Here is a 144,179-nt window from a genome sequence, read left to right as displayed (position 1 = left end):
CCGAAAAATCATTGAGATGGTATTGAAGCCTGACTTCTAAGCCACCTCTTTGACTCATTTTTTCCTGGGCACCTCCCATGTCTACATGAGGTCTACATGTTAATAAATATATTTGTTTTTCTCTTATTAATCTGTCTTTTACTACAGAGGTCTCAACTAAGAACTCAGAAGTGTAGAGGGAAAATTGTTTTTCCTCCCCTACTGTTATAAGCATCCACTTTGCCTTTGCAAAAGGAGCTGCCACTAGTTGCTCATGTTTTGATAAAATAAGATGCAAAAAAGAAATTCTTTAGTACTTTATTTAATACTATATAGTATTTTGAAATGGCTATGAGTTTCAAGTCTAACAAAACCATACTTGGGCCCCATCTCTTCCATTTCCTAGCTATGCTACCTGGACATTTGACTTCTCTGTGCCTCAATTTCCTCATCTGAATATAGGGATAATAATAGTGCCTACCTCACAGGGTTGTTGTGAGGATTAAATAAGATGATTAATATGGATTATTTAGTGTCTTGCCCAGCACTCAGTAAATGTAATTACTACTAATCATCATCATCATCATCATCTAATCAAATTGTCATTGGATTAACTTTTTTCATTGGAAGTCTAATAAGCTGGGCTTGGCTAAGCTGGAAGCATAATGTCACCCCTTAGGAAGGTACAGCCTCTCTCTTTTGCCAAAATAAAATTAGCCTCTTAAAAAGAAAATGTTTCTGATGAAGGATAGGAATGATTTGTCAGTTGAAAAGTAATATCTTTTTTCAATCAAATAGAAGATATTTTTTAAATGTGCACATGGCAGGGCAGCAAAGCCACTAGATTTCTCCAAAAATTTGGTAGTCCGTTCAATTGAGACATAGTTCCTAGAAACTTACACATGTGGTCCACCAGAACCTTCAACTAAACAAATCAGGTAAATGAAAATATCATTTGTGTTACACTAAAACATCTGCCAGATTGGTACACTAACTGGATTAAGTTTATAATTAGAGGACTACCTGGAATACACTTTCTCTTCTCTCAATATGAAGGAATCTAAAAAAAAAAGTTGTTCCCCCAAACACATTCAAAATCCATTCTTGTAGGTCATTTGTACATCTCGACCAGTCAATAAGAAAACTGTGTTAAACCGAGCTATTCTGAAGAACCTCAGGAGGACATTAAGCTGGAGCAGATCTCATTTCTGAATCACAATCTACATCCCTAAGAGAGACTCAGCTCTGATCTCAAGAGTTTCATGAAAGAAAACATTGCTACAAAGCCAATGAACTCCAAACTTGAGCAAGATTTTGGCAATGTGACCAGAAAATTCAGTACAATTCTGGTTAACATACCCAGCATTTTTACCAATGGTCTTCTTGGTGGGAACAGCTGATTTTCAGCTCAGTCAGGTCTTTTGGAAACTGAACCACAGGAATAGCACAGCTGCTGAGTAAATCAGATACATCCTGTGGTTTGCACTTCAAAGGTGGCCACAGATTCTTAAGGTATGATTCATAGTCATCAAAATCTATGAATCTCCTCTGAAATTGTTCTTTCACTACCACTAAATAGCTGTGTAATTCTTCAAATCTGTGACCCCATTGAAGTCAAGGAAATTTGGCAGGAGACTATGAATGCAATAGGAAATGAGTATAGTTGTCACCTACTTAGGCCACTTGGCCTGTTAAAACCTGCATTTACTTGAACAAGAATAAGAAGGAAGCCAGGGCCCATGTTTTCTTAAACCCTTAGGGGGTCCATGGAATACCTAATTAAACAAATATTCAAAGCCTAGTGTCTTATGTCATTCAGGAATCTATGTTAAAATTTGAAGGTTCTACCAAACTACTAAACTCTATTCTATATACATATGTCAGTTTTGAGAGTGTAGGAGCTAAGCTATATCAGAAAAATGCTAGGCAGAAGAAACCTATTAACTTCAGCAGCAGAAATATCCTATTAATTCTTTGTTCCAAAACAGGGAGTTACAAAATGCTCAGAGAGTCCATATCAGTAATTGTACTCCAGGTATAAAGTGATAACTGTATCCATTAGTTTCTACTATATAACAAAGCACCCCAGAACTTAGCAGCTTGAAACAATGGCCATTTATTTAACTCACATTTCTGTAGGTCAGTACCTGGGGCTGTGATCAGTGATCCACTCGGTGGCTCTTCTGGTCTCAGTTGGGATCGTTAATGCATTTATGGTTGGCTACTAGGCCAGTTGAGCTAGACTAGTCTAGAATGGTCTCAATGTAAATGACTTATCTCTATTCCTGGGCTTGTTCATAAATTATCTGGCCAGGGTTCTGAGAGTGTGGAAATACGCAAGGCCTCTTGGAGCCTAAGCTCAGAACTACAACTCTTACCTCCACTGCATTTCGTTGCCAAAGCAAGTTACTAGCCCACCCTAGACTCAAGTAGTGGGGAAATAAACCCCACTTATTGATGAGAAGAGTTTCAAAGTCAAATCACAAGCATGAAAAACTGGCCATTTTTGTAACCTACCCACAACCTCTCACATGTGTGTTCCTTAATGCCACAGCCACTAAACCCAACAGGAGAGGGATAAGTGACAGCATGGGCTGAGGACAGCATCCCTGCGTGGCGTCAGTCAGAGCTCAGCAGCAAGGATGCCTGACGCTCCTCCATGGCAACCCCTCCCACCTTTTGGTACTCCTGAGACAGGGGACGGTCACTTTAACATGAGTAGCAGACAACAAGGCAGCTGCCCCAGGTAATTATGTACAAAGTACAGCTCAAATTTGTGTTTCTGGGCAAAAAAAGAATGGAAGTGGAGGTTTGAAGGAAAGCACAGGTGGAATGCCCAGCACTGCGAAAGCCAGAGGAAAAACCCAGAAATCCTGAGAAATGAGGATTAGAGTCCCTCCAGGGAACCGGGATTTTCTTTCATGCTTGGTATCACCTAAAACTACTGTGACAGTTAATCTTATATGTCAAATTAACTGGACCACAAGGTACCCAGATATGTGGTCAAACATTATTCTGGGTGTTTCTATGAGGGTAGTTTTGGATAAGATTAACATTTAAATCGATAGGCTGAGTATAGTAGATTGCCTTCCCTAATGTGGGCTGCATCTAATAAGTTGAAGGCCTAAATAGAGCAAAAGGCTGACCTTTCCCCAAATTCCTCCTCTGAGTTAGCACATGTATTTTTCTCCTGCCTTGGAATTCAAACTAAAACATCGGCTCTTCCTGGCTCTCAAGCCTGCTGGCCTTTGGAACTGGACTATGTCTTTCCTGGGTATCCAGCTTGCTAACTGCAGATCTTGGGACTCCATAATCTTATGAACCAATTCCTTATAATATATCATATATTATATGATATGACTATATGAAATATATATGTAGGGTTTTTTTCTATTTCTATGAAGACCCTGACTAATGCACTACTTAGTGGGAAACTGTGTCAGGCACAAGGACAAAGTACTCGATGCATGGTAGAGGAAAATGGTCCATCCCCAGGCATGCCATCCCTTGATTTTTGTTTCAGCATCACCAAATAATTCTAGTCATCAAGGGAAGAATAGAAACCTTAAACTGATAAAACCCTAGTGTCATCAGTGTCATAGTCTCATTACCATTGATTGTTGCTGCAGTTGTCACTTTTTATTTGGTTTGGCTGCTTTTGCTTTGTTTTGTTTTTGCCTGAGATGATGAAGCAGCTCACATTCTAGCATGAATCATGTGCCCACTCCATCTATCAGCAGACATGCCCCATGTGGGCAATATCTCTGGGAATCTTCCAGAAATCCAATCCACAAGAGCTAGTGTGCAGAGAAGCTCTATCCTTGGAACCTGACAGCAGATATGCTAGTAGAAATTCGTGTTGACCAGTCTCTTTCCTAGTTTGCTCAAGCTTCCCTCACAGTGACCAGAAGGTATGCACAGATGCCAGAGAAACACATTAGTGGAGAAATACATTTCAGTGGTGGACTTCGGCTTTTTATGGGGATGGCTTTGTGATTTTTCAGCTTCGCTCGGCTGAACTACAGACCGCAGAATTCCCTTTCTGGTCTGTTCTGGTTAGCGTGGACTACAAAGGCTACCCTCTCTCCTGGGAGTTAGAGAAGGGAGGGAAGCAGAAGCCGAGTGGTAGCACATGCATACCTTCTCCCAGTGAGTCAGTCAGGCACTAGTATGACTTACTAGGTCCTGCTGTGAAAGAATTTTGCAGATGAAATTAAGGTCCCTAATCAGCTGACTGTAAGTTAAACAATAGGGAGATCATCCTAGCAGGCCTGACTTAAACATTTGGAAGCCCTTTAAAAGAGGGACACGCCTTTCCCTTCCCCCGTCCCCACCCTCTGAGTTCAGAGACTCCAAGTTTCAGTTCATGCTTCTGGGATTCTGAATGCTCATGATCTTCCCTTCTTGACTGCCTACCCCACAGACTCCAGGCTTCCTTGGTCCGTCCCCGTAATTGCATAAACCAATCCCTTGTGATAACCTCTGATTGAACCCTGACACACAGTTATCATCAGAAAACAAGAAGAATATATTCAAGTTTACCATTTGGATCTTCCACAAAGAGATGAGGGGCTACAAAGCAGCCTATGGGGAAAGCACAGACTCAGGTACCAAATGGCCTGGACCTTCTCCCTGCAACTCCCTTCACCAGCCAAGCAAGGGGGGCAGCTAATTCTCCTAAGCTCTTGAGCACTGTTTCTGTATCTGTAAAACAGTGTTAATACTAAGTCAAGCCTACCTGTTTCACAGGGCTGTTTTGAAACATCAAAGGAGAAAATGTATATGGAAACACTTTGTAGTCTGCCAAACAAATGAGATGTTTAGTTTTAAAACCACCTAGCCTAACATTTTTAATTAAAGGAGGCAGAGAGTGAAAGACTAAAGATTTACTACATGCCTACTGCGTACAGGAAATGTGACTACTGTCCCGTGCTATCCTCTTGACCTTCCTGTGAGGCAGGCAGTATGTGCCCCACATCAGAGATGAGGAAATGGAGGTACAGAGAGGTTGACCAACTTGCCTAGACCACAAGATAGATCTGGAGTCCAGTGCGAAACTGGTTTTATGACACCAAAGTGCAGGCTCTGTCTGTAACACCAGGACCTCCTCTTTTACAAAACAAAAGATGATCGTTTCCTGTGATACTGTGAAATACATTCTACCTGAAGGAAGACTTTTCGAGACATACTTTCAGTATATCCACTATTCTTTGGGACCTCCTAACTTTAACTGAGGAGCAAACAGAATCCATTTTCATTAACGTAGACTTTGTCGCATCTGATAGGCTCTGTGTCACAACACTGGAGACATCAATAAAAGAGAAAACCTCTTCTGCTTCTTTGCCAACCAGCAAATTTTCTTTCCTTAATTTACAATAAAACGATGACTGCAGAATAATGAAAATGAAATTTCACTATTTACTTATTTTGATGGCTCCAGTCTTTACTAAATACTCGGAAAGGACATTTCACTATGTTTGCGCCCACAGGGAAATGACTGTGGTTGGAGGTTAAAGTTATTCAACAAACAAAAAGACAATTTTGTAAATGTACCTTTTCCTCAAAAATGTAAAGCAGCCAGGGTAATTTGCAGGTTAGGCATTTTCTGAGAGTTAATGATCAATTATGTGAAAAGTCCTTGAGACTGTTAGTTAGTAAAATGGTGAGGGAGGGCCCTCCACGGGGCACTAGCGATTTGGAGACATTTGATATGCACTAATGGAACCCAAAATAAGCCAAATATATATTCATAGTAGATCAAGCTTATTTCAGATCAGTGCATTACATATAAAGTTAATTCCACTCAAATTAACTTTCAAAATATAGGAAGGAGAAAAAACCCACAGCATTTATTAAGTACTCACCAAATATTATGCTTGGCATTTTGAATCATTTTGCTCTTAATTCTCACAAGATTTTGCATTAGTATTTATTAACCTCACTTTAATGATGAGAAACTGACAGTCTGAGGGGTGACAGCCACAGCTGGTGAAAGCAGAGCTAGGGTTCATCTCCAGTTCAAGCCAAGGGACTCGCAATTTCTATTTTTTGCAATTCTGTAGCCTCTAGTTTAAATGAGCACAGTTTATTTTTATAATTTTAAAAAGAGTTCCATTTCTGTAAATAAATTAAAGCCGTCAACCTTACCACCTTGACTCAAAACCAAAATAGAACCCAATGTACAAAAATTCAATCAATGCTGTTTAAGTCTTTGTGAAGCTAATTAATTACGGAGTTTAAATTCTCATTACTTCTTAGATAGGGACTGGAGAGTGTTAGTTCTTTCTTATTTCATGGGCTTCTCCTAGTGCAATCCCCGAGGGCGGAGATCATGTCTTACCTGTTTATTCTATACTGGATATTACACTTGGAGCTTAGCACACAGAGGGTGACAGCAGATTAGTGAAAGCTCAACAATTATTTGTGACGGAATGCAATCTCATATAAGCCCAGTGCTTTAAAACTTACCACCACTTTCACTAATCCCATTGTTTGTGATTACCATAACAACCCTGCATGTGAGTTAGGGCTGATGATTATTAGCCCCACTTTATGGATAAGGAAACTGAAACTCAAAATAAGTTGAGTAATCTGCTCCATCACAGAGCTACTAATGTCACCTGTTGGATTTGACCACAACCAGATTTCTTGAGTACAATGACCAAAGTTTTTGTACCACTAAAAATACTCCATCATTAAGAAATATCAATTTTTGTTAATGTTTGAACAAACTATGTCTCTTATTTAAATAAAACACTGAAATGAACAGACCCAGATGATTCCAATCTACCAGTTAGAGCTTGAGGTCACAAGTTTATTTGAAGTGCTTATATGTGGTCTTATCACACTGACCATCTTATAAGCCAGACCAGCAGTTACCAACCATGACATTGGCTCACCATGGTACTGAGGGGTCTAAGAGCAATACCTGAGGACAGACAGCTCCCAAGGGAGCTGCCATTACCTACAGGAAGGTGAGTCCTGAGCAGTGTCAGTGGCAAAACAACAGTGGGGAACCAATGACCTAGAATGAATATCAAAAGGCCAAAGCAAACAAACAAATAAAGGCCAGAACCATAAAGATCGGGTCTATTTGGTTAGCTATGTATTGACACAGCCTTTTTTGAGATTTTTATATTTAGATTATAAATTGGATAATTTTTAAGAAAAACTGTTATGTGCTTGTATAACATTAGGTTTGGAGAACTACATCCACAGCAAAAGTAATGCAAGCCAAAAAATAAATGTGTGACTCTGTGTGTGTGTGTGTGTGTGTGTGTGTGTGTGTGTGTATGTATGTGTGTTATGATATGAAGTTAATTGAAATTAAAATGTCTTAAGGGATTTATTTGAAGTTGAGCTCTCCCAATGTGTGAAAAGCAACACATTTTATTCTCAATTATCCACTGTCTTATTTACTCTCCACAAATACTTGAAGGGCATGACTAAGCCAAGTTATGCATTAGTCAACACTCTTTAGCAGTATCTCTTGAACTTTTTAAACTCAGTCTAATCCCTGGTCATAGCCTCTGGGAAATTCAACACTATGTAGAAAGGGCCTTTTTCTTTATGGTCATATATAGAAGAACCTATCACCCAAAAGTCATGGGATATGTTGCTGACTCAACCTAAAGAAGGATTTCAGGTTGGGTCAGCAACATAGCCCAGGAGTGGAGGCCGCCAAAGCTTCCCCTTACGGCCAAGTCACAGCAAGTTTACAGAGGAGACTAGGTGGATACCTGTGATGCCTGCTGGAACTCACTCCAAAACCAACATCTATAAAAAGAAACGTCTCTTCAATCTCCCCTTCCAATCAGCAAACCCGTGTGTTTTCCTAGCAGGAAATAGAGAAGAAACCACTTTTCCTCCTCCCTCTGGCTTCTCTTGGGAAAAAATCCAACTTCCAAATATTCAGGGAGATTCTGTATCTTTCATTTTAGTAAGAGTCAGGTATGTTCATTTGGCAACGTAAACACCTCTTTAAGTGCTCCTAGAGGTGGGAAATGGGGGTATAATTGTCCCTGGGTTCCAGGAATTGGTGTTGTTACCTCTGAATCAGGTTGCAAACAGATAGTCTGTTCTTAACCTGAGCACCATTTTGAGACCACCGGGTAATGTTACACCCAAATGGAGGTATTTTGCATATATCTACATCCTCAGCTCCCCTACACCAGCCTGAGGGTTAAAATATCATCAAAAGACAGCAGTGGTTGTGCTTCCTTGATTGTCACCTCTTCTGACATTACCTTCAACCCCCCTCAAAGTCCTGCCCACCCATTAGTAGGAACACCCCAGGGATGACCTCCTGTGTGCCATGGAAAAGCTTCTCCGCCCACCTCAGTGTGACCATCTTTTACCAGCTCTCCCTGAGGCCTCTGTTAACACGTCACTCGCCTGCTCTGGCCTCACTACAAAAATCTGCCCTCTCTGACGAAGCATATGTTCTCTGCATTATTCTCAAAGCTGTTGGTTAGTCCCCAGCTACCCATTGTTTCTCCCAGCCCCCAGCCCCACCTCCCCAGGCAGTGGCACTGGTCAGATGAGGGGTCCATGGGTATATGAGATCATGTAGGCTGGCAAGTCCAAAATCTGCAGGGCAAGCCCATCAGCTTATAGACCCAGGGAAGAGTTTATGTTGCAGGTCAAGTCCAAAGGTAGTTTGCTGCCAGGATACCCTCTTTTGGGAAAAGGTCAGTCTTTCTTTTCTTAAGATCTTCAGCTGATTGGATGAGGCCCACCCACATTATGGAAGGTAATGCGCTTTACTCAAAAGCTACTGATTTAAATATTAACCTCATCTAAAAAATACCTTCACAGAAACATCTAGGATAAAATCTGACCAGCTATCTGGGTACCATGGCCCAACCAGTAGACACATAAAATCATAATGCCCTTTTTCTCTTTTGTTTCATATCCTGGTGGCTCTCCTTGGTGTTCCACCTTCCTTTTGTTCTCAAACTCTCAGGATACATGTAGCAACGTCTAGAGACATTTTTGACTGTCACAACTGAGGGGGAGGTGAGGGGCAGACTAATGGCATCTAGTGGGTGGAGGCCAGGGATGCTGCAAAACATCTTACAATGCATGGGACAGCCTCCAACAACAGAGAATTTTCCGGTCCCGAATGACAATAATAGCACTGCTGTTGAGAAACTCTGCTCTAAATGACCAGGTCATTTCCTGTCTTGCTAACCCTGTTCATTATGCTTCAGTCACTTTGGCCTCCTTTCAGGTTACAGAACAGGCCAATTCCTTCCCTCCTTGGGGCCTTTGCAACTGTTCTTCCCACTGTTGGAAACACCCTGCTCCTTGCATGGCTGCTTCCTTGCCATCTTTCGGGTTTAACCAAAACACCCTGCCCCCACAAGCCCCTAATGCCTCTCCATTCTATTAATCTGATGATGTCCTCATCACCAGCTGGCATTGTTTGTTTGGTTTACCTGGTTCAGCGATGGTCTTACCACCTTGAATCCAGCCGGGATGGGTACCTATCGCTATATCCCAGGGACAAGTGACCAGACTGGCACAAAACAAGTGCTCAGCAAATACTTGTTGGATCGAGGAAGGAAGGAATGTCTTAGACATTTTTAGTGAGTGCAATTCTTTCCCCATGTTTTTGGTTTCACATCCACCACCAGCTCAGATGTGTTATAAGATCCATCTCCATGGCAATTGCTTCCAATTGCTTCCAGACTGACCCTGCCCCCAGGACATACAGTCACTTTCTATCGAATCTAGAGTGTGAGCCCAGATCTTTTCTCAAGGTCATCCCTCTCCCTGGACACAACTTAGTCCCTCATGACAAGATGTCTGAGTGCTGCACTATTAGTTTTCCTAATAAGCAAGGTCATCAACTTAGATTCAGAGTAGGATCCCTGTAGGTGGAATCTAAAAAAAATGATACAGATGAACCTATTTACAAAACAGAAATAGACTCACAGACATAGAAAACAAATTTATGGTTACCGAAGGGGAAGGCGGGGAGAGATAAATTAGAAATGTGGGATTAATAGATACACACTACTATATATAAAATAGATAGTTAACAAGGACCTACTGTTTAGCACAGGGAACTATATTCCATATCTTGTAATAACCTATAATGGAAAAGAATCTGAAAAAGAATATATATATATTTGTATAACTGAATCACTTTGCTATACACCTGAAGCATTGTAAATCAACTATACGTCAACAGAAATAAATAAAGAAATAAATAACAAAGTAAGACATCTAATATAGAAAAAATACCTGATCAAGGTGCTTAAGAAGGACTTGCCCCTAGAAGGGATTAGCATGAGAAAAATTAGCAGGCATAATTAACAATTCCCTTTAAAACACAACCAACTGTACTATTTGTAACCACAGATCCCTCCTCATAGAAATAAAGATCATCTAGCCAGGACCAGCTAGGTCTGCACCTCAAACCTACTTAGCCTGGTACATCTTTTCCCCTTTCTCCCTCTGTCACAGTCTGACGTGTTCTTATGGAGGCAACTAAGGCCTTATGGACGCCTCCAAAATGACTCAGCATGTGGTTATTACTGTTTATCTTTGTCCTTTGCCATTTTTCCTGTAAATCCTATAAATGCCATTTCTCACTGCCTTGCCCCCTTCCGGGAATTCTACATGCTCCTGGAAACGTTTGCTTTTCTTCTGCATTTTCTCACTAGATTCCTCTGTTCTCAGTTCCACCCATGTGGCCTATGCACGTGGCTGCCAGCCACTGAACTGACCTAACTCTGCCATTTCTAAATCTGCACTCAATGCCCTTCCTGATTAAACATCTATCAGGTGGGCAGGGTAATTATTTCCCTCATCATACCCACTGTTTAGGAAGGAAGTTCCAGATCTATAAGACAGGACAACCAGGGAGACCATCAACAAGGGAAATAGCTCTGGTCCTGGGACTTCCTTGCTTGCTTCTTTCAAAACACCCCTGCCCAAGTGTGAGATAGATTGGCAAGTAGTCTGCCTCCTCAGGTGCAGAACCAGTGGAAGAGCTGCCTGTGTTTTCCTTCTTCACCGCATGGAGGTGACCCATTCCCTCTGGCTCCACCACATCCCAGCTCTCGCTTAGAACACCAGCACAGTTGAAGGTAGTGCCAAGGATGAGTGCCAGCAACCCACGATCCCCACGACGCTTGTAAAGATGAGTGAGTAGAAGGACCCTCTGCAGTGTCACTCAATCCACATAGGAAAGAATAGGAACTGTCCAGCTTACTCTCTTATCATCTTATTACCAAATTATCTCAGAGTTGAGAAAAAGCAGTACAAATCATCTAACCCAACTCTCACATTGTCCCGAGGAAGCAACCAAGGCCTGGAATAGGTGACTGGCATGCCCAGGGCTGCACACTTCAGTTATGGTAAAGCCAAGCCTAGAATCCGATGCTGGTGTATCATCCTGTAACAACTGCCATGGCATCTTTTTTTTTTCTGTTCCATATCTCTTCACTTTATAAACTATTTGGTTCCATTCCATGTGTTTCTGGTGGGGATCAAGCGTCTCCGCCTTGCCCCCCACCCTGTCCCCTGGAAATTCTCATTAGTCCAGTGTGTGTGTCAAATAACTCGAGTAGAGATAATGAGAATTCTTTTCAAGAATTGATGGGAACATGTGGATCATGAGAGGGTATTAGGGGAGGCTAAGTGTTATAGCAAACAATACCAAATTAGCAGTGGCTTAAACCACTACGGCAGTGTTTTTCTTACCTAACAACACTCCAACATGGGCGCTTGGCAGGTGACCTTCCATGCAGTGACTTGGGAACCCAGGTTTCCTCCATCCCAGGGCCATGGTGTCCTCACTGAATCCCCTGCAGCCTACTGGCAGCTGGGGAAAGAGAGTAAGAGAGAGAGTGAAAGTTCACGAGGGACAATGGCGTGTACCACTCTGCCCACCTTCCATGATCCAGAGCCCATCACATGGTCACACCTAACTGCAAGTGAGGCTGGGATAAACAGTCCGGTTGTGTGCCCAGGAGCAAAAGGAAGAGTGGGACAGGTGAACTAGTGCAAGTTACCAGAGGTCATCTTTCCTACCACGTGGCAAAGAAGCCCGTTGGCAAATGAATCCAAAACACAGCAAAGAAGGGCAAAAGTTGAGAAAAAGAGAGATTTAAGAAAAATTATTTGAGCCCCTGGATAGAGCCCTGTCTGAAATTGGACCAACTCCTATCCCTACCACTCAAAGAAAGTATTCCCATGTTTACTAATATTCGGAAGAAGAATAATTCCACAGGATGGCAGATAACAAGAATTTTTAAAGCTTCAACAGGTGTCTGGATCGGCCAGCACTTGTGCACCATTCCGAATCTTCTTGGGTCCACCTTTTCCTCCATCCACTGCTCGTAGAGTCCAAGTCTGTGAGGCTTTAACCAGGCTGACATACATGCCAGCTGGCAATGCTTCACTTTGGTCAACAGCCTGGAGCCTCTCACTTCCCACCGCAGAGCGTCTCTGACCCCGCAGCACTATTCTCCCATGGGGACTGCCCAGCAATCCCGTAAGTGCAACCCAGAGGAGCAGGGAGTCAATCCATGTGGGTGTCGTCCTTGACCAAGGCATTTCAGAATCCAGTGGATCAATGTTCCCTTTTTCATCTTCTAGGTGGACAATTCTGAGACACATTTGACAGGGCTCCAGTCACAGGCTGAAATGATGCCTCTCGAGATTCCATCCTCTCATTCTCAACTTCTCACCCTACTTTCCCATGATTTGGTTTCATTTGCCAGCAGAAAAGGCCCACAGGGTCGAGCACCAGGTGGACTTCATGGTGGCGACTCAGACTCAGTAACTGACACTTGTGTTGGCTTCGTCTCCTTCCTTCCATCCTCACTCCCCTTTGCTGTCTGGGTTCACACTCCCTAATAGACTCCCTGCACACAGCCTAGGCAGCCTCTGACCTTGAGGAAACCTGGGCTAAGACAGTTCCTTTACTGTAGGAGGGAAAAGTAACACAGTAATGCAGTGATCCTCCTAGTAGCAGCAGGTTGCAGAACTTCCCAAAGGTATTTAACTCGGCCATTCTTTTTTTGTTGTTCTTTCCAGAAGCCTGTGGAATTAAAACAAACTGCCTTTCTATCAATTTTGCTTCTTGATTATAGGCTATCTAATTTTCTAATTGTTTTAAATCCCCAACCAGACCACAGGCTCTGAGGGAGCAGATATTGATCCATTGGTAAGCCCAGCCTGTCACCTCAGCACCTGGCAAAGTTAGACACACAGTAAATACTCAAAAAACACTTGCAGTTACCTTAATAAAATGCTTACAGATTGAAAAAGAACTCAAAATTTGAACCAATGTTTTCAATAATACTTAAATAATCAGAGAATATTTTCAACTTTTATTCAGTTGGAAGAAAGTGAAATACTATGTTTTAACTCTAACCCTCTGTAACAGCCACTAATTTCTTTCCCCTCCTCCCTTTGCTCTACTTTCCCCGCCTCTCCATTTCCTCTTCTTTCCTTTTTGTCCCCATTGTTTTTCTTCCTGACCTTGCATTTCTTCCATCATTCTTTATCTCTTCATCTTTGTTCTCTTGGTTTAAAATTCAGAGGAAAACACTCCAGAGACAGTGAGTCAGTAAATCCAAACTGTGTTGACTCCCATGGTAGAGAAAGTAGTAAGCTACTAAGAATTCCAAAATAGATGTATTTCTTATGGGAAAATCATCACCATGCCTTCTGCTCCCATAGATTACGATGCTAATTTGCCTGCAGCATTCTCCAGTGTTTACAATTATCCTGGGCAAAGGACTTTTTAAAGAGTGTCTTTCCTGCCTCCCAGCCTCCTCCTCCCATGAACTCTGCTGTTTATGGATGGTATTTGCACAACTCAAAGACTGAAACCTGGGCTTCCCTGGTGGCGCAGTGGTTGAGAGTCCGCCTGCTAATGCAGGCGACACGGGTTCGTGCCCCGGTCTGGGAAGATCCCACATGCCGCGGAGCGGCTGGGCCCGTAAGTCATGGCCGCTGAGCCTGCACGTCCGGAGCCTGTGCTCCGCAACGGGAGAGGCCAAACTGTGAGAGGCCTGCGTACCACAAAAAAAAAAAAAAAAAAGACTGAAACCTCAGTGAGGAAGTAATAAAGTGTTTAGAAGCAACAACTGATGCTGTGCGCATCTTAGATTTGGGGATGTAGTTCAGGGCAGAGTCCTTGGAAGTTCTTCTATCTTCTCATTTACTGACGGTTAGCAAATTGTGATGATCAATCAAAATCAAAACGTTTGTGTTGTCTCCTTGAGTCCTGAGCGGCAGGAGTTTTCCATATTCGTTCAACTCCTCTTTGATTGTTCACACAGAAAGGAGCTTTGCTATGTATAACATACGATCTATGTACATCATTATTAGGAGCCGTCGTGTTTTAAGAGATGACTATTTGACTTCATACCCAGGCCTTTATTTACACCATTGCATTTAACTTTAGTTTCACAAAGATCCTGTGAGATAGGAATTGCTATCCCCACTTTACAGAGACGTTAAGTAACTGGCCGGATATCACACAGCCAGTTCAGTGGCAGAGGTGGAATTCATACCCATATTCACTTGACTTTAAAGCCTGCACTCCCTAAATGAACCTCGTGAGAAGAATCAGGGATTTGAAAGCTTAAAGGACAGAATAGCACTGTCTACTGCACACAAGAAATTCTCAGAAATGACTGTTTCTAGGTTTATTAGATTATTATTATTACTGCTGCTGCTGTTGCTACTATTGTTATCATTATCCAAGCACTTCTGACCCTTCAAACCTAATTTCCAGGACTTAGAAATACCTGTGGTAGGGACTTCCCTGGAGGTCCAGTGGTAAAGAATCCATCTTCCAATGCAGGGAACATGGGTTCGATCGCTGGTCAGGGAAATAAGATCTCACATGCCGCGGGGCAACTAAGCCCACATGCCACAACAAACGATCCTACAACTAGACCCGTCACAGCCAAGAATAAGATAAATAAATAAATAAATAATTTTTAAGAGAAATACCCTATGGTATTAAAATTGTAAGTAAAATGTCAAATGGCTTAAACTAATAACAGTACATACGATGACAAACCAATAAACACATTAGAAAAATGCAGAATAAATTCATGAATTTAAATAACAACTATCTCTAAAGAGCTCACAGTTATTCATGGAATTTCACCTCCTTCATCAATTTTTACATGAGCTATCTATAGATAAGAAATATAGATTGACATATATACACTAATATGTATAAAATGGATAACTAATAAGAACCTGCTGTATAAAAAAGTAAATAAAATAAAATTCAAAAAACAGAAAAAAGAAATATATTTACTCCCACTGAACAGAAAGTGTTGAAGATAAATAATTGAGTGATTAAGCCATGGTAAAGGCACGCTGGTAAAAGCTGGGGACAAGTGTTTCTTCTTGTGCAAATCAAAGACCATATTCCAGCTTCATGACCGACATCCCAAGTTAATGTTTACATCAAATTGGCAGGAAGATTGTTAAGGAAGGAAGTCCATCTCAGCAAACTATTAAATGTTGAGTCACTTTACCTAGAAAGACTGTGTAATTTTCCTTCCCTAAAAGTGCAGACAACTTCCAACTTACAAATAACCTGCTTTCCAAAAATGGGTCAGTTGCTTGGTATCTGTCGCTCAGAATGCTCTTTCCCACATTTGCATGGTGCGGTCAGGTCCTGGGGCCAGCCCACAGGGGCCTGTCACAGGCTCCATGCAGCTGAAGTGCACTGCAGTCACAGAGACCTACACAGCACAGGCGACAGTGGAAAAGTGCCGTTGGGATGCCAACCAGCGTGGCAACACTGATGCCAGGCAGAAGCCACCTTTCACCCCTTCCCTGCTAACCAGGAAATAGCAGCCGAGGCCCACGGGGCCTCTGAGATCTGGGATGGCGGTTCTGGTGGAGAAAAGACCAGAGGGATGGTGAAGGGCTCAATCCGGGATTCCAGATGCCAACAGTTAGGGAAGGCTGGGGATGCTTCCTATTCTGTGTGGGTTCATCACCCCAGATGCCCAGGACTTATTTCATCCAAGTGCTTCAAATGGGCTTTCCTCTTCCCCTTGCACATGGAGGAGAGACTCAATTTCCCCATCTTTCTTTAGATTCTCAGATGACTTTCCTAATGTGTTTTACTGCATCTTATGTTTCTCAAAATGTAAGCCGCAGACACTGAGATGGAAGCTCTAGAATAAGGTATGAGGATGGGCACAGTTAGCTTGAGCCCAGCATAGAAGACCCCTCTCTGGTACTGGGTTTCCTGTCATCCATTCCCCCTTCTTTAGGTTACACCCAGGGATCTCCCCTCCCTTGGAGGGACTATGAATAAAAGTATCTTGCTCTGCCCTGGCCAAGGAGTGGAAATGAGATCCAAGCCAGGCCCAATCCCTCCTGAGACTTGGTTCTTCAGCAGAATGATACAGTATGAGAAAAAAAAAAAAAAAAGTGGCTCCCTGTTAAAATGATCAGAAATTATTTCACTTATGTTGATATTTATTCAATCAATATTACTCAGCACCAATCCAGGAACTAGGGATTCAGGAGTGAACAAATCAGACAAAAATCCCTACCCTCGTGAAGCTTACATTCTAGTTGGGGGTGGGAGAATTGTCAACCAGTAAAAAGTAAAATAAATAAAGTATGTAGCAGTGCAATAAGTACTGTAAAAAAATTTTTTTAATCACTGTAAGAGAAATAGTCCAAGGAATGGAGGCACGAAAGAAAATGGATGAGGTTGCAATTGCAAACAGCTCTCAATGAGATGACATTTGAGTGAAAACCCGAAGGCTGTGGAGGGCAAACCAGTAGACTCTCAAAGGAAACAAATGCGAAGTCCTGAGTGGAAGTGAGCAAGGTCAAGGATAAACAAAGAGGCCAGTGCAGCTGGAGCACAGCAAGTGAGCAGAGAGTGGTAGGGAAGAGGTTAGGGCTCTTGTGGGGATAGAATTCACAGAGCCTATTGGCTCTGTAGGCTATTGGAAATACTTTGGCTTCTCTTCTGAGCCTGTCTCAATCAGCTATTGCTTGGAAAGAAGCAAGCGCAGACTCTCTGTGACATGTATAAACATTTCTTTTGCTCACATGCCTACTGGGCAGCTTAGAACCAGCCAAGTCTAAGCTGGGCTCAGCTGGACATCATGAAGTGGCAGCTTGGGCCTGTGTCTGCTCCACATGTCTCTCTTCCTCCTTGAACAATTGGGCTAGCCAGTTATGTCCTCACAGCGAGGGCAGGGTACAGAGGGCAAGTGGAAACACAAGTTGGGCTTTTTAAGGACCGAGACACTGTCACTTCTGCACACCTCTCCCCGCTTCTATCTACTTGCCCAAAGCAAGTCCATGGTCAGGCCCGAGTCAGAGAATGGGGCAGCATACTTCCCCTCTAATGAGAGGATTGCAAAGTCATATGGCAAAGGAAGAGATGGAGAATCGGGACCAGTAACTCAGTCTACCAGGGAGCCACTGAAGGTTCTAAGCAGATGAGCGACCTGATCTTTCATTTAACAACATCACTTTGGTTGGTGCATTAAAAATAGACTGTAGGAGAGCCAGGATGAAATCTGGGAGTCCAATGAGAAACTATGGCACTATTGCATGTGAAACACATTGGGGACATAGCTCAAAGTGATAGCAAAGGCATTAATGAGAAGTGGTTAATCCTGGAAATATTTTGAAACTAGAGTCAAAGTTTCAAACTGATGGACTGACCGGGAAACATGATTTAAAGTTTCTGAGTTAAGCAACTGTAAGTATAGCGTTGTTATTTTTCACACAAAAGGGCTGCAGGAGAAGTGAGCTAGGAGAAAGGGAAGCTGGGGAACCCAGTTGGGGACATGTTAAGTTTGCAATGTCTGGTTAGACATCCAAGTAGAGATGTTAGGTAGGTGGTTGGATATCAGACTGAAGTTCAGGAGAGAAGGCTGGACTGGAAATATAAATTTTAGAGTCATCAGCATGTGGATGGTATATATTTACTTCCTATTGCTCTGTAACAAAGTATCACTAATTGAGCAGCTTAAAACAATATCCGTATATTACCTCAGCAATTCTGTAGGTCAGAAGTCCAGACACAGTGTGGCTGAATTCCCTTTTTGGGCTCTCAAAGGCTGAAATCAAGGTTTTGGCTGGGGCTGCAGTGAGGCTTTGGTCCTCTTCCAAGCTGGCTTGAGGGCAGAATTCAGCTTCCTGCAACCATAAGACTGAGGTCCCACCTTCTGACTGGCTGCTGCCCAGAGTCACTCTCAGCTCCTGGAGACCCCCACAGCTCCCTGCCATGTGGCCAGTCCTTGCCAGATTTCAGCTTCAAGGTCAGCAAGAGAATCTCTTTCTCATAGAATCCCTCACCCCAGGAAGGGCTCAGCATTCTTTTAAGAGCTTGGCTGATTAGATCAGACAAACCTAGGATAATCCTCTCTTTTGATGAATTCAAAGTCAACTGATTAGTAACCTGACCCTGGCAGTAATATCCCATCATATTCATAATCTCACCCATACTCAAGGGGAGGGGATTATACAGGACGTGTATACCAGGGTGTGATGGTAAATTTTATGTGTCAACTTGACAGTGCCAAGGGGTACCCAGATAGCTAGTGAAACATTATCTGTGGTGTATCTGTGAGAGTGTTTCCAAAAGAGATTAGCACCTGAATGGTAGACTGAGTGAAGAAGATCACCCTCATCGGGTGCGAGCAGGCATTATCCAACCTGTAGAGGGCCTGAATAGAACAAAAAGGCTGAGGAAGGGTGAATTTGCTCTCTTTTGCGCTGGAACATGGGCGCTCCTTGTTTTCCAGCCTTCAGGTTTGGACTAGAACTGCACCACCGGATTTCCTGGGCCTCCAACTTGCAAACAGCAGATTGTATGACTTCTCAGTTTCCTAATCACATGAACCAATGTCTCATAATAAATCTCTTTGTGTGTGTGTGTGTGTGTGTATACAAAGGTACTTGTACACTTTGTACAAAGGCATCAAGTACAAAGGTACTTTTGCCATAAGCAATTTTGCCACAAGCATTTTCATCACAAACATTTTCACCACATAACTAACTGGCTGTAAGACGATTATGTCATAAAAGATAAAATAACAACAACAAAAAAGAGGTACATTAAAAACGACGTAATGAAACATGAAAAATAAATAACAAAGTTAAGAAGACTTTACATTTTCACTGCAAAACTAATTGGCCATAAGGCAATTTTACCAAAAAAATAAAACCACGAAGAATTTTAAAAGGGACACGCAAAAGGACATAAACATGAAGCATGAGAAATGAATAACAAAATTAAAAAGATTTTATTGCAAATATAAAATACATGAATACATTTAAATGCATGTAGATTCATGGCAGTAGTACACAAATAACTAATTTTATCTCGTGGGTGTACCTAAACGTTTGTCTTCCAAGTCTTTCATTCATAGTATTTTATACTTTTTGTTGTTGTTGCTTGTTGATTTGTCTCCTCATTTAGCATCACACTTCTCTTTTTTTTTTTTTTTTCGGTATGCGGGCCTCTCACTGTTGTAGCCTCTGCCGTTGCGGAGCACAGGCTCCAGACGCGCAGGCTCAGAGGCCATGGCTCACGGGCCCAGCCACTCCACGGCATGTGGGGTCTTCCCGGACCGGGGCACAAACGCGTGTCCCCTGCATCGGCAGGCGGACTCTCAACAACTGCGCCACCAGGGAAGCCCGCACTTCTCTTTTTTGCTAAAATTTCTTCCTTCATCAAGAGAGGTATCAGTTTCTAAATACTAGGATGCATATCTGTACATGAAGCTTTGTATTGCCTTGTAAAAGCCTATACACTGTTGTTTGTTCTTGGCACGCTGTCCCATGTTCATTAATAGACATTCCAAAGTTCTATGGGAAATGTGGTTCAACTCTGGGCCTTCAAATCACCAAAGGATTTGTAAATTCATAAGTTATCACTTTCTAATGGTATGTAATCTGACTTTATAGTCTCTTATTTCACATTTCCAGTAAGTTTTATCACTGTATTTTCTATCAAGTCCATATACATCGTTGCTATCATCCACTATTTTAAGACTGTCATGTCCACTCATCACTGTATAGACCGTTACGAGGGCTAAGATGTATGTGATATAAAAATGGGAGTATCGTGTCAATAGAGAAAGGAAACCAAACTGTCAACCAGTTATTTTATCTTGCATGGCAATATTGTTTTACAGCCAATTAATTACACAATGTAGATGTCTGTGGCAAAGATGCTTATGGCAAAAATACTGGACACAATATATATTATATATATGTATATATATCTCACATATATATTATTAATATATATATATGTCCTACGATTCTATTTCTCCAGAGAACACTGACTAATACATAGAGGGTGGGAATCTTAAGGGCCATCTTAGAATTCTGACTACTATAGATAGTTATTTTTAAATATTGGAATTCGATGAAATCACAACGTTGAGTGTAGAGAGAAAAAAAAAATTAGTTCCCCTTATTTATACTCTTAGAGCTGCCTGTCTCTCTCCTTTTTCTGTCCCTGTTCTCCAGGCTTCCCTCTAGTTCTGAGAGCTGCCCGAACCCTTGCTGCTTACAGTAACCAGAGAAGATTTCTGTTACTTGCAACTGAAGAATGCCAACTGATTCACCCTTGGATGAGTCTTATTCATACCAAGGCTTGAGAACCACTGACCCAGACTAACAGAGCCGACAGAGTAAGACTGAGATGCAAGTAAATGATAATGGATCTTTTGTACCCAAATTTTGAAATAAAATGTATCTACATTTCACGGGGAATCCCCTCTAAATGATTTCTTGATAATTTGCTTAATGCAAAGAGCTGAGCCTCTGGTATAGAACGTGGAAACACGGCAGAACAGCATTCTGAAGTTGGCTTTACAAGACTAGCTTCTTTTACTTGTGAACCAGTGACAACTAATGTCCCCATTGTTTTTGCTTGGGCATGGTGGATGGAGAAGCCAGAGGAAAATGTAACCAAGACAGAATGTGACAAATGTAGAAAGACTCATATAACCAGTGGCCCCCGTGTCATCCCCTACCTTCTCAAAACCTTGCTTTCCAAAAAGCAGCCATTAGAGTAACAAAAGCACAGGCTTTAGCAGAAGACAAAGCTGGGTTTAAACTCTAACACTTTCATTCACCAGCTGTGCAAGTTTGAACTCATTACCTGACTTTTCTGCATCTCCTTTTCTTCATCCATCAAATGTAGTAACATTGCCTTTCTCCCAGGTTATCGAAAGGATTAAATGAGATTAGGGATATAAAAGCATTTCAATTGTGTGCTAAATAACGGTGACTATTTATTGCCGCTGTTTGCCTGTTATTCTCTCTGAAATAGGAACTGGAAAGATGACCTCCTTTGACTCTCATCATTGCCAAACACACACAGATCAGAAACCTTAAGAGAGAAAAGCTGTAAACAGCATGAAGCTGCAGCACGGCTTGCTCATACTCCTTGACCTATTCATGACTCGTTAATATTATCCGGCCCTCGTCTCTCATCTCAACTCCACTTTGGATTGGATAGAAAGAGGAAAAAAAAGAAAAGAAAAAAGAAAAAGTCCAGGACAACTGAACTATGCTATGTAAACGCATACCAAGGCAGTGAGATAAGAATCGTGAAGTCCAGAGAAAGTAAAAGCAAATTAAAGCATTAAAAATCTTTCATTAAGTGAATGCAAATTCAGAATTATTGCACAACTTATATGCCTTTTCTCCAGTTACCAAGTTCCCCTCTATCAATTCGGAGAAACACTAGCTAGGATGAGCATGCCATGGTGTCTGTTCTCTTCGACAGTTTTGGGGGTTTTTTTGTTTTTTTTTTTGTTTTTGCGGTACACGGGCCTCTCACTGTTGTGGAGCACAGGCTCCGGACGTGCAGGATCAGCGGCCATGGCTCACGGGCCCAGCTGCTCCGCGGCATGTGGAATCTTCCCAGACCGGGGCATGAACCCGTGTCCCCTGCATTGGCAGGTGGACTCTCAACCACTGCACCACCAGGGAAGCCCGAAAATCTCTCCAGCCTTTTTTTTTTTTCTGGTTTTTGTTTGTTTGTTTGTTTTGGTTTTTGGGCCACACCACACGACTTGTGGGATCTTAGTTCCCTGACCAGGGATTGAACCCAGGTCCCCAGCAGTGGAAACGCGGAGTCCTAACCCCTGGACTGCCAGGGAATTCCTCTTGGACAGTTTTTACTACACAAATACACTGGTATGACAACTTAAAAAATGTTATGTGGATAAACCTTGCAGATGTTTTCCCACATTTACCTATACTATAGCTAACCCTTTCATCTGATATATCTGAAAGCTTTCCTTATATTACCTTCTTCATATTAACATTTAAGACTTGTGACAAATCCAATTTTTAATTATTCTCAATAAATCTCACAGTTCTATTAATGAAGCTAATCAGATGAATCCACCATTACATGGCTTATTTTCATGTTCCTTGACTCCAAGGATTATCGTCATCCTCAAAGTAAAGATAAGGATGAGTCAAATGTTCCCTTTCAGAGCTCCTCTTATTCATCTGTGCTTTAAATAAATTGGCTGCCACCCGAGTATAAAAGATGAAGTTTACATATATATGAAACTCATCCTATCATTTTCTTGAGTGTAGACACTCCAGCACCCAAATCTCCCACATCAGGAGATTCAAAGACAGCACAAGCCACAGAGCAGTACTGGAAGTCTAGGACAATATGACTGAAAGTTCTCTTGACCTAATAATCCCTGGTTAACATGTTCTGACCCTCTTCCAAGTTTCACCTTAGCTAAATCATGATATATTTATAAGAGAGAATGAAACAATAGCATGCCTCACTAAAGCAGGAAGGGAGGGATTTGGGCCATCAGAAATGCAAATGAGCACTGGGGAAAATGATTAAAACAAAATTTGACCTATTTATTCCTAACCTTTACTACTCATTTTAATTTGTAAGGCCTTACTGGGAGAAGGAAAAGTAAACAACTGTAGGAAATGATCAACACCATTTTGTAAGTTCTCTATATTCTGTACATGAGATTAACAAATAAACATAATAGATGTTTGGGGGCCAGATCAACTGGTTTGTGAGTCAGTAAGGTTCTTGATTCTATCTGCCATTTTGTCAGCTGCTAACTCCATCAGCCCATCCCACAAATTACTGAGTTCATGCATTCAGAAGTACCCAAGAGCCCCTGTGGAACGGCTAATTGTGCTTAGCAAGCAATACCTAATTTAACTCAAAAATGAGAGAAAAACTTTAGAGGTTAGAAAATTATTGCATATATATCCTCTTTGACTCCCAGTGTTTGTATAGCTATTTATTTCTCTTCCTCTCTCCTGCCTTTTCACGCCTTTTCATTTTTTTTCTTCTTTTTTTTTCTTCCATATTTATGGTTAAGACATCAGTCACCTCATGGGTCTTATTAAAAACCCAAGAGCCTACTCACTCTCAGCTCATATGAAGGATAATTTTTCTATTGTTTCATCACATTTCCTGGGGCTTACTTAAGATGTAATGATCCACTAAGTTCACCACTGTGTAGAATTCATTCAATTGCTTTGCCTTTGGATCAAATGCAGAAACTGACTCCAGTTGTCCACCGAGGGTGTTCCTAATTCAAAACCAACAGGAAGCCCGGTGAAGTCATGGAGAAGAGGGAGTGGATAAGGAAGGGGATTTGATACCAAGAAATATAGCCCTTTTCATGGTAAGAGAACTCTAGCAACCACAAACCGATAAGGAAAGCCTTGGGGCTGCCTTTCCAAAGGGATGCCAACAAGGAAAGCTGATTCTGAATTCAGAGGAAGCAGCTGCCTGCCAGGGAACAGAGAGGCCACGTGGAACAGCAGAGAAGCAGTGCGGGGTGGTTGAAGCATTGAAGGCCCTGTGTCGGGACTCTAGCGTTCAGTCCTGGATTCTCTACACCAGCCGGGCAGTCCTGTACCATTCAGTTCATCTCTCTGAGTCTTGGTTGCCTCATCTGTACAATGTAGATGATACAAATTTACTCCAGGGAGTTGTTCTCAGGCTCAAATGAAGTTAGGTAGTGGCAGCCCTTTGTAAAGTGGAATGTGGTTTGTAAATATTAATGTTAGCTCTTATTATTGTTTGCTGGACTTGTGGCCCAAACTTATGCTCTTTACCTGGAAACACTGGGCAGGTCTTTCCTTCAGTGTAGCGTGATTTAAAGGGTTTCAAGGAAAGTTACAGAAAAGGAGCCTTTATCCCTGAGTAATAGGAAAAAGTAATCATATCTTCAGACTACTTGGAGAGAGTGTACCCTCCAGCACATTGCAAAGCATGAGAAGTTTCTTTTCTGGTGTTCCACACTCTTTCTCTGTGTTCCATCCTATTCAGTCCTCCTCTGGGAAATATTTTCCTTTTACCTCCTTCCCTGCTCTATTTATTCTCCTGGACTCAAAACCTGAGCCCAGAAAAGAACACTAACAAACTCATTGTATTGGTTATGTTAGCTTTTTGAAATCTAAAGGTTTTAACGCAGAACGTATGACTTACTTATCTGGAAGTCTTGATAAGGTTTGGATGATAGGGAGACTGGACAGTGTCATGAAACACTCAGTTTCTCTCTATCTCTCTGTTCTGCTAAACACAATGTCAGCTCCATCCTAAGGTTGTTTGCCCTATGGTTATAGGATGATTACATGAATCAATTAGGGCTCTGTGCTTCTATGTTCTTGTCCACAGAGGGACAAGTGAATGGAGACAGGGAGAGAGGAAGAGAAAGATGCTTTCCCCAGGCATTGAACCAAAGCCTTGTTTCTCTCTGTTTGGAAGGACCTATGTCATTTACCCCTGAGCTGTAAAACACGGAATGCTGTGCTTGAGTTCCTAAACCAATTGCGCATCTAGCTTGGCTTCATTCTTCAACCTGTGTCTCTCCAAGGTGACCTCCGGTGGCTGCCAGCTGCATCCTCTCCATTTAGCCACTCCAGCAGAAAATGGTTAAGTCCAACTGAGACATTTTAGAGGAGGCAGTCAGTGATTGGCTTAAACTGGCCCATGTACCAATCTCCGAACCGATCACTGTAGCTGTGCCAAAGGGATAGTCTGAGGCGTGTGCCTCACTCCCATGGTGAGGAGAGGACAGGCCACTGTGACCACCAGCCCCACCAGGTTCATGCACAATGTGCAGAGTTAGCACTGAAAGGAAAACAGAGGGCTGTTATCAGAAGGACACTGGAGCAGCCTGCAGGACAGCTAGAGGACACAGTCACCACAGCCTTACACACTCTCTGCGTCTTAATCTTTACTTGTTTCTTCCTGAAAGGTAATTTAAATATGTTCAGTCTCCTACCTTGAATATAAAATCATGGTAATTCCCATCCACCCAAATCAGAGTGATATTCAAACATCACCTAATACATTAAGAGTCCAGCAGATTGAATATCACAAAATGTTTAATAATGAACATCATAAAGCAGACCAAGAATACTACTGTGATGAAAGTGTTTACTAACCTCAAGTGAAGTTTATCCTAATTAGATGGTAATCACACTGGTCCAGTACACAGTGTTCATACATAAGAAACAGGCACAGCCAACATTTGATCTGAGCTCCAATAATACTGGCTGCATTCTCCTTTTATTTATTTTTATTTATTTATTTTTAAAATTTATTTATTATTATTATTATTATTATTATTATTTTGGCTGCGTTGGGTCTTCGTTGCTGTGAGTGGGCTTTCTCTAGTTACGGCGAGCGGGGACTATTCTTTGTTGCGGCGTGCCGGTTTCTCATTGTGGTGACTTCTCTTGTTGCGGAGCACGGGCTCTAGGGCACAGGCTCAGTACTTGTGGTGCACCAGCTTAGTTGCTTCGCGGCATGTAGGATCTTCCCGGACCAGGGCTCAAACCCGTGTCCCCTGAATTGGCAGGCAGATTCTTAACCACTGCGCCACCAGGGAAGCCCTGCATTCTCCTTTTAGACACACGTGTCCTCAAAGGAGGAAACTTTTTACCTAATATTTTTGTATGCGTTTTGCTCCTTTATGATTAGCTTTGAAGGATAAAAAATTCACCAAATCATATCATACAAGCTGGGATGTGTTCCAGCATGCCTAAATGTCTTTTAAATAATTCTCCAGTAAAATTCTGCTTTCAGCACTCAAACAAGTGAGCAGAGCTGGTGAGGCAGAATAATATTGGTTTTATTGACAGGGTTTATTGCTATCTGTTATCCAGCTGTGTATCTCACTGATAATTTATCACAGGGCAATTAAAGACGTTGCTCCTTAGACGCATAGCTAGATTTTTTGTTTCAAAGTCATTTTGCTAATTAGAAAATACTACATTTGATATGCACAACTCTTTGTAAAAATTCTCCTCCAAAGACGAACTTCACACTAGCATCTCAGAGGAACTTTCCCAATCAGAAATATGTTTGGACACAAAAATGTACAGAATACTTCATTTGTAGTATCTTCACCTAGTCACATATAGCAGTTACATTACTCTCATTAAAAAAAGAACTGCTTACTGAAATAGAGACACAGACATAAAGAACGGACATATGGATACCGGGGGGGGGGGGTGGGATGAACTGGGAGATTGGGATTGACATATATACACTACTATGTATGAAATAGATAACTAATGAGAACCTATTGTATAGCACAGGGAACTCTACTCAATGCTCTGTGGTGACCTAAATGGGAAGTAAATCAAAAAAAAAAAAAAAAACGGGGGATATATGTATACATATAGCTGATTCATTTTGCTGTACAACAGAAACTAACACAACATTGTAAAGCAACTATACTCCAATAAGAGTTAATTTTAAAAATAAAAATAAAAAAGAACTGCTCAATATGCAACCGTGAATCACGAATAAAAAATAGACTCCACAAAATGGTTGCAAAAATAAGCAAAATGCAAACAATTTTTTTTAAACCCACTTACCTTAAAAGTGAAAAATTAGGCCCCAGAACCATAAAATTCAAAACATTTTGATTAATAAGACTATTTGTTGTACTTACAAAAAAATAAGCACTGGCTCTTTTTTTTGGCAAATGAATATTACAATATAATTCTCCCTGAAAAACATTGGCCCTGAGCCCAAAGGAAAGCACAAACAAATGACAACCTATTTGTTGGGCTCCCATGAGCTGCCTTTTCTGTAATTGCCTCTGCCCCGGGGATGTCTGACCTTGCTTATCTGAGCATGAGCTCGCCGCTGAGTTTAGTCTGGCCTCTCAGTATCTGCACATGCTGGCTGGTAAATTAAGCAGGCTTCTCCAAGCAGGTGGCCTGGCTTGTATATGCACCGCCTTTGTAGCCCGGTGACAAACGCTTGGTGTTATCGTGGGTGTTACACACCAAAATCCACAGAGACATGGGAGAAGTCCAGTGGTTTTCAGTCACAAGGGAAAAGGGGCACATTTACCCCAGGCTCTTTTCTTTCCGTTTATTTCTGTGGCCCTTCTACTTTATACACGACTATCTAGGGGTCGAGGTGGAGGAGTAGTGATTACAGTTCTTTATTTGGAGAAGGAAAGGATTTGACAGTGAAGCAAATATATCTAGTTCTCATTCCATATGTATTTGTGCTTTCATGTGATCTTACAAAAAGAGACAGAGATTAGCAAGCAACCTCACTAAAAGCCGTGCCTCGTGAATGGAAAGAAAGATCTAGATTTGAAGGGTAGCTTAGGAACAGTGTCTCTTTGAGAGTAGAGACAGTGTCCTCCTTCTCATTCTATCTCCAGTGCCTAGAACATGCCTGGCACATAAATATTTGCCTAGGGATGATCAAACAATTTTTCTCAGAACCATTTGATTCATAACAGGAGCTCAATTAGTGTGTATCTCCATCAAGCCTCTTCCTCTTACCTTTGCAATCTTTGGAAGAAGGAAGTTCTGATCTGCATAATCCCTGGTGAACACAGCCTGTGTGCAGTCTTGATGTGACCCAGGAATCATCAGGGTGCAGAATCTGCCTTGTGAGGCTTTGAGAAGGAAGCGCCATTTGGGCTGGGCTGCACACCTCAGCAGTGAATGGTATTTCAGGAGGGGAAACATGCAGACGTGAAAAAAATCACATGGGACGACTCCAGAGGTTCTGTAAAGCCAAAAAAATCATTCTTTTGTGGTCTGCTCCCCCTGGTTAGCTCAGATGTCGGATTGGTTGTGTGAGATGATTTACACGTGCCAGGAAATAACACTATAACCCAATTCCCAGGTTCAGTCTGTTTCTCCCTGCCGGGCACAGGGACTTCACCACCCCCACCCCAACGTGCCCCCCAGGAGCCTGTCTTCAGCCGTACCTGCTGATAATCTTTTGAGGAACCTCAGCTTAGTCAGTCCTCACACTATGCTTCTCCTGAGAAAACTAAACACTAAATATTATGTGTCTGAGATCTGAGATAATTAGAGGGACATAGCATAGAGGTTCAAAAACTGTCACAGATGCCTTGATGTTTCAAAGTGAACAATCAGAGGTCTTGAATTCTTTTTGTTTTTTAAGTGATTGCTTAGGAAAATTGAAGTCCAGACCGTAAGTTGAGGGCCTTACACAGTCTTAAGTCATCAGATACTCAGTAAATAAAAGGCTCTTGGGTTTCCCTGGTGGCGCAGTGGTTGAGAGTCCACCTGCCGATGCAGGGGACACGGGTTCGTGCCCCGGTCCAGAAAGATCCCACATGCCGCGGAGCGGCTGGGCCCGTGAGCCATGGCCCGCTGAGCCTACGCGTCCGGAGCCTGTGCTCCGCAACAGGAGAGGCCACAACAGTGAGAGGCCCGCGTACCGCAAAAAAAAAAAAAAGACTCTTAAAAACCTTTCCCTTAATAACTAGATGGGCACCAGAGAGGGAAAATGGATGTCAGCCAGGCACCACAGCCAGATCCTGGAAACCCCTGTGGCTGGAGAGCTCTAGGGAATCTTAGGGGGTCCTTTGGGGACTGGGAGGCAGTATTTAACAACCAGCATGGAAATATCGGGTTAAATCATGAGAAATTACTGGTATTTAACCATTTGGAAACTGCAAAACTGGCGATTTCATAGAGTGCAGCCTAATGCCTCACTATTTTAATAACTGGCACAGCTGTATCAGTGCATATGCAGGGATTCTGTCTCCCCGCAAACAGGCAAAGTTTGACACTTTGGTTGTGTTTACCCAGCACGAGTAGATATGCTCTGACAGGTATCTAGTTAACTTCATCCATCCGAGCAACTAGATATTTTAAATCCCAAGAAGAAGTTGCTAAGGCTGGGGGTTCCATCAACAGCATATCTTTCCCCACACCCCATTCAGAACCATGAAAACTAGCATTTATTGAGCTTACACCCCATTCCCGATGTCATCCTAAGACCTTAATGTGAATAAACTCCTTTAATTCTCACGTAACCCTAGGGGCTGGGTTCTATTGTCATCCTCATTTGACAAATCCAGAAACTGAGATGGAGCAATCAATCACTTTTCCAAAGTCCCAGGTGGAGAGCAGCCGAGGCGGCCTGAGTCCCCAACCCACCTGCCTCCAGAGTCTATGCATCTCAGTCTCATACTGAAGCTGCCTTGAGATGACAGAGGACCACAGAGACATTTGGAGACCAAAATGGCAGCCTTATGGCTGATCAAAGCTAGACTGGAGCATGTGGTTTATTTAGTACCACTGCGAAGGACTGTGAACACCAACCCCTGAAAGAGATCAATTTGCCCACTCAGTGCCTGGCACAGATCAAAACTGCAGGTCTCCCTTATAGCTCTACAGGACAGAGAGGAAGATAGGAATTGTGCAGACAGGCTGGAAGGAAAAGAAAGAGGCCCAAGAGAGGCTGAGCAGAGCAGGCTGAGTTCCTTTTCCAAAGTCACCAGGCAGAGAAACCCACCTCCTCCTGGGCAGAGCTGTGGCCAGGGGCTCTGAACACGGGGACCCTGGAGAGAATTCCGGGGGACTATGAAATTGGAAAGGGGAAAAACTACTTCTTTATTGTCATCGACCTCTCTCTGACCTACTAACCTCTAGCTGAAATTTAGCATTTCCTTCTATTATGAAAGGAAGCAATAAGCCAGACTCATATGAGCAGCACATGTGACCCTGTCAAATGCTTTCATAGCTCGTTACTACTGTGGAGAGATCCGGAATCTTACTCGTGGTCATCGGTACTTGAGACTCACGGAAGTTCAGACCTGCTACGCGATCTTGTTACTTAGTGCATTAAGAAACTCATATATATTTATACCACAACTTTCCTTTTTTTTTTTTTTTTTGGTATTTTGAAAATGGCCTTTAGTTATAATTAATTTCCTCTATACTCCTAAATACAGTGTTGTATATGTTTAAAAACGTTATTTTTAAAGGGGTCCATAGGCTTTGTCAGACTTCCAAAGAGACCCCTCCCCAAAATACAAGAATCTCTGCTCTGATTGAAGTCCCTCCATGTAGAAATTTGAGGCAATAGAAATGGAGCTGCCACCCTAAGAGATGTTAATAAACCATAAATAAGTAAATAATCTTGTTTCTCTAGGTTTGATGTCTCCTTCTTCCTTTCCATGAATCCGGTCACATCTCTCCACGAGAACCTTCAAAAATCCAGGCTGTGTAACAGAAGTCTCTGAGACTAGACGGATAGGTTGGAGACCTTTTTTCTTTCTAGCCTGTCTTTCTCTAATCACAAATTGCTTAAACTGTGCAAAAGTGTTACATGCATCTTTTTATTTTCAGTTTATGTATTTATGCCCTGCCTTGCTCCAGAAATATTTTTAGGGATTATTAGAATGCATGTCTTTTAGGATCATCAAGGCAATCTTACTAATTATAGTGACTGGCAATTCTGTAGCTCCCAGCAGCCTTGACCTAGACCTTCCGTTCAAGTGCTGCTTTCAGCACAGGTACAAGTGCAAGTTCTTCCCAGAGCAACAGTTACGAAATGGCAGGCACCAACAATGAGGCGATGCTTCACCTCCACTGGACAAAAAATAGATTTAGAAATTCTTGTTCCAGATACCACTTTTATCTGAACTGCATATTTACATAAGTAAAGTTCCTTCCCCCCAAGCTCAGAATTTGTGTCTCACCCCACAGATGGCCTACCTCCTTGTAGAAGTCTTGCTGGGATCAGACTCAGCTTTACCCTGAGTGTCCATGACCAAGCAGAGTTCCCATTTTGTTCCTACCTATCACCATAATTTCTCATGTCCAACTAGCACACTGAAATTAAGAGAGAGAGAAAATAATTGATGATTTAATGCTGACCTTGTCTTAAAGTCTTTACCTGTATTTGATTGGGCTTCTACTAGCCTCTTTTTGGAAATTTCATTTTCCTTTTTTTGATGTAATTAATGGCCCAAATATTTGCTCCTAAGATTCAAGTCTTTGTCCCTTTTTCAATCATATCATGACATCCAATTCCAAATCATCCAAATCATATCATGATATCCAATGACATCTAAATCATTTACATAGCATTTTAAAAGACTTTAGAATTTGATTATCTCTCTCCCAATGCCTTGAGAAAAAAAGAATATGTAAATGGGTTTCCCTCCCTATCTCTGCCAAATATAAGCAGTGAGTACGTGACCAGAAGCAAGCGAGCTGTTGTCCTAGCCTATCGTGGGACACGCCCAGACTGCACCAAGCCTAGCCCAGGCACACTCTGGAAGGATCGCTCTTTGTCTGGTCAGCCTCCTGGGAGGATTTGAATCTCCTAAGAACTTAGTTGATTCCGCCTGGTACAGATATGTCTGTAAAAAGTCTGAACAGACTCTTCAGCTCAAGACTTTATAAAGAGTCCATTGAAAGTGATGAAACCCACACTATGAAATAAGAAGCTAGAGATGACTAACTAATTAATATAAGCATGTGTGCACACACACCAGCAGGACCACAGCGACTGCCACCACACCCAGAAAACAAACAGAAAACGACAGATACTGTTCTGTAAAGTTCTGGTGTTCGCTTCTAAGCCTTTCTCACTAAGGAACTAGTGAAAACTCTTACGCAGGTATGGCTAAGGGGCCTGTCCCTGGCCTATGCTGTCTGCATCCTTTCCTGCTGTCGTAGTCCCACTTCTGTCACCTGAAGACCGATTTCCAGGGGTTCTAGGGGTGTTTCTCTGTAGCAAGGCATTTCATATGGCTGCAAATGATTCTCGGTCTGCAACTGCTTTAAGCGGCAATTTTAAGTGTTCAGTCTTTTTTTTTTTTTTTAATATCAAGGGTTTTTTTTTTTTTGCCTATTTATTTATTTATGTCTGTGTTGGGTCTTCATTTCTGTGTGAGGGCTTTCTCTAGTTGTGGCAAGCGGGGGCCACTCTTCATCGCTGTGCTTGGGCCTCTCACTATCGTGGCCTCTCTTGTTGCGGAGCACAGGCTCCAGACGCGCAGGCTCAGTAATTGTGGCTCCCGGGCCCAGTTGCTCCGCGGCATGTGGGATCCTCCCAGACAAGGGCCCGAACCCATGTCCCCTGCATCGGCAGGCAGACTCTCAACCACTGCGCCACCAGGGAAGCCCAAAGTGTTCAGTCTTTATCAAGCAGAGCCCTTCTGCAATTGCTCTCATTCTCTGTCCTCTTGAAATGCAGCACCTGTCTGACAGGGCATGGTGGCTGGGCTTGTTTGCAGACACACTGTAGCTCTGTCTTCTTCTGCACCTTGAATGATCTCACCCCTGAGGCTCTGTCCAGCCTCCTCCAAGGGACTGCAGCATTTGGGAGGGTTTTTAAAGCAACTGATTTTAACTTATAGATTGGATCCAAACTGAAAGAGATTTCCAGACATACGGAATTCTTGATCATCCCCAGTAGGCCCGTTATACAGGCTCCCAGGAGCCCAGGCTCGAGGCTTTAGAGTTTAACCCCTTTTCTCCCACAAATTCTCCAGCAACACCAAGGGTTCTCATCCGCAGGGTCAGGACACCATGTACTTTAGGTATAAGGTGTACTGGAAATAATTTATTGCTGATATTGGAAAATGATTGCTTAATAAGAGCCAATTCCAAGTTATTCCCTAACAATGACAATTCTACTCACCCTTTCTTTTGTGGGAGAGAGAGCTGTACATGTCAGCACTGGGAATAAAATATAGTCTAAGGCCTATTTTATCTATGCCCCAGGCTCTTAATTCTTGTGATGATAAAAACTTATTGTCGATAACTCCTCACTCCACCCTCCTCCTGTTCTGGTGTTCCAATAGAATCTGAGTACATCCAGGGAGTCTGTAGCACATGGAAATGTCATCTAATCATAGAAGAGAGTAAGAAAGAGGGGGAGGAGAAAGTTTAAAATGCCTGAGCTACTGTTGATCAATTTTACAATCAACCTGCAAAATATAAACCTAGAAATATCCATTCTAAGTATGACCATAAGAAATTGCCAATATTTGACCATTTCTGACCCACAAAAGCAGCAATTTCATATGGTTCAATTTAATATTACTCACATTGCATTAAAACAACCTGGGGAAGAGACCAACAAAAATCATCCAATCCTACCCGATAGGTCTGCATCAGGGGAAGGAGGCTGCCCACAATGTTTTTGTTTTGTTTTGTTTTATTCCATTTTTAACCTAGAGGACTTCAACAATACACAGTGCTATAAATGTTTCCTTGTCTTAACCATGTTTGGGTATATACATCTGAGAATAGCAATGGAATTTCTTCCTCAGCTCTGGACACTTCATCACTGTAAAAAAAAAAAAAAAAAAATGCACCAACAGAATTTAAGAATGGTTGGACTGGGCTTCCCTGGTGGCGCAGTGGTTGAGAATCTGCCTGCCGATGCAGGGGACACGGGTTCGGGCCCTGGGCTGGGAAGATCCCACATGCCGTGAAGCAACTAGGCCCGTGAGCCACAGCTACTGAGCCTGCGCATCTGGAGCCTGTGCTCCGCAAAAAGAGAGGCCACAATAGTGAGAGGCCCGCGCACTGTGATGAACAGTGGCCCCCGCTTGCCACAACTAGAGAAAGCCCTAGCACAGAAACGAAGACCCAACACAGCCAAAAATAAATAAATAAACAAACCAATGAACCGACAATAAATAAATAAATAAATAAATCAACTTGGTGCTTGAGTGTTGTATTTAAAAAAAAAAAAAAGAATGGTTGGACTAAGTCCTCTCAAAATGGAAAGCTATTATTTTAAAGTTACTGAGGAAGCATCTAACAGAAAGGAATAAATGATCCCTTCACTTGAACTTTTCTGACTGAGTTTCTCTATCAGTACAGGGTACTATTATAGCTGCCACTATAATTTTGACCCCAAAATACAAAGAAAAATGAGATAATGTGCATGAAGGGTTTAGAAGAATGATTCTATTCTTTTCCTATTTTTGTCGTGTTTTCATTTCTCAAGTTAATCTGATGGTTGTTGTTACAAGGAGGGTATTCATCAAATACATTATAAATAAGCATTACCACGCTCAAAATCCTTCAATGTGGGAAGTTTTATTTCATTACTATATTTACCTGTATATATGGAATGAGGTCATCCTCCATTGCCAAGATCCTAACAATTGCTATTTCCAAACAAAGGTGTGACCATAAGTAGTTTAAACACTGGCAGCCTCTCTCTTCCTCTTTTTAATACTAAACTTCCATAGACACAGAATTGCTCAGCTCCTCAGGTCTTGCCTTTTAGTTAAAAATTAAAATCTACACATTGTGGAAATACCTTTAACATTTTATCAAGTGAAGACCAATGAGGATCAGAACATGTATTAGGAGATACATTTACCTGTTGCTGTTTCCAAAGGATTTCAGTCCTCTAGGAGGAAGGAAAAAAAATATGGAGAAGAAAAAAGATGCATAATTCCTTGATTACTGAACAGTAACCATGCAGTTTATCTTTTCAACACAATAGTGGCAGTGTTGGTTGTATGAGTTTGCTTGGCTGCTATAACAAAATACTTCAGACTGGGTGGCTTAAACAGCAGACATTTATTTCTGGAGACACAGTTCTGGAGGCTGGAAAGTCCAAGATCAAGGTGCCACCTGATTCAGTTCTTGATGAGGGATCTCTTCCTGGCTTGCAGATAGCTGCCCTCTTATGTCCTCACATGATGGAGAAAGAGAAAGAGAGAGAGAAAAAGAGAGAGAGAGGGCTCTTGGTGTGTCCTCCTCTTCTTATAAGGGCACTAACGCCATCATGAGGCCCCTACCCTCATGACCTCATCTGAATCTAATTACCTCCAAAAGGCCCCACCTCCAAATGCCCCACTTGGAAGGTTAAGGCTTCATTGTATGAACTTGGTGGGTTTGAGGTGGGGAGGACAATTCAGTCCACAGTACTAGTTAACAGCAACCAAAAAATCTTAAAAGCAATCTTAAAAATCTTAAAATTCATCTTAGAAAGCGGCTTTCTAGATATCTGAATTTAACTAATAAAATGCCAAGATGGCCATTCTAAAATGAATGTCTTCAATATTCCAGACAAATCTCACATCTTTAGTAAACTATGGCTACACACCAAGAAGTTTATATTACCTTTTCCTTTTAGTATTTATATTTCCTTACTTTATACTTACCCTTGGTCTTTTTTTTTTTTTTTTTAACAATTTGGCTTAGTGTACTAAAAATAGTCTGTGTGCACTGTTTTTCCTTTTAGCTTCATTGTTACAAACTGATTTCTAATTGTCTTTGAGACTGGGAAAAATCCCGTGTGAATGCAATAAGCATATCTGATTGAAACTCATCAACGGATTAACACAACCTCGGATTTGGGGGGCACAGTTCTTCCTAGCCCTTCAGCCCTGACACTGTACCCCTCCTATATAATACACCCTTTGGGGATTTATTTCTGCCCGTGTAGAATCTGGGTATTAAATGCTCTGAGTTGCTATAGTTAGAGAGACTCTATTTTTAGTTACAAACTGTTTCCCTGAGTTACATACAGCTGCTCATTAACACTGGGAGCCTTTTCCACAAAGCTTGTGTTCTGACCTTCCTTTTCAATGCCCGATAGGCTTATGAGGGAAAATACAAACACTGGTTATATTTAGTTTTCTCCTCAGCCATGTCAAACCCTAAATTGAGAGGAAGTCATAAATACACTACAAGGAAAGGGCTCTTGCTTCCTTTAAGTAGCATTTTAGTGCCCTGCAGTATTGTGGTATAAAGGGTAGAGAGGAGCCTGTATGAAAATAAGAGATTAAGTAAATTAAAATTTAACCTTTTAAAGGTGTTGTCCAGTACGTGGAGCTGTTCACACCATGTGGCCTTGAAGAGTATCTGAGACATAGTAGATGTTCATCCAATATTTATGGAACGTGGAAGGATGACCCTGTGTAGCAGGTATTCTGAAAAAGCTAATTGCTTGAATGAATATATCATTTTGCATAGTTTACCCTTTAAGATCAGAAAGAACATTCTCTGAAAAGGATTCCTTGGAGAGGTAAGCACTGCAAACCCACAAATCAACACATTCCCAGCAATGGGTCCAACCGTCAGTTTGCATGTTGTCTCCAGCTGCTTCCTAGGTGATAATGAGCTTTCACTCACACAGACACAAGGAGAGGCATTGCTGGGTTTGGAGCTCCTGGCTTGTGAAAATTCTGATACCCACTGTCAGCCGGTTGCTCCATGATCAATTCCATCTCACTCCTCACCAGCTCGTAACTCATTTCCTAAGTTCTCTTGGAGGCCTGGTGATGAGGACCAGGAAGCCATCCACCACCGTCTTCGCCACCTCTTTCATCCTTCTCAAAGGCCTCATACACATAATGACCACCACACCCTCCGGTTTTCACCGCTCACTGAAGTCTAGGGTATATTGTAACGTGAAGGCAGGGGCTTGGCACTCAGCAGGCTTTTGTTTAAATCCATACTCATCTACTTTTACCTGGAAGTGGGTGAGGGAGTGCCTTGAGTGAGTCGCTTCATCTCTAAACTTTGATCTCTCCATCTGAGACATAGAGGGAAAAGCCTACTTCATAAAAATTACATGAAAAAATTAATGTAAATAATCTAGTTCAGTTCCTCGTGCTGGAAGGAAACGCTCTGTAAGTGGGGACCATTGCTATTCACAAGTCTGTGAATTTCACTTCCAGCCATCATCCTGAACCTTGACTTCTTCCTTCTCTCTCTTTCAACTTCTGTACATTATGCATTAGTCTCTGTTTCCCTCTCAATTTTTCTTTCTTTCCTGCTCTTTGCCCTTCTCACAAATCAAAACAAGGCTATTAGTGATTCTAAGAGCAGCATTATTGATATAACCACAGACAAGAAAAGGGAAGCCATCAACTTTGAAATAAAATATTTGAAGTGAAATATAGGACTAGGGTTAATAAGTGCAAACAGCCTTAAAAATAAGTCCAAAATACCAAATTACTTCTTCAGAATGTCCCCAGAAGTCTCCACTACTTCTCAGTTTAATCTGCTTTTCTTTGAGCAGTCAACAGTTCAGAACCAAACAAACAAAAAGTTGGTTCTTATTCGATTTTTCAAACTTCATACATATTTTTGGAGAGTAGTATCAAATAATTAACATTGCTGAGTTTTGATCCAGGCTTCCATTAACAACAAATATTCCACGGAAGTACTTTCTAGTATTTTTTATTGCAAATATACCATCATCAGTTCCATGATGGGTAAAATAGACTACTAGAGTTTAACCTTGGAAACAAGTAAATTATAAAAGTGTTTCCATAGACAACGTGTTCCAAATTCCAAATAAGTGAGTTACAGCTATGTATGGAATGACTTGGTAGCAAGTTGAAACCTGTGTCGTTAAGCATTTTCCCACACCTAGCACATCATCCTTTCTCTGTTTTATCGCTTTGTTTTGTTTTGTTTTGTTTTTCTAAGATGTGGCTTGGAAAGGAGTTAGACAGCTCTCCAACACAGATAAAAGTGCAGGAACCCAGCATCCAAAAATGAATGACAGCAGGAGAGAGATCTACTTGCTGAGACATTACCACTTTTCATTTCAGCAAATGTTTGGCCAAGAAATAATCATCAGTCCTCTTCTAGGAACACCTGTAACCTCAGGTTTATTTTTTTTCCTTTTCATTTCTTCTCATTCTGGTTTTTAATGAGGGACTTATCATATTGCAGGAATGTGTTTTGTTTTTAGGATCAGCATCACGGCTTCATGGGAAAACTAAATGGAACCTCCCAAATGTTAAACACACACAGCAGACACTGTCTCCATCAGTTTTAGATAGCACATGAAGCAGGGGCTCACGCACATCCCTACCGTGGTCCCTCTAGAACTGTGCTGTGCAATATAAAATCCGTTAGACATGTGACTGCTTAAAGTAAAATGAACTGACAATAAGTAATATGAAACTTCAGTTCCTTGGTCTTGGTAGTCACATGTAGTTTGTGGCTACCATATTGGACAGTGCAGATATAGATTATTTCCTTCATTGGAGAAAGTTTTTTTGAACAATGCTGCAGCAGAATACAGATTTTTCATGGAAGAACATGGAGATCTACACTACACCCAGATGATGAATTTTTGGAGAGGACTTTTGTTGCTCTGGACCAGTGTCCAAATAAAGACTTCTCTGTTTTACCACACGACCATTTGCTGCTTCCCAGTGGGTAGCACGAGAGAGTCACCACTCTGCTCTTCTGACGTAGTGGCTTGTTGCCTCAGAAATAGCTAAAGTTTCAGATTCAGACCTCTGACCCTCTTACACAAGTCAGCAGGCCATGGGCTGCCAAAGAGTCAGCCTTTGTTCTAAACCACTTTGTTAGCAAGCAAACTGAGCAAGGACAACAATCTAGTCATCATGTTCTCCCCAAATGCAACAGAGATTGTGAGTACGTAGCCAAGGTCATAATACAGTTCTGGAAATAAAGCTTCCTTAGTTTCCTGGGTGGCATTGACTACACATATAAAAATGACTCGACATTTTCAAGAACCCCATCACATGCACCACCTGCTCAGGAAGGGAAGGCGGATAACAGAAAACTATTTCAGCCTTAAGATGGAGCAAGCCTTCTGCATCTCAGTTCAGGCACAGAAAATATTCTCCTGACCTACGCAACCCCCCGCCCCGACCCCTTTATTACTTGGACACAAATTTCCACCTTCTAAAATGCACCTATTAAATTTGGTAGTCCAATGTGGGTTGAGTTGGCTTTGACTTAACTCTGCCATGAGCTTATTTAATGAAAAAAACCTGCTAAGAAGATCAAAGTTCCTTCTTTTAATTCCTTTATATCCTTTGAGGAAACCAATGTTTATCTCTGTAAAGTTCAAGTCTGCATAACTAAAAGTCAGCCAAATCTGACATCCAGATATTGAAACCTGCAGAGGCCATCTCTCCGCCTCCTCTCTCAGTCTTGGATTCCCGTTCCCTGCTTAGACTACAGTTTGGAAGTGGCTGAATGAATTCACAAGTACTACTGTTTGCACTTTCACACACAGTTTAAAGGCAGAAGTATCAGGTTTCACAGCTCTGTGAGGAAGTTGGCAACCATTTCAAAGCAATGGTGAAGCATCTATTACTTTTTTAAGCAAGGGCAATAATGACCTACAAAGTGCCAACTTGCTCACGTTTTCCTGCTCTCTCTGCATTTCATTGCAAATACCACAGTCTCTCTCTTCCTGCTTAAACACCAGTGAGTACATTTCCTTTAAAATTACAGATCTGACAGCAGTGACAAACAAAGCTCTAAAACCACATAGCTAAATGACTTATACAGCTATGAGACCTACAGAGGGCTAGAAAAATCTGCTGTAAAATAATTTGTCTCTAATCACTTTGTAGCTGTGGGCACTTTATTCTCCCCCACTCCCTTCATTTTTGAGCTCTGTATATTTCTACAGATATTGTGAGACCCAATAATAATTACGAACAATTAGTCCCTACAGTAACTCAACACATATTTAGCTGTGTGTTTCCAATTAGTCCAATGCTTGGTAATCAAAATGGAACAATGTAAGTGCAAATATTCTGTACTGTATCCAAAGAATACACAATCGAGTCTTGGAGATAAGTCTAACCCTTATTAAGCAACAATGACAAATTACTGTACAGGTTAATTAAATGTGAATTTGGGAAAATAAATTATCTTTTCTGGTCCCTTTCTACTTTAATGGCATAGGAATTCTAGGCCAGTATAACCAGAATGCTCCATTATGCCTTACAGGCTGTAAGTCTTGTGGATGTTAAGACCTGAGGTGACAATTGAACTGCCATTCCTGAAACTTGACCTTGTCACTTTGAACAAGGCTGGTTCTTACCAAGTGATCCCTCACACTTAGGATCTGTTTGTCAGCAGCTAGTGAAACTCTAGCCAGCTGATATCTACACTCACCTCTCTCCTCTCTGATGGTCCCCACTGGGGTAGATGAATGGAGGTGAATGACTTTCAAAGCCATGGTAACCAAATCTGTCTTTTTAATGTTATGTATTAGCACTTGGTCCTGTCACAGTCCTCTGTAAGCTCTTATAAATGATCAATTATATGGATTCCAGACAGTAAATCTGATTATTGGTCTTCCCATTTATATGTAAAATAAAAATGGTTTGGGGATTACTACTCCCACCAGAAAAAATCCAACCTTGCAGAACATGGAAATGACATCTACCCAGAGAAGCCGAGATTATCATGACTATAGCTAGCCCTTCGTCTGAGTATTTCAGAACTCAGGCCTGAGGCCAAAGACTGAGGAGGACAGCTGGGTATGGCCGAGCATAAAGGAATAGAAGTAGAATGGGTTACTTTGCATCCCCAGATCTCTTGTGCACTTGATGTAGCTACTGCCTGACTTCTCTCCTTTATTAAGCACAATGTCAAAGTTAATTACCTCTTTGACCACAACAATAATGTTCATCTAACAATAAAATAAGAGCTAACTTTCTGCTCTTTTCCCTGTGTTGTTCTTGAGTCAAACTGTCATTTCTCACCATCACAGCTAATTGGTTCAATTCCAAAAAATATAGAAGCAGAGAACAAGTTTCCATATGCAAAGGGCCAGAGGAAAGAATTCAGAAATTAGAAAGAAATCCATATTCACAACTGTGAAGAGTGACTTATTAAGGTGTAACACTGCTTTTTTAGGCAGTTGTTTGTCCAAATGGACAATGGCTTTCGAAACAATCAGCTTAGAAGGTGATTTACGCCAAGGACATGATTCTCTTCTACATACTTCTGAACCCTGGCTTTGGGGCTACCTTCAGCTCCAATGTATGAGACACCTCTGAAAATCCAGCCCATTACTTTAAAATCACACTTCAGTTGAGGCCCAAACGATATTACCCGATTTGATCATTCACTTTGTGAACCCAGTGTCTCAGTTTATTCAGGCTGTTTATTATAACAAAATACCAGAGACTGGGTGGTTTATAAAAAACAAACATTTATTTCTTACAGTTCTGGAGGCTGGGAAGTCCAAGGCACCAGCAGACTGCGTATGTAGTAGGAATCTACTTCCTAATTCTTAGTCTGCCATCTTTTCACTGTCTTCACATGGCGGAAGGTGTGACTGGAGCTCTCTGAAGTCTCCTTTATAAGGACACGAATCCCATTATTAACCCCATGAAAGCCCTCATGACCTAATCACCTCCCAAAGGCCCCACCTCCTCATACTGTCACCTTGGGCATTAGGATTTCACATATAAATGCAGGGGGAGGGAGAGGACAAACATTCAGTCTATAGCACCCAGCTTGACCATGAACTACTGTTGGTTTATCTCGAAATATTATATATGTTTTCCAATGATGGAAAGGATGCCCCTGGTGAGAAAGTTCAAAAGCACAAGTCACAGTCTCTGAAGATCATTTCCAAAGGGGAATTCCACAATGGGTGGAGGAAAAGTATTGCTATTGGAATAAGTTTACAGTTTCCCAAGATAACTTATCTAAAGTTATCATGTAAGCATCTAAAGGCTGTTTCATGTTATAGTTACCTCCCAGCGTCATGGCTTTGAAGAGTCTTCCCCATAAGTGATGTGCCCTGCAGAGTACATTTCTCTACCACCATCACCCCTGCCCCATAAGTTTCTTCTTAAAACCCATACCCAAGGTCAAGTCCTATGTTCTCCAGGAAACTTTTCCTGACCAACCAGCTTACCCTCAGTCAACTCAGCCAAGATTGCTTAGACATCCCTTTAGTTATTTTTCTCTTTTTCTGCTTGAGATATCTCATTTTCCTATGTGTTGTTATCTTTTCGTACATGGTTTCATATCTACCTCACCAATTAAATTATAAGCTATCTGAAGGCAAAGATCTCTCTTGAGCTTCACTGTATTTGCCATATCACCCAATACTATGCCTAGTATGTCATAGGCACTCAATAAATATTAATTAGGTAATTGCAAGATGACTCTCTTTCCATCCCACCTTTATCTAATATTTTCTCCTTAAATTTTTTTGACTATGTAAAGCATAAAAGTAAAATGCATAGGCCATTAGATATATCCTTAACTTTGTGCAAATGATAAAACTCCTCATCCTTGCTTTTCGTCAACACGTATGTACTAAGCACCTCCTATATGAAAGCCACAATCCTAAGTGTTAAGACTACAACTGTGTAAGAATAGAGCTCACAGGGCCTCCCTGGTGACGCAGTGGTTGAGAGTCCACCTGCCGATGCAGGGGACACGGGTTCGTGCCCCGGTCCGGGAAGATCCCACATGCCAGGGAGCGGCTGAGTCTGTGAACCATGGCCGCTGAGCCTGCGCATCCGGAGCCTGTGCTTCTCAATGGGAGAGGCCACAACAGTGAGAGGCCCGCATACCGCAAAAAAAAAAAAAAAAAAAAAAAAAAAGAATAGAGCTCACATTTCCAGTGAGGGAAGAGGGAGAAAGTTGATTAATAATAATAGTAACAAATAAAAACTAACATATATTATATCAGATGGCGACAGTTGCTGGAGAAAAAGAAATAAACCATGGAAAAAGAGTAGGGAATACTGGGGGTATGCCGGCAGAGGGTACAATCTAAAATAGGATGATCAGGGAAGACTTCAGCAGGAAGATGATATTTGAGGAAAGACCCGAAGAGTATGGGATACCAAACCTTGTAACATGTAGAGAGCACTTGGGATATTCAAAGAAATAAGGATCCATATAGGTAGCTGTAGAAGTCTTGGCATTTCAGTGGATGATCTTCTGAGCCTGATATTCCCTGTCTGGAACCCCCCAAATAGTTTCATACCCTTCTGTGCTTACTTACACCTAAATATTAATCACAATGTGCCATTAATCTTTCACTAAATGTCTCCCTCAAGAGACTATGAGTGATTTGAAGACAAGGATTATCTCATTTATCAATACAAACCTCATAGCATTTAACACAATTCCTCGCCAACTGTGAGAAATCAATAAATGTTTGTTGAATACTGAATAAATCTTCATTCAGCTAAGCAATTCATCTCATCTAAATTCAAAGCGTAGTCTATCCTAATTTGAGTCAAATGATGTTTTTGTGGATATATTTGTTTTTACTGTAAACACTTGACAAACTTCTTCTGAAATGAAGAATGAAATCTCTTATAAAAAGTCAAATAAAGCTGACCCCATCACCTCTTTTGGCACTTCTGCCTGGACCGTGAAGAACTTGCCAAATATGGATTTAAAAGAGGTTAGCACATTTACTACTGTTCAATAAAGGAGGAACAGCCAGTACAAGAAGAGATGGTGTAGGTTCCCAAAGTAAAATTTTAAACTAGCACACACAGTACTAATTTGGCCCTAGAGTTATTAACATGAGGAAAGAGTGAAGTTCAAGTCTTCCAAACACTCAAGGGCAAATGAGATGACTATACAGTTTCCTTGGCGTAATCATGGCTGTATAGAGATGTACATTCTTGCCTGCTTTTAAGTTGGGGGAGGGAATATGAGGAATGCCAGTTTCTTCTTCACCATGATCTACACCTCATGGAAGAGAAGTTTTCTTTCCCTTTTAACTCATTTTCTGTTCCCCCTCTTATTGATTGTTAGAGCCCTCAAGGCAGAGAAGTCCAGCACTCTGTCATCTAGCCATCTGTCCAAAAGGGCTCTTTACCTGAGAAAGGCTGTCTATTGAGTAGCCCTGAAGGCTGACATCACTCTCCTGTGGATGAGCTCCCTAGCAACAAAGCAACATGAGGAAGTTTACTCCAATTAAATAAAACCTATTATAATTCTAGTTGATACAACAGGCCAAACAAAGTCATTTGGTATCGCTCAATACACAAATGTGAGCATTCCACTGCATCTCTCAAAGTGCTTAGAGAGAATACAGATGACTCAGGGGTCCTGCCATATGCTCCTTGGCCCTGAGCTGGTGTGGCAGTTCCAGTGAAATCTGCTACTGGCTTCTGGCCAGCCAAGAGCCTATTTACTGCTACTGTTCTAGTCGGAATTTTTGGCCAGCTCCAGCTGTTGCTCTTAATGGTAACTCTCTGCCATCCCCAGAGGTAATAGTGTGCCTATAAAAAGCTGCTATAGCCACTTTCAGAGCTCAGGCTCTGTCTCCCTTCTACTTCTAACCCTCTTGACTCATCTGATTTCTCTCCCATTAATCAGACTCTCTTTCTCTGCATGCATCCTTCAGATTGACAAACTACCCGGATGGTTTTATCTGACTTTTTTTTTTTTTTTTTTTTTTTTAGTTTCTTCCCAGTTGCTGCCTCTGGGGCTGTTCTTTCAGTGACTGAGCATTAGCACCCAAGGCCATTGCTAGCCCTTTCAGTACCACACCACAATTATCCCAAGCTACTGCTCATCTAGGAGAGGATGTGGATGGGCTACCATACATGACCACACATCAAAAAGTTAATATAAAACAAATGAAATAAAAGGAATGTATTCAATACCTATGCAACAATATAAATCTGACAGTCTATGATCTTAAGGCACACTTTTACCCTAGAAATAGTGTAAAGGGAATCAACATGGTGCTCCTAGATGCTCTGGGCTCTGCATATGGCAAACACATCAGCAAGAAAAAGATGTGGTGTCTAGATGAGTGGGCAAAAGGTGAATGGAGACTTGATTTTGCCAATTTTTATTATAAAGAATTTTTTTTTTTAAAAAGCTAATTGTGAACTACCTCAGGAAGCTTCCCAAGTCTTCTGTGTGTCTGTGAACAAAAAGTTCTGCCTTTAGGGTGCAGTGAATATTATGGAGTAGCCTAGAGGTCCCCTCTAAACTAGTAGGCAGAGATCCCTGAAGCTTAGATTTCAAAGAAGGCTGGAACTGGGTTTGAAATTATCGTTCTTTATCTTACACATGAAAAACCAAGGCCTTGGGAAGTTAAATAGTGAACCTAATACCCTCTGCTGGAACTTTTCACTGAGTCTGTTCAGAACTCTGTCCCTAATGCTATGAGTTTATACATGGTTTAAGTCTCATCTCTCTCTAAACTCTACCTAATGATGTTGAATATCCCTTCCATAAGAGAAGAAACACAGTGAGTTAAGAAATAAGTACATTACATATAGTTTTCCCCAATTTACTCAAAGAAATGAACTCTGAGGTCTCCCTCTGACCCAACATTCCCAGATGATGCTGTACGTACATTGGCGTCGGTCTCCCCCAAGCAACTGTAAGCCCCATAAAGGCAGAGATGGTCCTGATAAGTAATGGTTTTCCTAGGATTTAGAACATGATTCATTATTAGCACTCAATATGCAGTTATTGAATAGATAATACATCCTCCTAGTGTTACCTGTAACATGGTCCACACTTAGACATATTGACTTAACTGTGCCCTGTCACCTCTAATTAGTAAGCTACCTGGGTTAAATTATTTCAAGCAAGCCATGGTTTGGCTATCCTATTAGCTGGTTATCTATGTTCTTTCCATAGAGATTATTATCACCTATAATCTCTACTAGTCTTTTTGAAGTTGGGCACCATAACCGAAAAACAATTTACATCAAGGCCTGTAAAATTGTGCTGTTTGACTTGATAGTTATACTTTAAGAAATCAAATTTTAGGAAATAACTCCCAAGGTAGGTGATGTATAAATGTACCCCCAAAGTGTTCAAAGCAGTATAATTTATAAAAGAAAAAAGTTGTCCCTGACTAAAGAGTGAAGTAAATTAGAGTACATTGATAATAAATAGAACCATTCAATGACTATCTATTAAGTGCTTACCATGTCCAGGCACTATCCTTGGTGCCTGATTGACATTGATTAGCAAAACAGACAAAGATCTCTGCCATAATGGAGTTTGAATCATTAAAAAATTATGTTCTTAAGAGCTTTTAGCTGCATAGAGACATGCTTAACATGATACTAAGTAAAAAAAAAAAAAAAAAACAAGATACAAAATTATATATTCAATGAGATCTTTATATATTCCCTATATCCACAGGTAACTATTTTAAAAGTCAAAATCTTAGTAGAAGTTGTCTCTGAGTGTTGAAATTGTAACTTACTATTATTTTTCTTTATGCTTTTCTAGATTTTGATATTTTAAAAATTATTTTCAATAAGCAACTTTTATAGTCAGATAAACAATGGATCAGGTAGAACAATGAGTAACACAGCCATCTGAGCCACAGAATCTGGAACTCTTATTCTAAAAACTCCTACTCGGGGGCTCCCCAGGTGGCGCAGTGGTGGAGAGTCCGCCTGCCGATGCAGGGGACATGGGTTCGTGTCCCGGTCCGGGAAGATCCCACATGCCACGGAGCGGCTGGGCCCGTGAGCCATGGCTGCTGAGCCTGCGTGTCCGGAGCCTGTGCTCCGCAATGGGAGAGACCACGACAGTGAGAGGCCCACGTACAGCAAAAAAAATAAAAATAAAAACTAAAAACTCCTACTTTGTGTTCCTTATAAGTAATATCACTTTTTTTTAAAGTATAAGTTTCCCAATCTACAAAGCCCTTTACATCATTCCTTTATCTGGCAGCTGAGAAGAGCAAGCAATAACCAGCCATGTTCAGTGTTAAACGTGTTTGGGGCTGATAAGTTAACTAGTTGATGGGTCAATGTAAGCTGCATTTTGAGATATTTCATATTCTAATACCCATGGAATTATTTATATAATGCTACTTGTATACAAAGTAGATCAAGCATCTATGAGCATGATACACACACACACACACACACACACACACACACACACACACACACACACCCTAAAGGGTTACAAAACTATGATAGGTGCTGAAGATTTTCTAAAACAGTCCTAATGTCATTGAATGTCCTTATTATCGATACAGTTAACATTTAAACTAAACATTGTTTCATATTCACCCTTTTGTGAGACTTTGACCAAATAGATATTTAAACACTAGGGAAAAAAAAAATACTTGGGCTTCCCTGGTGGCACAGTGGTTAGGAATCTGCCTGCCAATGCAGGGAACATGGGTTCGACTCCTGGTCTGGGAGGATCCCACATGCCGCGGAGCAACTAAGCCCGAGAGCCACAACTATGGAGCCTGCGCGGCTGGAGCCTGTGCTCCGGAACGGGAGAGGCCGCGATAATGAGAGGCCCGCGCACCGCGATGAAGAGTGGCCCCCGCTTGCCGCAACTGGAGAAAGCCCTCACACGGAAACGAAGACCCAACACAGCAAAAATAAATAAATAAAAAATACTTTATCAGACCACATGTTGTAATTTTTGTTTTAGAATCTAAGGTTACCTAAACAAAGGAGCAACATATAAATATTCATGGGGTAACATAAATTAGGAGTCTTACATATATTATCCCAAATAGATTGTCAAATGTGTGCACACACAGCCAATTGCTCTACTGTCATTTTCCTGTATATCTGCTCAGCTTAAATACACACACACACACACACAAATGAAGTTGAGAAACTAGGTTAAGCAGGAGAAAGGTGACTTGAAGGCATAAGAAGTTAGGTGAAAGTGAGTAATAGGGACAACGATATATAAGATAAGAAATTGTAGCCTCTCAGCCCTGGTGAGTGGGTAAGGAGGAAGGTACGGGACACAGGGAGAGTGGGTGTTGGATCTTTCTGAAGTATATGGAACTGGTCAGTTAACACCTTTGAAAGAAAAAAAAAAGCCTCAAATACTTGATTAATGCCCAAAATAGAATAAGTTCAAGATTATCTGTCTAACCAAAAGATTCGCTTCCAGGGTAAAGCTCGTGATGTTATGAAAGAATGGCAGGTTCAACTTATGGCAGTCGGCCCAAGTATGATAGTTGTTGTTCAATGAGTAGTAATAATGTACGCTGCCCTCTAAACAAGGTGGCTTGCAGAAAGGGGTCACTATGGGAGGATAGGAAAGTAACACAAAAAACGGTTCCAATTTTGTTCCAAATTGGTAGCTAAAAGAAAAGCAATCCCTTTCACCCTGGAAGTCCAAAGAGTTTCCCAACTAGGACATGTGAACAAGGTAGGCTTAGAGAAAAATTGTGAGGGTCAGAGAGTCTGTAAAGCAGTGCCACCGAGGACTTGATTCCAAGGACACAGGTGGTAGGCGGGGAAGCAGCAGTCCCTGGGGAGTATATATATAGATTCCTGTCCCTAAATAGCTTGACCTTGTACCACGCAAGGAACACAGTGAGAAGAAGAAGGACAGGGGACAGGGACTCAGATTATTTTTTCCTGTTATGTTCATCTTTCCTATTTGTTTTATTGGGCTTATTTCTTAATCTAATGGCAATACAGATTAATATATGTTTATTGTGGAAAATACATAGAGGCAGACTAACACAAAAATAGAAGTAAATACCACCTGTAATCTCATCCCTCAGAGATACACATCTTGAACATTCTGACATATATCCATTCAGCTGTCATTTTGGTTTCAATGTATATAAAGTTGTCTGTTTTTTTAAAATTGGGGATCATTGTGAATATACTGCTTTGTAACCTGCCTCTTAAATTTTAAATAATATCTTGATCATTTGGCAATATCATTAAATATTCTTCTAAAATGTGGTTTCTAATGGCTGCATGCAATGCTGTCATGTGGATACCCTCTCATTTAGCCGACTATGACCACACTTTCAACTGATTCTGACCTACACATAGTGTGTGATGCACATCATCATACATGGGGCTGTAACAAATCTCATTTTTGTTTTTCTTCTAGATATGTTTCTTGAGGTGAAATGGGATGAATGGCTATGCATCTTTTTCAGGCATTTGGTATTTGATGTCGAATTGTCCTCCAGAAAAGTCTGCTGCTCTATATTTCATCAGCAGCGTATGAGTGTGCCCGTTCTCCCTGCATCCTCAGTCACGTTAAATATCACAATATTATAGTGAAGAGAATCTGTTGGGTTTATATTTAAATGTAAGTGCTATATTGTAGTTTCAATTGCAATTTTTAAAATTATTGGTGAGGTTTCCCTTGTACTTATTCACGTCTTGTGTTTTAGCATAAAAGTAAAATGAAAATGCAATTGTCTCTTGCACACATTCTTTTACACAAAAGCAGATGGAGACACTTACCTCCACTCATTCCCAGCGCCTGCAGTACTATTTTCCTCGCTGTCGTTTTTCCTAAGTGTTAGTAAAATGGTTAATAAAAAGAAGAGAGGGGAGAATAGCAAAAGAGGGTGTCAAAAAGTTTGGAAGAGGGAAGTGGCTTATGTTTTGACTTCGGTGTCCCTGAAGGAGAGGATTCAACAAGGAGCCAGTGAATATTTGCCAGAGAATATTGGAAACACTCAGAAGAGCTCAGTCCTCACATTCCCTCTTCTAAGCCCACAGCCTGAGAGCTGCTTCTCCTAGGGAAGAAGGTGGGTGGTTACCTAGAGGTGGACGTAGAACCAGTCCTTGTGTCCGAGCAAGTGCCCAGGCAAAGATGCTTAACTGGCTTCTGTCCAGCTTAGCATTGTCAATCCCAAAGTGTCTCAGTCTGAACAAAAAATATGTGGTCACTGTATTGGACTGAATTGTGTCACCCAAAAGATATCCACTTGCAATCTCAGAATGTGACCTTATTTGGAATGATCTTTGCAGATGTAGCAAAGGTAAGGATCTCAAAGGGAGACCATCCCGAGTGACGGTGGCCTTTAATACAATGAGGAGAGCCCTGTATGAGACAGAAAGGGTAAGACAGAGACACAGGGGAGAAAGTCATGTGACAACTGAGGCAGGAAATGGAGATCACACTGCCACAAGCCAAGGAACATCAAGGACTGCCAAGAGCCACCAGAAGTGAGGAGAGGAATGGATGTCTTCTCCCCCAGCGCCTCCAAAAGGAACCCACCCTGCCAACATCTTGATTTAGGACTTCTGGCCTGCAGAACTGTGAGAAAGTAAATTTCTGTTGTTTTAAGCCACCTGGTTTGTGGTACTTTGCGACAAACAGCCCTAGGCAAGTAATACTGTCACCCTGATTTGGAGAGGCCATCGGGGGGGTCGAGATAGAAATGCAACTTCCTGTCTATAGGAAGGTTAAGTGAAAAGTGCATGTTGAAAGGTCGGGCACTTCCATAAGTCTCCTTTTTTTTTTTTTATTGGAGTATAATTTCTTTACAATGTTTTGTTAGTTTCTGCTGTACAATGAAGTGAATCAGCTATGTGTATACATATATCCCCTCCCTCTTGAACCTCCCTCTGCCCCCCCATCCCACCTTTCTAGGTCACCACAGAGCACCAAGCTGAGCTCCCTGTGCTCTACAGCAGGTTCCCACTACCTCTCTGTTTTACATATGGTAGTGTATATACGTCAATCCCAACCTGCCAGTCATCCCACCTCACTTCCCCCACTCAGCTCCAGAGCTCAGTTTCCAGGTTTATGGACCCAGCTGTTCCCAGCACAGGCAGGAGACAGGAAGAGATTTCTCTGAAGAAGCCAACTGCCCTGGCTAGTGTCCCCACTGGAACCCTCTTCTGTGTGGCCTGCAAGTCAACCAGCTCTGCCCGTACAGAAACAGCTTCCAGTCATATTTCCATGCCCCCCTCTTAACTATAAATGGAAACCAAATCATCATACATGGAAGCAAATTCAGAGAATTAAGAGCCTGGCATGCAGAGATTTGCAAGTTAGTGGAGCACCACATTCTCTCGGAAACTGACCCTCCTTCCCACAGCCCCAAATCCCTCTATCTTGCTCTGGATTCCTACGGTATGACCTAGCTGCCTTAGTCCTGTGGCATTTACGAGGGCTTTTATATCTGTTTTCCTCTTTCAGATGCTGAGTTCTATATTTTATACATCCCTGTCTTCCCCACAGCACTGACTCCAGTCAAGGGTCTCCATAAATATGACTAAAGATGGGAATCACGTTGCCATGCATTCCCCCCCATACACGCAGATTCAGCCTAACCTTGCTGCGTCAACCAGCAAACCCACGTTCTAAGAGTCCCAATGGCTGAACACATCATTCACGAGTGCACCCATGGATTGAGTGCTTCCAGATGCCAGGCACTCTGCTAAGAGTTTGACTCAAGGTTATATCATTCAGTCTTTGCAGAACCCTGGAAGCTAAGAACTGCCCTTGTCCCCCATTTTACAGGCAAAGAAACCACGGCTCCCAAAGTTTTCTCAACTTACCCAGGATCACACAGACTAGATTTGGGCTTAGGCAATTTAACTTCCGATCCTGGGCCCTTCAATCTTTGGGGTTTTTTTTAGATTTTTTTGATGTGGACCATTTTTAACAGCTTTATTGAATTTGTTACAATATTGCTTCTGTTTTACGTTTTGGTTTTTTTGGTCACAAGGCATGTGGGATCTTAGCTCCCCAACCGGGGATCGAACCCGCACCTCCTGCATTGGAAGGCAGGTTCTTAACCACTGGACTGCCAGGGAAGTCCCTGGGCCCTTCAGTCTTAAGCCAGGTTCTTCCTCTGACATTATATGGGTCATTCAATCCGGCCATAAGACTCATTCACCCCTTCTCCATTGATAGCCTCCCTAGCACCAGACATCACAGGCACTCACAAGTTAAATCTAAAGGCTATGCCAAGAAGACAGAGAGGGAATTCACTGGCCAGTGTCATAGATGGGGCTCCCAACTGTGGAGTGGAAAGCAGCCAAGCCCAGAGCCTCACACAGGATCCTTCCAGGCCCCACTGAGGTCCAGAGGGATCTCAGCCAATAGGGCTTCCAGTCGGTGCTCCTGTGCAGTGATGAGACTTGCATTTGGAAGGCTGAAGAGCACAGGAGGAGAAAGGAATAATCCTTCTTCTCTGCACAAACTCAGGCAAACATGGCCTCCTCCAGAGGGTAGTGAAGATTGAATATAAATCTTGGCAATAGCCGTTATGGGTAAAAATCTACTCTGGTTCCCACGCCCCAACTTGGGTAGAGATTAAGCCTTTTGGGAAGTAGATAAACTTCTTTCAGCCTCTAGGATCCCACAGCATATTGAAGCAGTGGTTGTACCCAGCAGCCGTCTAGAATTACTTATGCTTAAAATTATGCTTAAAAAAATGGGAGTTCACATAAACCCATGAGGAAGCTCAGTGACCTTGCAGTCTGTGGTCAGCTGAATAATGGCCCCACCAAAGACACCGAGGATGTAATCCTTGGAACCTGTGTATGTTACCTTATATGGCAAAAGAGACTTCGCAGGTGTGATTAAATTAAGGATCTCGAGATGAGAAGATTACCCTGAATTATCCAGGTGGGCTCTGAATGCGATCGCTCAGTAAAAAATCCAATGGAACACAGCCCTGTTGACGTCTTGAGTTTGGTCCAGTGAAACTCATTCCAGGCTTCTTTCCTCCAGAACCATAACAGAGTAAATGTGTGTTGTGTTAAGCCACCAAATTTGTGGTCATTTGTTAAAGCAGCCACAGGAAACTAGTACACAGACTAACGCCTACGAGTGAATAATCAGTTTATTTTGCATTCATTTAGTCTCTCCATTTTCCTTGTTACTAAAGAAGTAGCAAACATAATCATCAGATGCTTTGTGAACAAAGAATGGCAACAGCTGGCCTAGCAAATGCCGCTGCTAACTGCTAACAGACTGGCTTCTTATTTCTTCTGATTTGGAGGAAGAGTAAGTACGGGGCAGGCTTCAATAGGATACATGTGTCCCAAAGTCCACTAAGATCATCTGCTGTTTCTCAACAAGTACCAAGGTAAAACACTGCAAATTCCCAGCTATCAGCATAATGCCACAGCCCCAGACAACTGCTTCCTTGCAACGCCATCCCACATAGGTGTAGAGAGGCTGAAATCACAGTGTGATCATGGTGCCTGCAGATCAAGGGCAAGGTATAAAGTTCTTCCCTCTTTTCCTCAATATGAAGGAACAAAGTGAGGGGACAAAATGGACTTAGCCACTGTAAGTCAATTCCTATTGTTTGGGCCATGTTGACGTTTTGAATAAGAGCTCTGAGGAAATTGTTCAAGACATTTGATAGACAGTTTTGGCCACATTCCAGGCACTTCCAATCTTCTGGCAGCATTGGGTGGTAGACAGTAGACTGCTCTTAGAATTAGACAAACTCACCTTTGACACTTCACATCTGGGCCTCAGTGTCCTCATTTGTAAAATGCGAGCATTGGATTAGATCGGGGTTTGCACGCCAAAATCTCTTATCTACTGATTTCATTGGTCTGCGTTGTCAAAATAGTTTAAATATCATTGCTCAATGTGTAGCTGAGAGAGAGTCTTTTTTAGAACCTATATGCAATGAAAATTATTTTTCCTTTTACAGATAAAACTATGTAGAATGAGCAGCATTCTTTTAAAATTCTCAGTAGAGATGACTATTTTTTGAAGGGAGTACTTCGAGAGAGCAATCAAAATAATGCCAGCTAGAACTATAACTATCTTATTTGTGATAGTGAAGTCCTATGCTAACTAACCAAGTATTTAACTGAATATCACATTTCAAAGCCCCTAATTCAACCCTAGATATAAACGTGTCTGAACTGCTAGATGCTTTGCCAAACTTTAACGCATGATATAAACTTGTAGAAGCTATCACGACATACACTTTAAGCACCTTCTGAAATAAACCTATGAAGTCTCTAACATCAAGACACTCTGGAGAAAGTGCTGATCATTACTTGTGAAAGAAATTAACATATGCGGTACTATAGGTGCCATAGGTGAGAAAGTACTTATCGGTGAATATTTTCCACAGTCACAAACTTAAGAAAATGCATTTGCAGTTCATCAGGCTGTTAGCTCTGTGTTATTTACTGTGCAAGGGTTTCCTCTTTTTCTTTCACTTTTGTACAGGAAAGTGCTTGTCTTGCTGGTAGGCAGAGCTGGAAGGTTGGAAAGACCCTCCACACAGATGAGCATTTCCTGGAAGACGTGGAGATTAGAGGGATTCTGCAGGTCTGCCCAAAGCGGCACTTCCTGCCTGCTCCATTCACACGACTGCTCTTTCTTCTGTATTACATCACTGCCCTGCCTTGACTGCTCTAAATTAACTGCTAGGAATCAAAGTGTCGATGACCATTGTAGAGAGATGTTCATCTTCTCTCCTAGCACAGCAGCATGGCTATGGGCTTTGAAAAAGGATCCCAGCTCTACCAGCAACCAGTGGTGTGTCTTCAACCTCCATGAGTCTTGGCTGGGACTGAAACCAAGTAGGACCCTATGGGGATCTCCTGGGTACAAATCCTTTTCATGTCCCCTGTTTCTTTCTTTCTTTTTTTAAAATTTATTTATTTATTTATTTATTTATTTATTTTGGCTGCATTGCATCTTCGTTGCTGTGCGAGGGTTTTCTCCAGGTGCAGCGAGTGGGAGCTACTCTTCATTGTGGTTCATGGGCTTCTCATTGCAGTGGCTTTTCTTGTTGCGGAGCACGGGTTCTAGGCACACAGGCTTCCGTAGTTGTGGCTTTCAGGCTCTAGAGTGCAGGATCGGTAGATGTGGTGCATAGGCTTCGTTGCTCCAGGGCATGTGGGACCTTCCTGGACCAGGGCTTGAAACTGTGTCCTTTGCATTGGCAGGCGGATTATTAACCACTGTGCCACCAGGGAAATCCCGTTTCTGGTTTGTAGGAAATAGGCTTCATCCAGTCTCCTAAGACTTTCCCTGAGTTCCAAAGGCCAGATTCAAACAGTTGCTAATCAAGGAAGTAAAGGAATGCAGGAACAAAAGAGGAGCAATCAAGAAACGACAGTGCAGCGATTAAAGCAGGATCCTGGTTCCTCCTCAAGTGATATATCTTTGAGTTCTTCTACAGGAACTAAAGCCCCTACCCAAGTGGAAGATGGTAACTACAAGCTGAGACCTCAGGCTGGCTGAAACCAGAAAGCTGATGATTGAGAGTCCTGGAGCACCACCTGTTACCTCCCCACTGACCAATCAGAAGAAAGTCACACACCCTGCAGCCCTCACCCCAAATTTTGCCTATAAAAGCTTTTCCCCAAAAACCATCAGAGAGTTTGGGTTTTTTGGGCATGAGCCACCCATTCTCCTTGCTTGGCCCTGCAATAAACCTTTCTCTGCTCCAAACTCCAGCATTTCAGTTTGCTTGGACTTACTGTGCATCAGGCACATGAACTGGCATTTGATAACAGGACCACTAAGGGGAAGTGGGGTAGTCCTCATTTTCTCTCCACCCCCTACTTCCTTCCTGACTTACCAACTGCTGTTTCTTGGCCTCACTAAGATCTAGGCAGGGAGGGAGGAGCAACAAACAGGTGAAAAGTTGTGACCTGCTTAGTGCTGTCGTAAAATGGTTTCATGCCCTCTGGGACTACGAGATATTTCAAGCTGACACTTTTTCTCGTGGGTGGGTGTTTTTATGGGTTCTCTGGAGACCCATTCCTGGGATACTCTGGCTATAAATTTGTGAGGAACAGTGCCTTCTTCATCAAGCTGGGCTCAATCCTTGTCAGCTTCTGTTCCCAGAAGGACTTTCCACACCTGGGATCTCCAGGACTGTATTCCAGCCTGGGATTCCACAGTTGGGCTCTGGAGTCAACAGAGGGCAGGGCCAGTAGTTCCCAGATGTAGTCCTTGATCTGCAGGCACAGCCACTTTTGTTTGCTTAGGTTAGTGCCAGATACCTGACCACTATGCCCAGTCAGGCTGCGACTTGGGTCTCTGAGTGAGGTTAGGTTTGGCTCAAAGGGGAAGCTACCCCACTCCCCATCCCCTGGAGGGTTAGGGATTCCAGCAAAGCTCTCGCCATAAAACTCCTCCGACAAATCATCTCCTAATTCCCATGTTCTTGACCCTTTTATATCCTTCATCTAGGTGAGAGTCACTTGGATAAGAGAGATAACTGGTTCTAGAAGATATCTTTTGAAACATGCATATGGATGGATGATAGGTAAATTTGGTATCTGACATTTATTGCATCTTTTTAAAAAATTAAGATTAATTCATAAACCATAAAATTCACTCATTTAAAGACTATAATTCAGTGGATTTTAGCATATTCATGAGGTTGTGCAAACATCACCACTATCTAATTCCAGAACATTACCATCACCCGCCAAGAGAAACCCCATACCCAGTAGCAGTTACACCCTATTCTCCACTTCCCACAGCCCTGGCAACTACTAATCTACTTTCTATCTCCATAAATTTGCCTATTCTGGATATTTCATATGCACGGAATTAATCAATATGTGGCTTCTTTCACTTAGCATAATGTTTTTAAGCTTCATCCATATTGTAGCACACATCATTATTTCATGGCTTCTTATGGCTAAAAAATAGCATTGCTTAGATATACCACATTTTGTCTATCCATTCATCAACTGATGGACATTTAGGTTGTTTTCATTTGTTGGCTATTATGACTGATATGTACAAGTTTTTGTGTGGACCTGTTTTCAGTTCTCTTGGGTTTATACTTAAGAGTGGAATTGCTGGGTGACATGGTAACCCCATATTGACCCTTTTGAGAAACTGCCAGCCTATTTTTCAAATTGCTACACCATTTTGCAATCCTAAATGTATGAGGTCCTGATTTCTCTTCATTCTTGTCAATATTTGCAGTTGTCCATCTTTTTTATTATAGCCACACTAGAGGCTGTGAAATGGTTATCTCATTGTGATTTTGATTTGCATGTCTCCAATGACTAATGATGTTGACCATCTTTTCATATGCTTATTGGCCATTTGTATATCTTCTTTGGTGAATGTCTATTCAAATCCTTTGCCTATTTTTTAATTGGGTAATTTGTCTTTTTATTGTTGACTTGTAAGTGTTCTTTACTCTCAATATCAGACTCTTATCAGATATATGATTTGCAAATATTTTCTCCCATTTGGTGGGCTGTCTTTTCACTTTCTTATTAGTGCTCTTTGAGGCATAAAGGTTTTTAATTTTGACGTGGTCCAATTTGTCTATTTTTTTCTGTTGTTGACTTGTGCTTTAGGTGTCATAGCTAAGAAATCATTGCCTAATCCAAGGAAGATTTACACCTTTGTTTTCTCTTAAGAGTTTTGTTATTTTATCTGTTACATTAATTTGGTCCATTTTGTATTAATTTTTTTATATGGTGTGAGCATTTGTTGTATCTTGACACTAAATTAAAACCTCCAACTCAGCATCCTGTTACATAAGTAAATCAATTATATTTTTGTAAATAGAGGTGGCTAAAAACATCTAAGCCATTAAAGAAAAATATTTTAAGCACTTTAAAATATTTATGTGTTATAAAAATTAAAGTAGTTATTGGTTATAAATCATTGTTATATATTAAAAGAGATCCCCTAAGGTCCTTATTAGGCAAAAGATTATTGATTTTATTTGACTTGCTATTTTTACTTAAAAGCAATGCAAGCAGCTTTTCTTTAAAAGTCATAATGCATACCTTTTAATGCATTTGAGTTATTCTAGCACTCAATAACTAAATTCTTTAAGGAAACAATCATTACAAATCAACATATTACTCTTATGGCTATAACCTATCAATACCTTAGGCGCACGTTAACAAAATGTTATCACTCAAAATTGTTCTTGCCAAAGTGTATGTGCCTGACAAAGAGAAATAACCTTGTAACATTTTGATTTCTTCTTAAATGAAGTCTTGGATAAGATGAAATGTTAACAAATAGAACTGTTGGTAGACTGCCATTGGAACTCACAGCATTCAGAAATTTATGAAAACATAAGTAGAATACATGTCTAATTCAGTGGATGTGAGAGGAGAAATGGGGAAGGAAACTAGAGACAGAGGCATATTTTTTTAAGAAAAACCTTATGACAGAGGCACCCAAAAAACAATAAAGGATGTAATTTTGGCATTAGACTTCCTATGTCTGCAACTCACTTCCACTACTGACCAGTTGTGTGAACTTTAGTGAGTTAACCTTTGTAAAGCTTCAGTTTCTTCCTCTGTAAAATGGGTTTCATGACAGTATCTGTCTTGTAGGATTGCTATGAAGATTGAATTAGTGAATGCAGGTAAGGCACTTAACTCAGTTCCTTGTTTATAGAGAGAACCCAATAAATGTTAGTTTTATTATTTATTATTGTTTTTGTTTTAAAAAATTTTGTACAGGTCCTCAAATTTCTGAAAATTCTTGGCTTCCAGAATTAAATTCCTTTTCCTTGGAGTTGCCATATGATACATAACTTCAGAATAGGACCCCAAGCAAAACATTTCTTTATACAGGTGAGTTTAGTTGTCCTTTAGTCTTTGGCCATGAATTTGAGGGAACTAATTCCCCACTGGGAGAAAACAAGCTTGGAAGGAACATGAAGTAGTTATTACACAATAAATATGAGGAAAGGCCACCTAAGTAAGAACAGGGGAGACAAAATAGCCTAAAATAAATCCTATAAATGATAACTAAGGTTGCCAGAGAATCAATAAGAAAACGCAAGGTGCCTTAGTTCTAGCTTAACTCTCACAGTGGGTAAAACAGACCACTTAACTTCTCTGGGTTTCACTTCTCTCACTTGGCAAATGAGGTTTTGGATTTTATCTGATAATTGTTAAAGTTCACTCCAGATTAAACAGCCCAATGGTTACACTTCCAAAATAGTTGTGACCATTCATTTATTTTCAGTTTAATCCAAGACTATTTCAGAAAGCATCATTAGAGGGATTCACTCTTATAGTGAGAGCACATATAATCATAGTAACACAGATTTTTCATTTCTTTTTCAAGTTATCTATCTAATATTTTGAATAGGTAATAGATTCATTTAACTCAGACAACAAAAAGTGCAAAAAAGGTATACTATAAAAAGCCTTCCTTACCCATTTGGTTCCCATCCTTCCCCTACAACACACACGCATGTGCACACACACCAGTAACAATGATTTCACTTTCTTATTATTCTTCTGGATATTGTTTATAAATTTATATATGTAAGGCAACACAAACATATGTTTTTTTCTCCTCTTCTACATACCAATAATACATAATACTCTCTTTTACAGGCACCAAACATTTCATCGTGTATATGCATCATAATTTACTTAACTAGTCCCACTGATGACTATACAGTTTTCCAGTCCTTTTTATTTTGTTAAGGAACCTTTTTTCAATCAAAAAATAATGAGTATTAAATGTTATCAAATGCCTTTTCCACATATATTGGGACAAATGACCTTCATAGTTTCAGCTACTGATTTGCTAAATTATGTTAAACTTCCTATTTGAAAATCATCCTTTTGTTCCTAAAGTAAACCCTTCATTGGGATGAGTTATTTTTTAATGTGTTGTTGGAGTCTGTCTGGCAATATTTTATTCAGGCTGTTTGTCTTGATAGCTGTGTCATACTATTCATGGCTTTCTTTTCGTGCTCTTTGTTGCGTTGTGAGGATAATACTATCCTGGCTTCATAAAACTCATTTTGAAGCTTTCCCCTTTTCTGCTCTGAAACAGACAGTGGAGTTATCTATTCTTGAACGATTTGGTAGAACCTCTCTGAGAAACCATCTGGGCCTGGGGCTTTCCAATGTTTCACTTTCACAAACTTCTCTATTTTGTTTGTATTATATGTCTAGTTTGTATTTCAGCTTTGTTTTGCTTTTTAAGCCTCAGGAACAGAGAGTTAGATTTATCAGACTCTTCAATTCATGGCACCTTATTATCACTGGTTTCACAGGGTCCCTCTTATTTATTCTTTCAAAGTATCTCTTCCTTTTCATCCCCACATTCCCTCCCCTTCCCTTCCCCCTCACAGGAGACCATTCTAACATGTTTTATGTATTTCTTTTTTTTTTTTACTCTAATACTGTTTATCAAAGTATTAGATTTTATACATTTAAACCTTTTTACCACTTCATATATATTATTATATTATACACTCAGAATTGTCGATCTTTTATCTTAAGACACACATTTTTCTTTTACCTTTTTTTTTTAGTACTCTTATTTTTATCTATTTAATTTTTTTTAACATTAGGTCCTTGTTGGTTATCTATTTTAAATACAGCAGTGTGTACATGTCAATTCCAAACTCCCAATCTATCCCTCTCCCCTAACCCTTCCCCTCCGCAACCATAAATTCATTGTCTAAGTCTGTGAGTCTGTTTCTGTTTTGTAAATAAGTTCTTTTTTTTTAGATTCCACATATAAGCGATATCATATGATATTTGTCTTTCTCTGTCTGACTTACTTCACTTAGTATGACAATCTCATGTATTTCTTTATAAAAAAAAATCTTTGCAAACTGTGCATTGTTTTTCTGTGTGCATGCATTCTTTGATTTACATAAATGTTATTGTGCTACAGTCATCCCACTGGCTCCACAGGGTACTGGTTTCAGGACCCCCATGGATACCAAGATCCGGTGACACTCAAGTCCTTTGCATAAAATGGCACAGTACAGTCAGCCTTGCACATCCATGGATTCAGAACCCATAGATACAGAGGAATGACTTCTATGTTTCATTCCATTTGTTACCTTTTTTCTGAAGCATTGTGTTTAAGACCCATCCATGTCACTGTGCAAACATGGAACCCACTGCTTCTAACTGATGCAATAAACTCCAAGGTGTGCACCCACTTAATTGTACATCTCTACTCTTCCAGTGATGGGCACCCAGGACCCCTGCCACCACAAAAAGCTCAGCAATTAATATCCTTGTACCTAGCCCCTTAGGAACCTATGTGAGAATTCATCTGGTGGACTTCCTAATCATAGGGTAAATGTCTATGTAATCTAACCAAAATGGCTGATCAACCTACACTCTATGTGTATTAGGATTTCTATGCCCTGAACCCCATTGATTAGTTTTCTAACTGTTGTCAGTCCAATAGGTATATACCATATACCGTTGTTATTTTAACTTTGATTTTTCTTTCTCTTCAAATACTGGTTAGCTTTTGAGGTGTCCTTATCAGCATCCTGCCTGTTCATATCCTTTGCTCACTTTCTAATTGGACTTGCTGTATCTTTCTTTTTGATTTTCAAAAGTTTCTTGATTAATCTAAATATTAGTCCTTGGCTTAGCCATTGCAAATACCTTCTCTCATTCTGTCATTGATTTAATCATGACAAACATCATGTTTAGTCAAGCATCATCACGTTAGTCATGATGATGTTTGTTAAACAGAAATCCTTAATTCTGATGTAATTAAATATCTCAGATTTTTAGTTTATGCTCTCACTTTTGTTATATAATTTTAAAAATCTTTCTCTGTTCTAGGTGACAAAAATATTCTTCTGTATTTTTTTCTATTAAATTTTTCTTTGAAATTTAATTATCTAATTAAATCCATTTAATATTCACCTTTATTTGAGATGCTTGGGATGGATCTACATGCATTTTTCTCCAAGATTTTCTAAAAACACCTTAACTGGATGTGTAGTGGTGAGGGTTAACTTTATGTTTCAGTTTGGCTGACCATGATGCTCAGATATGTGGTCAGACATTATTCTGGATATTTTTGTAAGGGTGTTTTGGCACGAGATTAACATTTAAATTGGTGGATTTGAGGAAAGCAGACTACTCTCCATCTTGTGGGTGGGCCTCATCCAATCAGGTGAAGGCTCAAGTAGAACTAAAGATGGATCTCTGCTGAGCGAGAGGGAATTCTGCAGCAAATAGTCTTCAGGCTTAAACTACAGCACAGGAAGCTCTTCTGTGATCTCCAGTTTACCACCTCACCCTGCAGAGTTTGGATATGCCAGCCTCTGTAATCATGTGTTATGACTGTTAAATTAACATTTGTTAACTAGAGCCCCAGGGTGCTGGATGGTGAGCCACAATTCAACAAAAGCCCAAGAGAAATTGAAATAGAGATGTTTATTACTCATAGGTCCTGGAGGAAGTACACAGCAGACCTCACAGGGCCACATAGAGAGGTCAAGGCAGGGTAAAATATTCTGTAATTTTGGTTTTGTATTCCTCTTTGACTCAAGTGTTACCTAAGAAACTTTAAAAAAAATTTTTCCAGGTGAGTAGTCCTTTTACTGTTTGGTTTTTTTTCTTCTAATTTTTTTTTTCTATTACAATCAGGACATGATTTTTGTACAGATGTTACTTTTCAGACTTCACTTAGTTTTCTCTGCGTCCTAATATATAGTTATTTTTTGGTGACCATTCCATGGCCACTTGGGAGAAAATGTATGCTTTGTATTCATGGGACAGTGTATAATATATATCAATTGACTTTCTCTTGTTAATTTTGTTATTTATATCTTCTATTGCCTTTATTACTTTTTATTCACTTGATGTGCCATGGACTAAAAGAATGCAGAAAAGTCTCTTCTTATAATGTATATCTGCCTACATATTATATTGAAATATTTTTCTTTGTGCATGTTGATACTCTGTTCTTAGGCTTATGTAGACTCAAAACTATTAGATCCTCGTTCCTAATTGCACTCTTTGTCATGTTAAACTGTGATATGGTTGTAGTTATAAAGGCAACCAGTAGATCACAATTATTATAGTTGCTTCCTCCCCATTATTCAATTTTATGTTTATACTTTTACTTTAAATATACTATTACTTCTACCATTTGCTTTATCAGCTATAAATTATAAATTTTATATCTTCACCTGAAAGATCAGGAAATCAGTGATGTACATGACCTCCATTTCATTATACTATCACTATCACCTTGACATCATCAGGATTGATAACTTTCACATTCAGTTCCATAACAACATATAGGTATCAATCTAAATGGAATCTATTATGATGCCAGTCCTTTCACTGTGCTTTCGATTCTGATTCCCAGCCCTCCCCCACAGGTCTTAGCCCTCAGAAGAGAGGAGGCCTTTGTCCCTGTCCTGTGAGGTTCCACTGCCAGGAGGACTGAAAGGAATGCAGCCAATTTGGAAATTAGGGACTCTGGGTTTGGAGTCCTAAGCAGGAAACTTGGTCCAAAACACAGAGTCGAAGAGCCTGTGGAGACTTCAGCATCCAGCAGCAGAGAGAAGGCAAAGCGGTGCCAGTCAGGAGGACTTGTGTGAACACAGCTGATGTGCCTTCCTGAGGACTCAAGGAAAATCTGGGCAGAGACTTTGCAGGGGACATAAATCCTACTAGAATAGATGGAGGCACTGGATCACGAAAATTTGGATTTAAGTGATAAAGTGGTCACATGTAACCCCCTGAGGCTAGATAGGCCTGGGAACATTTAGCCTACATCTGACATTGAAATGTGACTCAGTAGGAAAATACATTTTTTTGGTAGATAAATAGCAAGGTCTGCTTAAACAGAAATGGGGGATCATAGATGTTTATATGAAACTCTTACTCTAATAGATACAAATGTGTACTTTTGCCTTGAAAGAAGAATCGAAGGTAGAACTGGATAAAAGAAGGAAATATGCCCTCCTACAGCTACTTACAACCTTTCTCAGAATAGAATTTAAACTCATATTGTCATTCTCACCTTTTTACTCCATGCTGTAATACACACACAGACACACACACACACACACAGTAGCCTTCTGGTATTTTCCTTCAGCACACTCCAGGATTTCACATTCTACCTCCAACTGTCCAAATCCTCCTACCTCCCTCCCTTGAGTCTTCAGCGGCCGAGGTCCCAAAAAGCAAATCCACCTTGTTACAATCCTTTCCTGTTGCCCTCATCCAGAGGCCACGTTTTCCTTCTCTGAATTCCCGTGATAGTTTATCTGTACCTCTCATGGAGCTTATCTCTTTCTGGCTTGTATTATAGTTGTTTACGTGTATGAGACATCATGGTCAAGAGGAAAGAACCATTGCTGGCTTGAGAGTCAGACCTGTCTGAGGATGGATACCAGGTCCTTTGCTCACAAGGTGGGTGGCCTTGGGAAAATACCAACGCTCGGGAGCCTCCTTTTTTTTTTGGCAAAATATAAAAGTAATACTCTCTCTCTCATAGTTGTTTTGAAGATTGGAGATAGTATACATAAAACACAGTGCTTGGTAAAATACTAAAAAGATCAATGATTATTTCATTATTTTCATTATTTATGATGTTACTTTTGTATTTCTTATGTCCTGTACTAGAGTATCTATTTATCCATTCATTCAACAGATATTTATTGAAAACAGACTAACATGTCAGGCACTGGGGGCCACATGGAGAAAAAGATAGAGAGTTTGGGAGTGGGTAAAGGCAGAAAGTAAACAAGCAAACAAATAAACACAGAGATAGTTTCAGACGAAGATTAGTTCTGTGAAAAAACTAAAGAAAATATGCAAGACAGCAATAGAGGCTTTGGGAGACAAAGGCTTCTCTGGGAAGGGAGTGTTTGGGCTAAAACCAGGATAAGAGGGAAGGACCTATGAGAAGTGCTAAAGCCAGAGCATTTCAGGAGGAGGGGACGGATCAGTGTGGAGGCTCTGGGTGAGAATGAGCTGACAGCAGGGTGACCCAAGGAAAGCATGGTGGGGGGTGAATGGGAAGAGATGGCAGGGACTGCTCCCCTAGGGTCATTGCTTGCTCTGATGAAGAGCAAGGATTTTTTATTTTTCTTCATTATATCCATTTTTATTTTTGCACTATTGATACATTTTGTGAATTTTTTTTTCTTTTTTTTGCAGTACACGGGCCTCTCACTGTTGTGGCCTCTCCCGTTGTGGAGCACAGGCTCTGGACGCGCAGGCTCAGCGGCCATGGCTCACGGGCCTAGCCGCTCCGCGGCATGTGGGATCTTCCCGGGCCGGGGCACGAACCCGTGTCCCCTGCATCGGCAGGTGGACTCTCAACCACTGCGCCACCAGGACTCTCAACCACTGTGCCACTTTGTGAATTAAAAAAAATTTTGGGGGGCGTATAGTTGATTTATTACAATGTTGTGTCAGTTTCAGGTGTACAGAAAAGTGAATCTGTTATACATCTATATTTATTCACTCTTTTTAAGCTTCTTTTCCCATATTACAAAGCACATGAAAAGATGCTCAACATCACTAATTATTAGAGCAACGCAAATCAAAACTACAATGAGGTATCACCTCATACCCATCAGAACGGCCATCACCAAAAAATCTACAAACAATAAATGCTGGAGAGGGTGTGGAGAAAAGGAAACCCTCCTATGCTGTTGGTGGGAAAGAGCATGGATTTTATTCTCATTGTGGTTGTGAGCCTCCTTGAAGGCATGGACCACTGGCTTGTACTCAGTGTTATACCTGCCATTGTGTTTGCCCCCTGGAGAGACGTTACCCCACTGTCAGCCCGCAGACTGTTGTGACAGAGATAAAGGGAGGGAAGGCTGATGGGAGGGGAGAAAGAGGAGAAAGAGGAGAGAGATGGAAGGAAGGAAGGAGATCAGAGTACAGACTTCCATACAGAGGACTCTGATGGTTCTCCCCTTTGTCAGGGGCTCAAGGAGAGACCGAGGCCGGCCTTGGTGGGTGGAGAAATCTTCATCCTCCTGTGAACATTTGGTGTCACACTGGTCCCCTTCCTCGGGTCGTCCCAGATGATGGCGGGGGCTGGGGAGGTGGGAGGTCGGTGAGAAGCACAGCTCATCGCTGCCTCTGGCTCCCAATGCTGGCAGTTCTGTCTCTCAGGTGACAGATAACAACTGTCAGATGGTCTCCCTGTGAAGCAATAAGCTTCCCCGAAACAAAGTGGCCGGCCAAGCTCCAGAAAACTGCAGTCTGGACAAAACACACAAGCCAGGAAAAAATTAAAAGTTCATGAGCAACTGAACAAAGGACTTCGGGGAAATGTAAGGGGTTAAACATCAGCACACAATGTTCCCGACGCCCTTGAACCTACAAGGAGAAAAATCATCTCACATCCCTGGTCAAGGGAAAAAGAAACCATGGGAGAAACAAGTCAGTGTTTTGGTAGGAGAACTAAAAATAATGCCCTGAGAGGTTGGCCCAGCCCAGAAGTGATGGGAAAGAGAAATGATAGTCAGTAGGTGAAGGCTAGAAACGAGACAGGGGGAGGGAGCCAGAGCCCGGCCCTTTCATTTTCCAGAGGGTGCTCCTTTCACAGCCTCAGTGACAGGTCCCCCTGGACACCCTCCTCTGTAAGAACACTGTGGTGAGGAGAATCTAGACTGTAAATGAAGCAGAAACAACAGTCTTATCTTAAATATTTTTCTTCATTTATTTTGGTCTTAAATATAAAAAGAAGTGAACTCAACCCCAGGGGCCAAGTGGTGCAGGGGGTATTTGCTACGAGACAAGCATCTCCAAAAGAAGGCTTATGGATCAGAACAAAATAGCAGTGTTTGAATGAACAAGAAGTGTGAGAGTAGGAGACTCAGGGACCATATTTGAATCCAACTTAAAGGTGAGCACACCTGCATGGGATGACCGTTTCTAACCTCAGCTCAGATCTTAAAGAAAGTAATGCAATCGTTGGAATTAAAGGCAGAACTAGCTAATATGTTCATCATTCATAATGTCCAGTTTCCTCATTGGTGCCAGTTTTGTGCTCAGAAAGCTGCATGAGTGCATTTCCGACAAGGGGCGCCATGATTGCAATATTCCATCTATGGTTTCATCATAAACCTCCTTGCACCACAGGCCTTTTTCACCAGAAAGGTAGGCTGCAGACTTCAAGCAAGGGAGACTCCTTGTGTCTAAGGCCTTTTAAACTTCACGGTTATAAAAAGGTAGACCCAACTGTTTTGGCATGAAGGAAGAGATTCTGTCCAAACGTTGTAAAAATGTTTAGAATTAAAATTATTCTACAAGGTTTACAATGGATGGGGTCCCAGTTATGGGGGAAGCACTATTTCCAGTGCTCTGCATATGGTGAGAATGCCTTGAATGCTCTCCAAACCTCTGCAAAGTAAATGTCATCATCCCTACGTTACAGATGGTAAAACTATGGCTCCTAGAAGTTGACAATTTTCCCACGGTCTCCCAGCTAGTCAATGGGATTTCCAGGTTGGCCTAGGACTGTCTGGTTCCAACACTACAGCCCTTTTCTAGAACAAAAACTCATCACTCCACAACCACATAGAAACAATTAAATGGCAGATTTCAACTGCATGGTCATCTTTGGTGAAAATCTTTGATAATCAATTGTTTTCATTGGAGGCTCAACATTTTAATGGAACACACTCAGTGGGCATAGTCTTCTTACCTGAAATACTGTAGTGTAGTTTCCTAGAGAAGATATTTTGAGTTTATAATTTCCAAAGAGAAATGTTCTTTTGAAATTTTTGGCTGAGGGTTTCTTTGTGTCATGAAGATCAACTCCACTGCTAGGGCACAGAAGAGTAAAAATAGATTTCCCATTAGAAACAAAAAGTAGGAGTTGTTTGTCAGCCTGAAGGAAATTCTTTCCTTCTTTTCCTGCTTTCGTTCTTTTTCTGCCAACAACTAAGCAACGTTCATCAGAGGGTGGGTCAGAGCCAACTTCATGTACGGGTAGAGTAGGTGGTTACCTACATGAGATGACTTCAGAGATGTGAGGACAGGGGTGTTAATCCCAGGCAAGTCTTGAGAGCAACAGCCAACCAGGAACCCCATCTCCCAAAAACAAAGGAGAAAAAGTTTAGCTTTGATGAATGTATCCAGAACTAAATTGTTTCAGAAAATCTAGAAATAAGCTTTCTTCATGGCAAACATGAAAGTTTCATGTCATTGTCAAAGTAAAGTTTTATTTTAATTACATAAAAGGACAAGGGACCAGTTCACCATTTTCCTTTTCAAGACTCAGTGCCTATAAAGCACTAAATCTGCTCCAAGTAAACTAAACATCTCCTACTAAACTTCTCTCCATATGGATACCTAAAACCCCACTATTAGCAATTAGTGTTGTCTCCACTCCAGAGAGACCCTGGGTCCCAAGAAAACATTTGGCAAAGGGGGAATACCCAACCTCAACCCACGTGTAGAGCTGAGGGGAGAAAGAAGTAGGGACAAACTTTACTGACCTACTATTTTGCCCTAGGCCAGTCCCTAATTCTATAAAATTTGCTAGGGCATCATAAACATTATGAAATTCTGTGATTCTAAGAAACCATCTCTCTGTTCTGAATCTTTAAAGAATTCACTGGAAGTCACAGTCTCCCCTCCCCGGGAATAAAAAATACACACAGCTATACACGGGAAAAACAGTACATTCAATTTTAGCGTGCTGACAAATTTCTGAACCCCAGGGTAAGATCAGATAATTCTCCTATTTTATAAACAAAGAAGGAGAGAGCCAGAGAGAAGTGCTTTGCTGCTCAAAGTCACTCAGTTAGTGGCAAAGCAAAGATGAGAGCTGAATTATTCCACAGTCACTAAAAGAAACATCCCCATCAGATTCCCATCTGTCAAACATTTCAGTAAACACAAATAGTAAGGTTACTCTACTCAGGAAGAAGTTTGTTTAGCTCAGCCAAACTTATTTTCTTTTTCAACAAATGAAGTAAACCAGATTCAGAACTCTACTTTTTTTTTTTTTTTTTTACATATGGGGCATGGGACCCTGCTAACTGAATAGTTGGTGTGTGGTAGTAATGAAAGGGGGATGTAAAATTAAAGGAACAATTTGAATTTAAACCAGAAACGTGCTGCTGACGTAAAAAAACAAGTTAGCTATTTTAGATGCATCATTAACTTTTCCTCCTTGAATTTTATGATGGGATAGGGAAGGAGGGGGGCTGTGGTGTGTGTGTGTGTGTGTGTGTGTGTGTGTGTGTGTGTGTGTGTGTGTATTTGGCTGCCATCTTCTGTGAAAAGCAAATGGGAAGCTCTATTTAGTTGAGCTTCAAGAGGTTGATGAGAGACAGCTGAGGAGCAATTGCATCCCAACTTAACCAGAAGCCCCCAAAACCAAAAGCGTAGAGAAGGGGCTTCCCTGGTGGTGCAGTGGTTGAGAGTCCGCCTGCCGATGCAGGGGACACGGGTTTGTGCCCCGGTCCGGGAAGATCCCACATGCCGCGGAGCGGCTGGGCCCGTGAGCCATGGCCGCTGAGCCTGCGCGTCCGGAGCCTGTGCTCCTCAACGGGAGAAGCCACAACAGTGAGAGGCCCGTGTACAGAAGAAGAAGAAAAAAAAAGCATAGAGAAGAAAGTTAGACTGGGAGGTGGGAGTAGGAGAGGGGTACACGTTGTGTCCAGCAATGGACCTGCGCCTTGAGAACTTTCCCCATAGCTGCATAAGTTAACATCTAATAATAGCAATGGGAATATGTGGAAGCCAAAAACTTATTTTAAAATAGATTTATCATTCATCTATTAGCACCTGAAGGCCGAATAAAGGGAAGTCAGCAATTTAAAATAAACAAAACAAACAAACAAAAAATACAAAACAAAAAAAAGAGAGAATTTCTACATGGCATTTCTGACAACCCAGTGTCACAAAAGTATATCAGGATTTCAATGAACATGGATTTTTTATTTTTCCAGTTTCCATGTCTTTGAACTGTTCAACTCTGGAAGTAAAGGTTTGAAGTTAGAGGGAACTGAGCTGGAACCTCAACACTACACTTACCCGCTGAGTGACTTAGACAGGTTCCCTTCTACACCTTAGATTATTTTACTCTCTAAAATGGGGTTATATGTAATAGCTACAAACCTTTGGGACGAAGGCACATGAGCTGATCCGTGACCAGCGACAGGCGTGTGGCGAAATGCTTGATGAATGTGAGCCGTGCGTGTTACTCGGGTTTTCACTCTACCTGATCCAGGAGGTGTTCTCAATTCATGGGCAGGAAACTGGGGACCTAAGATTCTTGACTTCACGTGAGAACGAGTTGTACCATCGATAGGTAAAAGATTCCGGCCAGCAGTAACCCTTTGAGATTCTCTGATGCTTTCTGGTCCCCTTGAAAGCTGGGTATGGGAGCCTTTCCACCTGGCCGCTCTGATTCCCTCATTCCAGCTTTCTGGTCCTTAACAGCTGTCCCATTTCAACACTGTCCCTGTCTCCTACCTGCCACCTTGCTGACTTTCCAGGTCGACCTCAGCAACCCTCCAGGACAGGACTTCCCAATCTGCGCACACACTTCTCCCACTGCATGCTGGGCCATGAGAGCACCTCAAACTCGCCAGGAGAGGGGGCGTTAAAGCCCTTTTAGAATCTGTTTTAATCAACCTGGTATAGATACAGTTTTAAAATAAAGTCACATTAAATGCGGGTGGAACAGAAATCCAGTTTTCTTACCCATAAAACAAGTGGTCCAGACACACTGAGATCTGAGATCACTTCCAGAACTAATACGGGAGTGCCAAGAACTGGGTCCTTGTGCCACATCATAGCATATAATAGTTCGCAAATAATATCACGGGTGTGGTGAATGAATAAGTAGTGGGGTTTTATAATTTAAAACTACCAAGGAATTGTGTTCCTATCCAATGATAATTTATAACAATGCTTTTTTTTTTAAATCCAATAATCCTCAAATATGTTATCTTCGTCTCATAGGTTATCAGGTATTATCTTCCTGACCTGAATTCGTGCTCTTGGCACTGGTTTCGTTCTTAGCACTGCAGCTGATGACGAGTTGGAGAAAGAGACTGGAAGAGGATGCCTGTTTACTGTCTGTCCTATTGGTCGAGATCCTGCCTGCTGTTCTGGAGACTGACCACAGTCTACTTTGAACTTCTTTTGGAGTCTCTTAGGGAAACCCAACTTCTTTAAAAATGATAACTTTTAACTAATGATTTCTCCTTTTTTTAATTTTTATTTTTATTTTTGGCTGTTAATCTAGAAAAACTGAGGCAACAAAAGGAAAAAGTATCATCCGAGATTTACTCTGCTTCAGCTCTACGTGCCTAATGGTAAAAGTAGTTTAGTGTTAAAGAAGTCCTTTTAGCACTGCAAGGATCAGCTCCATAGGGGTTAAGAGACAGTAATAAACTCTGCCCAACAGCACTGTAATTGTGGCAGGAGCACTCCAGAAAGCCCCTTGAACAGATCCAGGATAATTTCAGAAGCCCAGGGCAAGGGTCTTTGCCTCATCGTAAGGGTCTTTGCCTTCTCTCTCTTAAAAAACATCTATTAGGGCTTCCCTGGTGGTGCAGTGGTTGAGAGTCCGCCTGCTGATGCAGAGGACGTGGGTTCGTGCCCCGGTCCAAGAGGATCCCACATGCCGCGGAGCGGCTGGGCCCGTGAGCCATGGCCGCTGAGCCTGCGCGTCCGGAGCCTGTGCTCCACAACGGGAGAGGCCACAACAGTGAGAGGCCCGCGTACCGCAAAAAAAAAAAAAAAAAAAACCAAACCAAACAAAACAAAAACATCTATTATAGGGCTGGGCAAACATTTTTATAAAGGATCAGATAGGAAGTGTATTACTTTGGGGGCCATTTGGTTTTTGTCACAATTACTCAGCTCTGCTGTTGTAGTGCCACAGGCAATACATAAATGAATGAGCAGAGCTATGGTCCAATAAAACTTTATTTACAAAAACAGACAGCCAGACTGGATTTGGCTCACAGGCCATAGCTGGCTGACCCCCGACTGATTGATCACGGAGTGTTGAGATGTATGGTAATACCAGCATATGGGGGTTCGCTAAGATTCTCACTCAACCTCTCCCCACCCTTTTTTTCTTTGGCTGCACCGTGCGGCATGTGGGATCTTAGTTCCCCGACCAGGGATCGAAACTGTGCCCCCTGCGTTGGGAGTGCTGGTTCCTAACCACTGGACTGCCAGGGAAGTACCAGACCTCCTTTTTTTAAAACAATATTTTGTTTTCTTTCTCATTATGAAAATGAGACATGATCATTGTAAAAACTTACAGAAAAATAGAAAATATAAAATAAAAATGATGCAAGAGGGAGGAGGTATGGGGATGTATGTATATGTATAGCTGATTCACTTTGTTATACAGCAGAAACTAACACACCATTGTAAAGCAGTTATACTCCACTAAAGACGTTAAAAAACATCATCCATCAAATATACCACTTTTTAATATTTTGAGATATTTTGTTTTGTTTGGGATTTTGTTTGGTAGAATCAAGATAAAGCTGTATTTACAGTAAGTGCAAATTTACCTAATTCTCGCATTTTTATGCTAATTCCTACGTAAGTTTAGACTAATTTTACTAATTTCTACTTTATAGATTATTTTTTCAGGAGCCATGAGAAACTCTAGTGATATCACTTCTCTCACACTTACAGTGAGAGGTTGTGGTACTTGAGATTTGGAGCAACTTACATAGAGGAGGGAGTGGAAAGGATACTGCCTAGTGACTGCCAATAACACATTCCAGTAAGGTCGGGGTGTAGAACAGCCCCGGAGAGGAGTGTGTGTGTGTGTGTGTGTGCGCGCGCGCGTGCGCACGCGGGCGCGTGCGTGTGTTGGGGAAACAACTTGTTACTAATATAGTTTCCTGAGGCCCCTGTTAAAATCTCTATGTTATAATAAACCTGTCAGGAAATTCTGTATAGGTAGTGTACAGTCCAAGCTTTGAGAAGCACTGTGGGTTCATGAGGCTCAGGACATGCCACCCCCAAATACAGCCCTTTGGCACACTGAATATTTTAAGCTGAAGGAGTTTGAGAAAACAGCAGCAGCAGGAAGGTCACTCTGACCTTCTCTCGCCATCCGCCCCTGGGACAGGTCATAAAACCCTCACGTGAGAAGTGCCCTCCCTACACTCAGGAAAGGAGCATCCTTATCTCCAAAGACAAAGAGACGCCAAGAAGAATGCAAACAGACAGGCCTTGTTCATTTTCCCCCAGTTCAGTATGCTAACCTCACGCTCCTTAACCTATCATATTCCTCCACAAGGGTCCACGCTCCATCAAACCCAGCACAAAAATACTCAGCGAGCTGTTTCTTCAGGCCCTTAGGAAGGCTCCATGTCATGTAAAAATGCGTATGTATACATTTATATGTTTTTCTCTTGTTAATTTGTCTTTGTCAGTTTAATTTTCAGACCCAGCCAGGGACCTTAAGAGAGTCAAGGAAAACCTTTCCCTCCCCTGCAGGGTATATGAGAGAGGCGATTCCTATATTGAGGAAGCTTTGACCATTCTATCACTTCAGGTCAGGACTCTCTCTAGCTCAGATGACCCCACTTTTTTCCTATTGTCCATCTGGGTCATTTATCTAATCATCAGTATCCACACCAGGGAAGGTAAGGAGTTCTGATTTAATGAGTTTACAGGAGGCAATACGTAAAAGCTGATGCCTAAAAATACAGGTGCTTGGATTTTTTTGTGGCTTTCACATCTCACCTACTGTCCTGCTACGTTCCTAAAATAAAGTTATCTCTATTGTGCTGCTGAAGAGGGGTGAGCTTCTTGAAGGAACAAATGGGGAATCACAAAAAGACTTTGGACAGGAATGAACTAAGCTAGACACAAAGATAAAGAATGGAAATAAGTGTAATAAGGGTCTGTTACTGGGTAGGGTAAAAATGATAAGTTGGAGAGAGGTTTCCTCTCTGGTTCATGTGAGATCATATTTGCTCAGTAAGTTAGTAATAAAAAGAAGCTGTAGTGATAGTGTTTTTAATGTAGAGAATTTAATTTTTTAAAGAATTTGGAAACCAGAGACTTGCAGTGGCATTGATGAGAATACAAGCTTTGCCATCAAGCAGTCCACGCTTGAGAGGCTGCTCCATCCCATAGTATCCCTTGACCATAGTTATGCCCCTTCTCTCTTCTGCTTGCCTGTCTAGGGAATATAGAAATGATACATGATAGTATCTACCTCTGGGTTGCTGAAAGGATAAAATGAGATAACCGCTGTACATCCTGGTGGCTAATCTAGAATAAATGCAGAATAACTGCTGCTATTGTTTATAATAGAATCAGTGAGGTAATTACAAATTCTCTTTGCCTGTTCATACTTGCAGGCATTTTATTATTGACATTTTACTTGCCATAGTTTGTTTCTGTATATGTGTAAAAATAATAAGACAATTATGCTATAAATTGCACCATTAATTCACTCCAACTAGACTTCCCTCAAATTAACACTAATGAGTGATGTTTACTTGTAATTTCAATAGAAGTTACAGTGATGTTTGCTTTGCAATACCACTGGCAGGGAAAAAAATCAGTTTTTAGTTTTTGTTTTTGTTTTTTTAAAGAATAAATGGAGAAAGCTAATATAAAGTGAAGATGAAATAATGACTTCAAGCATTTATTCTATCATGTTGCATGTTACTTCTTAACAATAAAAATTTCATTTACTATGCGTGCCAGGCAGAAGGAAGACTCCTCTGGCCTGGTGCACCAAATAAGGATAGAAAAGACAGAAAACTCAGTCTTGTCACTCTTGTGGAGCACCATGCTAGTTAAAAGTAAATAAATTAAAAAGATTAATCTCGAATCTGTTTCCAAAATGTTCAATAATTTGAGTCTACCCTAACAACATAGGACACATCAATCATCTATTTAAATTGTTTAAGCAAGAAAGCTCAATTTGGGAGGAATGGGGGGGTTTGCTGTTTGTATATTGGCAACATGGTTTATTATTTTCAAAAATCATTGGTGTTCTATCCATTCCAGTGGTGAAATGATCCAAAAGGCTCCCCTTGTATAGAAATCAGGATTTTCCAAACGTGCCAACCACAAGAATCACCTGTTTAGACATACTTTCCCAGACAGCTCCAGGAAATCAGCATGTCGAGTAAGTGGCCCTAGTCATCAGACGAGTTTGGGCAACACTTCCCTGCAGCGGTTCTCAGCCCTGACCTGTACTGGAGTCTCCTGGAGAAGATAAAAAGCAGCCGCAGCAGCAACTGATGCCTAGCCCCCTTCCCAGACAAAGTAAATCAGCATCTCTGGAGTTGGCCTGGCCACTGATGACAATTTTTCAAATGCTACCCAGATGATGCTAACCATCTCAGACCCCGTCCAGGGGTCCCCTCCAAGGTAACCTGCATCAGAACAAGAGCTTCGTTGAAGGTTGACAAGGCTCTTCTAGTGCCTCTCAACAGAACACATACCTTTCCACCCCAGGGAGGATAGATTTTTGCTCCCCTCTCTCTCTTCCCATCACACCACCACCAACAAAAGCAACTCACAATCTTTTCAGAGGTCTTTTCCTTTATATTCTTGGCCATTGGAAGCTAAGTGAAGAGGGACAGGGTGAGGTAAACCTATCCATTCCAAAATCATTTATTAAAGTATGTTAAATAGTGTCACACTGCTCTTACCCAATCAAATGCCCTGGAAAACTTTAATTGGCAGTTTCTGTTTCATGTCCCGTAATCAAAAACAGGAAGGATCACTAGCATTCACATCCGTGAATTCATTTAGACAGTTTTCTTTAATTAACGATGAAGACACTACAGTTCTAAGTACCAGACAGAATCAGGGGGAAAAAAACCTGAAAATAAGCATAACGCTATAAAGAAAACTTGGAAAAAGTGAATCTAAATAAAAATATATACCTGGCCTGGTATCCATTACATATATACATAATACATGTTATACACATATATACAATAAATGTTTTGGTAGCAATACAGACCATGCATTGGTCCTTTTGAACACAGATGAAGTAGCACCATAAGCAGCACCACCATCTTAAGATGATAAACCAAACTGCACATACATTAAATGAAAAAATATATATGTATTTAATTTGGCCCACTCTGTAGCCAAGACGTGTAAGGAAAGAACTTTGTAAGAAAAATGGTTCCGGGAACTACAATCTTAAGCCAATAACAAAGTTCTAAAAAGAAAAAAAAAAAGCACTAAAGATGTCTATACAAATACAGACAAGTTTTCCTGTTCACTGAATTTGTCCTATCATGTGGCATATTGTTTAACACTGGGGAAATTAACAACAAAAACAAAGGGAGAGATTTAAGTGCCAGGTGAATAGCCAAAGTCTTTAATACCAGATCTCTTGGTGTATACATCACAGATGCCATCATCAATGAACTAGGAAAGGAAGACAACTCTCCAGCTATGCCCTATGCTTTTCTAATTGTATTAGCTAATTCTAAGCTCTTGATTACTGATAAATTTCATTAAGAATAGGGTCAAACACCTCCAACATCATTCCACCACTTCCCAGCACCTAATTTGATGCTCTGGTTACAAGTAGGGAAGGAATCCTGTATGCCATCTGACCCACACCTTCTCTATCCATCCTTAGGAGACTGATTTACAGAGCTATAGAAGGACCCTCATGATCTTCTCTGACTTGGATTTGGAAATGACCAATGGCACCAAGTGTTTAACCCCTTGATGGTCTACTGACCACAGGGCTCTATTTGCCCTCCATGACTAAGCTCACAGAGTGGAGGTCGTTCTCTTACATCTGGCAAGGTCATATTTCCTCACATCCCTACAATGTATGCTTCTTCCTTTCGAATTTCTCAGCAGCCTATATAAATGCAGCATTCATACTGCAACTAACATACATGAGGTCCTAGGAACACTTACTCCCCTGTCAAGTCCTTGCAAAGGAGCAAGTTTCTATCTGGCCTCTATCCATTCTCCTTCCCATGCCTTCCAGAGGGTCCTATCTCTCCCCAGTCAAGGTCTTAATTCCTGCAGTGTTTCTGGTTTCCATGCCTCCTTGTGTGACAGGCTGACCTACAGAGCCCTGACAAAGCAGTTGGAACATTGCACATTAATCTCATTTTTCGTGGCTCTGTTATCAGTGGATGATGAGCTCCCCTCCCCCATTTTGAAACCATCTGCAGTGAGTAAAAATGAAAGTTTTCAACTACACGGCGTATTGCATTCAGGATGCAAGATTGAACAAAACAGGGCCTCATTATTGTCAAATACTGTTTCTTATAGTTTAGTAAAGCTGTTTAATACTTTACATGTCTCAGATTTAAAAGACAGCTAGGAGGCAAGCGTCAGTGAAAGAAAAGTTAAAAATCTCTACTTCTGGCTAGATGATTTTTAGAAAATCCATTTTTGCAGTCAATGTAGATTAGTCAAGAGAGTCCCTGACCTTTGAAAGTTAGCAAGAAACAGCCACAAATGTAACATCAGTACTGAATTGTCATTATTGACTCAGGTGGTTGATCATTAATGGATTCTCTTCACTTTTAGCTGGTTCTAGGACTTTTATTTTCTTTTGCTCAGAATAAAGATATCATCAAAGTCATGGAACATATTTGTTCTTTCCACAAAGGAGAATTTTAAAACTCTGCCTAAGTCTCTAAGAAAGAACACTGTAAAAGGTTGGTCTCATGAAGAAAAGCCACTAACTTACAGGTTAACCAGAGGCCACTAGAAGTCCCATTAATGTAAGCCTTTGGCTGGCCTACAAATACTTTGAAATGGATAAAAGCCAAGTCTCCTGAATAGGAACTGAACACAAGGACTTAGCAGCTAAAGATCAACCCCTCATGTAGACAGAGCAAGAGTTTTTGCCTTAAATACCAGCAACTTCCAGTTTTAAATGGGTGAAGTTTGATACCACCAGAAAACCCAGCTCGGGGACCACTAGAAGCAGCTTAAATAAGAATGCCTACCTTGATACTGTTTGACTCAAGAAAACGTCAGTGAAACAGAAACCAAGAGATGGCTTTTTCCAGTCTGGTTCATTTCTTGTTCTCACCCAGAATATATTGATAACCCCACGTACAGAGGTATCTTGGTAATACATATCTAAAGTTTATGTTCCTTGAGAAATAATAACTACCTTTACAGGAAAATGGGTGGGGCTGACTTTGTTCATTGATTTCTCTTTAATTATTTATGTCTTCAACGGAGGAGAGTGGACAGCTTGTCTCCTTCCTACACAAGCAAGAGTATGAGTCAAAATACTTGAAAAATTAAAGTTTGACTAAGAAAGTCTTTTTTATAAAGAGTAAAAAAAACAACAAAAAACTTTCATATCAAATTTTTAAAATCGGTAGTGTTCTCTCCTAATAGGAAATGATGTCATTCAGTAAGTTCCTTGAAAACAATGGATTCTTATGACTACAGACCTATTTATCTTAGAAACTGATGAGCATGCAAATGATTAGAATCTGCAACAATGAACATTGTACAAGAGTCTGAGGTACATGCCATCCGGCTGAGTTAACAGTAACACAGGCCTCAGCAGGGTGAGGGGTTCCATTGATCTCCACTCCCTTTTGAGTAGAGCAGGGGGTACCTGACCCATTGATGAGCAGCCACTGCAATGGCCGCCAACCCTGGCCCCTTCCTGGCAGCCCCTCTCCCACCCAGGGAGATCAACCCTTCAGTGAAAGAAAATGTTGCTCCTCTCAATAGCAGGGCTGGGACTTCCTGATGGAGAGTTTACATGGACTCCGGGGGAGTCTGATACTAGCCTTAATTCACTGAACCTTTAGGAAGTTTTCTGGTCAAAGATTCAAAACTCTGTAGGCAATTTCTTGAAGTATGTCCATTGCCATTTCTTTTTCACAAGGAAAAATTCCAAGATGTGTGTACTTTCCAAACAAGAAAAGGATTAACATTTTCACTGCTGGCTAGATGTTTACATAGCAGGTCATTATGCTTTGATGTGCTCTCTGTGCCCTGGGTTTTATTAACTAATCACGCATAGGCCAGTAGCCACCAGGGCAAATGGACCAAATTACATTCAGTTAAATAATGTAACACTGGACATTCTCAGAAAACATGAGATAAGAGTCTTAAGGAAAGTGACATGTAGCCCTGGTCATGATAAATAAACACGTTCTGGAATTTTAATTTCTGGTTAGAAATGAAAGAAAAGTATTCACTTGTCTTACATCTTTCTAGAGACAGTGCAGGAAATGAAAGATCCTAATGTGTGCAACAGAAAAAAAAAATGGTGGCAATGGAACAGGAAGCTTACAGAAGTGCGGGAGGGGAGAAGAAAAGATCAACAGTCTCTAGTTTATTATGAATAGAAAGAAATTTCCAGAATTTACAAACACCCACATTGTTCATTCCAAAGAGAGCTTTTGATTCCAAGGGATCACCCATGTCGCCTCCTCTTTACAGTATATACAATGGAAGACACTGATTGCCTTTTCTTGTAATTTTGTTTCCATTCAATTGCCAATTTTAAGCTGGCACTTGAAAATACCCAGTAGAATATATCCTTCTTCAGTTTAATTAACATGGCCTATTGCCTTACAGGAGAAAAAAAAGAATGAAATTAAGATCAATTCTTGTAAGGATCTCAGCTCAACATCAGGGCTATATTACAAGAGATAGTATCAGCAAATAGAACTATACAATTGAGAACCATCTATGGCACTATGATTCTTATTATATTACTTTTCTGAATTACAATCTTAAAACAAGGATCGTACCCTATTCTACTCTTGTTAGCCTTGTTTTAAGCATTTGCTCCACTCTTTACAACAGAACATTGTATACCTCAGTTCCACATCCCAAAAAAAGATGTGCTGTAAGAAAAGTTACATTTTAATTAAAAAAATTACACTTATAAATCAAAAACCTATGTTAAATATTTAATACTCTCTCCACCCAAAGCAAACAGTTCTGTATGAAATAATTTACAATGATGCTCTGTCGTACACGGTTTCAGCAGCAGATGAAATGTGTCTTGTAAATGCAATGAGCGTAAACCCATTCTCTTGTGGCATGGTGGGGGGCACATCAGCTCATGTGGCCAGCTAAGTCCTTAAGGTTGAAGATGAAGTTTATGCAGACTCATTGTTCTGGTGTCACAGTGCTTTTTTCTTGGCACGATATAGAACGTGCAGTTCAGTCAACAAACTCCTGAGGATTGTGTAAAGTAAACAAACTGAAATGGGTGCATCGTACCATCTACTGAGGAGGAAGATGTGAGGTCCTGGTTGTGAATCATGAAATATTTAGAGTCTGGGTACCCATGAGTTAAAGGAGGATTTGCTGAGGTCATTTAGGTCTTCATTCTGAAAAGGAAAACGAAAGAATTCGTCACCACGGGCATCTCAAAACGCACGTTTGATAGCTTTTTAGGGTTCTTCTTTTAAAAGGGGCAGCACCTTTTAAAAGGGGCAGCACCTTTTAAAAGGGGCAGCTGGGCAGCTTCAGGTAAACTGAGGCTACAGGCACAAGCAGTACTGAGTACTTCAGTACAATCAACAAACTGTACTTAACTTCTTTCTTTCAAAATGCAAGAGTCTAAAGCAATCACAAACTCAAAATAGTCAATATTAAGTCAGTAAACCAATCGATGTGATTTGGAGGTTTCAGAAGTTTAGCAATACAAAAATACGAAACACTTTGATGTTCTTATGATCAAAACAAAAATGTCCACTGCAGCTTTTGTGTAAAACAACTACAAAATACGGTAAGCAGGTTACAGTCAGGCTAGGCTTAATCTTCTTTTGGTTAAAAGTCAACTACAGACTTTAGAATTTGAAGTTGCAGGGCTTAACATTACAAAATCTGAAATCGGTTTTTAACCTGACATTGGTTGACAGGAGAATTTTAGATGCAAAAGGAGATCCAAGCAAAAGAGACCTAGTTAATCATTAACTAAAGAAAGGGGTTCCGAGTTAGGTCTAACAGAAATAAGTTATTCTGGCAGAAATACAACATTTCTTCTATGCAATTTAAAAAGTCAAACCTCAAGGGGTGTTACCCATTCCCCTCCAGAGAGGAGACACCTTTTCAACCTCATAAAGCCTCTTTTGCTCTCAAGTCTTAACATTAGATAATCCTTCTGAGGTCCCTATTTTTCATGCATCCAAAAGGTATCTATAAACATCAGTATTTATAGAATGCCCTGAGCAGTAGATGGTACAGAGTAGCTAATCAATATACCTGTTGAATGAGTAAATGGTTGCATTAAGTACTATGGAGGATACAAAGGTGAATTCTGCTATAGGCTCTGCTTTCTAGAAATTCTAGCAAGGAAGGTAAGCTTCATTCACAGATAGAATGCAAAGTAGAAACGGGGTGAATACAATGGTAGATGCACATAAGCAAAAAGCTCTGGAGATATGGAGGTGGGAAGAACACTTCTAGCTAGGATAGTAAAGGAAGCACCTCGTTGACACACTTGGCTTGGTTTGGCAGAAATGGAATAGTTTGGGGATGTGGAAACAGGGATGGGGTTTCAGTGTTGCATCTCCAGAGCCCAGCACAAGGGCTGGTACCTAGCAGGAACTCACTAAATATGAACAGAACGAATGAAAGGGACAAGGCACACTTCCCACTGGGGGCACAGGACAAAACGAGGCCCAGTGGGATGAGAGCCCAGCCCTGGACAGGCCAAGTGAGGAATGTGGTTTTGTCGGAGCACACGATATCTGCAAAGGGGTAGGAGGAGTGACGTCTACAAACGCAGGTTGGGGTGGGTGGTGAGGAACCTTGAAGGACAGGCCAAGATGTCTTTAAATAAGTGAAGGGACCACAAGGACATGCTTTGTGATATGATTCACACGCAAGCAGTAATGATCCAGGTCAGCCACAAGGACAGCGATAGACTAGAAAATCCACACGAGGTAAATGTTGACCAACGTAATTTTTTCTTTCTTTTCTCTGCCTCTCCTCTTTGAAGGAGAGTATGGCTGGGACCAGCCAGCATTCATCATCTACAGAATGGCTTTCAGGGAAGTTGAAATTTACCAGATAAGGACTCAGTTTTACCAGGAGATTTCTGTTCATTTCACAGTCTTAACTCCGCCCCTAAATGACAGAGAAAGTCTATTTTTTTACTTACAAATAAAGCCTTGACAATAGAGACACCAAGGTAAAAAAAAAAACAAACAAAAAGAGCACTCCAGGCTTATCTCTCTAATTGCCAGAGAAACAGGATTTACTGTGAAAGTTACAAGTAAAAGAAAACCTGGCCTTTCAAAAACCCCAGAGATCTTACTTACTTTCAAGTTTCTCCTGAATTCATACTGCAATCTACCAAAATGTTCCTACCAGGATATCTACATACAGCTTAACACAGCTTCATACATCTGGGCCTAAAATTAAGTAGGAAGGCCATACTTTATTACAAAGGCTTGAGACAAACAAACAAACTGCCAATTTATGTAAAATGGGGGAAAAGTTAAGGATGCACAATGTGCTTTTCATTTTACGTCTGGCTCTCATCCAGAACAGCTGAATGAACAGCTTAGCACAGGAACAAACTATATCCAGTTGTGTCATCACATGTGCCAACCTGCATGGATGCAGAAGGGCAGAAATTGGGGGCCTTTCAAGGAGAGAAAAAAAATATGGCTTCGCCAGATGCTGAAATCTATTACTTTGGGCCACTCGGAAACCATCCTTGTAATTTTCCACAAGTAGTATGTTCAAAGAGCAGGAAATAAAAGGATATAACAATTCCTTCATATACCTTCCACTCCAAAATCTCGGCATACTACTTTTCAAAGTCTTTATCATAAATCCTGATCAACATATGTCTCAGCCACTAATGCTACCTACCAGCACCATCAACTTAGGAGTCTAGAAAAAAGTTAAAGTGGGAAAGTGGTAGGCAAGGCTGACATAGAGGAAATGGGAACAGAAGCTATAAACAGACGATAGAGGCCTGGAAAAATTTAAAGAGAGAGTATGAAGTTCACAACTGTTTATCTTTGTGCAAGGGTGTGTGTGTGTGTGTGTCTGTGTCTGTACATAAAGTTTAGCTACTGAGTAAACGACAAAGATTTTTAACAGACATCCTCAGTGAGGACTCTTCCTTCCTGCAGCCACCCTGGGGTCTGCATACTTATTCCAATCATGCAGCCATTGTTCGAAGCATTTTTGGAATGCCTTCTTCAAGTCCCATTTCTTTCTTGCAACTGCCTTCTCAGCCTTGGGCATATTCTTTTGAATGGTCTCTATAGCAGCCAGTTTGGCCGTCTGAGGGCACATTTGATCTTTGGAGACAGCCAAAAAGCTTTGAGAGCCAAATATGGTGAGTAAAAGAGCTGATTAAGCTGGATAATGGTTCCCAGCGAGGTATTATCGAAAGCCAAAGAACTCCAAAAACTAAAGTTCCAAAACCATAGCTGTTTACCATTGTTGTAATGAGTTTTGTCGGAAAGGAACTCTCCTAACATTACACACAGACCTTAGCAGACGCCTCATGGGACTTCAGTTCATCTGTCTATATGCCTGCCTCTACCCACTTGCAATCAAGAAGGGCTGTGCTTGAATAAAGCAGCTTACTTTACGAAGGGCAACCGTGTATATTTGTTTGCATGCAGTATAATCTATATTCATACATCTTTGTAACTTGGGAATATGTAAAAAAAAAAGCAATACTAGCCTCCCACAGTCATTAAATGCAATAAACATCTGTTGAGTGACAAATTAAAAAAAAATACAATGATAAAGGCTGTAACGCACGTGCTGGAAAAGAAGACATGGGTAATGTGTGTTTAATGCACTTTATATATACAACTCCAATCGACTCACAACCAACCATATGAGGCAAATATTGCTACGATGTTTTACAAAAACTCATTTGTAGCACTCATAAACTGGAAACGGAAAAAGCAAAACATATCCTTGGAGAAGAGCTGTGCAAATATCAAATGGTGATGTTCCTGTTATACATTCTCTCTAGTTACATCACTGGGGAATAACTTCTGAACCCAGAAATACGATGCACCTGTCACAAGATTTAGTAGCAGGAAATTACATTTTGACAAAATTTCATCACCACATCAGCATCTACGGTCTGCATGTGTCTTCTCACAGGATAAAACCCACCTAATCCTGTTGCCAGTAATGAAAAATGTAATTTTTAAAGCATTATCAAATAAGTCAACACTTGGGCAATGCTGCTTGAGACCTATGGATTATTGCATTATTGTATCCAGTAGGAATTTACATCTTCTGGACTTGACCCACTTAAACTATGCCGGCTAGAGCTGAAAAACAAATAAAGCTTCCACTTCCTTTCACACTATCTCAGCCTACTGATTAGTCTCCACTGAGTAAGCAGCTGAAAACAGCATAAGGTTATGATATAAGTACAAGAGAAGGATCCACACCCTTTCAGCAATGCATTTTTAGTCAAACCCATTGGCTAAAAGTTTTTATCTTGTATTTAACTTTTGTTGAGTTAAGCACAACATAGTTAAAATACCTGGCTAGAACGTTACTGGCGGTTTCTGCTTTTACTAAGGAGATGGGAGTATAATATTGTAAGTTGCTTGGCTGTTGTCATGTATAAAAATGTAGCCAGAAAGAAACTCTTCCTTATCCAATTATGCTTGAAAAAAAAAAAAGTAACTATAGTCATGACTTTTCTTCAATGGAGATCATTGTTTGAGATCTTATATTGTAGATTCAACTAGAAAAATTCATATAAATAAATTCCTCCACTTGAAGAAATCTGTCAAAACTGCACATTTCTCTTTCCCTTAACATAAACAGCTGTGACTTAAAAAAAAAAATATTGAGCGTAATATAGAAAATTTATGAGACAGTAAATGTAAAGAAGGAATAAACATATAATTCATTATAAACATTATAATTCCTGTCACCCAAGGGAAACAGCTATTCAGCTATGGTTCTGATTTCATTATTTACTTAAAGGATTTGAACTTTTAATATTCCATATTTAATGTCAAAAATATTTTAAGTAGCGAGGAAATAATGTTTTAATCACATTTAGATCTTTCCCATTCTGAAAAATCTGTGATGAGAAATCTGTGATGAGAAGATAAAATGTTAACCAACATTTTAAACCTTCTTGGTATTCTACTCTTTCCCATCCTCCCAATTCATTGTGCATGGGGGGGAAGTATGACAATTTGAAAGCAGAAAAAAACCCCTCAGGCTTCCTGGGTTTAGTTTCCAAAAGCCTAAGTCCTTAAGGTAACGGCACAGGCAAAGTATTCAGAAGAGCCAGGAGGGTGCGGGGGGAGACTACTCTCAGAGGAGAAAAAGGTTACCTTCGGCTGGGATCAGAGGGAGAAAAAAGGTGGAAGGGATGTGAGCGCAGAGAGGTCGGTAGGGAACTCTGCACCTTGCAGGATGCTGAACACAGCACCTGTGACATCTTCCTATACCCTGTCTTCCCAGGTCTGTTGATTTCTTATTCCGCACAATTACATTCAACTGAGTACCACTAACCATGAGCACCGTTCATCTCCTCAGCTACCGCACTGACGCTAATGTAGTTAATTCATGGTACTGCTAATTTAGAGCTGATCAAGTCTTCCAGAATGCTTACCTATAACACCTTATAACACACTGCAAAAGTACTCTGTTTTTAAGCGTACCTGAAACCTGAAAAACAGGCCCAGTAATTTTTTTTTAAATCATCAGTATCAAATACATTTATAGTCCTGGTAGTGTATAGGTGTTCCTTATTTTACCATTCACGATGCAATCACCGACAGATAAATGAAAGCATGGATCCATCTGACGGAATGTGAAACCCCTTATGAAAGGAATTTCCTGACTTAGAGCTTGGGTTCTACCATGTGGGTTTGATGGTAGCATCTAGGGAGGAAGCAGCATTACCAGCCCAGCTCTGTTAGCTACGGTAATCACCCAAAGAAAAGAAAGTTAAATCCAGAGAGCTTGAAGTTTGGGCCAAGGGAAACATTTCTCTGCTCTTCACAAGGTACGGCTGGGAGGTATGGGGCAAGCTGAGACTCTGGGAAAAGACAGCTCTAAGTAGTGAAAAAGGCTTCTGTTTTAAAGCCTTCAGACCATAATCACCAAAAAGAAAAAAGAAAAAAAATCAAGTTAGGATTGAACTAAAGAAGTCAAGTTAGAGGTAAGACCCAAGATGTTTGCTACTTTATGTTGAAAGGAGAAAGCCGTTTTAGCTAAAGGAAGGAAACCAACATCTTAGGTCAGAACTGAGCTGGAAAAGACTTGGTTTCATGGTATTAAATGGCAAAGGGTAACCAACCGGCCAAGCCAGAGCTTTTTAATGGAGCTGCTTAAATAGCAGTTTTGCCTGGTGCGAGTCACATGGGGGAGGGTTGGTGAAAATAACAAGGTTGCTGGCCAGCCCTTCCAGAGCGCAGAGTTGCCAAGGACGGATATTCGGGGAGAGTTGCCAACATGTGAGAGGCCATCTCGCTCCAGTTCCCCTTTTGTCCCAGGGAAAGACCTTCTGGCAGGGCTGGTGACTTCAGGAGACCACCAATGAAGACAGGCACACATATTACGCAAAGGAAAGGAGAGGGAGGGCCCAAGGAGCCGACCGTCACGCCTGTGGGCTCCCGATGTGGTCCAGCACGGGGAAGGCTGTCAGCGCCGTGGATTTCTCCTTCCCCGACAACAAAGGGCAGAGGAAGGAGGGTCTGGAAACTTCTGCAGAGAGTTAGGGATTTACAGAGAAGATAGATTTAAACAACAACAACATATCGTTCTCAACAATGAAAAGTATTCTGTCAACGATCTATTAAGGAAATCTGAATAAACATTCAGAAATCTTTTAAGCCAAAGAATATACACTTCAGTTATTGCCCATTCTTTTTAGTAAAGACAGAGCATGCTGATAAAGCAAAAGGTAATTAAAAGGTAAAGCAAGTGGGGGTCAATACCATAACGGTCTCCCCCCAAAATGTAAATCCAAATGTCTCAGATCTCTCTTCTGCCAAAATTCTAACAAGTCCCCACATACATGATCGTCAAGGTAGAGGAACTCGGAAAAACAATCCCTCTAACATTTCACGTCAGACCACATGTGCTGGGAGACAGGAAGCTTTCATTTTAACAGAGCTCAATCAAAATAAACCTGTTGCTTGAAGACATGAAAATAACAGGACATCATCTTCCCTACCTGAGGAGACAAGTCATAAAAGTCGCTCTTTCTCCTGCCTTTGTGGGAGCTAATTCTGCAGTTTATTCCTGCCTTCCAGGAAGTACCATCCCAGCTCTGAGGTTTATATTGTAATTTCACATTGGCTTTTTTTTTTTTTTTTGGTGATGTTCAGAAATACAGGACATAGGTTTTGTTTGTCTGGCTCTGATAACTAGTAGACTTAAATGAAAATCACGGCTTCGTTTACAACATGGTGTTTGCAATACTGTTTCCGTAATTAGGCAAAAGGAAAAGCAAGCAGACCTAGTCCCCTTGCCCTTACTTTTTCTGTTAAATACTTCATAGAGGTCGCATTCTTTGCTCACTCCCCGGAGTCATCTCATAAATTGAAGGAAGCAAGTGCCTGACTTTACCTTCTAGTAATTGTCCGGCTGCTCAATTGTTTCTCATCTACCATCATCAGCTTTTCTGTAACAGCCCAGGAAACAGAGCACAGAACAAGTGTTCTCACAGACAGCCCTACCATCTGCAGAGGGCAGAGGCAAGGATCATTAACGCCACTGACATCACTTTTGGCAGCCGGAGAAAAGGGAAAACCCGTGTTTAATTTATTTCCTACTTACTGCAAGTTTTAGTCGGAGTCCCCGATAATACAGGTTGTGGTTGACGTTATGGAAGCACCTGGTAATGCAAGAAAAATGTACTGAACTGAACAAGCATCTTTCAAAGGAACCACGAGGTACCTCAGCCATGTGGCCCTGATCTCTCCTTCCTGTAGGTGTTTTGGTCATTAAACTGGCCTAACACAGGACAGGGCCATTCCCAGCTGTTTGTAAGAAGGTCAAGCTCAGAAGGAAACTTTCCCTACTACACACCTCTAATTAACATCTCCTTAAACGCATCAGCATAAATCACAAACAACAAGGTTTTAGTCTTTGTCTTCCTTCTTGCTTTGAGTATACCAAGGGGGAATGTTGGGAAGAATTTCATCTGGGAGTCTTTGAAGTTAAGTGAGCTGTCCCCCACCCCCTTTTTTTTTCTTTTTTCTTAAGCAGTCTAAATCATGAAAGACCGCTCTCTGAAACCCATTGAAACAGATCATAAATATATTATATAAGTATATGGCAGCGTATTTCAAATGTATTCAACCCACAATTCTCATTCATTTTACCTTAAGAATTCTTGTTAAAGACATGCAAGGCATAAAGATCTCTGGGCTATGAGAGCAATAATTAAACAAAAGTCAATGTGAGGGAAGATGGAAAACTGTACCATCCACCTTAGACTACAGAAGGCCAGAGGTTCTAAAATAATTGGGTTACTTTAAAGATGAGCATCGTGTTGCTTACAGTAAAGTAACAGAATAAATGTGTTTCCCTTGGGTTGCCACTACCTGAGTGATACGTGAGTAACCTGTAAGCAATTTTGAATTCTAAAATGTAATTTAGGAAACCCCGTCCAGGCAGGTTATTTTGAGAATGAAGACAGAGCCATTACATGGCTGTTAATGCTTTTTAAAGACTGATCAATTTTAACTCAGGGCTTATTTCCAAGTTAAAATTTTAAAAAAGACTGACAATGTACATTATCCCTACTCTCGTTACCCTTCTCTCTGTAATTGTGGGAAAGTTACCAATCCTCCTAAATCGCAATATTTTCACCCGTAACATGGGGCTAACGGTGCCCATTCCATAGGGTTATCACTGCAGTTCAATGAGATAATATGTGAAAAGTTCTCATCATTGTGTTTCACACATAACAAGCCCTCCATCATTAAACCTTACTGGAACCACTGTCATGAAGAACTAGAAATCCTCGGATCTCATATCCTCTCCGGATACCTGAATACACACCAGCCCAAAACGCCCTCGTGGGAAGATCAAGCAACAGTGAATCCACAGACCAGAGGGCAGCCAAGGACCGAAGGTAGAGCCAAGGTTAGGATGTATCTTGGGAAGAGAGACAAAGTTATTTCAGAAAGGAGGTGGGTACAGGGGCAAGGCCAGAACAAAACGTAAAAGTAGTAAAAGTAGTAGTAGTAAAGCTAAAAATATGACCCCGTGACACGATTTTAGACAAACACCTGCTTACTTACAAAGGGCACAGCTCCAGTTAAGTATCGGGACGGAGAGCGTTAGCAGATCTTTGAGCAGTTCTTCAGTGAATGCCATCCTCAGAAATATCACGGAAAGGCCACTTCTACTGTTGCTTTCCCGGAAGAAATTAGAAGCTTGAAGTACCCCCACCCTTTCTAAAGTCAGCTAATGAAAGACTTATAATGCTACAGGAAAGAATTTACAAAGAATTCTCATGAATAGGCTTAAATGGATGCTCAATGCGGTTCTTATGCACAATTGCCAGGTGCCAAAGCATGTTTCTAATTGTCGGGGAAAGAATTGGGCGGCTTTTGTTTCCGAATTCTTTTCCCCAATCTTTCATCTGAAGGAACCGAACAGGAGAGTGGCACAGCCAGCCAGTGCTGCCTGGGTAACTTGACGAAAAACTGAAATTGCTGCCAGATGCACACATCTAATCGTTGGCAGCTGGAAAAGGAGGGGAAGAAATCGGAAAGATAATCTGAAATAATTGATAATGTATACATCGCTCGCATCTCTAAGGTCTTTGAAGCAGACAATGGTGCAGATTTCTAACTAACTGCAAACACTTCTTTTTTGTCTCAGATAAGGAGGCAAATTCTTCCAGTTGATGAAGAGGGTTTGACATTTCACCCACTGACCCCAAGCTCCTGGTCCTTCGCTTTCACCTTTCAAGTCTCACTTTCACTGTCCCCTGTTCCTCCTTCTTTTCTCCATTATCTGACATCTCGGCCTTGTCCTTTTTGACTTGGAAAATGGCATTTGCTAAAAAGTTCCCTACCAGCATGCTGAATTAAGCGCATCATGTTAGTGCAGTACTGAGCTAGCTGCCTGGATGAACCAGAAGCAGTCTGAGGACAGCTGGGCCAAAATCCTAACGAAGAGGTGGTGACAACTCTTAACTAAGGAACCCTTATGAAGAATACTGATCAGTGACTGAGGGGATCACAGTCCCAAGCAAGGTAAATGGGGTCTGTGAAGGCGATCCCCAGGCCCACTGGAGTGCCAGGCAGGAGTCATCGGGACTTCAGCTGAAGTGTGCTCATGGGGCTAAACCCACTTCTCATAAAAGAGACCCTCTGGCCTCCAAGCATTCCACAAAGTCTCTAGAGCAATAGTTCTCAATTTGAGGGGGTGGGAATAATTTCTTCTGTCGATGGACACTTAGCAGTGCCTGGAAACACTTTTGGTGGTCACATCTGGGGTTGGGGTAAGGTGAGAGAGATGCTATTGGCATTCAGTGGGTAGAGGCTAGGAATACTACCAAACGTCCTACAGTGCACAGGGTGGCCGCCTACAACAAAGAATTACCTGGCCCAAAATGTCAGTAGTGCTGAGGCTGAGAAACCATGTTCCAGAGCTATTGCCTGTAGCTGAGAAAATGGAGGAAGCCATGCACACACTCGTCAGCTGTTTCTGGAGTTCACATCCAGAAAAGTTCACATCACTTCCCTAGTACTCTTCTAGGGAAGAGTAGGAGGGAAGCAGTGTTCCTGCTCTGAGGCTTGCGTTATGGCTGACTGTCACACCATGACCTCAGAGTCCCAGTGGGTGCCTCCCCATTTACCACTGATGGAAAGTTATCTCTACTGCATCCCCCTCCCTCATGACCTTTTTACTAGAAGACAGCTGGTTAATCTGATTAACCAGTCCTGCCCCATGTTTTCATATGTCCCTGCTCCAAAGGAAAACAGGAAACTTCTGGATGCAATGCAAAACACTGACTGAAGCGGGGAGAATATCAGGATTGATGAGGCCAAAGCAACAGAATTTGGAGAAGACTAGCAGGGTGTGATGCTGCTCCCCCTATTCTGACCACAGAAAAGAGATCAACCCCACAAGGAAATACAACTGATCACCTCCAGGTCTGTATCTCTGCCCAGCTTAGCCAGGACCTTCTGTATGGTCTTGGACCAGGCATTTGACCTCATTTTGCCTCCAAAATGTAATAAAGTGAAGAAAATACCTTGTCCTCACGATCATTTGCAAAACTCAATGAGATAACAAGAGAAGGACACTGTGAACCAGAAGACACCTTCCTTATGTTACTTGTTATTATGAGTCCCGCTCATTGCCCTTTAAATGTCTGGGAGTTAAAACAAACAAACAAAAAAAATAAGGATTAGGTCCCCTCGGTTCCAGAGTTAGTTGACTTTTTAAAATAAATCCACTGACTTTGTTCTCTAAGAGGCTACTCCTAAGTCACAGAACTGTTGCCCACATGGTTTTTTTTTTTTTTTCTTTCACTTGATGAAATAAATACCCACCTTGGAAGATGATTTATTACAAAAAAAATAGTCAAAATACAAGACTGAGATAGAAACAGCAACTGGAATTTCTAAATATAAGATGGGTCGGGGTGGGGGATTGTGGTGCAGGGCACTGCACTTGTACCATCATCGATGAGAGGATACAGTGTTCGAAAGCCTAAAATCTAGACAATGAACAGAGAGAACAAGTTGATTTCCAGGTAGTTAGATATGAAGTTCTTCTGAATGAATCCTAAGGTAATGGTGATAAGAAAAGATCCTCTTCCAATATAGGCCACAGAAGCTGCTGTGGTCCTAAGGTACACAAAGAAAACAACAGCTTCTCTTCTTTCCAGACTGTAGCCTGAGCCGCTGACAAAATGCCTTCAAAATAAAACCGAACCACACAATTTCAATATTACTACCCACCAGCAACAGGCTATAATTAACACTTAATTAACAGCTCTATGATGAGTTTTGCTTAGTTTTGCTCAGAAACTGCCTTACATTTTTTCTGCAAAACCGTGTCACCAATGGACAATGGCTTACCTGTTTGCTTGGTTTCTCCATGCTTTTTTCCCTTAACAAGTTAAGGAAGAACGTGACTAGGTCAAGGTCCAGGCCAAGACAGAGTCTTCAGAGATGCTCCTTTCTTCCTGTCTTCCCATTCTCAGCTCTCCTCACTCCCAACCATCACAGTTCCTAACAGGGCCTCGAAACACACCCACTTACTTACCACACACCATTTCTTCTTGGAGCCTCCCTAGAGAACTTCCAGTAGAAATAAAGGTTCTCCCAGAGTCTTTCAACAGAGGTGCAAGACTTGAGAGCAACCAGATCCTTGCTAATTTCCCATTCTAATGCACAGCTGGAGAAAGTCAATAGGAAGGTGACTTGAGAACCACTGGACATGAGTGAATAAGCTGGGACCCTTCCCCATGGTGGCCTTCTGCTCCTGCCTTTGACCATTTAGTGGTTCAGGAGCACTTCTTCCAGGGATAGAGCCAAGAAACAGAAGGAAAACTCAACAAAAGTTCAACTAATATGATAACACTTATACGTGGAATCTAAAATACGATACATATGAACTTATTTACAAAACAGAAACAGACTCACAGACATAGAAAACAAATTTATGGTTACCAAAGGGAAAAGGGGGGATAAATTAGGAGTTTGGGATTAGCAGATACACACTACTATATATAAAATAAACAAGTTCCTACTGTATAGCACAGGGAACTATATTCAATATCCTGTAATAAACCATAATGGAAAAGAATATATATATATATATATATATATGTATGTATTTGAATCACCTTGCTGTACACTAGAAACTAACACAATATTGTAAATCAACTATACTTCAATTAAAGAAAAGAAATCAACTTAGCAAGTTTTTCCCACCTGAGAGTTCTATCAAAGTGGTAAGGAGGTTCGTACAGTGACTAATCAAAATACATATCTGGATTACAATTATCCCAATTTTTGTTTTAGATGCCCCATTCCTATTTCTATAGGCAACTTCCACTCCATGACCAAGTCACTGTATAAAGGGTTCATGGATTAATAGGAACAGAACAATCAAAGCAGTCCCAGGCCTAGTATTATCAGGACTTTCTTGATCGTGTGGTTAGATAAGAGTTAAAATCATCATTAAATGAGTTGCCCAAGCTCATGAAACTGGTTAGTGGCAGCATGGGGGTGAGACTTGGAGTTTCCCCACCCCCAAAGTAGCACTCTTTCTAACCATGAGTCATTAAAATCTCAAGAGCCCAACTCTTTAGAAAAACAAAACGATCCCAATAGAAGAATAAGACAGGGTGGTATTCATTATAAGTGCAAAGCAAGATTCCTGGCAGCCAAATCACTCAACTACAGTGAGGGGATTCTTTAGGTGACGGATGTCAAGACACAGTAGAAAAGGACCTCCCCCAAAGTCTCTGAAGACTAGACATTTATTGTAAATGAAGATTACACATCGATTTAGTTCAAAATATTTTAACATCTAGTTCAAAATATTTAAATATTTTAACATCATCAGTTCAAAATATTCACGGGAATTGAGACAGACAAACACTTGCTAAAAATATTTCCACTCTTGTAGTATTGATACCATGTCTGACTTTGGCCTCCACTGTTAAGGCACACTAGAGAAAAGCACAGAGAAAATAATAACCAAATTACGAAGAGATAAAATAAAGTGGTGCTTGTCGCACTTTAATGTGCTTAGGGTCTCCTGAAGATTTGGTTACAATGCAGATTTTGATTCTCTAGGTTTGGGGTGGGACCCAAGATTCTGCATTTCTAACCAGCTCCCAGGTAACACCAGGGCTGCTGATCTGAGACCACACTTTGAGTAGCAAAGGAGTAAAGAACCTAAAAGAGAAAACATACCATTTAATTGATAGAAAAGAATAATAAGAGGGCTTAGTTGGGGAGTTATAAGGAGGACTACCCTGTAAGCCATCTGTTCTCCATCTCCATAGGGTAAATGAGCTTTGAATTGAAACACGAAGGAAAATTTCCAGGTGGAAAAGGTTCTAGAAGAGTTAACTGGAGAAGAATAAGAAAGCTCCGCCTCCAGGGCCCTGCAACAACACAGAGGATCTGGATGATTGCAGAGAGGACACTGGGGAAGATAACAAGAGTTATTGTAGATGTCCTTAAGAGACTCCACATTGATGGGTTCGTACCCTGTCTAGTGTTCAGGCCATCGGAGACAGAGACTGTTGGATTGGGAAAAGGGGGATGGAAACTGTGACCCAATACATTCCTATCTCTTTCAAAAATGAATGCTGATTACTTTGATGTCTGGCAGTTTTGGTCAAGAGGAACTGAGTAGGGCCATGTGTGTTAGCTCACAGATGACAGAACCAAAATAAACGGGCATTACCCCAACTCAATGAAGTGTATGCATCCTGCCCTCTGCCGTCTTTTACCAAATAAACCACAAGGCATAAATCAGAGGTTAATTCCCAACATTGCATCTTTATTATCTGAGGGGACACACAGGTGGTAAAAGCCACCAAATTGCCTACTCAGATTTTATCTCAAATAAATGAGCAGAATCAACATAACAATTCAACGACTATAACAATCTACGGCACCTTTAACTTTGAAATATCAAAAGTACTGATATCAAAATATGCTTCCCATGAGTATTAATTCATCCTCTAAAATCTTTCTTAAGAACAAGGATGGGGCTTCCCTGGTGGCACAGTGGTTAAGAATCCGCCTGCCAGTGCAGGGGACACGGGTTCGAGCCCTGGTCCGGGAAGATCCCACGTGCCACGGAGCAGCTAAGCTCATGCGCCACAACTACTGAGCCTGTGCTCTAGAGACCATGAGCCACAACTACTGAGCCCGTGTGCCAGAACTACTGAAGCCCATGTGCTCTCGAGCCCGTGCTCCACAACAAGAGAAGCCACCGCAGTGAGAAGCCCATGCACCGCAATGGAGAGTAGCCCCCGCTCGCCACAACTAGAGAAAGCCTGCGCGCAGCAACAAAGACCCAACACAGCCAAAAATAAATAAATAAAATAAATTTATAAAAAAAAAAAAAAAAAAAAAGAACAAGGATGATTCCACATGCAGATATCTCACCCCAGAACCATCAATGTGTGCAGAGGAAGATCTAGAAGCAGCACATTGTGTAGTAACAGGGGAAGCTGCAAAGCCATCATGACTTAAAGGTATCAAAATTTGGAAAAGACTGAAAAATAAGCACAAAAAAGGTAGTCTGTGGGTGCTAATAATTTCCATTCAGGTCAACAGGCGGTAGCAAACTGGTCCCAGTCTCTAAAGGAAGGCAAACAGCCCCAAGTCGAGAGCGTGCCCATCAGTCTGATTTATCAGGAAGTCAGTTTACAAGATTCCATTTCCCCATGTGCCCATCAGTCTGATTTATCAGGAAGTCAGTTTACAAGATTCCATTTCCCCATCAATAAAGTTTCACAGGAGTGCAAAAGCCTTCATTATTAGATGGTAATTTCATTCACTGGGCAGGACCCTGTGCTCTGACCAGGAGGTACAAGTTTTTGGGTCTGGAACAGAAGCCCAGGCAAGACAAGCATACATTTCTAATGGCTTTAGGAAACAGCAGGAAAATGATGAGGTGGCCAGAGATACCCCCAAGAGCTAATTCTGAAATCACTGGCTGGGCAGTGCAATTCACACGCCGTGCCATTCCCATGAGTTGTTACCCTACCCAGGTGGGGCAGAGTGGGGACACATTTCACAAAGATCTCTGGGCTACAACAGGAAGTGAAACTGCCTGCAGGACACTCACTGTTGGACCCATGTGGGCACCGCACAGTGGTAAAAGCTTAGCTCCCCCAGTGCCACTTACTGGGACTCAGGCACTTGATCAACCTCAATGAGCTGCAGTTCCTGGTAAAATGGCACTAAAAGTGCCTAACTCATTGGCCTGTATCAAGGATTAAAAGAGATGGTGACTGTAAAACACATGGCACATACCCTGACAATTGAGCCAACGCAGAACAATTCATTCATTCTACCCAGCAGCTAGAAGCCACCAGAAACCATAATGGGAGGGGCACAGAAGAGGAAAGAAAGGGGAAGGAAGGTACTTGATGACATTGAAGCTCTCTGCTCTCAGTCATGCCGCGGACACGTTTGCAGAGGGGAGTACCTCAAAAAATGTTGTCAAGGACTACCTAGAGGGGTGGGATAGGGAGGGTGGGAGGGAGGGAGACGCAAGAGGGAAGAGATATGGGGACATATATATATGTATAACTGATTCACTTTGTTATAAAGCAGAAACTAACATACCATTCATTGTAAAGCAATTATACTCCAATAAAGATGTTAAAAAAAAATGTTGTCAAGGAAACACCAGCAATTACACTCATTGTATGATACCACTGGTCTCAAATAAGGACTACTGTCTGAGTTACAATTGTTTTAACACTGGGTATGAAGGCGCTTCCTATTTTGCTTTGAACTTACAATTTTAAAAGTTGATCCATTATTAAAATGGATTGTCCTTAGCAAGTATAAAGCACCCCTAACTCTTATAACCTGAATGTTTATACTTCACTAGCTGCAAGGAAAAACTATATCTAAGCGTGGTAGAATCATACCATACTCCACGTATGCCATGAAGTTTAATTTTCTGAGACTGTGAAAAGTTCCATTTCATTAATATCCTTTCCCCAATAGTTCTTGAGGTTTCTTCTCTGCAACTCTCTACTTGATGTATCAGTGTTTGGTATATAATTGGCTCTCAATAACTGTACTGTCTAAAAAAGTATCTACAGGAAAATCATATGTACTCACACACATATTCTAAGGTCCGTAAGACTTAATTAAGGGTAATTTCAGCCACAGAAAAACTGGGCTCTTAAGTTTTTGTGAGGTTTCCCTAACATTTGGCAGTGAGTAAAGCTGGGGGTTGTTAACCCTTTAAAAGTGTTATCCCCTTTTGCTAAAAAAAAAAAAAAAAAAAAAAACTCAACCAATTTTTTAATGCTACAAGTATGACTAAGAAAATACAGAAATTTTACTATTGATTATAACTGTTTTCAAACAATACAAGCAATACAAACTCTTGTATTCTCCTCCCTCCCTAAATATTTCAGTAAACCATTCCTGGGGTGACGGTGTGGTGTATAAACTTACCAAACCCACTAACACATCACAGTCACTTAGCGTCTCCATCAACAACATAGCCAACATTTGTTCCATGTCAGGCCCTGTATTAGGGGTTTTAATTATGCATTATTTCATTTCGTCCTCACGACCATCCTGAGATTGTATTACTATCCCTGTTTAAAAATGAGGAAATCGAGGTTCAAAAAGGACGAACAAATCCCTCCAGATTTCAAAGCTAGTAAGTGGGGCAGTTGGGATTCAAAGCCATGCTCTTGACCACAAATGTATAGACAATGCTATAAAAAGCATGGGTGGAAGTGTTGTCAAACCTCTCATCTAAGTCAAGTCCACTGGAATATACAAAGTTGTTTTTATGAAAGGAAATGGGGGGTAAGCTTCATGTTTACAAAGGGTAATGAGAAATTACACAGTAAATGCCATTCTGATAAATCTAAACGAAATCAGCTAAAACAACATTTCACATTAATAGGGACCTGGATATCAGAAATGCATTCACTTAGGGAAAATAGTTTGCAAAAGAGATTGCCATCATAAAAGCACCTTTTTATACTTTAATTCACGCCCTCCTGTAAAAACACTAAATATGAAATCTCTCATTCCTTGAAGACTCTAGACAGTGGTAGACACAGCAACTGGGTATGACTAGTTGATTCTGATAAACAACACAAACAGAGCCCTAAGGTAAAGAGCAAGGCCTGACATTTATTGTCCCCATAAAATAGAAACGCTTTTTACCTAGGACTGTAGCTCTTCTGGCCCAATGCTTGTAGCTCAAGACCTAGTAGACGCAGGGCTATTTTTATCTGACAACTTTTCCTTCAGTCCTTCCATCCTTTATTTAGAAAACCAAAATAAAAACCAGAAAAAGTATACTTCCAGAGCCATAAGCCATACACTAGAATAGGTAAAGAGAGGTCTTTGACATTAGAAGCCACGAGAGAACAGAAAGAAGATTAAAAAGTAAATCATAAACAGCTGCATCTCCCCTCCCAATTGTTTACATTCTTAGACATCCACTTTTAAAAAATATTCCCTGTGTAGATCAAAACAGCCTGTACTTTGAGAAGGGGCAAACAATGACGTTAGCTTTAAGATGTTACACAGTTTACATATAAACAGACCTGAGTTTGTGCGCATGATTCTGGTTGGAGAGAACAGATCTGAAGGGCTCAAATGGAGAGCTATCATTGTGTTAATTATCTGTCTACAGAAAACTCTAAAATATATATGTGACCTTTAAAATGCTATCTAGCTTGAGTGTATGTTCCCCATTGTACGGTAGAGGATACTACTGGTTTCACTAATCAAAATAATCCAAAAAACTTTTTCAAGTTGAACTTGGATGGCACGAGGCCTGGATGACACTGGATGCAGTTACTGGGGGCACTCGGTCCCTTCATCCTTTCCACTTTCCTCCCTCCTCCTCCCAACATTTTTTCCCCCTTTCCCCTAACACCTTCTCCCTATCACTCAGTGCCACCCATATACACTTGTCAGCATTGCTATTGATATTCATCGCTGTTGATACTATTGCCCCATACCAATAACCATTGTTTAAATTCTTGCCTTTGAGCATTACAACACTAATGCCTTAAGAGCATGGATCTCCCCCTCCCATCATCACGTATGTACCCAGGAGAGAAAAAGGAGGAGTCGAATCTCTAAAATTCTAGTTAGTTACATTTCAAGACATCAGTAGTGGGCAGAACGGCTTTACAACACGACGTCCATTCACAGATCTCATGGCATTTACTTTCAGTTGTCCGTATCAAGAGAGAGACTTCACGTTCTGGTTTTAACTTAACATAAGCCCCCTTCCATCAGAAGCAGCCAATTAACATCAATGGTAAGAGAGCCAATAAACTCAGGGAGATAAAAGATTTGGCCCCCCTGAACTATCATTAAGAAATCACTTATCCTATACCCAAGTGTCTGAGGTGCAAGCCAAGGTGAATCACCAGCTTCATCCTTCTGAGAAAGTGCTGATGTCAAAATCTGGCATCGATGACCTTGCTGAAATCAAAACATATGCTCCATGGAAGGTGGTGAAACAGCCCTGGATATCCCTGTCATTCACCACTGGCATCCCTGTGGTGAATCACTGTTGCCCAAAAGTTTCCAAGGACTGTTTGTAAACATTAACCCTACAAGAGGTCAATGTCTTGACATCCAAAAAGGGGGCACTGAGTGTTTCACACCCAAAGGTTTAATGATGAAACAATATATTCTACCTTTAGAATATTAATAGGAAAGGTAGTTTTGAAATCAGGTGACTCACTGATCAATTATATCCTTATCGATGCATTACAATAGCAATGTGAATTCAGACTCAATGGTCCAAACCACAATTCAGATAGAATTATAGGGAAGCACTGAATTGTCTCCTTTAAGATGTGATGGTTCCGAGGAGGCTTTTTATTCATCTTTGCTGCCCAGGTTCATTATTAAAAGGGTTGGTTTACATGTGTAAGTTTGCTAGGGAGGGAAGCGAAAACATCTGCAGAACCATGCAATGCCCTGGAATGAAATTCTTCTAATAAAAGATTTATCATTTAACAACAAAAAAAAGATATAATGGTTCCTCTCCTTAATAGCCTTCAGAGAAGGCAGCCCCAAGTAGCCAAAGAGAGGTCTAGATGCTTGTGTGCTTGCTTTCAATGATGAAAGGCAGGTGTAAGAAGTACAAATTTGATTAGTTATAAAGTGCTGCAATTAATGGGTCATGACAATGACTCCAAGTCATCTGACATTTGGGGGACCTATAATATACAGAGTAAGAAGCAGTAGTACAGGATGACTGGAGCCACTTCTGCAGACCCAGTCCTGGGCATGCAATAAGCCCACAGTTCCAAGATGTGTTCTATAGAACAGGAGCTCCAGGAGCTCCAGGAGAAAGAAGGTTCTGTGGCCAATGACATTTAGGCAATATCTCCCTCTCGACATTAGAGCCTTCACATTTTGTTTAACCATGTGTTTCCTAAACTTCTGATCAGAAAATATGTAGATTTTATTTCATACTAACGACTCTTAACATCCTGTGAAACATACTTTGGAAAAGACTGTTAAAAATTTTCCCCCCAAAAAGCATTTTCCCCTGAACTCTGCTATTCAAAAAGTATTCTGATAAAATATTAGACAAAATAATATATAGGCATAAACAAAAGAAACATTTTTGGATGGAAAAGTTGATCAAAATTCACTGAACACAGAAAATATACTTTGCAAATACTGTATTTGTTTTTTATTCCTAAAGTTCTAATATGATTTGCAGTTAATAATGCATCCATCCTTTATAATTTGGCATATCATATGTCAAAAGTATTATTTGCTGCTTTGATTTTGAAAGAAAATAAATACATATAGAGAGATAAAATGAATTGAAGAGTGGAGAGAGCAAACTTCCTTCCCTAATTATTCATAGACTTGATTTGACTTCAGAAAACCATCCTTCAGTTTTCATGGCTCATGTATGAAAGGAGCTTTATATTTACCTTCATGGCATTGCTGGATGAATGTCATATAAATGAAATGGTTTATTACTGCACAAATAATTTTAAATAACACTTGAAGAAATACAGACAAAAGTAAAAATATTTTATATTGCTAGAAAAACCAATTCTACCACTAGTCTACCACTATGACCAAACACGCATGATGAATACTTTCATAAAAAACATCATAAATGAAAAACACCATACTTTTTTTCAAAATAGTAAACAGAATATTGTATTATTTTAGCCTAAATATTTTCTCAGTATACAGCTGTATATGTTGGAAAAATGTGAAGTTTGAACATCTGTGAATATTTAGACTTGGACAGAAATTATATCTTATGGGGTTAAATTTTGATTAATATAGCAATAATTACAATGAATCAGACTATTACTTTGATCCCTTTCTTGGCTACCAAAGGGCTGTGATGATATGCATCTTTTCTAAGATATTTTATGTGTACAAATTATATACTCCCAGAAATATGGAAATGAAACAGAAAGAGCATAGTGTTTTTGTTTTTGTTTTATATTTTATTTATTTATTTATTTTTCATCTTTATTGGAGTATAATTGCTTTACAATGTTGTGTCAGTTTCTGCTGTATAACAAAGTGAATCAGCTATATGTATACATTTATCCCCATATCCCCTCCCTCTTGCATCTCCCTCCCACCCTCCCTATCCCTCCCCTCTAGGTCCTCACAGAGCATGGAGAAGATCTCCCTGTGGGGCATAGTGTTTTACAGGAGTAAAGCGAAGAGGAAATGGTGGCAGGGGAGGGAAAGTTAAATTACCATATGCAAATGGTAACAACCCCACAATTAGCCAGATAGGACATAGTCCAATCTAAGATGCCTAAAATGTCCAAGGAAGTGGAATTTTTGAAACTTTTCAGATAGACTCAGGGATTATCTTGAAGACGTTTTGGTAAATTCCTTTAGCAAAAATGCTCAGTGAATATTACAAATTATTGTATCCAATAATTGTGGAATAAGAGAGGCTGTGCAATTATATATTTGCTTCTGTTTGTGCCCAGAAGATGACTCATAGAGGCCCAATGGGGGATCATGAAAAAAATAAGCCTTAATATCCAAAACTGCCTGTTTCATCAGGGGCAAAAAAATATTACACAACGCTCAAGGCACAAAAAAAAGTCACAACTAGCAAGTAATATTCATTAGGCATCCATGTGGTTTTGAAAGCCAAATCCAAATGCTTATTCATAAACACGAGATAAATAATTGCTGTATTTTTACAACACAATGTTGGTAAATGGAAAAGTTCTTTCCACAAAGCAAAACACCTTGTCCAGAGCAAACTTCTACGGAGGACTGGAACAAATGAACTTCTAAACATGGTACCTGCATTTAATAAAGGGGAAAATAAGCACTGGGTTCTTGAGTCTGAAGTTACAAAGGTTTTGACATCGCCAGCAAACCATGGCAGCTGGCAAACATCCTGAACCATTAACCACCAAACAGCAGCTGAAGCAAAGTCACATTCCAAAACTCAGCAGCATTTCCTATAATGTAACAAAACGTTGATGTGCAGGGAAATTTATTTCCTTCACTAAGTCTGAATGAAGATCATGTGAGCAGAGAAGAGCTCATTATGATCAAAGCAGATAGAAGTTTTCAAATGTACTTAAAAAGTGAAAGAAAAACAACACAGCAACTTATTATTTTCAAAATTCATGCAAAGGCAAATAAAAATCATTTTCTTAATATAATTTAAAACATGCCACTTTCTTTACGCTAGCGAAAACTCAAGAGAATCAAATGTCACAATAAAATGTAAATATGCCACAAATCACGAAAACACATTGAAATGTTTTGTCTCCTAGAACTCTGTTAGAACATATACACAGGCTTAGATGAGAGAAAAGTCACTTGCAGAACAAGCCCACCCTCCAAACAAAAAGCCTTTTAATTTATGTGCATAAATTAAATTTGCGTTGGTTTTGTTTGGGTGGTATGTTTTTTTTGGTATTGTTTTGTTGTTTTTTGCCCTAAGACAAGATTAAAAGTTAACTTTAAAACCAAGATTTGATAAGTGGCTTTACTAAAAGGTTATCTGAAATATTAATTCAACAAAAGGTAGCATTAAGAATCTCCTCTCTATTCCTTGGAGGGAGTTGAAATACCCAGTTAGTTTATAAAATGTCAATAGAAGAGGATCTCATGAACAGTAAATCTAATGGTGTCCGGTCCACACTTCCCTACTAAGATAAGCAGTCATCCTTTTTCTTTGCCCTCTTAATCTGCTGTGGCTCCATTAGTAAGCCCCTAAAAATGTAACCTGGCATTTACACTCTTGTCCATCTGGAATGTCCCTACGTCAGAGGAAAACCCTCACCCCGCTGTGGAAGATGAACAAGTACACAGCTGGCAGAGATCTGGGCACGTAGGAAGGAACCCACTTAAGTGCGTACATCCACATGGCTCAACGGTTAATCCCTCCTACACCCTCTTCTTCCCACTTTCGGATGAAGCTAGCGAGGAAATGAGTGTTTTTATCACTGAATTCTGTACTATTATCAGACACCAAACAATTCCTTGTTGAAAAGGTATTGCAAGAACAAAGCTTGAAAACTCGCCATCAAAGCTGTCTGAAGTCCAAGGTGCTGTCTTTTACCGTCACTACAAGCCTTGGAAGCAAATGCGCACAAGGCTGAGGCCAGTCTTGTGAAAGTAGCATTGTGAAATCTAACCCTGCACCTCTGCCCCCGTCCCAGTGGCAGACTCACATATGTGCATTGCAGTGGAGATTCGGGAATTGCTGAGGTTTTCCATGCCACTTCCATGAAAACCAACACTTCTAGGTTTCACTGCTGGCTCGTGATGTGAAGCTAAACTTAGAAATAAAGCTGGGCTCTATATCAAGCTACATCACCTCACTAGCTGTGGGCAGGAATGTGAACATACAGACAATTCCAATCCTAAACTATTGGTTTTAATGAGCAAAGGGCAATCAAACCCAACTCTCCAGATAATTTAACTACAACAACAGCGTAATTGCTTTGGAATGTTTTTGGTATTAAATTTGGCTTTTGTTGAAACTGAGGTTTTGAGACTGTAACCATGGGGGGTGCTATTTACACCATCATCTGTAGGAAACAGTCCTGAGTTGTGCTCAGCTGGTTGTGAGTTTTATTAAGTCTACCAACAGCTATAACAGAAAGGGTTGGAAATTATCCATTTTATCTCTGATACTTCTTATATAATACACATACTTCTTATGTGACTTGCTCCATGCTGGTCAACTGTCATTCACAGTGACAAAGTTTTGCTTCTTATCGAAATTTACACTGAATAAAGAATGGTTGAGATTTCAAAGAGCTTCCTTCTTTCCACAAAGAATCCTAAATTGCAGATGATATAGGTTCTAAAATTTGAACAGAACTAAGATTTTATAGGTACTTCAATAAATCTGAAATTCTCCAAAGCCAAGGAATCTGCCCAAGGAAGAGGTGTTTGACCTAGCGAAGCTCCAAACTGTCAGCCTCAAAACTTAAATGACTGTTTCATTAATGTAATTTGGAAATCACGACACTGCCATAAGCATGGTCACGAATAACAGAGGTTGCCAAGTGACATTGCTTTCCTTCGTAAACTAAAGAAATATTAAAGTTTCTCATTATTTTTAGCAAAGACCCCTAGTTACCGGCTTGTACAGGCACCTCATTCTGATTATCCAAAAAGCATGTAGGCAGGGCAAAAATGACTAGTCTATACAAAGGGCTGATCTGCAGCCCTACATCAATACAATCCTTGCTTACTATAGAAGCACTCTCAACACAAATCAGAAGGCTACCTAAGGCTCACTTTTTTCCAGCAACTGGCAATCATTATTTTCCAGAACAACACAGATTTGACTTTGGTTTGATTCATTAATTTAGTGAAGGTTTCAAAACCCTTGCTCTTTGTGAATATAAAAATGCACTATCACCATCTCAATGTGGCATCCTGACTCAGAATCAATGAATTCTTTGGGAAGCCATTACATATGTCATATTGCACTAACAATTAAAGACACATAACTCATGCCTGCTGTGATATAACCATCCAAAATGCCATGAGACCATAGAAATGTAAAAAAGAGATAAGGAGCAAAAAATCACAATATAAGTTTTACCTACCATATTTACCTATAATTTCTGTTTCAAGAACCCAACTCTGCTGTTATAGCTGGAAAGCAGCCGCAGATAATACATAACGAAAGGGGTATAGCTGTGCCGCCCCCCCAAAAACTACAGAAACAGATGATGGCCAGATTTTGGCCAATAAGGCTAATTTGTTGACTCCTGATCTAGTGTAAAGTCAGCAAAACCACATATTCCACTGTAAATCAGGAATAAGAATACAGGGACCCTGGTGGTCCAGTGGTTAAGACCCCGTTCTTCCACTGCAGCGGCTACGGATTTGGTCCCTGGTCAGGGAAGATCCCACATGCCGTGGGGTGTAACCAAAAAATTAAAAAATTAAAAATTAAAAAAAAATTCTTTTTAAAGTAATGAGAATACAAAGGGACTGCACACAGAAACCAAATCAGGGGTGGGGGTGCCAAATCAGGGGTGGGGTGATGGGGGAGGGATGGAGTGGGAGTTTGGGATTAGTAGATGTAAACTAGTATATACAGAATGGATAAACAACAAGGTCCTGCTGTATAGCACGGGCACTATATTCAATATCCTGTGATAAACCATAATGGAAAAGAATATAAAACAGAATGTATACATATATGTATATATATACTGAATCACTTTGCTATACAGTAGAAATTAACACAGCATTGTCAATCAACTATTCTTCAATAAAATAAATTTAAAAAGAAAAACAAATCAGCTCAGAGTAACAACTTTACAAACAGAAAACATCTTTCTAATGCAAGGAATCAGGTAAGGAAAATAGTTAAAAAGAGCCCTGCCCAAGTATAAATAGGTATTTGTTATTCTTACAAAATACTGTAATACTATTTTGATCACCAAGAAGAGAAAAAGACTACTTTCAGAACATTCTGGGTCTTAATCTTCCTTTAAATGCTTTTGTAGTAAAGAAGACACAGAAATTTTCTGAATGGAAAGATAAAAGGAGAAAAGAGACAATACTTTGAAAGGCAAGGGAAGAAGATAATTAGCATATGGAATAAAGGACCTGCAGAGACTCCCTGGCTGAGGGGCTTACACTGGAGGGTCTTGTTAGTTTTAAATTCACCATTCCCTAAACATTCCCCATACCATCCTATTTTCGGCTTCTTTTTATTCAAATTACTACATTTTTGGGGTTTTTCTTTTTATACCATATTGTGGTTTCTTCAGTCCTCAAATTATGCAAGGTTCTGTATTAAGACTCTCTGGGAAGGCTACTATGCACATTTATGACAAAAATATTACAAACAAAATCCACAAAAAGTGCCATAGATGCCACATTTCAGATCCTGGTGGTTTTTCCCCTTTGAATGCCAACAGGACAATGAAATGAGCCATTCAGAGAGCATGACTTTCAAAAGATGCCATCTGCTTTCCAAAGGCAAAACAGCAGTAGAAATAGTTCTCTCCTTCTCTAGCACCAGCAATCCAAAACATTAGATCATAGTGCATTTGATTTCCAGTGGCCAAGGTATCAACATTTTTGTGGTCTTTCTTGGTTTCTAGAAGTTTTATCTCATCTGGAATTATTCATTATTCTCACAATAAGTCCGAATCAACTTTAAATGCCATCAAAAAAAAAAGACCCTACATAAATCCCGCATTCACAAAAAACTTTGACTTCTGAATTGAATTTCTCTTTAGCAATACCCAAGCTACTCTTTTCTTCATTAGCAATACCAACAATGAACCTCAGGGTATTAACATATCCTACTTATACCCTACTTAATATGATAATCTTTGGGCCAGTCACTTAGTAGTCAGGGCTTCAGAACACATTTGTATCCATGTTGTACAGTAAATGAACTCTAAATACTAATACTAAAATGAAAATCCCTAGACATAACTCTGTAGAGGGAGCATGGGTAACCTTTAACAGCACACAATCTAGTATCATTTCTATTCCATTTGAAAATGAGTTTTATGATTTCTCCCCATACCAGATTTTCTAAATAATATTTTGCTTTTGCTTTTACTGCACTAATAAAAGTGTGTGCCCCTTTGGCAATAACAAGGGATCACTAAAGGAATGTGACAAAATAATCAGATTTTAAAATACGGAGTTTTTAAATTGCTATGGAAAGTACTCCATAAACCTGACACATGAAGACCAGGAAAAAAGAGAGAGAATGAATGAGGATAATGTTATGAATCCAGAAAGATGTTGAGGCAGATCACGGTGGTGGCATCACAGTATCATCTCTGTACAAGAATGATCTACAGTCTAACTTTGGTGTTGGAGTTGTCAAGGTCTTATGCTCATCTATATGTGAGCAGATCAGAACTGGGTCAACTGCCTAACTGGTTTTCTTACAAGATTACATCCCACACACCACTAATGAAGTGCTCCCTAAAAATCTAAAAAAATACAACAAACTAGTGAATATAACAAAAATGAAGCAGACTCACAGATCTAGAGAATAAACTAGTGGTTACCAATGGGGAGGGGGAGGGACAATACAGGGGTAGGGGAGTAAGAGGTACAAACTATTAGGTAGAAAATAAGCTACAAGGATATATTATACCACATGGAGAATACAGCCAATATTTTATAATAACTATAAATGGAGTGTAACCTTTAAAAGTTACGAGTCACAGGACTTCCCTGGTGGTCCAGTGGTTAAGAATCCGCCTTCCAATGCATAGGACGGGGGTGCGATCCCTGGTCTGGGAACTAAGATCCCACATGCTGCGGGGCAACTAAGCCCACGCACCACAACTACAGAGAAGCCCGAGCACCGCAACGAAACATCCCATATGCCGCAACTAAGACCTTGACACAGCCAAAAATAAAAAATAAGTAAATATTAAAAAAATTTTAATATAAAAGTTATGAGTCACTATATTGTACATCTGTAACATATAATATTATATAGCAACTATACTTCAACAAAAATAATTAATTAAAAAAAATAAAGACCAGCGGTGCACAATCACACTGATATGGTGGTTATAGAAATGCCATCAGTATAGTACTCAGAACTCTATTGCCCAAACTGTGTTTCTTGGTAATTCTCTTCAAAGCCAAGAAAATCTGCTTCTATTTCCATTTCCTTCCTCTTGGATTATATCCTTATCTATCCCAATCTCACACTAGCACTTCATCAATTCATATTTCTTTCTTAGAAAAAAAATCTGCTCAAACTCACCTCCTTCAGGAAACACAGTGGAGCTGACATGGGAATTAGACACGAGATAATCCCCTTAATATCTAAAATGTTATTGACTAGCAAGTAGCAAGCCCTTTATGAATAGCTATTTGTTGTCAGACAAACTTTTTTGGAGGGTCCTCTTGATGCAGCTGTCTTCAGAACTGGTCCATATCCAGTTCTAAGGGCCAGGAAGAATTTTTATGGGGGTCCTGTGAGGAATCGATATCTTGTGTTTACTACAAAGTTGGCCAGCATCACTCTGTTCCAGTGAGTTCTTGAAAACAACCCATGAGCACTAATGGTCTTTCTTGGGTTCACAGGAGTGAAACATCCCTGGAGTTTTGCCACCTGCCTGCTTAACAACTGGCCTCACAGCTCTGGAACAATGAGAAACTCCAAGTTCTACTTAGCAAAATTTGGGGAGCAAAAGAAAAGGGCTTCCCATGACTGTCTTCTGACACATCCCTAAAAGAAATATGCAGGATGCCTTTATCAGCTGAACATAAATGGTAGCAGAAAAAGGTCATTTTAACAAGTAAACTCTAGGGACTTCCCTGGCAGTCCAGTGGTTAGGACTCTGCGCTTCCACTGCAGGGGGTGCAGGTTCAATCCTTGGTTGGGGAACTAAGATCTGCATGCCACGCAGAGCAGCCAAAAAAAAAAAAAAAAAAAAGAAACATACAAAAATAAAAAGTAAAGTCTATTTAACACCGGCACTTGATTTTCACAGTAAAAAAAGGGGGAGGGTTTGAATGGAATTTTATACTGGAAAACTAAAATGTTGGACATATTGAAACTAAAATATATGGGGAAAAGCTCTTTCACCCTATTTTAACAAAATAGTCTCAGATGCATCTACTGGCAAAGTCTCAGAATGAACAGAGTGTGATTGAGTGTTCATTTTTTGGATTATTTTTCCATCATGTTTCATCTTTGACTTGTTTGGTTTTTATAGAACAATCACATGAAGGATCATTTCTTTAGAAATATTCAAAGGCTTTACCAATTTCCCCAAGGGCCTCTCTTAATCCTATATTTTTACCACGTGCATTAGAAGTACTAAGAGAGTCATTATCTTTGATTTGTTTCTTCAACATGTGACTCCTCTAATTCTGCTAGACCTTTACTTGTCATTGACTACTTGTGAATCCCAGACCTTCTTTGACATCACTTTCATTGACTTCGTGAAATCCTGCATCTTTTGCAAAATGCACATTTTCAATGTCAAATTAAACCGATGGAGGCACGGTCCTTGGTATTAAGGATAGTACGATAATAAGCAAGGAGAGAGTTTTAGAGTGGTTCATTCATTAGTGAGTATTTTTACAGCTTCTACTTCCCAACTAAACCCTTCTAATTGCAGGAACTCGGATCATGAAGATCACTCTCCCACCACCAGCCACCCCAGCCACCACCCTATTGAGGGATTCATCAACCCACTAGCATGGCCCCATGAAACCACTAGAGCTGGCTGCCCGAGACAAGAATGGTCACAGAATTAACACATTAAAGCACATGGCATATCCAAACATAATGAAAGTTAACTCGGCCAACATCTTTCAGGAGACAGGTAAAATCCAGTTTAAAAAAAGCAATAAAAGTCCAAGCTAACTCACTCCACCTGACTGATGCCATATGTTTCCATGATGGGTTTTAAATGTCACAGAAAGAATGCTCTGAAATGTAAGTGTTGGAACAGATTAGCATCTAGCATACAGAAGAGTAAAGGATTAAAATGAACTAATACTGTACTTCCTAAAACATACAGACTTCCACTCAGTCAACTAGCAGCCAAGTGATATCAGCAAGTTTAAATTTGGATCTCATAACCTAAAAACCAGTTAAGATACAAAGAGCGCTGAAATAAGTACAAGTAGTAATAGGGCCAATATGTGAACAGGTCATGTCAGGTGACATGGATTCCAAAACAAAAATGACCGAATTAAGGTATATAAAAACAGAGTTAAATTATTTACAGTTAGTAAGCTTAAATCAGTGCTCCTACCCCAGCAGGAAGGGCCTTTGCCATTCTTTACGAGGAACTGGGATCTGGCTTTAAAGAAACCAGATTAGGTGTGTCTTGCAAGGAATGTGTCAACGATCACCAGGTAGGTGGCCAAGCATCCAGACAGGCCTGGAACTAGGATCAAACTGTAGTCATAATATTCAAAGGGCCCAGTTTGGCCAATGGGCATCCCAGGGGCCTGAGCAGTAGGCTGCTGTGGCAAGACTAAAGAGGAAGTCTCCTGAATGCACCCCTGGGTGATGCTGGGAACACATGTAGGAAAATCTAGGTCACAGGTGGCTTTAGTTCCTATCTAAGCAGTCCCAGCTGATTGGCTCAATCAAAAGAAGAACTCCATACAGCAGAACTCCATGTCTCTCCAATAGGAAACTTGGTAGGCATGTTGGGTGGTCCTGGCATATATGCTAACCTTCTTCATGGGCTTCCTATCACACTTAAAATGAATCCAAATGACTCATCACAGTTTATCAAGTCCTCCAGGATCTGGCCCTAACCTACTATTCCAGTCGCATCCCCCGCCCCTCTCTGTGCTGCTACGGATGTGTGGGAACATGCTGGAATTGTTCCCAGTGCAGGACTCCATCTGCTGCTGCCTTTCCTGAGAACAGTCTTCACCAGCACACACTTGCCATAACTTTATCCTTCACCTCATTCAGGTGTTTGCTCAAACACTGCCTACTTTTCTGACTAAGCTTGTCAAAATCAGCCCACGCTACCTTTCATCTCTATCACTTTACACTACTTGATATTCTCTGTAATGCTTACTCCCTGAAATTATATTACTTTTGTTTGCTTGCTTATCATTTGTCTCTTCCACTGCAATAATATATACTCCATGAGGACAAAAACCTATTACTCTGCCTGAGTCACTAGAGAATCTCCATTTTCCAAAAACATGTCTGGGCACAGAGTACGGACTCAACAAGTAATTGGACATATACTTGTTGCATTGATATAAATACATTTTATGAAATAATAATGAAAATAAGCAAATAATCAACCAGAGGGCAGACAGCAGAAGCAAGAAGAACTAAAATTTTGCATCCTGAGGAACAAAAACCACATTCACAGAAAGACAGACAAAATGAAAAGGCAAAGGACTATGTACCAGATGAAGGAACAAGATAAAACCCAAGAAAAACAACTCAATGAAGTGGAGATAGGCAACCTTCCAGAAAAAGAATTCAGAATAATGATAGCGAAGATGATCTAGGACCTCGGAAAAAGAATGGAGGCAAAGATCGAGAAGATGAAAGAAATGTTTAACAAAGACCCAGAAGAATTAAAGAACTAACACCTAGAAGAATTAAAGAACAAAAAAACAGAGATGAACAATACAATAACTGAAATGAAAAATGCACTAGAAGGAATCAATAGCAGAGTAACCGAGGCAGAAGAACAGATAAGTGACCTGGAAGACAGAATGGTGGAATTCACTGCAGCAGAACAGAATAAAGAAAAAAGAAGAAAAGAAATGAAGACAGCCTAAAAGACCTCTGAGGCAACATTAAAAACAGCAACATTCGCATTATAGGGATCCCAGAAGGAGGAGAGAGAGAGAAAGGACCCAAGAAAATATTTGAAGAGATCATAGATGAAAACTTCCCTAACACGGGAAAGGAAATAGCCACCCAAGTCCAGGAAGCACAGAGAGTCCCACGCAGGATAAACCCAAGGAGAAACACATCAAGACACATAGTAATCAAATTGACAAAAATTAAAGACAAAGAAGAATTATTGAAAGCAACAAAGGAAAAAAGACAAATAACATACAAGGGAACTCCCATAAGGTTAACAGCTGATTTCTCAGCAGAAACTCTACAAGCCAGAGGGAGTGGCACAATATATTTAAACTGATGAAAGGGAAGAACCTACAACCAAGATTACGCTACCTAGCAAGGATCTCATTCACATTCAATGGAATAATCAAAAACTTTACAGACAAGCAAAAGCTAAGAGAATTCATCACCACCAAACCAGCTCTACAAGAAATACTAAAGGAACTTCTCTAAGTGAGAAACACAAGAGAAGAAAAGGACCTACAGAAACAAACCCATAACAATTAAGAAAATGGTAATAGGAACATACATATTGATAAGTACCTTAAATGTGAATGGATTAAATGTTCCAACCAAAAGACACAGGCTCACTGAATGGATACAAAAACAAGACCCATCTATATGCTGTCTACAAGAGACCCACTTCAGACCTAGGGACACATACAGACTGAAAGTGAGGGGATGGAAAAAGATAATCCATGCAAATGGAAATCAAAAGAAAGCTGGAGTAGCAATACTCATAAAGATAAAATCGACTTTAAAATAAATAATGTTATAAGAGACAAGGAAGGACACTACATAGTGATCAAGGGATCAATCCAAGAAGAAGATATAACAATTATAAACATATATGCATCCAACATAGGAGCACCTCAATATATAAGGCAAATGCTAACAGCTATAAAAGAGGAAATCAACAGTAACACAATAATAGTGGGGGACTTTAACACCTCACTTACACCAATGGACAGATCATCCAGAGAGAAAATTAATAAGGAAACACAAGCTTTACATGACACAAGAGACCAGATAGATTTAATTGATATTTATAGGACATTCCATCTGAAAACAGTAGATTACACGTTCTTCTCAAGTGCACACGGAACATTCTCCAGGATAGACCACATCTTGGGTCACAAATTAAGCCTCAGTAAATTTAAGAAAATTGAAATCATATCAAGTATCTTTTCCGACCACAACGCTATGAGATTAGAAATAAATTACAGGGAAAAAAACACAAACACATGGAGGCTAAACAATATGTTACTAAATAACCAAGAGATCACGAAGAAATCAAAGAGGAAATCAAAAAATACCTAGAGACAAATGACAACAAAAAACCTGACGATCCAAAACCTATGGGATGCAGCAAAAGCAGCTCTAAGAGGGGAGTTTATAGCAATAAAATCCTACCTCAAGGAACCAGAAAAATCTCAAATAAAAATTCTAACCTTACACCTAAAGGAACCAGAGAAAGAAGAACAAACAAAACCCAAAGTTAGTAGAAGGAAAGAAATAAAAAAGATCAGAGCAGAAATAAATGAAATAATAATATAATGTTTATTATATTAATAAACATAATATAAATAAATAAGATAAAATAAATGTAAGACTGGACACTAAACTCTTAGTGGAAAACACAGGAAGAACACTCTTTGACATAAATCTCAGTAAGAACTTTTTTGACTCATCCCCTAGAGTAATGGAAATTAAAATTTCCATTATATTAATAAAAATAAAAATTTCCAATAAAATTGTTTATTTTTGTAAACAAATGGGACCTAATGAAACTTCAAAGCTTTTGCACAGCAAAGGAAACTACAAACAAGACGAAAAGACAACCCTCAGAATGGGAGAAAATAATTGCAAACGAATCAATGGACAAAGGATTAATCTCCAAAATATATAAACAGCTCATGCAGTTCAATATTAAAAAAACAAACAACCCAATCCAAAAATGGGCAGAAGACCTAAATAGACATCTCTCCAAAGAAGACATACAGGTGGCCAAGAGGCACTTGAAAAGCTGCTCTACATCACTAATTATTAAATAAATGCAAATCAAAACTACAATGAGGCATCACCTCACACCGGTTAGAATGGGCATCATCAGAAAATGTACAAACAACAAATGTTGAAGGGGGTGTGGAGAAAAGGGAACCCTCTTGCACTGTTGATGGGAATGTAAATTGATACAGCCACTATGGAGAACAGTATGGAGGTTCCTTAAAAGACTAAAAATAGAATTACCATATGTCCCAGCAATCCCACTACTGGGCATATACCCAGAGAAAACCATAATTCAAATAGACACATGGACCCCAATGTTCATTGTAGCACTATTTACAATAGTCATGGGAAAGCGCGGAGCCCAGTGACGGGCGTGGGACGCTGGGGCTGCTGCTGCCGCCGCCAAGAAGCCTGTGTGCGAGCGCAGGTCACTGTCCACACCGCCCTTCCGGGAGCCTGTGCAGCCCGCCACTGCCGGGGTCCCGAGATCCAGGGGCGGCTTCCCTGGGAGAACGCACGGCGCGCCTCGGGCTGGTGCAACGTCACGCCGGCCTCTGCCGCTGCAGGCTCGCCCCGCACTCCGTGCCCCTCCCTCCCGCCCGGCCTGAGTGAGCCAGAGTCCCCGAACAGGCTGCTCCTTTAACCCTGTCCTGTCTGAGCGAAGAACAGACGCCCTCCGGCGACCTACACGCAGAGGCGGGGCCAAATCCAAAGCTGAGACCCAGGAGCTGTGAGAACAAAGAAGAGAAAGGGAAACCTCTCCCAGCAGCCTCAGAAGCAGCGGATTAAAGCTCCACAATCAACTTGATGTACCCTGCATCTGTGGAATACATGAATAGACAACAAATCATCCCAAATTGAGGAGCCAGGAGTCAGTGCCGTGCCTCTGAGGTGGGAGAGCCAACTTCAGGACACTGGTCCACAAGAGACCTCCCAGCTCCACATAATATCAAATGGTGAAAATCTTCCAGAGATCTCCATCTCAACACCAGCACCCAGCTTCACTCAACGACCAGCAAGCTACAGTGCCGGACACCCTACGCCAAACAACTAGCAAGACAGGAACACAATGCCACCCATTAGCAGAGAGGTGGCCTAAAATCAGAAAAAGTCTGCAGACACCCCAAAACACACCACCAGACGTGGACCTGCCCACTAGAAAGACAAGATCCAGCCTCATCCACCAGAACACAGGCACTAGTCCCCTCCACCAGGAAGCCTACACAACCCACTAAACCAACCTTAGCCACTGGGGACAGACACCAAAAACAACGGGAACTACGAACCTGCAGCCTGCAAAAAGGAGACCCCAAATACAGTAACATAAGCAAAATGAGAAGACAGAAAAACACACAGCAGGAGAAGGAGCAAGATAAAAACCCACCAGACCTAACAAATGAAGAGGTAATAGGCAGTCTACCTGAAAAAGAATTCAGAATAATGATGGTAAAGATGATCCAAGATTCTATTTCCAAGATCCAAAATCTTGGAAATAGAATAGACAAAATGCAAGAAACAGTTAACAAGGACCTAGAAGAACTAAAGATGAATCAAGCATCGATTAAAAACACAATAAATGAAATAAAAAATACTCTAGATGGGATCAATAGCAGAATAACTGAGGCAGAAGAACGGATAAGTGAGGTGGAAGATAAAATAGTGGAAATAACTGATGCAGAGCAAAATAAAGAAAAAAGAATGAAAAGAACAGAGGACAGTCTCAGAGACCTCTGGGACAACATTAAACGCACCAACATTCGAATTATAGGGGTTCAAGAAGAAGAAGAGAAAAAGAAAGGGACTGAGAAAATATTTGAAGAGATTATAGTAGAAAACTTCCCTAATATGGGAAAGGAAATAGTTAATCAAGTCCAGGAGGCACAGAGAGTCCCATACAGAATAAATCCAAGGAGAAATACAATAGTCATGGAAGCAGTCTAAATGCCCATCAACAGACAAATAGATAAAGAAGATGTGGTACATATATACAATGGAGTAGTAGCCACAAAAAGGAACAAAATTGGGTCATTTGTAGAGACGTGGATGGACCTAGAGACTGTCATACAGTGTGAAGTAAGTCAGAAAGAGAAAAACAAATATTCTATACTAACGCATATATGTGGGATCTAGAAAAATGGTACAGATGAACCAATTTGCAAGGCAGAAATAGAGACACAGATGCAGAGAACAAACGTATGGTCACCAAGGGGGCAAAGCCGGGGGAAGTGGTGGTGGTGGTGGGATGAATTGGGAGATTGGGATTGACATATATACACTAATATGTATAAAACAGAAAACTAATAAGAACCTGCTGTATAAAAAAATAAATAAAATTAAATTAAAAAAACTGAAGAAAAAAAAGCAAATAATCATTGATAAGATGAAAACAAACCGAACCACAGCCAAAGGGCTAATCAAAGGCATAAGTGTTTGTGTACTACATAATATGTCAAGAGTTGATTGGCAAGACTGTCTTGAGCACTCTTCTGTACTTGCTGACCTTAAAATCCATTGGAAACTAGACCGTGGCTATAACCAATTTGTTTATTTATTTATTTATTTATTATTATTTTTTATTCAAGTATTGTTGATTTACAATCTTGTACCAGTCTCTGCTGTGCAGCAGTGACTCAGTTACACACATACAGACATTCTATTTTTTACATTCTTTTCCATTATGGTTTATCACAGGATATTGAATATAGTTCCCTGTGCCATAAAGTAGGGCCTTGTTATTTGGCTATTACCGTTTTGGATGCCCTCAGAAGTTCACTAAGATCTTGGTTCTTCTTGAAAGTCATCAGAGCTGACGGAGGCAGGATAGCTGGTACCTTCTGTGACTCATTCTCCAACAGCGTTGTAATAGTTGTTTGCATAACAGGACCACTCATATTCTACGTATTTTATGAAACTCTATTCTATATATTTCAATACTGTTTATGCAACTGAAGAGATGATCAGAACCTAAAAACTGGTACTAGAATTCTCCTAATCCAAGGCTGCCATATCGCTCTATGACCGCAAGAATGCTCTTAAAGCATTGAAGACGTGCCGAAGATTGCAATAAACTGTACAGAGTCAGAAAAGAGTTACGAACAAACAATGAAACTGAAGACAACTAAGGACACCAGCCCTTGCCCAGCTAAGGATGGACACTGGCAATGCAGAACATGGACATTAAAATCAGGCCAGTTCAGGTTCATATGATCAGTGACTAACAAGGAAAAGGAAGCTCAATCAAGACTGTCCAGGGTGTCTTCAGGAAGTTCAAACATTAGACCAAAGTACTGCAGGCCTCCAGCACCCCATGGAACCACAGAGCCACTTCTGGGCCTGGCCATCCAGCCAACCAGTCAATGCACAGAAGACCTAGACAGGCAGGACGTGTCATTTCAGGCTTCCTAAGAGTTTCACAGGAGGCTAGAGACTTACCTTCCATTTGAAAAGCAACAACTTATCAACCCATCATTATAACAACAAAGTACTTTAATAAAGTGATCCTTTTATTGGAAAAGGGGGAGATAATAGGGAGGGATTCCTGGTTATTCTCTCTAGAAAACTTTGCATCTATGACTCTGGGAAAACAGGTGCATAAAAAAAGTCATAAGCCAATGAAACAGTCTTCCAACTTTTCTGAATGAACTCCGGGTTACACTGATAACAAGCATACATTTATCTTAGTTAAGACATATCATCCATTGATTGCCTTACTATTTACGTAAGATATACCCTTTCAAGTTGTGTAAAATATAGCATCACAGTTTTCACTGCTCTTCTATATGAGAAGCTTAGGCACTAGAAAACGTACTCCTCTCCCAGAAGGAAACAGGAGGTTGAAAAAAGAGCACTAATAAAATCCTAGTAGTCATAAATGCATTTTTAAAACTTTATGGTAACGGTTGACTAAATCATAGATACAGGCAGTTAATTACCAGTGTTCATAAATTATTTTCAAGCAGGGCTAATAATCAAACACTCTACATATAAAAGAGGAAACTTCATTTAACGAGCAATCTTTTAAATCCTTTAATTATTCTCATAAATTACAATTTTTCCCAACATATCTTTGAAACTTTGAATGCTTCCTGCCCAATAGAATTTTTCAAAACAACCCTCAAAAATAATAAATTAAAACTAAATCTGAGTGTGGTCCACTTAGCTTCTTTGATAACTTCATGATCATATACTTTGCCCACCAACTCCTCTCCTCTTATTGGTTTTTTCCTAAGAGTACTTACCACTATTTGAAATAACTTTATCTGTTTACTGTCTGTTTGTCTCACTAGAATATAAACTCCATGAGGACAGAAACGAAATCTTATTCCCCAGCAATATTCCCAGAACCCAAAACAGTGCCTGGCATTAAAAATACGTGAGGAACAAATGAACGAACAATTAAATCTGTAACACACACACACACAGAGCCCACATATAAAGGTGAATATGCAACATATGCGTAATATATTTTAATATGTATGTAAATTAAAATAGACAAAGCATTATACACACACACATCTGTATGGAGTACAGCATGGGGAAAAGCATCAAGCTGGAGATAATACATTGGAGGTCTTGGCTGATGCTACCACAAAACAGCTGTGTCATCTTGAGCAAGTTACTCAACTCTTCTGGGCCTGAGTTTATCTATAAAATGAACATTTTCAGCTTTATCATCTTTAAGGACACTTAACAGCCCTAATATTTTTCTTAATAAATTCTAGAGACTCATACAACAGTTTACATAATCCACTCTACATAGAAAACAAAATAGCAAAATAACTAAAATTCTAACTCCTGACCCCTGGTTAGTTATAAATCATTAACTAACTATGGCCAATGACTAGCTCCAAAAGTGTCATACAATTTTACATCTCCTCCAACTTACCCCTTTGTTCTCATTTTTTCTCTATTTCCTTTTTCCTTGACCAATGGAGCCACATGCTCTGAACTTTGGACTACAAATGAGCCTTCTGAGCCCCTGAAATCATTGTTCTGGATAGCTAACTAATGCTTTGCACTTGAGCGTTGGAAAGGGCACCGTGCAGGAAACTCCTCTACAGCTATGTGTACCCTATTGCCATTATCCTTCCACAAAACCCGTGACCTTGACAAATGCAAGTCAGGACCAAGAATGAACTCACACCTGAATACTCGCTCTCCCCTGTGGCAGGGGTTGGGGTAAGGGGGTACTTTCAAAATCACAACACAGCCAACACCACCAAAGCATTTTATCCTATCAAGAGTAAAATAGCACTCTTTCAGCTATTGGAGCTTTCACTCTCCAAAGCTTCCTTTCTTTAGCACTGGTAAACTGTACCATTGAGATTCTAAGACCAACCTTAAAGAGCTTATCTAGTTCCTTAGCTAAGTGGGTGAGTCATTCTTTCCTTTCCCTATCACTTCAAGATGGTCACCCTTCTGCCCAGCACAGCAAGGAACACCAGGTCTCTCTGGCAAAGGGTGCTGAGACTCCAGAGTAGAGATATTTGTCAACAAGAATTTTGTGGAAGAAAACATTTATCACCACCCAGTAATACTTTTATTTTCCATATTTAGTATATAATTAAATCCACAGGAACTATAAAATGCATGCACATACCTCCTTTTAAAATTTAATAAATACATTTCAGTCTTTAATCCTGATTTATACTTTCAGCTTATAAAATAATTTGGCCCACGTGTAGAACTTTATTTTTTCTATGCCCAGCTAATAAATGCAACCCAGTTTCCTAGCATTTCACTGTACAACACACTCAAGCTTCATGAAAAAAATATCTGAACTAGAGAGTCAGAGTCGATGCATCTTTTCAGGCACTCAATCACAATATACCCGTCCAGCCAAGATGTCTAAGAAGCTCACTGAATTTGAAAAATATTTTTAATAAGGAAAGAACATAAACCAAAAGCACCCTTGTGTTCTAAGGGTGAAAGGGGAGTGGTGGGATTTAAACTCAAACCACTGCAAACCTGAGGCTCGAAAGGCAATTCATAGTTTACAACTGCACTTTTACTTGATCCAAACAAAACTGTAAGATAGATTGGGGAAATTATCACTGCATCCAATTTTATGGACCAGAAAATTAGGTCAAAGAATGCTGGATCCCAGGAAGTGGCCGAATCTGGAATAAAATATACATCTCCTCTTTTCCTGCCCATGCTGGTTCTGTCATATCATTCAACCTTTCATGTATGATAGGCAACCTAGCCTTGCATTACAATATATACAGAAGCAATCCTATAGGCATAAACACAGTAGATGAGCCAATGGGATGAGTGAACCATAGTACAAGGTTCTTCTCTTAGCAGAGTAAATACCATTGAGTGGTAGGAAGTGAAAGAGTCTTATCAAGACAGGAAAAATGATGCTAGTAAATTCTCTCTGGACTCCTGAACCCCCCGTCCCCCCCCCCCCCCCCCCCCCCGCCTTTTTAATCCTCTTATAGAAGCTGATTACGGGAAAAGAAATCAGGAAAGCAGAACTGAAACCAAAAGCTTATCAGACTGATAAGGATACTTATACAGGATGCAGTAAATTACCATTGCTTCCTGTTTTAAGTATTCTTATCTGTAGGACACTAAATTTTTTTTCACCACAGAACCTCACATTTAGGACACGTCCCAAAATAGAATCTTCTGATCTTCAGCTGTCAGCTGAAGTTGTTTCATAAATAGCCCAGCATATGTACTCTGGAGGCTTGCTAACACTCTAAATGCAAATATAGTCCAGTCACACCAATTCCTCTTAGGCTTTGGTGGCAATCGAGAACGTGCAAAATCCAGCAGCCCCAGGAATTCTATGGAGGATCCCATGAATGTCCCTAGTCAATGACCTATAGCACTCTATTTGGATATTTCTGGAAATTTTGAAACAAAAGCCATTAGCAGATATAGATCCCTATTTTTAATATATAGTTCACAAAAGAACATAAGATTTATTTCAGGTCAGTTAATTTTTAAACAGTCTTAAAAATAGCTTTTGTTCAGAGAGTCATTTTGGTGAAAAGGACGTGTTTCAAGAAACCCCTAGGTCTTTTAAACAACTCTTCCAGGGGCTTTCATAGTCAACAAGTACAGACAACAAAACTGATTATACGGGAATGTGTTTGAAAAATTACTCATGTAACCCAAGGATAAAATACATGGAGACACACACATGCACACAGGTATAAAAGACACCTAGCTATAATCTTTATGATCTAGTATGTCAGGAATTCTATTGCCAGAATCACACAACAAGCTGAGACCATTTCAGAGAAAGAGAGAAAAAAAATCAACGTCTGTGTTTTTAAAGGAAAAAAAAGAAAGACTATGTGGAATGGGACTATGGCACAGAACATAAACGGGCCTGGGATTTTATGGTATTTGAACAAAACTTCTGTGCCTTTATGGCCCTCTTATCACTCCCTCCTCTAGTTACCTGCCCCAGGGCATATCCACCCCAGCTGGGTAAGAAGGGGTTTTACCTTGGTCAATGGAAGTCACCCTAGGAGAGTAGCCTTAAGGTTGACTTCACCTTGAATTATAGTAAATGCTCAAAAATTTTTGTTAAGTATTGAAAGATTCTATAAATAGGCTCTTCATGCCCCTTTTAGCCAATTGCTAAGTAGCTGCCTTTTTTCACACCAGGGTGATAAGCACTGATTCTCACAGAGTGGCCCCTTTATGAGCCAGAAACAATTCTGCAGTCCAGGAAGGAAAGCCCTATCCCCAGACTACAAGTCCAGACAGCGATGAACCTGGTGGCTGCCTTGTGTGAACCACCCAGAAACCAGATCAGACGGGAATGCCTGGCCAGTTCCAGATTCCTACTGGATGTCCAGAATCGATGACGACCAAGCTCACATGAAGTGGATTAACTTGATCCCCTGAGACCTGGGAAAAAATTACTGTAGGAGAAAAATGGATTTTGTAAATATCTATAGTGAGGCAATATTATAAAATATTTTTTAGAAGACTACTAGTAGAAGGATTCATGTAACTGTTTAAAAAATTCCAACTAGCTAGGTCCTTGAAGCAAGAAAGCTTAAGAAGGTGATCACAGGGGCTCCAACGTGATACAAAACATTCTGCTGCCACTGAACAAATAAACACTGACACAAGCAGATTAAAATGGGGGAGAACTGGAGAAATCAGAAAGCAAATCTCCAACTGTACCCTGGGTTGGTCTGAAACACTCTACTCCAGAATGTTGGCCAATTCTGGGCAGGAAAAAGATGCAGAATATTTTATAGGTTTTGGAAAGAACCACAGAACTGACTGAAGGTTTGAGAAATCGGAATGCCAACTAAAACTTAATGATGGTGAATATGAAGGGAAAACTGAGAGATGACTTCACAAAGGTCTTCAAACACATGTAGGAAAACATCCCATAAAAGGTCAATGGTCTGGATAAACAAACTGTGGTACATCCATCCAATGGAATATTATTCCCCAATAAAAAGAAATGAAACTGTCAAGCCATAAAAAAGGACATGGATGAATCTTAAGAGCATACTGCTACGTATAAGAAGCCAGTCTGGTAAATGTACGCACTGTGTGATTCCAATTATATAACATGCTGGAAAAGGTAAAACTACAGAGATGATAAACAGATCAGTGGTTTATCCCCAGAGGCTGGGGAGAAGGAGGAGGTTTAAACAGGGAAGCACAGCTAATTTTTAGGATAGTGAAACTATTCTGCATGATACTGTAATGGTAAACACAAGACATTAAGCATTTGTCAAAACTTAGAACTTGATAGCAAAAAACAGTAAGCCTTAAGTGTATGCAAAATTTTTTTTTTTTAATTTGAGAGATCAGTGATTACGGGTAGAATGTAGAATGTGACTGAAGCATCTAGATGTATTACGGATGCATGAAGCAACCTCACTGAAGTATGTGGAGATTATCAGGTGCTGACCTAGGTAACTGGAAACGAGGCAAATCTACAAAACTAAAGGCAAAAGAAACTGCACTCTAGTTGATAAAGTCATTTCCTCTAGGGCATGGGTTGACAATTCTGACACTTCTATGTACATATACGTAGTGGAATTGAACAAACAAGTAAATGGATGAAGGATGGTGACAGCCAAGTTTCTCACTTTTGGGGTGGGAGGTGCAGATAAGCAAGGGAAGGAGGCTAGAATAATCCATACAGAAATTTATTAGAGTTTATACATTAGTATGAACTCATGCTTAGCTTAGTATAGTTACAGATGGTTACATGCAGAAATTTTTATAGATATGTGTATATATATATATATGGGTTAGTATACACACATACATTTCCTTACTCTGACAGCTGAGAGGGCAAAAAAGAAATAACATCCCAGTAGGAACAAACACATCTAGTGCCAAAATCTTGGTTTCTAATACAGTTCTCCAATAAAAGGAATCAGGGCTCCTTGGAGAAACTGATGATTCTAGGACTGGGGCAGGAAACAAATAAGATGATCATGGAGTATCTTATAGTAACAGAAAGTAAGGAAATGCTTAAAAAAATACTACTGAGTTAAAAATGAGCAATAAAACAAGTTTAGTTAATTATAAAAATATTCATGTATTCTGCTCTCTAAATGGTTTTCAAACACCTTTAAATTTCCTGGACACTTTAAAGAACCCCAAATTGTAAACTGTATTTGATATAATTATTGATTTTTTAATAGAAAAGTTGGATGATGCAAAATTTCTTTCAGAGGCAACTGGCTCTACAATTAAATTTCAGCAATTAAATATTGATATATATTATATTTGAAACACAGAAGGTTATATTCAGTTTCATGAGCATTGTCCAATCACTTATGAAATATTTTATGTTTATGGCCTACTTTCTTCTACGAATTTCTGTTTAAATTCATTTCCAGTCTTATTTCCTCTTCTAGCAAACTGATTAATAACAGTACCAATGTTGTTATGATTTCTTGTTTTATCTTCTGCACGTTTAAATGTATTCATTGTTTTATCTTTAATTTGTTTTCAGAACCTTATTGTACCTCACAGAAGTATTTTTTTAACTACATAAATTTAAATCTCCTGATAAAAATATAATTTATATATTCAATTTACAAAAAAAAAGGACAAGTGTCATCACTTGTCACCACTACTATCAGAATGAGGGAAATAATCTCAGATTTTGTCACCATAAAAGCTGGTAACCACTAGAAAAGTTACCTCAAAATGGTGGAATTTACTCTCGTGATGTATGGATGTAACAGGAACATACCTGAAGATCCTTATTAGTAAATTATGCAGTAAGAGCAAAATAAAAGCACCTTTTAAAGAGTAGTTTCAAGATATTGGTCTTTCCTCACATTTTGTATAAGGAATAAATGCAGAGAAAAGCAAACATAGTAAATAATTGTCCAACAGAATTTTCAACCAAAACTTCAGAAAAGAATTGGTATGACAAATTACCAGTTTTGCATAATAGTCTTCAAAAGAAACCTCTTAATACTCAGTGAAAACTATCAATACTACCATCCAAAACTACGACATAAGCTGTGGTTCATGACACCAGCACACACATGTGGCCCAACACACAGTGGTGGCCACAGCTGTGGCCAGTCTTTTCCAGGGCCTCCTAGAGACATCACACACCCCGCACACCCTTCCCATGGTGTCATCTGTTCTAGATCTTGCCTTTCATGTAAGACAATCTTCTCTAAAGCAGACACACACCAATTTCAAGTCTTACTTCCCTCTCTTTCAAATCCTGCCCTTTGACGTTAGGAAAATCTGACTTTGCTTCACTTGTGAGTCACAAGGCAACCTTAATCATGACTGAAAAACCCCAAGGAGTACAAATGACGTACTTAGATGCAGGCAAAAGGACGTGATGAGTTTTAAAGTAAAAGTACATGAACAAATCAATGTCAACCCCTCAAGTCCAGAAAAAGGGCCAGTAGTCCCTATTCCTTCTCTCAGTGGATGTTATTTGTCCCCCGAGAAGGCCGATCCTTTCTAGCCTCTCCCTCAACCAGTCCTCATAAAAAAAAGCTCTATGAGGGTCTGAATTTTCATGTGTTTTCTTTACAGTTGTAACTCAAAAACTTAGGGATATGCCTGACACTAAGTAGTGTCTCACTAACTCCTTGTTGCATTAATTAACCAGAACTACAAACATTTGAGTCTTTGGCGATTCCCCAAAACTATCTTCAAGACCAGTTATGATTTCTTCAAACTTCCAGGTTCAGTAATTACAACAGTTTAATTATGGAATGAATGGAAACATGTAAGACAAGAAGTACCACCAAGTGTCAGACAGTGGTAACGTAGCTAAGAAAAACTCTCTGTCCTCATGAATAGAATAGGATTCTGCTCTCCAGATAAATGAGGTGTTGGCACCTTTCCCATACTGTGGTTTAAAAACATATGGTCCCACATTCATTCATTCAGTATCTACAACAAATAGTGTCAACCAAATGCCAGACACATTGCACTAAGCATGTAAACCCAGTCAACCACCTTGGCAGAGAGAAAAATAGCCTAGCTCAATACCCGACACATACCCGCTGGAAACACTTTCAAATTTTAGAAAGTAGCCTGAATGCCAATGTGACTGTGCAGGACCAAGAAAACTGAAGTCCTATTTAAAATAAAATAGAACACATTTATGTTACAGATACTGGGGACTTGTGGAGTTTTATCTGAAAGGATGACCAATGTTTTGCTATATGTAAAATTGTTTGGATGCTAATTGTTAGCGTAATACTTAAAATTCCAAGCAATGTTTAAAAAGAATTGCTATAATAGCTGAATAGCTAGTTTAGAACATACATTCTACTCCTTTGGTCATCAAACTAGCCCAGCCGTAATCAAGAGCGGAAACAAGGGAAAAGTCTCATATCTTGGCAATAAGGGTCAACTGCTGAGACCAAGGTAACTTTTTAGCAGAGTAGTAAGAAGTACCACACTTGCAAAATGGACTCATTTACATTTAATTCCTTTTCCCAGACCTTACCTATATTTTAGTAGGAGGGCTAATTAGCAACAATATACTCGAGTGGAAGAAAAAGAATGAGCATAGGGACAAATCAGAAGGCTACTCTATGAATCAAATACTTAACAACTGGCCTCTTTTTAAAAATAGACGTAACTATGATACAGTAATTATTTTTCAAATACTTTTCTCATTGCTTTTGATATCTTAAACCTCAGTGAAAATGCTATGCTCTGACCTAGATCAGTAGGCTACAATTAACATCAGAAGAACTCTATTAGCAGAATAAAAGTTGATGAACTACTGTTGGAAGCAAAGAAATAAATCTTGTCAAAACAAAGCAAAGTTTCTGTCAATCTTTAAAAGAATGGTTTGGGGGAAGAGAGGAAGTTTCCAAGGATTTCAGACACAGCAATGAGGCAGCTGAAATTAATTTTCCCCAAGTTTTCATATCCGGTCATATCAGATTGCAAAGACTCCTGTAATTTTGTTTGACTATTTTTTTAATATATTGCTAAATCTGAATATGATTTTTAAAATATTTGGCAAATGAAATAGCTTGAGGTACTCAAAATATATCCACAGTATTGTTTTTGTTTGGGATTTTTCTAAAGCCGTCTTCTCCTTGGTTCAACAACTCTCTCTAGAACTGTTTGTTGATATACAAATTTTTAACTCGGCAAGCATTTTGTGTGCACCTCCACAGATACTGGAGTCATGAAACAATTAGTGACACTACTCTCAAACAGCTTACAATTTTTAGTAGGAAGGAATAACATTAAACCAGTAATTAGAGCCAGGACAGGGGTTTCCAGCATCTCGCAGGAAGGGGTAAGCTTTCTAAAAGAAAGGAAAGAGACTGGGTGCTAGGTACACTGGAACCCAGCAAATTGAATACTCTAAATGTTTTCTTTGATCATTCAAATGTATTGATTTTACATTGCAAATGCAATTTTACAGATGGTGAAATCCATTCTGAACTCATCAGAGCTAAGAACTCTTTATTTATGTCCCTAAATACCTCCTGTCACTATTTTTTAAAATAATATTCCCCAAGCCAAAAATAAAAGCCTGAAGTTTCTTTATCTCATGAGTAACTATAAATCATCTCAGTTGGGGTGGTGAGGAAGCCATAGAATGGGGTTCTATTCTTAGAGAAGAGACATTCATTTAAAATCCACCAAAAAGTAGTGAATTAGATCGAATTGGGTGGCATGGGTTTTTTTTTGTTTTTGTTTTTGTTTTTACACACACACACACTGTATTTTATTTTTACAAGAGATAAATCAACTGACACCAAGCATTCTAAATGGATGACCACAACAAAAGCAACAATGACTGCAATTACCAAACATGAAACACACTCATACTATGTCATAATATTAACATTCAGTCCAGTATGTGGCATGGGTTTTTGTTGAGGACTTCATCCTGCAAAGATGCTTTCCAAGAGCCCTGGGGGTTGGGAAGCAGGCTCTGAAGGGACAATAACATTCCTCCAGCGAGTTTCAAGCTGGAGGCTAAAAGCACCAACCATTCAGTTTTCCGTCTCGAGACACATTCCTCACCCGGTTCAAAGGCTCGAGAAACAACAAGCCCGCACACTTTCTGAAGGTCGTCCCTTGCAGGGACTTGCGAGGGACCAAGGCTCAGGCTGCAAGATACCTTTAAAGACCTAGTTTTAGGAGTAGAACCCTTTTTACTGGACTGTAGTTTCCATATGCTAACCCTCTGCCCCCCCACTCCCCCCCCCACGCACACACACGCGTGCGCACACACACGCGCGCACACACACGCGCAGTAAAGTTTAGGCAAAAGGGAAAGTTTTAACTATAATCCCAATGACGTCCAGGGTACCCTACTAGTGGAGGTAAAATGCTTTCAGAAATTAACTCATTACCCATTCTTTAAAAAAAAAAAGGTAATATTTATATTCCTTAATCTAACCAGAGGGATGGGATCCACTTTGAAAGAAAATTATTGTTTAGCTGTGGTTTAAAGCATGCACTGGAACTGGGAAAGGGGGCAAAGACGGCAGTCAAGGTAGGAGTTGAGCGGGGTAGGTAGGACTTGCCAAGACTAGGCTATAAATACCCTCACTCAGCCAGCCCCTCAAAACACTTTAGGGATTTCCCTCCCCTCCCTCTACCATGACATACTTTATACAGTGGCCCCATTTTGTTTTGTTCTGTAACCTCAGGAACATTTAAGACACTGGGGATTCTGGTAAAAGAAACAAGTAAATACGGCCTGGAAGAAGATCTGGGGCAAAGAGTTCAAAGTCCTGCTTTGGCTTTGAGTGGGATGTTGCCAACCCTTTGGGTTTGCTTTCCAATAATTAGCAACTCTGCATTACCCAGATCTGGGCTTGTGCTCAGGTGGGAAAACCTCTTTCGACCCATTTAAAAGTCTTGGACTCCATGTCAGTCATTGCTCCTCATCTCTCCCCACTCAAGTTGAAGTTCTCATCCGGTCCAGCTTCCTGTGTCCATGGGAAAAGGGCAGTCTTGGTGAACAGGCAGAGGGATCGTTCAAGATGCCTCAGGTCCTCCGGCTCTGGGTGCCCTTCCAGGACATTTCATTTCCAGTCGTGTGTGAGCCGCCTGAGGACTGTTAGAAAGTATAATTCTCTCCTCTAGGAAAAGAGCATGAATATTTTCACCAACCACCAATGGCATTAAATAAAAATATAGACAACAGCCTCTGGTACTAGAAGCTCCAAGCAGTCACTTTTTATGTTTTTCTCAGAGGTGAACTTCTAGCTCTCAGTCATCCAGCAAGAGGCATTAATTCATTTGAACTCTCAAAACTATGAGACCCTAGTGTCCAGAAAGTCTTCACAAAGATCCTTAACCTTTACACTTAATCCTACTGCACTATATTAAGAACTAGTTATTCATTCAGTCTTGGGGTGGGGGGCTAAGGGGGTTGGGTGCCGAATACTTGAGTAATACCATGAAAATTTGAAAATTTAGACACCTTCCCCTTCTCCATCAATTAGCACAAACACCTCAAAGTTAGAAAAGGTGACCATTTCTTAACTAATGCTTTTCCTCCTTTGTGGGTTATGGACTTCTTTTAACCCGAGTATTCCAAAGAGGCATGGAAAATAAAGAGTACTTTTTTTTTCCCTTTAACAAAAACAAAGCAGTGAGTCTATTGTAAGAGGTATATTGCCTGCTGTGATCCTTTCGTGCAGAAATGTGGGGTCTGAGTGTGTTCTTCCATGGAAGACTCTGAGCTGTTGGGCATTTACCCAACTTTCTATTACTAAGCTTCAAATTTTATGAGCAGCTCATCTCTGGAAAGATAAACAAAAAACAAGCATTGGTGGTGGCTTCTGAGAAGAGAAGCTGGGGAACTGGAGTGGGAGGAAGGCTTAATTTTCACTCTATACCTTTAAAAAAATGTTTAAACCACTTGAAACTTACAGCACATGCATGCATTGCCTATACCAAAATATTAAAGAAAAAAATAGTGTGAATAGATACAGCAAACTATCATAAAACTTGGTGGTCTTTAAAAAAATGCTTTTTAATGTTTCTGGAAGAAACTACGATAAGCTTAAAAACAAGTATGACTGCACACCATCAAAACAAATAAAGAGAGAGAGAGAGAGAGAGAGCTTAAAAAAGAGAAATGGCAAAATCTCAAAGAAGATTATACTTCCCGCCAGAAGCAAGCACAGGAACCAGAAGTCAGAGGCTTAGAGGTTTTCACTACTAAAAATAAAAACCACCTACCCAAAGGGGGAGAAAAAGTCCTTGAATAATAGAGTTTCTAAGACCAAAAGAAAAGATTTTACAATTTCTTTTGCTGCCCTCATCTTCACCCCATGTTTCCTAACACTGACCAACCCGTGACAAGTACTCACAGAACTCCTGCACATTAAACACCTGGACCCCTCTCCTGGCTGCTTCACTTAGACCAAAGATATCTTTTTCTTGTTTCTTGTAAATATTATGTTTGCTAGCAGAATGGCCGAAAATGCACCATTCTCCCAAAGGAGGGTTTCAACAGCCTTATAAACTATTTAAGTATGCTTGTGTTATGGTGAGGCAGGAAGCCATGGTTAGATGGCTGCAAAACTTTAAGACAGATGGGCACTTTAGCCCTGAAAGTATAGGAAAAATGCAGATTTTCATGGACTGCACCTTCTGAATCTCAATTTTTCCCCCCAAGTAAGCTGTGCCATAAGAAACTTGGTAATTACTTGGATGAATCCTCCTCCCTCCCATTTTTGTCCCCGTTTCCATGTCTTCATCCCCATCCTCTTAACAAAGTACGTGTTGTTTGGAATACCACAGGTGCTCAATGGTGTTTATTGAGGCAAAGTGGGGGAGGGGAATCATAGTTTAGGGCCTATCTGGCCAAAGGCAGATCAGTTATTTTGGGGTTGGGAGGTGGGTGGCCTCCATTATTGTAATAATGGAGATGGAAAGTTCTTCTGATTATTCCCACAATCCCTAAAATTCAAAGCTAAGTATGATTATGTTTCATATCCCACAGAGCCCTTTTAATAATCTTTAAAAGAACAGGGAGATCATCATTGGAGAATATTGAATAGTAGTTAAATACATAGTAATTACTGAATATTTCAGAGACCTTCAACTGCTCTATTTTTAGCAAATGTCTTTTTTTTTTTTAATTTTGCCTGTCTCATTTAGATCATAACCTTCCTAAAAGAATCACAACTTTCTGTGTAAAATATAACTTGTTTGCCACACTAGATATATGAGGAAAACAACAACAACCAAAAGAATGCCTCTTTGATCATTTCAACAAACATAACACCAACTATCAATTTCTCAAGAAACTGATACTGTCCAGTACCATGACCTAAATATGTCAGGGAGGATCAGAGAACTCACATCAAAGTATTTTTTGGTTAACAGAAAAAAAAGGGGGGAGGGAAGTTTATCAACGTCTTTTTTCTTTACTACAACTTGGGTTATACTGGCATTTTCTTCAGTCCGACCAATTAGCAACCAGTGTATATGGGTTTGGCTCCAACAGGGACAGGGGTGATGGTGGACAGTGTGACACAGACTGGAAAACAGCAACAACAAAAACAGGGAATGGCAAAGGAAGACAATGAAGGCAACACAGCTTAATAAAATATTCAAGGTAGGGTAATAAAACCACAAAAATCTTCTCTCTGCTTGAAGATAAACACAATTAAAATTATTTTCTGACCCATGTATTTAATTCCACCGCTATCATTCATGAAAATGCAGAAAGGGGGTCGAAAAAGAAAAGCAGCCTTTTCAACATAAATACATCATTTGTAAAAGCTCTGTTACTCAAAGATCACTGACTCACTGAAGAAGCACATATAACATTTATCCAACCAAATTTGTTTTAACAAATAGGTTATAGTAGAGCCTGCAGCAAGATTATTAAAATGGAAAACTTTCCTCTTCCCATAGATGACAGTACCTTATATTTATCTGATCTATCTTCCGCCTATTCCCATAAATTAAGAATGGGAGGGCTTCCCTGGTGGCGCAGTGGTTGAGAGTCCGCCTGCCGATGCAGGGGACACGGGTTCGAGCCCCGGTCCGGGAAGATCCCACATGCCGCGGAGCGGCTGGGCCCGTGAGCCATGGCTGCTGAGCCTGCGTGTCCAGAGCCTGTGCTCCGCAACGGGAGAGGCCACAACAGTGAGAGGCCCGCGTACCGCAAAAAAAAAAAAAAAAAAAAAAAAAAAAAAGAATGGGAGAAAATACTACCATTTCTATACTGGAAGATAAGAATAGAACCAAAAAGATAATATTTACTAGTCTATCATTTTAAAAAGCTTTACAACAACTCTTTTTGCAACATTTCACAATAGTTTGAAATGAGTATACAATTATACCATACCGACATCAAAATTTAATTCTGTTAAGTTAAAATTCAATGTGATTACAACTTCTGAGCCTGTTTCAATAACATTTTTAAAAGAACTTTTAAAGTTTGCCATATAGCTATGGACTCACAAGGTAATAAAATAATAAGTCAATTACATAATTATAAATGTGGTAGAGTATCTATTATTTTAAACACAAGAAAAGTATTAGGGGACTTCCCTGGTGGCGCAGTGGTTAAGAATCCACCCGCCAATGCAGGGGAAACGGGTTCGATCCCTAGTCCGGGAAGATCCCACATGCCGCGGAGCGGCTAAGCCCGTGCGCCACAACTACTGAGCCTGAGCTCTAGAGCCCACGAGCCTCAACTACTGAAGTCCGCGTGCCTAGAACCCGTGCTCCGCAACAAGAGAAGCCACTGCAATGAGAAGCCCGCGCACCGCAACGAAGAATAGCCCCCGCTCACCACAACTAGAGAAAGCCCATGCACAGCAATGAACACCCAACGCAGCCAAAAAAAAAAAAAAAAGTATTAGCATGAAAAAAAGTTACAGAATGTTTAGCGTGAAACCGACTTCAAACTAATCCACAAGAAGCTATTTTCCTTGAATACAATTTCCAGTAACTCCGTAACATGAGGAAATAATTGAGGAAATGGATTTCTTTAAAACAAAGCAAAACAAAACCTTAAAATTGTGAAATGTTCCATTATACTAAAACTACCAGCTCACCAAAATAAAAGGAACCATTCATATACTATACAGCTAAGAAATATATATGATTATAGCAGGAGGATTGGAAAAGCACTAGGTTAATGAAGTTTTGATTGAAAGTCAATAAACTATTCTAATGATTTATGAAACACACATGGAGGTGCCCAAAGGGTAGGAACCTCTGACTACATTGGCAACTGGACAGTCAGGATTACACTGGGTCAGCAAAGCACTGTACAGCTCAAACGACCAATCAAAAATCCTGAAGCACAAAGTCGGACAACACTGATTTCTGCCAGCAAGAACTTTTTCACACGTCTAACAGAGAAAAATAAAACTAAACAAAAAATTGTGCACAAATTCCTATAGTTCTCAATTGCCCTCTCAGATTTCCTCTCCATTCACTCAAGTGGATACCTCACTGAAGGATTCTGATGGAACAAATGAGAAACACTGTCCATAAACAGACCACCAGCGCAAGAAGGGGTGATTTCCAACATAATAAACAGAATAATGTCATAGACATGGATTGGTTAAAGGCGGACCTATACTGTCAGGTGGGGAGGGATGCTTCCAACAGCTGACCTTAGGGAGGAGGGAGAGGAACCGAATCCAGTCTAGAGAAGGTTCCAAAAATTTAGACTGGTGTAGTCAGGAAGGTTTGTCTTAAGGTCTGTTAAAACCTGAAAATGCCCCCTCCAAACAGGAAAGGTTAAAAATCAGTCCTGAATCAAACCATAAAGAGTGATCCAGAAGTTAGAACAGGACAGAACAGTATATTCAAATGCACTTCATTACAACCCCATCAATAGCTTCTTCAGAAAGAATCCTCATTACAACTGACCCATTAAAGAATATCTGTCATTTTCTCCAAAATATCCCTACGTTTAGAGCTGCAAAGGAAGTTAGAATAATTTAGAACAAAATTCTCCAGTTACTGATGAGGAAATAGTACAGAGAAATTAAGTGACTTTCTCAAGGTCGCTCAGCTTAGTGAAGGGAACAGGCTGTGCTACAAAGCAAGATCTCTAGCTCCCAGAAGCTGTTTTTTCCATTGTATCATTCAAGATAGCATTAAACTACTTTCTGGGAATTCTGATAAACAAACAAAAAAAAGGAGGGGGGAGGGAAGTATGCCCTTTTGGATTCCAAGTCTCTTACTCTTAAGACAATCTTGGAGATAGTGTGTTTATCTGGGGGGCAATCGGACCAATGACTCCAGTATATGAAATTTTTTTATGGATTTATTTTTAACACAAAAAGCTACCCAAACAATTGCAGAAATTAAGAGGATTGTTAGATGCTCAAAGTTTTCTGGAACAGCAGAGAAGCTCACTCCCACCTGCTCAGAAGCAGTACTGGGGCACAGAATTACTCAGGGGCATAGAATTACTTCCTTACATTTTCACCTGCGATGTTTCAATCAACACCTAAGGAAAAATGCTGCCTTTGGGGCTTATGATTCAGTGATTGCAACAGGGATTGCTGGCTGGTGAGAAATGCTTATTTGAGAGGGATGGGGAGAAGAAAATACTTCCATGGTATTTCTCTTTGTTATTTCCCCTCTTTATTGTACAAAAGACAAATCTGAACATATTTCCGATCTCATCTGGTACTACATTTCACACAATTTTGGTTATGTGAGGGAGCACAACACAAATCTAGCAAGCTTTCAAAAACAGTTCGCCCAGCCTGCCCTGATGAGCTGTCACTAGGGCTGTCACTGGTCAAAAGACAAATCTGTTTTTGAGAAGCAAGCAGCATTACCTCCAAGCTCAGTAAGGAACCCTACCCAAGCCCTTGTAACGAATTTCTAGATTCTCACCATTTGCAAGCAAGCTACATCAGACGTTTTCATTTCTCAGTGAGCTCCCATGGGCCGAGGATGGTCAGTTTTTGTTGATCTTATCTAGCTTGGTGCTTTGCAAACTGCAAGCACTCAATAAACGGTTGAGCCTAACGTAATTTCAAGCCAAATGTGTTTTCCGAATGATCCCCACACGGTGCCAGCCACAGCACTTGTATTTCCTACTCCGTTTTTTTCTCTCCTCCCTCCCAATAGTAAGAGAAGTAAATGTAAAAATCTTGAGCCAACCCAATCAATCCTACAACCACGTGCTGTAGAGCTCCCTCCTGCTTGCAGATTTCAAGACAGGAAGGTGAAGGAACAGGAACGTGGTGTAGTAGTAAACCGTAGTAAAGAGAGGAGGGAAACAAAATGGGGCACGTCACATGGTCACGGCCTGGATTTTTCTCAATTAAATATAAGAGGAAGCGTGTGTTTCCGGCCTCTGTCAGTGGGCTGGTTGGACTTTCTCATTCTTAGGATTCTGGTCTAGATGGACAAGAATAAGGCCGAGTGCATAACATCCTCTGGGAGGGGGGTGGAGGGGGCGTGTACTTGGCTCAGTTCTGTGGGCTCCAGAGGGAAGGGGTGGAGGGAGAGGGGTGGGCGACGGATGCCCGGCCCGCCGCCGCCACCCCCGGACTCCGGACCAAGGCCCCCTATCAACCCTCGCCCGAGGCCCCTCCCCACCCCTGCTGCGGCTCGGCCTACGCTCGCGCTGATTGGCTCCGGCGGGGCCAGTCAGAGCCCGGCTGCCCCGCCCGCTCAGGGCCAGACTCTGCACTGCTGTGCAGGGGCCGCGGCTCGCCCGCCACCGCCGTCAGCCACCGCCACCTCACACCACGCGCCGGGGAAGGGACCCGGCCGCCCCCCGCGCCCCCAGGCGACCGGAGGAGGGCCCGGCTGGAGTCTTCTTAGGGTGGCCTCAGCCTCGCTGCAGATCCCCCGACCCCAGGCCAAAGGGGGCTTTGCAGGAGGCAGGGGGAACCAAGCCCCAAATAAATAGGGAGGAATGCAGGAAGCAGAGGTGACCGAGGAAACGGGAAAGTGCCAGAGCCCAGAGGGTGTGCGCCAGACAAAAAGGCCACACAGCGAGGGGACAGGAGGGAGGGAGAGGGAAGGAGAGATGGGAGGTAGTCGTGGAGGTAGGCATCCTGGAAATCACAACTAGGAAATGCAGTGAAAGGAAGAAAAATGGCCCATTTTGTTTTTCAAGGGGACGTAACAAAATGACTGAAAAAAAAGGGAACCTTAAAGCAATGGCTGGAGTCTGTGTCTTTGCCAAAGCCTGCTCTATCTGCCCAGATGCACTTACAAAACTAACACACAAATTTGCGGTAAATGCTGGTTGAAGGTAGCTGGGCTGCCATGCCCTTTCTGCCCTCCCTTTTGGGCTCTCAATGCACTCTCTGCGGAGAGTAGGCCACAAGTACTGCGAAATTATGAAATGGAGCCTGAAAGAAAAGAAAAGACAATGGCAGGAACATGAAATAAGAGGTGGGAAACAAGGGGCACAGGAGAGGGAGATAAAACAGCCCAGCAGGTCAGAACCCAGAGGAGACACGGATGGCCGAGAGAGAGAAGAGAAACAGAAAAGGGGGTCAGACAGAAGGTGAATCAAGGGCAACCAGCAGTCCTGGGCACCTGCACTAAATACCTCAGAAATGTTCCAGTGAAAAATATTCAACAAGAAGAGCTGTTTAAAATGAGGGGTTAGGAGAAAGAGCACACATCTCTGAGCCCCTCATTCCTTTCCTATTTCAGGTTTTACCTGAGAAACACGGAAAGATAGGCAAAGGTAGCAATTGCTGAGGAAGTTAGGAAAGCAAGGTTTTCACAGTCTAACACACTCATTCCCAGACAAAGTGGTTTGCCACAGACAGGTTTGATTTCTTTTTGTTTCAGATGATAGTTGCCTATCACATCACATCTTTAAACTCAACAGGGCAAAGGCAGACAAGCAGAATTCAGGATGTAAATGTGCCAAGTAGCATTTGGTACCTCACTTAAAACACACACACACACACACACACACTCATCTCTCTCCATTTACATCTTACAAATACACATTTTAGAATCTTTATTGCATGGTGCTATCAAAGCATGGTCTATTGCTACTCCAGGATTATTAACGATATGCTTATATGGTTGTTCCAGAATATTATATTTTCCCTCAGAAAGCTAAGAATAGAAGATTGTTTTGTTTTGGTTGGTTCGTTTTTAGTGTATCCTCCATATGAAGAGGATTTTATTTTAAAGCCCTTTTGAAAAACAAAAACTTTATTTGGTCATCAATTTCCTTCAGAACAAAATACTATTTATTCTACTCTCTTAAAAAAAAAAACCTGTTCAAATTAAGAAAACAGGTGAGGAAAACTTATTGTTTGTTAGCCTCATGTTTCGTCTCCTTTAAAAGCAAAATCTTAGTTCTGCTGGGTTTTTTTTCCCTTCAAATTCTCATTCCTTTATAAATGCAACACTTTGCAACACAAACAGTTAAAGTGTTAGAGAGATTCACATTTCCAAAAACATCATTTGAAATAACCAAAATTTTTACTGTTGAGGTACACAAGTAAATCTCTCTTCTAGAGGACGAATCATGAAAATAAATCTTGAATACTAATCAAATAAATGCTTTGTGTAATATATCGTATCACCTAAAATCTTAGTTTGAATGTCTGTATACCTGTACCTTGTTCTATGAAACAGAAGATGATATGGGTCAAATATTAGAAACTGTTAGAATCAAGGAGACTGTGACCACATAATAAAAAAATACCTATCAATAGAAACCCAATACACACATGAATTTCTTATGAATGGACACACATTAAGAAGAAAAAATGCTTTTAAAAGCTCATTCGGTGAAGCATATGTAAAAAGACTATCACAAGATAATCAGTTTGTCAGAATAAAGTGTTTCCAAATGCTGGAAATTTCTACATTGCCAACTCATCTCATTATTTGCAAACTATACTCCTCTCCTCCTCCCACAATCATGACCACCAGAAAACAGTCTCAACAGAACCAAGGGCAAGCTAATTTCCTATTACAAATGTTTCTCGTTTTCAATACAGCCTTAGCCGCAGACCACCTGAAGCCAACTTTCAACATTTACTGAGGCATCTACTCTTGAACTTAAAAGGCAAACAATAAATATCCTACAAACGAAGAGTACAAGGGTTAGCCCTTACATTCAGTGCAGATGAAAACCAGACTCTTCTCATTTCCCTGACTTAATATTCCTTCTTTTCAATGTAAAAATGTTAAGTAATTTTACAGAAGATGTACAGTAGCCCCAATATGACCCGTGTGGTGTCTCTGTGCGGGCCTTTGCAAGAAAAGACAATTGTAAGGCACACAAGCTAAGATGAATTTTCGTAACTCTTAACTCAGTAATGGGTCCCAGACGCACGCAAGACTTCACTGTATAAAAGCAGCCACGCCTGTGAGGTTGTGGGTCAGTGCGTGAGTAATATTTCATAAATCTTCATGCAGGTAGGAACAAAAAAAAATATCACCAATAATTACGTTCTAAAGAGAGTCACAGACAGGTATTTCTTTAAACACATAAGCCTAAGCAAGCTCTTACTTCTGAATCTTTTTAGGGCAACAGGACTAAAAATTGATGCTTCCCACTGCTATTTATGTTGCCTTGGTATTGTGAAATCACAGAACCAAAGTACACAGAGCAACTTGATAAAACCACCCTTAAGAGCTCTGAGAAATTACCTTTCCATGAAGGGCTTAGCCCCTGTATTAATAAATATTTTTATAGAACTGTCCCTTCCAGAGACTGACCTAATTGTATAGTCAAAAGAAAACTTCGATAAAGAGATCAAGGTTCTTATACCTGAACTTCACACACCTCAGAACTGGTATTGTAGGATATATGTCTTGGAAATACCAAAGTACTTCACTTGGGAACCTCAAAGGAAAAAGCCCTCCTGTGGCTGCTCCTACAGATTTATCGGGCCATCAGCCAGGTGTCATCTCCTGTGCCCTGACCCCTCCCTCCTAGGAGTGCACTCCCTAAAGAAGCCGTGGGGAGGGGAGGGAAGAAGGGGCGGGGCCAGGGGAAGAGAATTCGAGCACAAGGTTAAAAGCAATTTTGTCTTCTGACTTTTGTCACCATGAAACGCACCTGCTGTGATGTCCAGTTGAGCTACTGGAGGTCCTCTGGCGGCTTCTGGAAACTGATGCTGGCATAGGCGCTTAAATCCTCGCTGGAGCGGCTGGTGGAGCCGCTCTCGCTGCGTCCCAGAGACTGATGAGGGGGCGGGGGAGGAGGAGGCTGCGGCTGAGCGGGGCGCTCTTGAGGGCTCTGGTTGAAGTCCTTGACCAAATCCAGGTCTATGTAGTTAAGTCCATTCTCCAAACCCCCGGGGGCCCCGCACACTTGGGCCAGCTCCTTGGGGGCTCCCCCGAGCTCCCCAGGCCGCAGCCACACGTTCTCAAAGGAAGCAGAGCTGTGGCGTTTCACGTCCTCCGTGCTGCTGCTGCCACCACCGCCGCCCCCGGCTGCAGCCCCCCCTCCGAAGGGCACCGTGTTGCCTGCCCGGGTGGCACTGGGCGTCGAGGAGAAGGTCTCGGAGCTGTGCCGCCTCCTGCACCCTTGCGGGTCGGCACGGATCACTTTGGCACTCTGGTTGCGGTTGGGACTGAGGTTCACCCGCGTGAAGGCACTCGGGCCCCCGGGTCCCTGCGGGCCCCCCAGCAGGGAAGAGCGGGCCGCCAGCTCCTCTGCCCCTTGAGGCGCGGCGGGGGAAGCAGAGGCCGTCGAGGATGAGGAGGGCGTGGCCGCGGCGGCCCCAGGCAGGCTGGCCTCCTCCACGACGACACCGCCGCCGCCGCCGCCGCCGGTCCGCATGTCCGCATAGCTGATGGGGGCGACTGGCGAGGTGTCCACGTAGCTCTGCCGGGGACAGCCCATCTGCATGGTCATGTAGTCACCCCGGCCGCTGGGCACTGCCCTGGTGGGCCTGCACACGCTAGCAGCTCCAGGGGGCGCCGGGCCCATGCTGCCCGGCTGGACCCCGGTGCTCTCCCGCCAGGCGGCCCTCCGGCCCGGCCCCAGGTCCATGTTCATGTACTCTTCCGCGCCCGTCTCCTCCTCTCTGGGAGGCGGCTGGAGCTGGGATGGACACCGGACAGAAGGCGAGCTGTGGGACACCCCCGGGCCTGATAAGTAGCCCGGCTGATCGCTCCCAAATTCAATATTCACATATTCCCCTGGGCTCTTGGGCTCTGGAGGGGGCAGCAGGGGTGGCGGCGGCTGCGGCTGCGGCTGCTCTCGGGCCCGGGGTAAGGTGCTGGCCTTGGGATCCCCCAGGGACAGCCTCGTGGGCCGGGCCAGGCGGCTGTTGGTCTGGGCAGCTGTGTCCACCTTTCGAGGCAGATGGGGCTGCAGGACCTGATGGTGGAGATGCGGGAGGCCAGGCTCGGGCCTAGCCGCGCAGTATCCCCCGCCCAGGCTGTCGCTGCTGGTGGACGAGGAGGAATCTTCCGTCGCCGCAGCATAGAGGAGTCGACCCGAGCTGGAGGAAAGGCGGAGGTGCTGGTGCCGGGCACCCTCCTCCAGCTCCCCGGGGCGCTGGGTGTGCTTAAAGGACCTTGGCAACGAGTAGTAGGAGAGGACTGGCTTGTGCTGGGGGTCCTCAGGGCCATAGTAGCAGTCGGAAGGGCTGCTGGTGTTGGAGTCCCCCACTGGCGACATGTTCATGTAGTCACCCGTACAAGACAACAGCTTGCCGCTACTGCTCTCCACAGGGAGTTTGGGGTGTGGCAGGGCATGAGAGTGGTGGCCCCCTACCCCATTCGTCCAGAGCTTGCCATAGCTGCTCCCAGAAGGGGCGGCACCGCCGCTGCCGCCGCTGCTGGGCCCGCCTCCAATGTCGGGAGAGCAGCTGCCGCTTGGGGACATCATCATGTAGCCATTGGGGTCCACTCTCTGGGGATGGCGTCTGATGGGGTTGATGATCTGCTGAGGGGCAGACACGCTCTTGGGGCTCATGGGCATGTAGTCCCCACTGCCCTTTCGGCTCCCGGGCACTGGGGCCACCCCTGGGGACATGGGCATGTAGCCATCATCGGTGTGGAGGTTGGAGGTGTCTGGGCGGTGGTGGCCCACACGCCGCTCCAAGGGGTGTATTTCCAGACCCTCCTCTGGGTAGGAGTGGGTGGGCACGAAGGCGGAGTGCCGGTAGCTGGGCACTCGGCCTCCACTGCCACCTCCTGGTGGGTAGGCAGGCATCATCTCGGTATATTCCTCAATGGAGGCCACAGAGGACTGGGATGGGGTCTTCTGGTGGGAAATGGTAGGCGACGTGCCAGCAGAGTGAGTCCGCTTTCGGAACCGATTGTCCAGATCTGCAGCACTGGCTGCTTCATCCCCTGTCAGGGCTGGGCTCGTGCCCAAGCCAGCTGCCGGGATGTAGCGGTGACCGTTGCCACTCCGAGGCAAAATGTAGTGACCATTGGGGGCCGTGAGGGTGGAGGCCCCCTTGCCTCCCATGCAGATGTAGTTGCTCAGCTCCTCCTCACCGCGGGCCGGCGGGGTGTGGCCCAGGGAATCCGGGGTGACACTGCGGAAGGAACTTCGGAAATCGCAGGGACTGGAGCCATACTCATCAGAGGAGATGAAACCGCCATCACTGGGGGAACCGGACACGGAAGCACTAGACCGCCGCGGGAAGAGACAGTCCGAGGTGGAGCCGTGGCCACTGGTGCTACTGGACGACAGACTGACCGGGCTGGTGGCGGAAGGCGAGCAGCGAGAAGAAGGCATGGGGATGGAGCGGCTGTGGTTGAGAGGTGGGTGCAGCCGGGAACTGCCTCGATGCCGGTGGGCATGGGTCCTGTTGGTGCTGGGACTCACAGGACTGCCGTCCACAGAGGCAGGGCGAGACATGGTGCCTTCGCCATCACTAGAGGCACGGACCCGGAAGGAGCCCTGCTTCCCGCCTACCAAGCTGGCCGGGGAGGTGGCAGTGATGCTCTCTGTGCGTGAGCGGCGGGTCAGCCCCACCTGGCTGGGTGGAGGGTTGTTGAGGTGATGCCTGCGCAGGGGGACACTGATGGGGTTAGAGCAGTTGGAGGAGGACTGGCTCTTGCTTCGAGGGCGGAACTCATCGCTCATGGCCCGCATGGCTTCCAGGATTGTCTCGTGCATGTTCTGGGCCACCACAGAGTCATCCACCTGCATCCAGAACTCCCCAGGCCCCGTCACTGCGGAACGGCCCACTTCGATGAAGAAGAAGTTCTCTGAGTGGCCACAGCGCCTGATGTTCATCAGCTGCAGCACCACCGCGGCAGCCTCCGAGTTCAGCTTCACGAAGCTGATGGTCTTGCTGGTGAGGCAGAGGCGGTAGATGCCAATCAGGTTCTTTGTCTGACCCAGGCCCTTGGGTTTCAGGATCACCTGCCAGACTTCCTTGAAGGCGGGTCCTGGGGGAACGTCCCCGTAGCTCAAGTCCTCCCCGGCCTCGCCAAGGCCGGAGCTGCCACTGCAGCTGCCCCCGCCGCCTCCCGCCCCGGGGGCCGCGGCCCCGTCGTGGTGGCCCTTGGCACGGTTGTGCAGCTGCAGGAGGGCCTGGTACCAGCTGTCCTGCTCGGCCTCGCTGTCCGCCGCGATGGCAAAGTGCTCGTCCCGGGTATAGAGGGCCACCAGGTGCTTGTTCTTGGAGTCGGCCCGCTTGTTGATGTTGAAGCAGCTCTCCAGGGGGATCGAGCGTTTGGGGGCGCTCGACTTGTGCCGCCACTTCTTCTCGTTCTCGTAGTACTCGAGGCGCGCCGGGCCCCCAGCCTCGCTGGCCGCCCGCAGCACGAAGAATCGCTTGTGCATGCTCTTGGGCTTGCGCAGGTAGCCCACCTTGCGCACGTCGGAGAAGCCGTCGGTCTCCGGAGGGCTCGCCATGCTGCCGCCGCCGCCACCGCGCGGAGGGAGGCGCCGAAAAACAACCGGGCGGGGGGCGGAGGCTCCTCGCCGCGGCCCCGCACATGCAAACAGGGCTGGAGGCGGCAGAAACCCTGACTCCGAAATCCACGCCGCCCTCCGCGCCGGGGAGGGGCAGTAGAGGAGCACGCAGCAGCTGCGCCAAGGAGATAGCCCCGACCGGAGTTTACTGGCGTTTCATGCCCTGCGGGGAGGTTGCGCGTCCGACGCGAGTGCAGCCCGGATACCCCGAGAGCCAAGTCTCCTTTCAGCCGCTGCGGCCGGGAAGAAGCATCTCTCGCCGCCGGGGCCAGAGTCCGGCGCAGGCAGGCGGCGGCCGGGGGTCCTGGCGTTGCCCCTCCAGACGCGCGCGCCTTCCCTCCTGAGTTCCCCTCTGGAAGTAACGATTCCCGAGGCAAATTAAATATCCTTGGGCAGGGGGAGGCGAGCTGCCAAGTCCCAACGTTGCACGGGGTTCTCCCTCCTCCTCCTCCTCCTTCGCCTCTTCCTCCGCCTCCTCCCACCCCCCCCAACCGTCCCCGCCGCCACCAGCCGCCCAAATACCAGCTCAATCGCAGAGACCGCGGCGCTGCGGCCGTTGCTGCTGCTGCTGCTGCTGCCGCCGCCCGCGGACGCGTCCTCTGCAGCCCCCGTTCGGGCCCATCTCGGCAGGCGGAGAAAGTGGCTTTTCCACGCGAAACGCTACTAGGCAGCCTGGGGAGCTGGGGACGCGCCAGAGGGACAGGCTCATCCCTGCCCCTCGCTCCAGTCGGCAGGGGAGGAGGGGGGAGGACGAGGGCGGGAGACGAAACGGGGGGTGGCTGGGGAAGGAGTCGGGGAAGACGTCTCTTCCCCGGGAGGCGCTGCCGCTGCAGTTACTTCTCCCCTCCTCCCTCCTCCTCGGAGAGTTGCCGAGAGCCCCAACCAAAACAAGCGGCGGCGTCTGGCTCTGCGCGCCGGCCCCCTCCGACCGCGCCGCCGTCTCACTCGGAGGAGAAAAACACGTGACGGAGCCTCTGCGCTCCGCAGCCTGGCCGCCGCCGCCGCCGCCGCCGCCGCCGCCGGGAGGCTCCCGCCCGGGTCTCTACATTCCCGGCCGAGCCCGCCCCGCGCCCGCCCCTCTCCGCCCCGCGGCCGTGCCGCAGCGGCGCCCGCGCCCGGCCTCTGCGCAGCGCTCGGGCAGCGCCCCTACGCGGCCGCCCGCCCTGGCGCAGAGCCTTCCTCCTCGCGCGCCACCCAGGGCGCCCCCGGCCCGCAGGAATCCCCGCCGCGGGCGCGGGCGGGGGTGTTTGGGTGGCTACCCGAAGGCACGAGGGGAGTCTGGGAAAACGCGGAGGGGGGGGCGAACTCAGGAAGACGCAGGAGCGAGGGTGGGGGGCGACGGGGGGGCACTGCGGCTTCAGAGCCCAGCGTAGGAGGGCCCGGGGAGGAGGGGGCGCGAGAGCTGGGCTGGATCTTACCTAACAGGTAAGATCAACCCCTCCGGAGGGAGGTTCCTAGTCAAGGCTTTTTCTCCCTGGAAATATAAAGGCTGGATTTCAGTTTCAGGGTGATAGGCCATGGTGAGATCTGTATTTTGTGTGAGGTTTTCTAAAGGACTTCTGGGCCAGCCTTCCACCTTGGAATCCCCGCATTTGCTGCAATGAAGTACCACGAAAACGCGGAGGGACGCCCAAGGGTGTGATTGGAGGGGGTTATGGTCACTCCAAAACAAGAAGAGGGATCCCTGGGAAGCGTCGTATGTCTGGCGCGGTGGGGTTAGCTGCTGAGGAACTGAGGGAGAAAATGGCAATATCACTGCTCCCCCCACCCCCCCGCCCCATCCTCGAGAGAGGGCGGGGATTCACACCTTGGGATGAAGGCTTGGGGAGAAAATGAGACGCCTGGCCCTTACCATATTCTGAAATCTATTTGTGATCTTAAAAAGATGTTACGGACCTACAGAGGGTTCACAAGGCCAGAACTCGACTGTGTAAATACCGGCTGAAGTGTTTGTGTCACACACAGCTTCCACACCCATTGAACCACCCCATACAATTTTTACCCTTGACCACAAGGATAATCGGGAAAAAACAAGGATGGTGCCAGCTCAACTGTACAGGAAAAGGCCCCACTTCATGAGTAGAACAGGTCAGCAGCTTGGGTCTACTTGCAGAGACTCTTACACTGTTAGCTTGCGGTCTCAGTGTCACCACAAGCAAATGCTCCCCAAAGTTTTTGTTTGTTTGTTAAACTGACCTGTAAACAAGCAGTTTGTCCCCTGCTGGTCCAGGTGGCATTAAGGACCCTTAATAAAATGACGCTTGTCACTCTTTTTAACGCTATCTTATTTTCCCACCCCATTGCTGGCCCGTTTTGGGGTCGCCAGCTCTCAAGCACTGCAAGACGGTCGCCGGGAAACGCAGCAGTGGAGGCGCCGGGCATGCTCAGTGACGGGACCCGCTGGGCCGCCGAGGAGCGCGCCTGGGCCTAATACCGGGCTGAGGGGCGGGGGGAGTTTCTTGGGGAAGCCTGCTGATTGGTGGGGCTGCCTGTCTTTCAAGCCTTGCATTGCAGGAGGGAGGTGGGGAGAGAGGGTGAGGGTACCAAGGTAGGTTGCAAAGCGTAGTTAAAAAAGAAGAAGAACCAAAGGCGCCATTCAGCAGCGTGTGATACGTGAATTGGGGGAGCCGGTATCTGCAAGGCGGCTACTCTCCACCGAAGCCTGGGAGCTTCTCATTTCTTCCCTCACCTTCTTATCCCGTGCCATCGTGCAGCTTCATCTCAACCTGGTTAATCTATAATTTCTGTACTCGCTGTTGAATTGAAAGCCCGCCCTTCTCCACTTCTGACAGCTTGGTGATGTGGGCACACGTGCCCACTACAGCAAAGCTATAAATAGCAGATATAATCTGGTAACAAGGCGACAGTAACAGTGACCGGGATTCTGGGGGAATAGCGTGCTTTACGGGGAGCAGAGGAGGGAGATGCGAAGCGGGGAAGTCTGAAGTTAGTAGTAAAGT

At 41.7% G+C, this 144,179-nt stretch overlaps 1 protein-coding gene across 1 annotated transcript; it reads right to left on the bottom strand.

Moving 5' to 3' along the window:
• Nucleotides 1–79,729: 79,729 nt before the first annotated feature.
• IRS1 (insulin receptor substrate 1) lies at nt 79,730–141,159 on the bottom strand (the record flags this gene model as incomplete). Its single annotated transcript, XM_079710511.1, has 2 exons — nt 79,730–79,756; nt 137,389–141,159. One exon carries the CDS (start codon nt 141,157–141,159, stop codon nt 137,410–137,412), a length of 3,750 nt encoding a protein of 1,249 aa, XP_079566637.1. The 3' UTR covers nt 79,730–79,756; nt 137,389–137,409.
• Nucleotides 141,160–144,179: the final 3,020 nt, after the last annotated feature.

The sequence above is a fragment of the Hyperoodon ampullatus genome, assembly GCF_949752795.1.
Source record: "Hyperoodon ampullatus genome assembly, chromosome: 8".
In the NCBI taxonomy this organism is placed as follows: Eukaryota; Metazoa; Chordata; class Mammalia; order Artiodactyla; family Ziphiidae; genus Hyperoodon; species Hyperoodon ampullatus.
Note: the sequence above shows the minus strand (reverse complement) of the source record. Positions and strands in the feature narration are given on the sequence as shown.